The sequence below is a fragment of the Vitis vinifera genome, chromosome 13, assembly GCF_030704535.1.
Source record: "Vitis vinifera cultivar Pinot Noir 40024 chromosome 13, ASM3070453v1".
NCBI lineage: Eukaryota > Viridiplantae > Streptophyta > Magnoliopsida > Vitales > Vitaceae > Vitis > Vitis vinifera.
The window spans coordinates 26,305,593-26,449,771 of NC_081817.1; the positions used below are offsets into that span (position 1 = coordinate 26,305,593).

At 37.2% G+C, this 144,179-nt stretch overlaps 9 protein-coding genes across 87 annotated transcripts; 8 read left to right on the forward strand and 1 right to left on the reverse strand.

Moving 5' to 3' along the window:
* Positions 1–763: 763 nt before the first annotated feature.
* LOC100261901 (putative disease resistance protein At3g14460) lies at positions 764–14,370 on the forward strand. Of its 14 annotated transcripts, none has more exons than XM_059742304.1 (13): positions 764–4,848; positions 6,479–6,931; positions 8,127–8,345; positions 8,761–8,978; positions 9,076–9,331; positions 10,138–10,355; positions 10,521–10,677; positions 12,620–12,771; positions 12,883–13,019; positions 13,128–13,199; positions 13,329–13,405; positions 13,516–13,748; positions 13,853–14,370. In XM_059742304.1, exon 1 carries the CDS (start codon positions 863–865, stop codon positions 4,799–4,801), a length of 3,939 nt encoding a protein of 1,312 aa, XP_059598287.1. In that variant the 5' UTR covers positions 764–862; the 3' UTR covers positions 4,802–4,848; positions 6,479–6,931; positions 8,127–8,345; positions 8,761–8,978; positions 9,076–9,331; positions 10,138–10,355; positions 10,521–10,677; positions 12,620–12,771; positions 12,883–13,019; positions 13,128–13,199; positions 13,329–13,405; positions 13,516–13,748; positions 13,853–14,370. The 14 variants fall into 14 exon arrangements, with proteins under 14 accessions (XP_059598287.1, XP_059598285.1, XP_059598289.1 ...); XM_059742302.1 differs by having other exon boundaries at positions 12,620–12,733; XM_059742306.1 differs by having other exon boundaries at positions 10,638–10,677.
* A 3,332-nt stretch (positions 14,371–17,702) lies between these two features.
* LOC100251678 (putative disease resistance RPP13-like protein 1) lies at positions 17,703–28,233 on the forward strand. 25 transcript variants are annotated; one of them, XM_059742284.1, is made up of 9 exons: positions 17,703–22,085; positions 23,129–23,369; positions 25,237–25,435; positions 25,654–25,725; positions 26,016–26,074; positions 26,551–26,676; positions 27,201–27,297; positions 27,417–27,564; positions 27,699–28,233. In XM_059742284.1, the coding sequence occupies exon 1, from the start codon at positions 18,013–18,015 to the stop codon at positions 22,036–22,038; it is 4,026 nt and encodes a 1,341-aa protein (XP_059598267.1). In that variant the 5' UTR covers positions 17,703–18,012; the 3' UTR covers positions 22,039–22,085; positions 23,129–23,369; positions 25,237–25,435; positions 25,654–25,725; positions 26,016–26,074; positions 26,551–26,676; positions 27,201–27,297; positions 27,417–27,564; positions 27,699–28,233. The 25 variants fall into 25 exon arrangements, with proteins under 25 accessions (XP_059598267.1, XP_019074045.1, XP_010647049.1 ...); XM_019218500.2 differs by lacking the exon at positions 25,654–25,725 and adding an exon at positions 26,976–27,076; XM_010648747.3 differs by lacking the exon at positions 25,654–25,725 and having other exon boundaries at positions 26,551–27,076.
* A 36,365-nt stretch (positions 28,234–64,598) lies between these two features.
* On the forward strand, positions 64,599–84,114 carry LOC132252527 (putative disease resistance RPP13-like protein 1). 16 transcript variants are annotated; one of them, XR_009467514.1, is made up of 13 exons: positions 64,599–68,750; positions 70,442–70,666; positions 71,082–71,299; positions 71,397–71,646; positions 72,459–72,669; positions 72,952–72,991; positions 74,972–75,085; positions 75,236–75,372; positions 75,481–75,552; positions 75,682–75,758; positions 75,853–75,944; positions 76,072–76,178; positions 76,284–76,620. XR_009467514.1 is itself a non-coding variant. In XM_059742298.1 (2 exons), the coding sequence occupies exon 1, from the start codon at positions 64,711–64,713 to the stop codon at positions 68,701–68,703; it is 3,993 nt and encodes a 1,330-aa protein (XP_059598281.1). In that variant the 5' UTR covers positions 64,599–64,710; the 3' UTR covers positions 68,704–68,750; positions 84,037–84,114. The 16 variants fall into 16 exon arrangements, 2 of the variants coding, with proteins under 2 accessions (XP_059598281.1, XP_059598280.1); XR_009467515.1 differs by having other exon boundaries at positions 71,397–72,669; positions 72,835–72,991; XR_009467522.1 differs by having other exon boundaries at positions 72,835–72,991; positions 74,972–75,372; positions 76,048–76,178.
* On the forward strand, positions 80,101–91,184 carry LOC100854534 (putative disease resistance RPP13-like protein 1). 26 transcript variants are annotated; one of them, XR_009467497.1, is made up of 8 exons: positions 80,101–84,501; positions 86,137–86,377; positions 88,258–88,432; positions 88,651–88,722; positions 89,013–89,071; positions 89,548–89,673; positions 90,422–90,541; positions 90,676–91,184. XR_009467497.1 is itself a non-coding variant. In XM_059742295.1 (2 exons), exon 1 carries the CDS (start codon positions 80,444–80,446, stop codon positions 84,452–84,454), a length of 4,011 nt encoding a protein of 1,336 aa, XP_059598278.1. In that variant the 5' UTR covers positions 80,101–80,443; the 3' UTR covers positions 84,455–84,501; positions 89,013–91,184. The 26 variants fall into 26 exon arrangements, 1 of the variants encoding a protein (XP_059598278.1); XR_009467495.1 differs by having other exon boundaries at positions 88,309–88,432; positions 88,598–88,722; XR_009467507.1 differs by lacking the exon at positions 89,548–89,673 and having other exon boundaries at positions 88,309–88,432; positions 88,598–88,722.
* Positions 91,185–93,976: 2,792 nt separating this feature from the next.
* On the forward strand, positions 93,977–97,578 carry LOC104881299 (uncharacterized). Of its 2 annotated transcripts, none has more exons than XM_010660962.3 (2): positions 93,977–94,094; positions 94,722–97,578. In XM_010660962.3, the coding sequence occupies exon 2, from the start codon at positions 94,723–94,725 to the stop codon at positions 97,222–97,224; it is 2,502 nt and encodes an 833-aa protein (XP_010659264.1). In that variant the 5' UTR covers positions 93,977–94,094; position 94,722; the 3' UTR covers positions 97,225–97,578. The 2 variants fall into 2 exon arrangements, with proteins under 2 accessions (XP_010659264.1, XP_010659263.1); XM_010660961.2 differs by having other exon boundaries at positions 93,981–94,094; positions 94,717–97,578.
* Positions 97,579–100,034: 2,456 nt separating this feature from the next.
* On the forward strand, positions 100,035–102,915 carry LOC109123777 (uncharacterized). The gene is made up of 2 exons (XM_019224636.2): positions 100,035–102,630; positions 102,739–102,915. The coding sequence occupies exon 1, from the start codon at positions 100,183–100,185 to the stop codon at positions 102,580–102,582; it is 2,400 nt and encodes a 799-aa protein (XP_019080181.1). The 5' UTR covers positions 100,035–100,182; the 3' UTR covers positions 102,583–102,630; positions 102,739–102,915.
* Positions 102,916–126,753: 23,838 nt separating this feature from the next.
* Positions 126,754–128,887, forward strand: LOC109121551 (putative disease resistance RPP13-like protein 1). Its single transcript, XM_019223937.2, has one exon. The coding sequence runs from the start codon at positions 126,914–126,916 to the stop codon at positions 128,867–128,869; it is 1,956 nt and encodes a 651-aa protein (XP_019079482.1). The 5' UTR covers positions 126,754–126,913; the 3' UTR covers positions 128,870–128,887.
* Positions 128,871–132,544, forward strand: LOC100258434 (putative disease resistance protein At3g14460). The gene is made up of 2 exons (XM_019223936.2): positions 128,871–131,311; positions 132,088–132,544. The coding sequence occupies exon 1, from the start codon at positions 128,877–128,879 to the stop codon at positions 131,241–131,243; it is 2,367 nt and encodes a 788-aa protein (XP_019079481.1). The 5' UTR covers positions 128,871–128,876; the 3' UTR covers positions 131,244–131,311; positions 132,088–132,544.
* Positions 132,545–141,718: 9,174 nt separating this feature from the next.
* Positions 141,719–143,392, reverse strand: LOC109123688 (uncharacterized). Its single transcript, XM_019224106.1, has 3 exons — positions 143,329–143,392; positions 141,884–142,379; positions 141,719–141,803 (listed from the first exon to the last, which is right to left on the reverse strand). The coding sequence occupies exons 1-3, from the start codon at positions 143,390–143,392 to the stop codon at positions 141,719–141,721; spliced, it is 645 nt and encodes a 214-aa protein (XP_019079651.1).
* Positions 143,393–144,179: the final 787 nt, after the last annotated feature.

Genomic DNA, 144,179 nt, shown 5'->3' on the forward strand with positions numbered 1-144,179 from the left:
TATATATATTTTTCATATTACAACTTATGAGAAAATAATTTTCTTTTAATATTTTTAAATATTTCCTTAATACTTACTAGGAACCAAACATGACCTTAGTTTATTGAAGTCATAGAAAAATAACAAAAGAAAAAGCATAAATATACTAATTCAATTCAATAAATACTTTCTCTTTCTATTCTCTAATTGCATTAAAAAATTTATATGTTTTTAAACAATCTCATTAAATGAGAATTTTGAAGAAATTTTTTTTTTAGATCTAAAGTTTTCTTTTTCTTCTTATTTCTTTTCCCTTTTTTTTTTCTTTTTTTTGAAAAGCAAAAAACTTTTTCTTTTCTTTTCAAATCTATGTTAGATGCAATACAAATTTTCAGAACAATTCCAATCAAATTGTCCATATTTTGGATATTTGATATTCCTTGTTCTTGGTGGAATACTAAAAAATTTTGAAAAGCAAAACTTGGTTGCCGTCCAGTTGTTTGTCACAAATATTATAAGAATTAGAATCTTGGGGGTCTCGCTGATGGTAGTCTCGTAGTTGTTTCCAATTTCAAAATCACTTGTTTTGTAGGCACATTATTTTCTTCACAAATATTATAAGCATTTTTTTGGCATTTGCTTTGGACGTCAAGTTTTGACAAACTTCCTGAAATACCCTCCTCTGTTTTCTCATTCTACCATACAGTAAGCATGAGCTTGAGAATGGACAAGGGTAAAACAGTATTTAAAGCTGGATGAATTCTTCATCCTTTTCCCTACTTCATGTCTGTACACAAGCAGAGGCTTTTCCCACAAAAGCTTCATTTCTCGTGCTGGTTGTATTTCTCTGTGAGTCTTTGATTCCTTCATTTCGGAAGAAAAGATGGTTGTGGTGGAGGCGTTTCTGTCTTCCTTGTTTAAGGTGGTGCTGGACAAGCTGGTGGCTACCCCTTTGTTAGATTATGCACGCCGGATCAAAGTAGACCCAGCAGTGCTCCAGGAGTGGAGGAACACTTTGTTGCATCTCCAAGCAATGCTGCATGATGCTGAGCAGAGGCAGATTCGGGAGGAAGCGGTGAAGAGGTGGGTGGACGATCTCAAAGCTTTAGCTTACGACATCGAAGATGTCCTGGACGAGTTTGACATGGAGGCTAAGCGATGCAGTTGGGTACAAGGGCCCCAAACCAGCACCAGCAAGGTACGGAAGCTTATCCCCTCTTTTCATCCTAGCGGTGTGATTTTCAATAAGAAGATTGGTCAAATGATCAAGATAATCACCCGGGAATTAGATGCGATTGTAAAAAGAAAGTCTGATCTCCATCTGACAGAGAGTGTTGGAGGGGAATCATCAGTGACTGAACAAAGGTTGACTACTTCTTTGATAGATAAGGCTGAGTTTTATGGCAGGGATGGTGATAAGGAGAAGATCATGGAATTGTTGCTATCTGATGAAATAGCTACTGCTGATAAGGTTCAGGTGATTCCGATTGTTGGTATGGGTGGGGTTGGAAAAACAACCATCGCTCAAATGATCTATAACGACGAGAGGGTTGGGGACAATTTCGATATCAGAGTTTGGGTGTGTGTATCTGATCAGTTTGATTTGGTAGGAATAACGAAAGCAATTTTGGAGTCGGTCTCTGGGCATTCATCTTATATTTCTAATACCCTGCAATCACTACAAGATAGTTTGCAGGAAAAGTTGAATGGAAAAAGGTTTTTCCTTGTTTTGGATGATATATGGAATGAGGACCCCAATAGCTGGAGTACCTTACAAGCTCCTTTTAGAAATGGAGCACAAGGCAGTGTGGTAATGGTAACAACTCGTCTTGAAGATGTTGCATCTATCATGCGCACCACCTCTTCCCATCATCTTAGTAAACTCTCTGATGAAGATTGTTGGTCACTATTTGCACGCATTGCCTTCGAAAACATAACTCCAGATGCCCGCCAAAACTTGGAACCTATTGGTAGGAAAATAATAAAGAAATGTGACGGTTTGCCTTTGGCTGCAAATACATTGGCAGGTCTGTTGCGCTGTAAACAAGATGAGAAGACTTGGAAGGATATGCTGAACAGCGAAATATGGGATTTACGAACAGAACAAAGTAGAATTCTTCCGGCTCTACACTTGAGTTACCATTACCTCCCTACAAAAGTGAAGCAGTGCTTTGCATATTGTTCCATCTTTCCAAAGGATTATGAATTTCAAAAGGAGGAGTTAATTTTGTTGTGGGTGGCGCAAGGTTTAGTGGGTAGCTTGAAAGGAGGGGAGATGATGGAAGATGTTGGTGAAATATGTTTTCAGAACCTATTATCAAGGTCATTCTTTCAACAATCCGGTCATAATAAGTCGATGTTTGTGATGCATGATTTGATTCACGATTTGGCTCAATTTGTATCTGGAGAATTTTGTTTCAGATTGGAAATGGGACAGCAAAAAAATGTTTCAAAGAATGCTCAACATTTGTCATACGATCGTGAAAAATTTGAAATCTCCAAGAAATTTGATCCCCTTCATGACATTGATAAATTACGGACCTTCCTACCATTAAGTAAGCCTGGTTATGAATTACATTGCTACTTAAGTGATAAAGTCCTACACGATGTATTGCCGAAATTCAGATGTATGCGGGTTTTATCCTTAGCTTGCTATAAGGTCACTTATTTGCCCGATTCATTTGGAAATTTGAAACATTTGCGGTATTTGAACCTTTCCAACACTGAAATTCGGAAGTTACCTAAATCAATAGGTATGCTTTTGAATTTGCAATCATTGATTTTGTCAAAATGTCATTGGCTTACCGAGTTACCGGCCGAGATTGGAAAGCTCATCAACTTGCGTCATTTGGATATTTCTAAAACAAAAATAGAAGGGATGCCAATGGGAATCAATGGATTAAAAGATCTTCGAATGTTGACTACTTTTGTTGTTGGCAAGCATGGTGGTGCAAGACTCGGGGAGTTACGAGATCTTGCACACCTGCAAGGAGCACTCTCCATTTTAAACTTGCAGAATGTGGAGAATGCTACAGAAGTTAATTTGATGAAAAAGGAAGACCTTGATGACTTAGTGTTTGCATGGGATCCAAATGCGATTGTTGGTGACTTGGAGATTCAAACCAAAGTTCTCGAAAAGCTTCAGCCTCATAACAAGGTGAAAAGGCTCAGCATTGAATGCTTCTATGGCATAAAATTTCCAAAATGGTTAGAAGATCCTTCGTTCATGAATTTAGTTTTCTTACAACTTAGAGATTGTAAAAATTGCTTGTCTTTGCCGCCACTTGGGCAGTTACAGTCTCTCAAGGATCTCTGTATTGTGAAGATGGCTGATGTGCGAAAGGTAGGTGTAGAGTTGTATGGGAATAGCTATTGTAGTTCAACTTCAATTAAGCCATTTGGATCCCTAGAGATTCTGAGGTTTGAAGAGATGTTAGAGTGGGAGGAATGGGTTTGTCGTGAAATTGAATTCCCTTGTTTGAAGGAGCTTTATATCAAGAAATGTCCAAAGCTGAAAAAGGATTTACCCAAACACCTTCCTAAATTAACAAAACTTGAGATTAGTGAATGCGAGCAGCTGGTGTGTTGTCTTCCAATGGCTCCCTCCATTCGTGAATTGATGTTGGTGGAATGTGATGATGTGATGGTTAGGAGTGCGGGCAGTCTCACCTCATTGGCTTCCTTGTATATAAGCAATGTCTGTAAAATACATGAATTAGGACAACTGAATTCTCTTGTAAAGTTGTTTGTGTGTCGTTGTCCCAAGCTAAAGGAAATTCCACCCATTCTTCACAGCCTTACCTCTCTTAAAAACTTGAACATCCAGCAATGTGAGAGTCTTGCATCTTTTCCGGAGATGGCGCTGCCACCCATGCTTGAATGGCTTCGAATTGATTCCTGTCCCATTCTGGAGTCCCTACCAGAGGGAATTGATTCATTGAAGACACTTTTAATCTACAAGTGTAAGAAATTGGAGTTAGCACTCCAGGAGGATATGCCGCACAACCACTACGCTTCCCTTACCAACTTAACTATATGGAGTACTGGTGATTCTTTCACGTCCTTTCCATTAGCCTCCTTCACAAAGCTTGAGTATCTTCGTATCATGAATTGTGGAAATCTGGAGTCCCTTTACATTCCAGATGGACTTCACCACGTGGATCTCACATCTCTCCAGAAATTAAGCATCAATAATTGCCCTAATCTGGTATCTTTTCCACGAGGAGGATTGCCCACTCCCAATTTAAGAATGCTTCGGATACGTGACTGCGAGAAGCTCAAGTCACTGCCCCAAGGGATGCACACCCTCCTTACATCCCTTCAATATTTGTGGATAGATGATTGTCCAGAAATTGATTCATTTCCAGAAGGGGGTTTGCCCACTAATTTATCTTTCCTTGACATCGAGAATTGCAACAAACTCTTGGCTTGTCGGATGGAGTGGGGCTTGCAAACGCTTCCCTTTCTTAGAACGTTGGGGATTCAAGGATATGAGAAAGAAAGATTTCCCGAGGAGCGATTTTTGCCCTCCACTCTCACCGCCCTTCTAATTAGGGGTTTTCCAAATCTGAAATCCCTGGACAATAAGGGGCTTCAGCACCTCACCTCTCTTGAAACTCTGCTGATTCGGAAATGCGGAAACCTCAAGTCCTTCCCAAAACAAGGGCTGCCCTCCTCCCTTTCAGGTCTTTATATTAAAGAGTGTCCTCTGCTGAAGAAACGGTGCCAAAGGAATAAAGGGAAAGAATGGCCCAACATTTCTCACATCCCCTGCATAGTGTTCGATAGACAGACGACAAATGAGGAGGTGATCTTATCATGAGGCCCTTCCATCGAAGCTCTTGCTCTCCTCTGCATTTATTGGCCCAGGTACTTTATGCTTTGTGTTTTATTTTCATTTACCAATTCCCCGTGAGTCAGCAAGTTTATAACTACTCTAGCATCCAGACTGTGCTACCTAATGGTGCTAATATTTTAAGACTTTATTTTTTTCCTTTTATATAATTCTTTTATTTTTGAGACATCAAGTGGGGTCCAGTAGAGAGTCTAGATATAATTTGTGGGGGTATCACTCAAATAAAGAATAAAGGCAAAGCACCACTTAGATGTAGTTTGGATATAATTTTATATTCTCTATTTTTATAATTTTGCTTTTCTTTTTTCATTTTTTTTGTTATCAAAATTTTTTTTTAAAAAAAAATTAAAAATAGTTACCAAATGATTTCCAAAGTCACTTTCAAATTATTAATCTTGAAAAAAAATACAACTAACTATATCATTAATTTGTTATATTGTTTTTTCATTTTTAATCAGGAAATATTATATTTGATGTTTATTAGCCTCTTGCTTTTACTTGGTGTGTTTCATTAAAATTGTTACTTTAAAAGACAACACTCTTATGCATAGAAGTTGTTTGTTCAAAAAACAATTTTAAGAGAACTTCTTTTTCTGTTAAGTTTAGATAATTTTTACTAAAGATAAACAACTTCAAAAGGCAACTTTAATATAAATTCATTTTTTAATTTCAATGTGCGTCTAATATGAAATTGTGGAAATTATTTTTTTAAGTGACAACTTCCAACATGACCAAAACTGTTGTAAATTCCTTAATATTTTTAATATGGAAAGTGTTTTTTTCAAAAGTCATCTTTAGTATAAATTTGTAATTCTTTCAATATGGAAAGTGTTTTTTCAAACGACACTTTTATTATAAATTCAGTTATTTTTAATATGTGCCTAATATAAAAATTGTGAAATGTGTTTTTTTAAGGGATAACTTCCAGCATTGTCAAAATTGTTGTGAATTCTTAATAGTTTTAATATGAAAAATGTTTTTTCAAAAAACACCTTTAATATAATTTTTTTTTAAAATAAGTGACCGATATGAAAATTGTGGAAGATATATCTTCAATAGACAACTTTCAATATGACATAAAATGCCGTAAAATTTGAAATATTTTTTAATTTGTTGTATTTTAAAATTTTAATTTTAAATTGATTGTACTTTTATCAAAAATCCGTATTATGAGGTAAACACGTACATTAAAAAAAGGGGCATTAGATATGTGAGCCTGTTGATTTTCGTGTGATTTTGATGGACAATGCTTAATATCTTTTAAAAGAAGTTTAGGTGATTCCACATCAAGCTTAAGTCATTGAAATGGGATAAGGCAAACCCCATTAAGTATGTTCTCCTTTGAGCCCAAAAATCAATATACTTATGATTCATAAGACGACCACAAGCCCTGATATACTTACTTTGAAATCATATAATTTTGTGAAAATTGTATCAATATATATATATTTACTACTTTCTTATTGTGAATTCTCTACAATAATAGTCATTTTTTTGGAAAGTTTAGTGTCATATGTGAATATAGGTGTTAATAAACTCAAACAACTATTAGTTTAGTTTAGTGACTAGGTGAGATAATTGTCCAGAAATTGATTCATTTCTAGAAGGGGGTTTGCCCACTAATTTATCTGAGCTTCACATCAGGAATGGCAACAAACTCGTGGCCAATCGGATGGAGTGGGGCTTGCAAACGCTTCCCTTTCTTAGAACGTTGGGGATTGAGGGATGTGAGAAAGAAAGATTTCCCGAGGAGCGATTTCTGCCCTCCACTCTCACCTCCCTTCAAATTAGGGGTTTTCCAAATCTGAAATTCCTGGACAATAAGGGGCTTCAGCACCTCACCTCTCTTGAAACTCTGGAGATTTGGAAATGTGGAAACCTCAAGTCCTTCCCCAAACAGGGGCTGCCCCCCTCCCTTTCTCATCTTGATATTGATGAATGTCCTCTGCTGAGGAAACGATGCCAAAGGGATAAAGGGAAAGAATGGCTCAAGATTTCTCACATCCCCTGCATAACATACGATTAGGAAGATGAGGTGATTTTATCACGAAGGCCTTCGATCCAAGCTCTTGCTCTTCTCTGCGTTTATTAGCCCAGGTACTTTCTGCTTTGTGTTCCATATTTTCATTCCCATATATAACTATGCTTTGTTATATTATTTTATTTTTCCTGTTTAATCAAGAAACATTATATTTGGCTCTGTGAATATCTTGTAGGTTTAGTTTTCAATTAAGAATTGCATACGAATGTAAAAGCTCCTTCCTCTTGTGATTTCGAATTTCTTTTCCACTACCACAACATATCATTTAAAAAAAAATTTCCTGTTGTTGCTACATTTTTTGTTTTATTTATTTATTTATTTAATGCTTTTTACTTGAAATTTCATTTTTCATGAGCTAATGGTAAGTGCAAATTTTTGGGATGGGCTCAACAAAGAGGCCTCAAGAACAGTTCTACCCATTGAATTTGTTTCACCAATGCTATTGGAGTAGATCTTGTTGCTCATTTAATAATGTATGTATGGATTAAAATTTTCTTTCTCAAATAGCTTAAGTTTTAGGGAAAGAAATTAGAGAGGAAAATGTGAAAAAAAAACTAAATTGTTTAGTAATGCACTTTGCAAAAAAATGATTTTCTTTTTCATATTTTCCATGATAAAGCAAATGTGAGAAAATTATTTTCCTTATTTTTCTTTAGTACTTTTTAGCAACCAAATATAGCCTAATTTTTTTTCCTATGAAGAAATTTTAGGAGGTAAACACACTAAAAAAAGGGCATTAGGCATGAGAGTTTGTTGATTTCCATGTGCGACTTTGACGGAAAAAACTTAATATCTATTAACGGAAGTTTAAGTCATTCCACATGAAGCATAAGTCATTGAAATGGGATAAAGTAAAACCTTAGTAAATATGTTCTCCTTTGAGCCCAAAAATCAACTATACCTATGATTCATAAGACGACCACAAGCCCAATATACCTACTTTGAAATCATATAATTTTGTGAAAATTGTACCAATATGTATATCTACAGCTTTCTTATTGTAAACTCTCTACAGTAACAACCATTTTTTGAGTAGTTTTGTATTATGTGTGAATATAAGTGTTAATAAACTCAAACAACTATTATGTGTGAAATCATATAAGTCATTCCTTGGTTATAGTTTGTTGGGATATTGGTTTTCAAATTGCTTGTGTACACAACTAACCTTTTTCTAATTCTACATATGCTCACATATGTAAATATCACAATTCATTGCAAAACTATTCATGTCATGAAGAATTTTGGATGCAGGAACTATCATCTTATTGATGGAGGAAGGTTGTCCACCAGAATTGTCAGTTTACTTGATTCACTACTTGGTTTTTGCAAGCACATCAAAATGTAGGGAACAAATGGAAAAATCTACGTGGTAAAGCCCATGCAGACAAATCATTTCTTCCCAGACATTACAATTTAGATTCTTCAGATATGTCAAAGGATTCAACAAATGTATTCATATATTCTAATTAGGTACCATTCTTCTTCTATCGTTCTACTTTTTGAAGGTGTAATTTATTTTCTTTAGCAATAATTCACATTATGAGATAATTTCTACCTTGCAAAGAATCGATTTGACTCCCCAATGTTAATACATGATGTTTAACTAAGACAACATCAAATTTGATTGATGATGATGTTTGCTTTCAACAATGCTTGAAATTTGCTAGGATAGCCTAAGGTGACTCAACATGGAGTTTAAGATCATAGAAATGGGATAAGGCAAGGCCTTGAGAAACATAAACAAAACATGATGACTGAAATTTTTTATGGATTTTGCAAAATTTTTATGATTACCATTTTCTTTGTTACTTTAGACTTTGTTCTCAACAAGTATTTGTAGGTTTTATGGTGTGACCTTTTAACAAACTTCACATTTTTGAAACAGCTATGCGTCTAAAGCATCCGACTAATATCATTTGTAGAGAAAGATTGTGCACTTTTTGATATCTGCATGTATGATGCCACAAAGGGAGCAAAATTTTCCTACTCGATGAAGGACATGTGGGCATATCATCCATAAGAGAATGTTTTGAAAAAGTTCAGATAGAATGGAGTGTTTTGGAAAATGTATTAGCAGCTGCAAGGTACCTTGCCCTCAATTAGGTATATATTCTATTTTCTGAAAAATTCTATACTTTGCCTTGTAGTAAGAATTCACATACAATGAGTTTTAATAAGAGATAACTAATGTTTTTACTAGGAATGATGACCACACCTGAATGTGGATTCAAATTCTCTGAATCTCATAATGTGAGGACAACATCTAGTTTGTTGTTGTTCTTGTCAAGAGATTGTTTTTCACTGCTCAAGATTTCAATCTTAGGCATTTCTGATCACTGCTACCAGTCTAGAATCCTGAAGGCAATGTCATTGCATTGATTCCATGATCTTGCTCCAAACAAAAGTTTAGTACTCTGCTTAAGGATTGCCATTGCGGCTGCTCCATTCCTTGAAAGGTATGTTTATGTAAACAAAAGCACTGTCCATTTGTTTTTTTAGACTTAATAATTATGTAAAAGGCTAAACTATTGTGTTATATCCAACCAAAAATGATGAACTGTTAGAATCATCATGAAAAAAGCAGAGGATCCTTTTGGTTACGCATTCAACACATATTTTTGCTTATATTTTTCAAATTTCCAATCATTGAGTATAAGCTAATGAATCAAAGAACAAGTAAAAAAGTTCTTGTTGTTGAGATTCTAAGTGAATAGAAATGGTTCATGTGCTTGATGAACTAAAGGAAGTTCTTGCATCTAGGTCTGGGTTAAACCATCAAAAATATAGTTGCAAAGCCTACTGTATATTTCACAAACTATTTATGGAATAAAACATTTTCAATTTCACATTATGATACCTGATTAGACAACTTTGAGAAATGATAGGTTGCTCGGTCTTTTTTAAAGTATGGTACAGAGGTTAATCAAATGCATTTTGTTCCATTGTTGTCTGCATTTGATGTTCAAGGTATCTATGATAGTGTTCTCTGTTATTATGCATTTTGCCATCTCTTGTCTCAATAGAATCACTTCTTCCATTTCAATAACAACACTTAGATTGCTTTACATTCCAAATATTTTAAATCATCCTCGCTTGTGTTACATTTATCAGTTTCTCTTTGAAATTGTTTTTAAACTCTTAGTATGAAATTAAGATTAATATAAACTCCAAAATTGAATAGCTCTGTTTAACTTTAATGAAGTATTCGACTAAGTACTGCTGGATAAAGAAGATTTAATTGTTACATCAATTTCTTCTATAGGTGTTAGCTGTTTAAACATGTCTCCTACTTCATGTTATTCTGCTTCTACGTTGGGCATCATTGAAGCATTTTAAAAAGGGTACTGTACTTGTACCTGCATAACTGCCATAAGAGGGATATTTGAAGGAGACACCATTGGAGCATGTCAAGGTGCATTCTACTGATGTCAACCATAAATGACAGGTCCTAAACATTGGGAATTTCAATGCAATAAAAAGGTACGAAAATTGGATAGCTTCTATGCCTTTCACAAATGCACTTTTATACTAAATCCTGTCTAAGAGAGGAAATTAAATCAATCCCTGCCCTACAATTTAGTTTTGAGTTTTTTGTTTTTTGATTTTTGGAAACATGTGGATGCATTTACACATGCCTGATCTCAGGATGGAGATTCTGATCAAGATTTTCTGGTTAGACTATAATGTGGAATCATGAGGACATGGAATTAAATAGAGACAATAAGCAATTAATCCACTTTCCCATTCTTCTCTCTTCAATAGGTCTTGGACATGCCATTCTGTATAGGAAGAGCTTAATCAGGTATGCAGACTGATTCTCCTCTTGGTTATTAGATTTAGTAGCTTGAATTCAAGTATTCAAACCTATTCCTGCCATCTTCTTATACTCTTCTGTTTCCCTAAATCATTTGTAAGTAATTTTTATAATATTTTATTTATTGAATCTATGTTTGGAAAAACTTCTTAAATGCTAAAAACAAGATTTGAAGGTCAAATTCAACTTTTGATGACATTTGATAGAATTATTAAACTAGACCTTACACTTTCTCAGTATAATTTACCTAAAAATACAAACATCTTTATTTTTCCTTTAATAAAAGTTCAATTAAATCTTTTACACCCTCATATTTAATAAAAGTATTAAAATTATAATCATCAAACATAATATCTACTTTTGCTGAATGCTTTGAATTTAATAATATGGGAATGACTATCCTACATCATTTGTTTGGTTATTGAGGATTACAGTCTATAAAAATTCAGTCTACATTGTTTTAGTGAAGTACTGTAAGTTTGTATTATGTGGTTACCCTTAGACCTAGATTCCCATTCATGCTATGAAGTGTTTGGAAGAGGTATTTATGTTGCATAAGCACGATCAAAATGTCTCTTTCACTTTCACTATCAAAATATCATTTTCTTTTAGGTATGTCTTCTACTTTCTGAAAAAATATTTTGTTTTGTCTTATACTGAGAATTCACACAATGAATTTCAATCGGAGATAACCTTATTTGTATCCTATTTCAAGGAATGTCCTCCTTATCTATATCCTATTTCTAGGAATGTCACACCTATATGGTGGATTCAAATGATTTGAACCGCATAACGTGAAGACAACTTGTCTTATGCTATTGTTGGTGTTTTGACCACTGAAGATTGCCATCCTAAGAGTTTTAGTCGCTGCTAGCAGTCAAGAATCCTTTAGATAAATGCATGCATTTACATTTATTCCATGATCTTGCTCCAAAGAAAAGTTTTTTACTAATCTACGAAAGGATTGTAATTATGAGTGCTCCATTCTTTGGAAGGTAGCACTACTTGTCAAGAGTTGTAGCTCATGTGATTTGGTGTTCTGTTTATTAATTTACACTTCGGTTGATATAATATTTGGTTGTCACTCATTAATTTGGTTGACATAATCTAGGTAGAAATTCTACCTAGATTTTTTGTTTTGGCATTTCATTTCTATTATTTAGTTTTGAAGATCATATGATGTTACTAGCTTTAATTTGCATTGACCCGCTTTTCTATAAAATGCTTGAGTTTTCTTTACTACTATTAAATACAAGCAATTGTGAAAAACTATAGGTTGTCTCTTTTAAGGTAGAAGAGATTTATTTTGATGTCCTACAACCTATTTTCATTTCTTACTTCTATAAATGTAAACTATATTATTTCTTAATCTTTAATAGTACAAATGAAACATAAATGTTAATATTAGCAAAGCATTCTCCATGTGTTGCACTAGATTCAGTAGTTATGTAAAAGGCTGAAAGATGATGACCTATCCAAGAGAAAATACTGAACTATTAGAATTATCAATATATCTTTGCTTATATTAGGCTGCTCTCTATCTTTAAAGTATGGTTCAGAGGTTATGGTATGCATTATGTTTCACTGGTTTCCATTTTGATGGTCAAGATAATTAGGATAGGGCTGAAACATTGTTTCCCATTATTATGCATTTTGGTAATCTCTTCTCTCAACAAAATTACTTCTTTCATTTCAACAATACTGCTTAGATTCTTTATCAATTTCACTTTTACTTTGAATAGTTTTTTTTCCTGTTAGTTTGTCTGTTTTCCTCCAAATTGGTTTTAGAGTGTTAGCATGAAATTAAAGAGTAACATAAACTCCAATTGAACAAATTTGTTTACCTTCAATGAAGCATTCAACTATTTACTGGTGGATAAAAAATATTTAACTGTTTTATCAGTTTCTTATTCATTTGGCACCATTGTAGCATTTGAAAAAGGTACTTGAACCAAAGTAGCAGCCATTGCAAAGACATTTGATGGAGGCTTCATTGGAGCATGTCAGGATGGTTAATGAGCCTTTCTCAAGTCAACATTAATTGGTAGGTTCTAAACTTTGGAATTTCAACACAATAAAAAGGTACGCAAATTAGATAGTTTTGTGCCTACAGCAGATGCACTTTCACACTAGCACCTTAGTTTTAGAGTTTTTGTCAAATTTGTGGATGTATTTACAATTGCTTGCTCCTAGGATGTTGACCAACAAGATTGCTTGTGGGAAGATGACGTGGAATCACAAATAAGTGAAATGATATGGAAGGGATATGCAATTGATACCCGTCCCTATTCTGCTCACTTGAATGTGACTCAAGTACATCATTATGCATGGTAAGATGTAGAATCAACGACATCCATACTCAGATTACTATTTTGCTATTAATGAGAAGTTTTTTCTGACTCTATCATCAAAATAATCTGTATTATCTCTACCTTCAGTCTTCGGCTAACAGTATTCAGACAGATTTTTGCCACCTTCAACTACGGTCTTCTGTCACCATATAACCATGTGTAAGCAATCCTCCTTTTGATCACTGCAGATGAGTTTATTGTCACTCAAAAATGAAAGTCTTTTTATGATCGAACAGTGGTCGTCAAAATTTGAACAGTCATGCTAACGGTGTAGTTTGTGAATTACAGGTTGATGTTCATCCTAATAACTTAATTCTCATGCCCTAACTTGAAGAAATGATGGACAACCAAGTATGAGAAATGAGGTAATAGTAAATGGAAGATAAAAATTAAAAGAAAAGCTATTAAATTTGGAAAAGCAGAGTATTGCTGTTTGAAGTAGACTGAAATGTGCAAGGATTTGTCATTGATGTAGGTAAGCTATTGAACATGTTATCACAAAAGCAATTTGTTGGAAATTCACTTCAAGGATTGTTCTTTTTATTTAAAACGGTATCAAGTTTTTATTCATGGACAGTGCATTGCAATTCGTCACTTGCATGCTTCTACTGTAACCACTATAGTTTTCCATGTTAATGGAGTTTCATGCTGGCTCCTTGCTACAATGGAACTACAATGTCCTCCATGCACCTTTCATCAGCTCTTAAGGTGGGGAAATTAGATTTTACCTTTGTACTTTTTGAAGCGGGTATTGAAATGTGTTATTGACTATAATAACCTGTTTCTTTTGATTTCATTTTATTATTTTTTAGGTTGTAAATATGGCTCCGTATACGGATGCTTGTGCATATGATGTATGGATCACGCAGTGAGTGGAGAATTGGTTCTCATAGTTGCTGCAAATTTGGTGCAGAATCACAAGCACTCAGACTAACTGGATGACTAGGCATCAGAACAAGCTATTAAGTATTTTTTTTTCTCCATTGAATAGTTGGAATTAAAACATGAACAATTGTGGAAAGAAAGGAACCGTCTTCTTCATTATTGATTCATATATCAACGAAAATGGCAACATTTGCAGCTGTTGGAAACCTACATGTCAACAGTTCTTAGGTCTTTTAATTTTGAATACATGAAACATTTTTCCCAATATATATTGTTCCTTCTATTGCTCCCTAGGAGTGTTTTATGATGAGATATTATGAAGTACTATTTCTATAGTTCAGCATGATAGGGGGCTATTCAGTATCTTCTAGTCATTCAGCTTTACTGATATGATTCCAAATCTTAAGAATTATTGCATTCTGAATAGTAATGATCTTCTTTTAACCATGTTCCATGTCTCTCCTCCCATTTTACTTTTGTAAGTGGTTAGAAATACCTCCATTTTCAGTTTTCATCACTTTATAGTGGATGATTGCCATTGTTTCCTTTGCTTGATGGAATTTTATCTAATATTAGAGCTAATTGTCCGCGTAATCTAAATTAATGGTTAATTAGTTCGGTTGTAAAGTCAGTGGTTAGAACTATTTGCCACTTCATGACTGATCATCGAGTAGAATTGGTGATCCCATTGAGGGTATTGAGGCCTCAAGATCACGAAAATGTAGGGCTTGATTCAAAAAATGATTGTTCTATCCCATTGGGGCTACTTGCTAATTCAATTTAGCAAATTATTTTCATTTATATTTTGCTAATTCAAAAAATGAGGGTATTTGCTACTTCTCGAGCATAAAAATTGGAACTTCCAAATTATTTTCACATTAACACTCGAAAACACATTGAACATAAAATGGTTAATTTGAATGGAGCAGACTCTTTAAGATTCTAGAGAAAAGGACTGAAGAATACTTTTTCATTGAAATTGAAATTTAGTAACAAGAAGGTATCAGGGATCAATCTTGCTTTTCTATTAATCAAGTCATTCACGCGCTTTGTGGACTCCACAATGCCAAGAACTTCCATGCAATCTACCAATTCTGAATCATTATTGTGAATGGTCCAATATAGGGGACCCATATATTGAAATTGATGGATGTATGGGTATGGCAATGCCAATAAAGTCCTCAATTACCCCATGACCCATTTGTTCAACCCATTGTTAACATATGGAAAAGGGAATTTATTAACACATCCACTTAAATTCTTCACAAATTCACTTTTTTCTTTTAAATAGTAAATTTTACAAATGAAAGGGTTAAAATACCTTCTTGGTTAATCTCTCAGCATCTACTCATTCAAAACCCTAACAGAGTTTCATTTCCATTTTTTTGGTCATGACCGTTCATTGCTGCACTGGCAGGTGCTATCGTAGATCATGCCCTAAAGCTTGGAGATGCACCTTGTAACCTTTTTTTTCCTTTTAATTTCAGTGTAAAAAAATTGAGGAAAATGAAGGATAAGAGAAGGAAACTAGGAAAAGATAGGAAATGAGAGAAAAGAAGAAAAGGTTTAGCTTTTGAATGGAGTTTTGAGCAAAAATAATTCATTTTAAAAAACAGTCCATATCCTAGATTTTTGGCCAAAATAATTCCCAATTGGTTTTTTTCAACCACATATGCATCTATGTGGCCTAATTTTTTACCTTTTTTAATGTGACAAAATAGTAGTGGGTAATTTTAGTTTTAATTTTGTTTTAAACAAGTAAAACGGTAGACACCAACTACGGTTTTGACTTAAAGCTTTTTTTTTAAAAAAACAAAATTTTGTTGTTTTAGTTGAAAATGTTTAAATTTATTTTTAGATTTATAAAAATATTTATGGAAGTGTCTTCCAACCTTTTTTGCACTTGATTTTGTGTCTCTTTTGATAGTTCCTTTAATATGATCTTCAATTGAGGAAAGGTATCGGAGGGAGGGATTTCGTTTGCCACAAAAGAAAAGTTACAAACTACTTCTTTGGTGGATGAGACTTAGGTTTATAGTAGAGATGCTAATAACGAGAAGATTATTGATTGCTAATGTTGGATGAAGTAACTATGAATAATAGAGTCTTTGTAATTTCCATTGTTGATTTGTTAGCATGGATGTGATTGGAAAGAACCTTTGCTTAGACCATCTACAATGATGAGAGGGTGGGGAACCATTTTGGTGTGAGAGTTTGGGTTTGTTTGTATGATCAATTTGATGTTATGAGAATAACAAAAGAAATTCTAGAATTCATGATGAAGAGATCCTATGAATTTAAAAACTTAGAATTGTTGATATATTAGGTTATGTGATTAAGAGTTGACAATTTTGTTCCTAATTTTTTTTTTATCATTAGACCTTTTTAAATTGTCTTAGTTTTCATTGAAGATTCAAGACTTAAGGTTGTTGTACAATTAATTGGGATAACATAGGTAACTATAAAAAGATCTGGAAAAGGCAAATTGGAGTGAGTTAAAGTATGGTGTGAATCATATGTTTTAAACTAGAAAAAATGTTTTTAAAAACAACTTTAAAAACTCCTTAGCATCTGATCACTAAAACCTCTCAAGCGCTCAATTGGTGCTTGGAGTGCTTAAGTGCTTGCGTAGAGATTTTAATCTCTACGAATATTTGAATTTCCATATTTTGATTGATTTTATGTTAAAAAATCAAGTTTGAATCCACTAGGTATTTGTATCTTATATAAATTTTTTTTATAACATTTTTAGTAATATATTATGTAAGAAAAATAATATTTTACAGAAACACATATTAAATGCTAGTTTAAGAATCAAAAGATTCTTTAATTCTATAAAGTGATTTTAATAACTTTGTTAATCATACTTACAAGTATTAAGAAGTACTATAATCCCATTGGAATGAATCTCAAACAGGTTTTTATATACCATTCCAATTATTAAATATGTTTCTATTAATCTGTCAAAAAACCTAGATGAATAATATATTAGAATACATTTTATGAGTCTTTCGTCTTTCAAACTCTCAAAAATATCTTATTTAATATGATGAGAATATGGGTCACTCTCTATGTACACCCAATGAAACAAAAAAATAAAAATAAAAACAAAAGAAGTAGGTCGCCTCTTTTTTGGTTATATAATTAATTAATTCATTATCATAGTAATATACAAGTATGATCAGAGACATTAAAGTTAAATTACTAATTTTGGTTTAAACAATTAAAAATTCCTTCTATATCACTTCACCAAGACAAGCATGTGTGAAACTTTAGTTAGAGATATCTCAAGGTAGAGTCGATCTTGAAAAAATTGGCCCCATAACAGCTGGACTGAGTGTGGACAGCAATAAAGCAATTTGGTTGCTTGTTGTGCAGACACACCCATGTGACACTCCCTTTTCCTGATTGCTTTATTCATTCAAGATATATCAAAAGCATGCATTGTATTTTCTTTCCTTATTTCAATATTAATTGACCATTCTTCTCAATATTGAACCGTGTAGAACAGTTCTTTAGAATTGTATAATTTGTGGAAGTTCTTAAAGAACCCTTCTTTTTTTTGTACTTTCATTGTGAGGAAGGGTGATATTTTGATTTGATTTGTAAATAATTTTCTTTTAATATTTTTAAAATATTTCCTTAATACTTATCGGAACCAAACATGGCCTTGGTTTATTGAAGTCATAGAAAAATAACAAAAGAAAAAGCATAAATATCTTGGGTGTCTCGTAGTTTGATCAAATTTGGCACATTATTTTTTTTTCCCTACTACGTACGACCACTTGTAATATTTTTTCCCCCCACTTGCAAGGGAATCAAGTCAATTTATACAAATTTTTTTTTTGGCATTTGCTTTGGACGTCAAGTTTTGACAAATTTCCTGAAATACCCTCCTCTGTTTTCTCATTCTTCCATACAGTAAGCATGAGCTTAAGAATGGACAAGGGTAAAACAGTATTTAAAGCTGGATGAATTCCCTACTTCATGTCTGTACACAAGCAGAGGCTTTTCCCACAAAAGCTTCATTTCCCGTGCTGGTTGTATTTCTCTGTGAGTCTTTGATTCCTTCATTTCCAAAGAAAAGATGGCTGTGGTGGAGGCGTTTCTGTCTTCCTTGTTTGAGGTGGTGCTGGACAAGCTGGTGGCTACCCCTTTGTTAGATTATGCACGCCGGATCAAAGTAGACACAGCAGTGCTCCAGGAGTGGATGAACACTTTGTTGCATCTCCAAGCAGTGCTGCATGATGCTGAGCAGAGGCAGATTCGGGAGGAAGCGGTGAAGAGGTGGGTGGACGATCTCAAAGCTTTAGCTTACGACATCGAAGATGTCCTGGACGAGTTTGACATGGAGGCTAAGCGATGCAGTTGGGTACAAGGGCCCCAAACCAGCACCAGCAAGGTACGGAAGCTTATCCCCTCTTTTCATCCTAGCGGTGTGATTTTCAATAAGAAGATTGGTCAAAAGATCAAGATAATCACCCGGGCATTAGATGCGATTGTAAAAAGAAAGTCTGATCTCCATCTGACACAGAGTGTTGGAGGGGTGTCAGCAGTGACTGAACAAAGGTTGACTACTTCTTTGATAGATAAGGCTGAGTTTTATGGTAGGGATGGTGATAAGGAGAAGATCATGGAATTGTTGCTATCTGATGAAATAGCTAGTGCTGATAAGGTTCAGGTGATTCCGATTGTTGGTATGGGTGGGGTTGGAAAAACAACCCTCGCTCAAATGATCTATAACGACGAGAGGGTTGGGGACAATTTCGATATCAGAGTTTGGGTGTGTGTATCTGATCAGTTTGATTTGGTAGGGATAACGAAAGCAATTTTAGAGTCGGTCCCTGAGCATTCATCTGATACTTCTAATACACTGCAATCACTACAAGATAGTTTGCAGAAAAAGTTGAATGGAAAAAGGTTTTTCCTTGTTTTGGATGATATATGGAAGGAGGATCCCAATAGCTGGAGTACCTTACAAGCTCCTTTTAGAAATGGAGCACAAGGCAGTGTGGTAATGGTAACAACTCGTCTTGAAGATGTTGCATCTATTATGCGCACCACCTCTTCCCATCATCTTAGTAAACTCTCTGATGAAGATTGTTGGTCACTATTTGCAGGCATTGCCTTCGAAAACGTAACTCCAGATGCCCGCCAAAACTTGGAACCTATTGGTAGGAAAATAATAAAGAAATGTGACGGTTTGCCTTTGGCTGCAAATACATTGGCAGGTCTGTTGCGCTGTAAACAAGATGAGAAGACTTGGAAGGATATGCTGAACAGCGAAATATGGGATTTACGAACAGAACAAAGCAGAATTCTTCCGGCTCTACACTTGAGTTACCATTACCTCCCTACAAAAGTGAAGCAGTGCTTTGCATATTGTTCCATCTTTCCAAAGGATTATGAATTTCAAAAGGAGGAGTTAATTTTGTTGTGGATGGCGCAAGGTTTAGCGGGTAGCTTGAAAGGAGGGGAGACGATGGAAGATGTTGGTGAAATATGTTTTCAGAACCTATTATCAAGGTCATTCTTTCAACAATCCGGTCATAATAAGTCAATGTTTGTGATGCATGATTTGATTCACGATTTGGCTCAATTTGTATCTGGAGAATTTTGTTTCAGATTGGAAATGGGACAGCAAAAAAATGTTTCCAAGAATGCTCGACATTTTTCATATGATCGTGAGCTATTTGACATGTCTAAGAAATTTGATCCCCTTCGTGACATTGATAAATTACGGACCTTCCTACCATTAAGTAAGCCTGGTTATGAATTATCTTGCTACTTAGGTGATAAAGTCCTACACGATGTATTGCCGAAATTCAGATGTATGCGGGTTTTATCCTTATCTGACTATAACATCACTTATTTGCCTGATTCATTTGGAAATTTGAAACATTTGCGGTATTTGAACCTTTCTGGCACTAAAATTCAGAAGTTACCTAAATCAATAGGTATGCTTTTGAATTTGCAATCATTGGTGTTGTCAGGATGTTTTCGGCTTACCGAGTTACCGGCCGAGATTGGAAAGCTCATCAACTTGCATCATTTGGATATCTCTAGAACAAAAATAGAAGGGATGCCAATGGGAATCAATGGATTAAAAGGTCTTCGAAGATTGACTACTTATGTTGTTGGCAAGCATGGTGGTGCAAGACTCGGGGAGTTACGAGATCTTGCACACCTGCAAGGAGCACTCTCCATTTTAAACTTGCAGAATGTGGTTCCTACGGATGATATAGAAGTTAATTTGATGAAAAAGGAAGACCTTGACGACTTAGTGTTTGCATGGGATCCAAATGCGATTGTTCGTGTCTCGGAGATTCAAACCAAAGTTCTCGAAAAGCTTCAGCCTCATAACAAGGTGAAAAGGCTCAGCATTGAATGCTTTTATGGCATAAAATTTCCAAAATGGTTAGAAGATCCTTCGTTCATGAATTTAGTTTTCTTACGACTTAGAGGTTGTAAAAAATGCTTGTCTTTGCCGCCACTTGGGCAGTTACAGTCTCTCAAGGATCTCTGTATTGTGAAGATGGCTAATGTACGAAAGGTAGGTGTAGAGTTGTATGGGAATAGCTATTGTAGTCCAACTTCAATTAAGCCATTTGGATCCCTAGAGATTCTGAGGTTTGAAGGGATGTCAAAGTGGGAGGAATGGGTTTGTCGTGAAATTGAATTCCCTTGTTTGAAGGAGCTTTGTATCAAGAAATGTCCAAAGCTGAAAAAGGATTTACCCAAACACCTTCCTAAATTAACAAAACTTGAGATTAGAGAATGCCAGGAGCTGGTGTGTTGTCTTCCAATGGCTCCCTCCATTCGTGAATTGGAGTTGGAGAAATGTGATGATGTGGTGGTTAGGAGTGCGGGCAGTCTCACCTCATTGGCTTCCTTGGATATACGCAATGTTTGTAAAATACCAGATGCAGATGAATTAGGACAATTGAATTCTCTTGTACGTTTGGGTGTGTGTGGTTGTCCCGAGCTAAAGGAAATTCCACCCATTCTTCACAGCCTTACCTCTCTTAAAAAATTGAACATCGAGGATTGTGAGAGTCTTGCATCTTTTCCGGAGATGGCGCTGCCACCCATGCTTGAAAGGCTTCGAATTTGTTCCTGTCCCATTCTGGAGTCCCTACCAGAGATGCAAAATAATACGACTCTCCAACACTTGTCCATTGATTATTGTGATTCTCTAAGGTCCTTGCCCAGGGACATTGATTCATTGAAGACACTTTCAATCTGCAGGTGTAAGAAATTGGAGTTAGCACTCCAGGAGGATATGACGCACAACCACTACGCTTCCCTTACCGAATTAACTATATGGGGTACTGGTGATTCTTTCACGTCCTTTCCATTAGCCTCCTTCACAAAGCTTGAGACGCTTCATTTATGGAATTGTACAAATCTGGAGTCCCTTTACATTCCAGATGGACTTCACCACGTGGATCTCACATCTCTCCAGTCATTGAATATAGATGATTGCCCTAATCTGGTATCTTTTCCACGAGGAGGATTGCCCACTCCCAATTTAAGACTGCTTCTGATACGTAACTGCGAAAAGCTCAAGTCACTGCCCCAAGGGATGCACACCCTCCTTACATCCCTTCAATTTTTGCATATATCTAGTTGTCCAGAAATTGATTCATTTCCAGAAGGGGGATTGCCCACTAATCTATCTAAGCTTAGCATCATCGGGAATTGCAGCAAACTCGTGGCCAATCAGATGGAGTGGGGCTTGCAAACGCTTCCCTTTCTTAGAACGCTGGCGATTGTTGAATGTGAGAAAGAAAGATTTCCCGAGGAGCGATTTTTGCCCTCCACTCTCACCTCCCTTGAAATTGGGGGTTTTCCAAATCTGAAATCCCTGGACAATAAGGGGTTTCAGCACCTCACCTCTCTTGAAACTCTGGAGATTTGGAAATGTGGAAACCTCAAGTCCTTCCCAAAACAAGGGTTGCCCTCCTCCCTTACACGTCTTTATATTAAAGAGTGTCCTCTGCTGAAGAAACGGTGCCAAAGGAATAAAGGGAAAGAATGGCCCAACATTTCTCACATCCCCTGCATAGCGTTCGATAGACAGACGACAAATGAGGAGGTGATCTTATCATGAGGCCCTTCCATCGAAGCTCTTGCTCTCCTCTGCATTTATTGGGCCAGGTACTTTATGCTTTGTGTTTTATTTTCATTTACCAATTCCCCGCCTAATGGTGCTAATATTTTAAGACTTTAATTTTTTCCTTTTATATAATTCTCTTATTTTTGAGACATCAAGTGGGGTCCAGTAGATAGTCCAGATATATTTTGTGGGGGTATCACTCAAATAAAGAATAAAGGCAAAGCACCACTTAGATGTAGTTTGGATATAATTTTATATTCTCTATTTTTATAATTTTGCTTTTCTTTTTTCATTTTTTTTGTTATCAAATTTTTTTTTTTTAAAAAAATTAAAAATAGTTACCAAATGATTTCCAAAGTCACTTTCAAATTTTTTAAAAAAGTGACCGATATGAAAATCGTGGAAGATATATCTTCAATAGACAACTTTCAATGTGACATAAAATGTTGTAGAATTTGAAATATTTTCTTATGTGTTGTATTTTAAAAAATTAATTTTAAATTGACTGTACTTTTATAAAAAAATCCATATTATAAGGTAAACATGTACATTAAAAAAGGGGCATTAGACATGTGAGCTTGTTGATTTCCATGTGTAATTTTGATGGACAATGTTTAATATCTTTTAAAAGAAGTTTTGGCGATTCCACATTAAGCTTAAGTCATTGAAATGGGATAAGGCAAACCCCATTAAGTGTGTTCTCCTTTGAGCCCAAAAATCAATTATACCTATGATTCATAAGATGACCACAAGCCCCGATATACTTACTTTGAAATCATATAATTTGTGAAAATTGTACCAATATGTATATTTACTACTCTCTTATAGTGAACTCTCTCCAATAATAGTCATTTTTTTGGAAAGTTTAGTATTATATGTGAATATAGGTGTTAATAAACTCAAACAACTATTAGTAGTTTAGTGACTAGGTGACCTTGTTCCTTGGTTATAATTTGTTGGGATATTGATTTTCAAGTTGCTTTTGTAAACAACTTGTCCCTTCCTAATTCTATATATGTTGGCATATGTAAATATAACAATTCATTGCAAAACTATTCACGTCATGAAGAATTTTTGGATGCAGCAGTGTCTACTATCTTGTTGTTGATTGAGCAAGGTTGTCTACCAGAATTGTTGGCTTCCTTGATTTTCTACTTGGTTTTTGCAAGCACATCAAAATGTAGGGAGCAAATGGAAAAATCAACCTCGTAAAGCTCATGTAGACAAATGATTCCTAATTCCAAGTCATCCACTTTAGATTCTTCAAATATGGCAAAGGGTTCAACAAACGTATTCATAGCAACAAAGTGCCTATTTCCAATTAGGTACCATTCTTCCTCTATGATTCTACTTTTTGAAGGTGTAATTTATTTTCTTTGGTGTTCACATATCAAGATAATTTCTACCTTCTAGAGAATCAATTTCTCTCCTTAAAGTTAATAAAAAAACATGTTTCTCCCTAAAATTGCTAAAAAAAAAAAAAAATTCATTAAGATCATTTTTGGAGAAAAGCGTGATGTTTAACTTAGGCAACATCAAAATTTGATTGGTGTTGATGTTTGCTTTCAGCAGTGCTTGGAATATATGGGGATAAGCTAAGGTGACTTAGTATAGAGTTCAAAATCATGGAAATGGGATAAGATAAGGCCTTGACAAACATAAACCAAACATAGTGGCTATGAAATTTTTGATGCATTTTGCAAAATTTTTACGAATCCTTTTTCTATTATTACTTGAGACATTGCTCTCAACAAGTGTCTATAGGTTCTATGTTGTGATTTTTTTACAAACTTCTCATTTTTTGAACATTGATGCATCTAAAGCATCCAATTAATATCATTGGTAGAGAAGGTTGTGCACTTCTTGATATTTGCAAGTATGGTACCACAAAACAACAAACTTTTCCTACCCAGTGAAGGACATGTAGGCATATCTTCCATCTAGAGATGTTACGTTTGAATGTTTTGAAAAATTTTAGATGGAATGGAGGGTTTTGGAAAAAGTATTAGTAGTTGCAATTACTTTACTCTTGATTAGGTATGTCTTCTATTTTCTAAAAAATGCTATGCTTTGCCTTCTAGTAAGAATTCACATACAATGGGCTTCAATTGGGGGTAACAAATCTTTTTTCCAGGAATGCTTCCCACACCTAAATGTGGATCCAAATGCTTTCAATCTCATAATGTTAGGATAACTTATAGTCTATTGTTCTTGTTCAGATTTTTTTTTCATTGCTCAATATTTCCATCCTAGGCATCTTTGGTCACTACTAGTGGTCTAGAATCCATAAGGCACTGTCATTGCATTGATTCCATGATCTTGCTCCAAACAAAAGTTTAGTACTTTGCTTAAGGATTGTCATTGCTAGTGCCCCATTTCTTGGAAGGTATATTAATGTTAACAAAGTCATCGTGCATTTGTTGTTCTAGATTGAGTAATTATGTAAAGGGATGAACTATTATGTTATATCCAAAGAAACATACTGAATTGTTAGAATCATCATAAGAAAATCAGAGGATCCTTTTGCCTACACATTCAACTTATATTTTTGCTTATGTACTTCAAATTTCCAATCATTGAGAATAAGCTTATGAATCAAATAACAGGGAAAATATTGTTATTGTTGAGATTCTAAACAAAGAGAAATGGTTCATGTGCTTGATGAACTAATGAAAGCTATTGCATCTAGGTCAAGGTTAAACCTTCAAAATGCATTTGCATATCCTATAATATATTTCACCAACTATTTATGGAGTATAACATTTTCAAGAAATGAGAGGTTGCTCTATCTTTTAAAGTATGGTACAAAGATTATCAAATGTTCCGTTGTTGCTTGCTTTTGACCTTCAAGGTAGCCATTTTAATGTTGAGATATTGTTTTCTATTGTTATACTTTTCATTTCTTTCAACATACTCACTTCTTTCAATTCATCAACACTACTTAGATCCTTTCTGAATTTTAGTTCTACTTTACATTCCGAATATTTTAAATCATCCTTGCTTCTTTTATTTTTGTCTATTTCCTTTTCAATTTATTTCTAAACTCTATGAAATTAAAAAGTAATATTAACTCCAAAATTAAAAGGTAATACATATGATTTAATTGTTTCATCAGCTTCTTCTATATGTGAAAACTATAATTTAATAAAGTTCTTTAAACTTTAAACATGTCTTCCTCTTCATCTTATGCAGCTTCCACATTGGGCATCATTTAAGAATTTGAAAGAAGTACTTGTACCTGCATAACAATGAGAGGTTCATTTGAAGGAGGCACCATTGAAGCATGTCGGGGTGCATTCTGTCGGGGAAGTAAAAGATGGTTAATCAGCCTTTCAGAAGTCAAAATTAAATCAGAGGTTCTAAACTTTTGGAACTCCAGTGCAATGAAAAGGTAAGCAAATTGGATAGTTTCTATTAACCTACCACAAATTCACTTTTATATTAAAACCTATCTCAAAGAGGAAATTATATCAACCTTTCCATATAATTTAGTTTTGATTTTTTGTTTCTCTTTTTTGTGAAACATGTGGATACATTTACACATGCTTGTTCCTAGGTTGGAGACTTTGATCAAGTTAATACACTTTCCCATTCTTCTCTCTTGCATAGGACTTTGGCATGCCCTTTTGTATGGGAAGAGCTTAATCAGGCATGCAGAGTGATTCTCCTATTGATTATCAGGTTCTGTAGCTGGAATTTAAGTGGCTGATATGAACATCCATAGTGGCTTCATATCCATGCATTTGTGATTCCACAATCAAAATTTACTAAAATAAGCATCTAAAGCATCTTTAACGAATATCATTAGCAGAGGAAGGTTGTGCACTCGAATTCTTTTGTTACTCGATATAATATTTAATTTCTGCTAGTATGATGTGACAAAGAGAAAATGGAAAGATCTTTCTAGCAAAGCTCGTTTAGGGAAACCATCCATAAGAGATGTTACATTTTTGTGTTCTGAAAATTTTCAGATAGAATGAAGGGCTCTAACAAATGTACTAACCGCCGCAAAGTGCCCTGCTTTCGATAGGTATGTCTTCTACTTTCTGAAAAATAATATGTTTTGCCTTATAGTAAAAATTCACATACTAAACTATTAGAATCATCGAGATAAAAGCAGATGGTCTTTTTGCTTACACATTGAAGAAATTTCTTTGCTTATGTAGACTGCTTTATATTTAAAGTATGGTATGGAGGTTATCATATGCATCCTATTCCATTGGTGTCTACATTGATGGTCAAGATGATTATGATAAGGCTGAAAGAGTGTCTTAGGTGACTATGAATTTTGTTATCTCTTCTCTGAACAAAACCATTTCTTTCATTTCAACAACTCAATTTCAGTAGTAATCTAATTTTGGAATTTCAATGCAATGAAAAAGCGGCAAATTGGATCTAAAACCTGTCCCATACAGGAAATCAACTCTGCCATGCAATTTTGTTTTGGAGTTTTTGGTTCTTGATTTTGTGAAATATGAGAATGCAATTATAACTACTCGTTCCTAGGATGGAGATTTTGCCAATAGAGATAGCTTGTTGGAAGGTGATGTGGAAGCATAAAGACATGGAATGATATGGAAGTGATAAGCAAATGATACACTTCCAAGTTCTCCTCTCTTGCATGGGACTCAGGTACACCATTCTGCATGGAAAGATGTGGGAAGAGTGATTCTCTTCTTTTTTATTAATTAGTTCATCGTTAATTAGCTGGAATCCAAGTGGATGATATGAACATCCATACTGGCACCATTCTGATATTTCTTGGAAATTATCTATAGGTGGAAGTTAGATTGATATTTTGCTAATGATCTGTATATCCCCTGCCTTCAATCTTGGGATAACAATATTCAGATAGATTTCTGCCATCTTCAATTAAGCTCTTCTGTTCCCATAAAACCATGTGTAAGCAATCCTGCTTTCTATCACGGTAGATGAGCCTATCATCAAATGAATGCTTTTTGTTGACTTCCATTACATGGTACCCTGATCCAACACTGGACTCCAAAAGGAGAACAAACATGCAAACTGAAATGTATGTTGATTCTAGTAACTTAATTCTCAATCCCTAACTTGAAGAAATGAGAGGCAATAATAAATGGAAATTTTATCGGGTTTCTCTAGCAGCACATCCTGACATGATCTGAAAATCTTGACAGGAAAAATTAAGAGAAATGCTTTTCAATTTGGAAAAGCGGAGTAATGCTGTTTGAAGTTGACAGATATGTTTGAGGATTTCGTCTGTCTTTAATGTGGGTAAGATATTGAGTATGTCCTTAACAAAAGCAGTTTGTTGGAGGGTGCATATCCTAAGACAATTGTTTTTTCACTTTAAGATTGAATTTTAGCATTGGTTTAAGAACATTGTATTGCAGTTCATCACTTGCAGGCTTCTGCCCAACTCATTGGATTTCTCAAATACTTTCCCTGCCACATTTTCCCATTTTACTGGGGTTTTATATCTTGCTCCATGCTGTCAAGGAACTCAATATTCCTCAGATGTCCCTTTCAGCTGTTCATAAGGTATGGATATATACTGGATTTCACCTGTTTCCACACTTGCATTCTTCTGCTATAATTATTTTTAGAAGTGGGTATTCAATTCTATTGTGTGCAACAAAATCCTTTGTCTTTCTGATTCCTTTATTTTTTTTTAGGTTGTAAATGTGCCTCGTATATGGAAGCTTGTTCATGGAATGCTTGGATGTGCAATTCAATAATTGGGGTTCTCATAGTTGCTACAAATTTGGTGCAGAATATCACACATACTCCAATTAACTGGATGACTTGACCATCAGAACAAGCTATATATTCAGTTTTTTTATTTTTTATTTTTAAGCTCCCATGAAAAGATGGCAAGCATTAGCCTTGGCCCATAAAAGAAAGCCATTCTCTTCATAACTGATTTATATATTTCAACTAAAATGGCAGCCACTTCACATCTCTTCAGCATCGGCAGCTGTTGGTAACCTCCATTGATGGCAAGTTTCTTTTAGTGTTTCCCATGTATACATATGTTGTTCCCACAAACCATGCATCCTCTATTCTCTCTTGGGAGATGTTTAACGATGAGATATTGCTATTTGTCTATGATAGGTAGGATGTTCAGTGTCTATGATATGTTTTCAAACTTTCAAAGCAGCTATAATTGAGTTCATTCCTCTTATATGCAGTTGAAAATATATTCATATATGTTTATTTTTACTTACCACTTGATGTTACAAATACTTTGTTGTTCTTGCTCAAGTTTGATTGCCAAAAAAATTGAGAGAAAATGTGAGGAAAAAATACAAAAAATAAATAAAAATTGATGTAAAGTCAATAAATTATTTTTATATCATATTTCAGACTCATTTAACTTGTTTAACTCTTCTACAAAAAATAATAATAATAATAATTTAAAAACATAAAAGTTTCTTAGTAATTTTAATTATATTTAACCTTTTCGTATTTTTTATAGTAAAATCAAACATAAGAAAATAATTTTTCTTAACAGTTTTTCATTTGCTAAATACTTTCCCCAACTCAAGATAGCCTTGCAATAGTTGAAGTATCCTTGTTGTTTATAAAGGCATATATATAAAGTTATTAAATTGATTTATCATTCCAAGAGTTTGTGTTTTGGCAAAATCAACAACGACATCTGTTTCATTCACTACAACAAATTTTACATTTGCTACCATAATTTTAGTCACAAAGAAGATTTTTTGAACAAATTTTATTTTTATAGCAAAAAAGATTTTTTTGAGATGAAATTTATATTCATAGCATTTAATTGCACATTTAAAAAGTAATAAGTATATTTAATCACATCATATATTTGTGACAAATAATTTTTTATAAGATTTTGATATGAATTTTGTATTTATGGCAAAAAGTGACATTTAATTGCAATGATATTTAAATTGAGGAATGAAAAAAAAAAAATCCCTTTTTCAATAAAAATAAGTTATAGGAAAATTGGAAGGCACTAATTTGGTATCATATCTAGCATCCAAATATTAAGGTGTGCAACAAAAGTTGGATCATTGAATAGAGATACAAAAGAAAAGAAAAGAAAAATTAATCTTTTTAAATTACTTAATCTTTATCCGAAAGTGCTAAAATAAACTTAAAATGATAAATAAAAATAATTTATTAACTATAATTATAATTTTCTAATATAATTTATTACCTTTAATCATATTTTTCCTCACATATATTCTTCGGAAACAAACATAAGGTAAATTAATGTCGTCGCTTTTTGGTAAAAGAAAAACCCTTGAATTATATTAGTCCATCATCAAAATGAAATGAAGGTAAAGGATCTTTGATCCTTTTTATATATGATGATGGATAAATTCATGCATGATAAAAAGCATTTCCACTTTTCATCACTTTATAGGTGATGATTGGTATACCCCTTCTTGTGCAAGTTCTATGCTCCTAAATTATTGATTCTTCTCCCCCCTTCTTGTGCAAGTTTTTTGATGGTACAACTAGTGTTCACTTTTCCTAAATTATTGATCTTTCCATAGAATTAAATGGAGCTCATGAATATAGAAGAATTTGCGAGAGATGTGTTTAATTATGCTATTTATTAAATATTTTCCTTAAATTATATTCGTATAACATTTTCAATCATCTCAAGAATAGTTAACATCATTTCTAAATATATCGGACCATAATCTTAATCATACAAATTCACGATTTACTTCATCAATCATGAGTATAGAGATAACTAACATTATTAGATTGATGTGATAAATATGTATCCCGTTTAGGATTGAGTCATGTGTTACCTTTTGAATACATGTCACGTGTTAAATGTGTGTGCGACTCATTATTTGTTGAATCCAAATTTTGTTGTATTAGAAAACTTAACATATAAATATCTAAACGGTATTTATTTTGATCTTGGTGAGAAAAATAATCCCACATTAGTTATCCCAAGATACAACAATTTATCGGATAAATTGATCAATGCATCATTTGCATCGATATATGGTATTTTAGGGCTAAGTGTTTTTTTTTCTTTAATAGAAAATAAGTTCATATTAATTTCAAATTTTTATTAAAAACATTAATATATCTATATGAAGTGTTTCTTTAAAAAAATATTTTTTTCAATTTTTAAAGGCGTTTTTAAAATTTTTTTATATATATATAATTCATAGAAAGCTTTGGGAGACTACGAAAAAAGAAAATGTGGGGAGAGAGGGCATGAGAGAGAATATGGGGACAGAAGCATGAGAAAGAGGGAGGAAAGTCTTGTTTTTTAGTTATTATTTTATTTGTTATTGCTTTGAAAACTTGTTGACCAAGTTACTCTTTTTTCTTTCTTTTCTTTTAAATAACTTTTTATAATTTTATATGAAATTTATTTTTATTTTTCCATTTTTTAATAATAATAGCTTATTCTCTTTTTCCTTTTTAAATTTTAAAAATAAAAATAATAAAAATAATGGAAATAAAAATTAAAAATAATAACTAATAAAAAATATACATATAAAAATAAAAAATATATATATAAATTAAAAAATTAAAAAATAATTAAAATAATCCTCATGAATACACCTATATTATAGTGATTTAATTAAAATTAGGGTTAATTTTATTTATTTTCTTTAAGGTTTTTGTTTCTATTAAATACATTTAATTTTTATAAGTTTAAAATTTTATTAAATATTTATTTTATTATTTTTGGATGAAATTAATCCATAAAATTACAATTTTAATATTCACTTTGTGAGGAATTCCTTTCTCTTTTTTATTCAAACATTGTTTATCAATGTTTTTCTTATTTATTAAATCAAGAAGAAAAAAAAAACCAATAATTTGAACTGTCAGTCTTTTTAATGACACAAAGGACACTGGAAAAGACTAAACTAGTAAAAGCAAAGAGCGAGAAAGGAAGAATAAACCACAATAAATGGTGAGGAAAACATAAGAAAGGAGAAGAAAGGTGAATCAGGAGGAAGCAGAGAAAGCACCAAGATCTTAGGTAAGTGTTTACCCTCCTGTTTGGTTGCTAAAGAAGGAAACCCAACTTGCTTTTTCTTCTCCTGTGCAGCCATAATGCACTCGTAACCATGTTGGATCTGTTAACATGTTCATTTAAGGAATCCTAGGTTGGTGCATGACTGCATTCTTTGATGAGGAAATCATATCTGGGTCATGTCTTTTTGAAGTGCTTTTTGTTTATTTTTGTGGCTTAATTATCACACAATCTATGAATAAAACAACTGTGATGGCTTAATGGCAATATTTGAAAATCAATTCCTTAATAATAAGTCAAGTTAAATAGTTTAAATTTATAATTAGGTTAATCAATAAGATTATTAAATAGGTTAATTCAGGTTAAATTTGTATTATGCAAGTTGATCAAAACTATCTTATTTATTAAATGAGTTATACAAGTTGACACGAATTTCACCCAAACTTAAATTCAAACTCACTAAAAGCATGTTGGATTCAAGTCTATTAACGAATCATATCAAATTTTGTCACCCCTATCTTTAACCATAATGTCTCCTTCATTACTTTAGTAACAATTATATTCAACTTGTATCGTGTATGTAGCAACATATTTTTGTAACTTAAACTAGCATGACACAACTTTCCTTGCAAAAGTAATCAAATACCTTATGATGTTACATCAATATAATAAAATCTATTAAATTCAATTTAATCAATTTCTCAAGTCTTTAACATAGTATTCATTGCATGTTGGGCTCCCTTTGAAATAGTGTCCATAATCTAATGAGACATAAACTATCAACCTTTCAAGATTATTTTTACCATCCTTGAGTCTTAGATCTTCATACTATGTGATCAACTAATATACTCTAATTCATTAAGAACATATGTTAAATTTCCCTAAAAGAATTATTGCGAGTTACAGATTTCATAATCATAAGTCCTTATAATTACTTAAAAAAACATATTGTCTCAAAACAATAAGATATCATGGTGCCTATATTAAAAATATTTATTGTCATTTGCCTTAATTAATAGTGACTCGATTTATAAGGAATATATGACCACTTTAGAGTTTTATCTATAGGTCAAAGTCATTGAAGCTTTCAACACTAATTCAATATTCTTTGAAGGTTGAGAACTCATATAACATAGTGGCTTGGTGAAGTCATGATAATCCAATAATTAATGTCACGACTCACTGTAAGTTTTATCAAATGTATAACCATACATACGAGTACACTCACTATATAAACTCATTCTGATAACTAAAACATGTCATCCTTCAAATTAAGAAGTAGTGTGTTAAAACCTTAGATTGATTGTCTAAGTTTTTATGAATTGGTTGTAAACAATTCATCAACTTGCAAGGAACCTATAACTTATATCTTTCGTACAACTCCTAAACTATACTCAAATTATATGCAATGCAAGTGATATATACCTGAGTATTCAAATAAATATTAATGTAAATAATGGAAAATAGTGGAAACAAAAATCATATTATAAATCTATTATGAAATTTTACTTTGTTAAATCATGTTATGCTTTTAAAGACTTTGATTTTTTTAATTGGATCTTGGGCTATTAGGATTAGATCTTGGGTTTTAGTTGTTTCATTTGATTTTGGGCTTGTTGCATTTTGGGCATTTATAATTTTGTTTGGGTACACTAATAATTCATTTGATCGAGGCTTCAATTATGTGATGTGGGCTATGGGCTGAGATTATTTTTGGCTTTGGGTTCTCTGATTTAGCTTAGTTTTGATCATTTAATTTGTTGTTTTGGGCTTTGGTTTGGATTGATATTTGATTTGGCTTTGGGTCTTGGATTTTTTGTTTCTTAATTTGGAAGTAATATTTAACATTGGCTTTTGGGCTTCACTTTTAATATGTAGTTTGGACCTTGCTTAATTCTTATTTGAGCCCCTGGTTGGATTATTTCACTTTGGCCTATTGATTTGTTAAATTGGACTTTGTTTTTGTGCTTGTGCTTGTGCTTGTTTGTGATTTAGGCATGGTCTATTGTTTTGGGTTTTAGTTTGATTGTGGGCATTGTGTATTACTTTGGGCTTGGGCTTTATAATTGTTTTGAATCTGTTTTGGTATGGGCTTGGTTATTTGATTTGGACCTTCTATATAGGTTATTTGATTTGGGCTTAGGGCTTTCATTTAGTTTATTTGAGATTGGTTAATTTGATTTGGATTTGGGCCTGTTATAACTTGCAAACTATTTAGGCTTGCTTTTCTTTTATTGAACAGGATCAACAAAAGTGAGCTTCATATGTGCCTCTCTCACTCTCATTCACTCTGCTTTCTTCTTTTCTTTTGAGTACTATGTGCATTTTTAAAAAGAAGCAGAATATGTGGATTCAAAGATTTGAAAAACCGGCTTTTTTTATCAAACTGTTTTCATATTTTCTTATTCTTAAATATAGAAAACCGTTTTTGAAAACAGTTTTCAAATAAATCTTATATTTTTTATTATTCTCTTTACCGTAGAGATTGGTATTGCAATAGCATTTAAAGAGATGTCAATGGTGGAGCTACGACTTATATATTTTTAAATTATTCAACCTTTATATAGAAAAATTAAAATAAGTTAAATGAATTTAAAATAATATATAAAATTAATTTATTAATTTTAATTTTTTTTCTATTTTTCTTCTCTGTCTTCTTTTCCTTTTATTTTCCCTTAAAATTTATGAGAACCAAATATATTTTTAATTTTTCATACAAAGCTTTTGCAACTTGCTTTAAACCATAGACTTTTATTTTATTTTATTTTATTTAAAGACAGGATTTGGAAAGTCATTACGCATGTTCATTAATATATCCATTTAGAAAAGTTTTTTTAATACCAAGTTGATATAAAACAAAATCTTTATAACATGTAACAAGTAATGTTTTGATTAATTTAAGTTGGAAAATGCTAAGCTACAAAACCAATACTTGTGATCACAATAGAATGACATTAGAGTGCAACATATCAAGTGGTATTTTTTAGTAGGGTACCCAAAAAGTACTATTTGGTACTCTCAAGTAATAGACTCAGAACTTTATAGATTAAATTCGGTTCATTGTGACTCTATTATTTGTGTCTTTTGTTTTTTAATTTTAAAATAGTTTTTAAAAATAAATATTAGAAAATATGATGAAACAGACCTTATCTTTAAGAAAATAAGGTAATTCAAAATACATTTTACAATATTTTTCAAAAGGCAAATTATAAATTTCTTTAGTTGGTTTCTCATATTTGAATCGAGAAAAACTGTTTAAATGATTTTTCCTTATCATTGATAGCAACTATTTGAATGAAAATATAAAAAATATCGTGAATATTCTCATCAAACTCCTTGATAGCAACTATTTCACTTATCAGTAAAAATAAAGTTACTCAAATATAGTAAAAATAAAGTTACCCAAATATAAAAAAAAGAGTGAAGGATGCAACCAATTTGGGTTAAATTACCTTTATAATTCTTTTAATAAATAGGTAATTTGTCAACTTGTATAATAAGAATCTGACCCATGTTAACCAATTTAATAATTCCGTTATTCACCTAATTATATTTTAAAATTATTTAATTCATTTTAAATTTATTTTTAAATAAATAGATCAATTGATTCAAAAACATGTTTGATTGAGACATTAATTATATAGATATTTATAAGATTCAATTTAACTTAATTATTAATAGAAAAATCTAATTATTAAATGAGTTAAATGGGTTAATAATAAGATAATATTTGAATTTATGATTTTAATATGATTATTATTAATACTAAATTTGGATAAAGCTATGTAGTAAAATACCCGATCAAAATAAGAACACACGAGCCAGCCCTTGCTTTTAAATTAGCCAAGGTCATTCACGCGCTTTGTGGGCTCCACAATGTCTGAAACTTGAATGCAATGTACCAACCATTTTTCTGCACCAGTCTATGGCAATGGCAGTCCGTACTCCATAACCAAGAAGAGCTGTCTGGTACCTGCCATGAAACTTCAAGTAATTTTCCTAATTAGTTTCCTTCGTTGCAACTTAGAACCTGAGAAAGAAGAGCAAACGAATTATCCATATAGAGAAATTTCTTTACAACTTTTGTTTTCCCATCTTTCAACTGTGAAAAATTGTTTAAACAACCCAATCACACTGGTTGATGCGGGAAAAAGTGAGTTATGATTCACGGTTTAAAAAAATATAATTTTTTTTAATTTATAAATTAATTTTAATTTTTTCTTTTAATTTTTTTTTAAAATATACATATAATTAAATAATTATTTTATAAAATGACTTTTTTTACTTATTATAATAATTAACATCAATTAATAAGTGAACACATTTTAATAGGTTCACTTTAGTTATATTAAAGGATGTCAATAGATTACTTTTAGTTGTAGTTTTTTTTATTCAGAAAAAAAAAAAACAATCACCACATTAGTTATGATTTTCTTTTTTAATCGTGATACTTGATTATAATTTTTTTTCTCTCTCTAAAAACAAACATTGGATCATCGAACAACAACAATAAAATAAAATATTTAAATTTTTTTAAATACAATTAAGACTAAAATAATTAAAAATTAAATATAATTAAATTTTTTTAAAAAATATTGACTCTCAATATATTTATATATCTTTCTTAATATCTATATTTTTTTATTTTATGTGAAGTGAAAGTGAATATTTTAACTTTTTTTGTTTTAATTTAATTTTGAATTTTAAAATTTTCTTATTATTTGATAATTTTATTTAATGTTATTGAATAAAATAAATAAGAGGTGATTTCAAAAAATGAATTGATTTATGAAAAATATATATATTTTAAAATATTTTTAAATGAATAAAAATAAAATTAATTTATAAAATTTGAATTTTAAAATATTTACTGTGAAAGAAGGTAAAATTAATTTATAAAATTTAGGATTTTCCTTATAGTTTCAAGTAGCTTTGACCCAAGATAGTACATTTAAAAAAAAAAAAAACTAAACTTGTTTACAAAATAATGCCCAATCTAGTGCGTCTATGCCACATAAGTTGCCATGTCATAAAACTGTAGTTGGTGATTACGGTTTTATTTTTCCAAAATGGTTTGAAACCGTAGTCATCAACTACAATTTTAACTTTAAGTTTAAAGCGGTAGTTGGTGACTACGGTTTTGACTTTTTTTAAAAATGGTCAAAGTCATAGTCACCAACTGTGACTTTAACTTTATATATATTTATATATAATTTTAATTTTTTAAATAAAAATATTATATTATTTTGATTTTAAATATACTTATTTCATTATTTAAAAAATAATAATATATGAAATTAAATAATTAACATTTTAAATTTGATATAAAAATATATATTTTAATTTTATTAAAATAATAGGCACTATATTTAATATAAATATATTTAATTAATTATATTCAAATATAAATAAAATATAATAAATTATGAAAGCCTATTAAAAAAACAAATAATATAAATTATTATATTAATTAATAATTTTTTATATACTATATGTAAGTGGTATATAATATCATATGTATATAAGTTTAATTAAGTTTAAAATTTATCATATTTTAATTTAAGTTCATAATATCATATCTATGTGTGGACCCCGTAGTTCGGCTCATGCGTTTCCCACTCGATGGCGAAATTCGATTTTGATTCGAAAAATTGATCTTTATTGATTAAGAAAAATTGACTTGGAGTCGCTACTTATTTTTGTTTTATTTTTAAAGGGTAAACAAAATAAGAAAGAAAAACCCTAAGTGTGACTCTTTGTTTTGGAAAAGGTGGTCTGTGAAAAAATCGGATCAGGTTCGAGGGTTAGGTTACTCATCGGGAAGGTACGGTAAAGACCGTAGCACCCTTCTAAGCCCTTAAAGTCGGGTCTCTACTAATAAAATGAAGCTGATGTGGCAATTGATGATTAAATCAATGAATATCCTGAATGATCATGCACATATGAGAATCGAAACATGTATAGTGAAGTATCAGAATGAGAGTGTATGTGTACCTGGGCCACGAGCCACAATGCGCTATCAAGAAATGAGATTAGTACACAATTAACGAATACAAATTATAGCTCATGCATATCGGAGTGCAAAATGAAGATCAAGCAAAATATATTAAGCACAACAGTTGACAATCAATAGGGATCAAACATAGGGCCCCCCACCAAAGCCCAATTTCTTATTCACGAACTATTCTCACAAATTCCGTACTTTAGAATTATGAAGAATTCACTATTGCTTATGTAAAATCAAGAAGATCAGAAGATTATTTAGGAACTGAAATGGAATTAAACCTATTCGAGTGAAAACTGGATTCTTGGAGTTTATTGGAAAATTGGAGATTTTGGGAATTAAATTTAAAAGATTAGAGCTTCGGTAATTAAAATAAAAATTTGCCAAAGAAAATGAGAAATGAACTTTAGGGAATTAAACTGCAAGGATATAGATTTTGAAAGTTGAATTTGTAATAATAATAATAATAAGGAATGAACTTTAGGAAATTGAATTGCGAGAATATAGATTTTTAATAATACTAATAATAATAATAATAATAATGATAATAATACTAATAATAATAATAATAATAATAATAAGAAATGAACTTTAAGAAATTGAACGACTAGAGTATAGATTTTTAATAATAATAATAATATAATGAACTTTAGGAAATTAAATTGCGAGGATATAGATTTTTAATGATAATAATAATAATAATAATTATAATGATAATAATAAATGAACTTCAGGAAATTAAACGGCTAGAGTATAGATTTTTAATAATAATGATAATAATAATAATAATAATAATAATAATAATAATAATAATAATAATAATAATAATAATAATAATAATAATAATAATAATATGGATAAATGAAAGGGATTAAAAGGGTTTTGGAAATGGAAGAGACTAAAAGGGCTTTGGAATTGGAAGGGCCTAGGGTGAGCAGGGCTACGGAAATGGACTTAGGACATTGGAAATGGGCTCAGGACATTGGATACACGAATTGCGCTTTGGAATTAGAAGGGCCTAAGGTGAGAAAGGCTTTGGAAGTGGGCTTGGGCTTTGGAATTAGAGGGACCTAGGGTGAATTAGAAGGGTTTAGGGTGAGAAGGGCTTTGGAAACGGGCTTGGGCTTTGGAAATGGATTCAGGACAATGGATACACGAATTGGGCTTTGGAATTAGAAGGACATAGGGTGAATTAGAAGGGCTTAGGGTGAGAATGATGATGATGATGATGATCATAATAATAATAATAATAAAAAGGTTTTGAAATAATGATAATAATAATAATAATAAGATTTTGAAAGTTGAATTAATAACAATAATAATAGCAATATATTAAAAATTGAATTAATAATAATAATAATAATAATAAGATTTTAAAGGTTGAATTAATAATAACAATAATAGTAAGATTTTAAAAGTTGAATTAATAATAATAATAATAGTGAGATTTTGAAAGTTGAATTAATAATAATAATAATAATAATAATAAGATTTTGAAATAATGATAATAATAATAAGGTTTTGAAAGTTGAATTAATAATAATGATAATAATAATGTTTTAAAAGTTGAATTAATAATAATAATAATAATAATAATAATAGGTCTTAGACTTCGAAAATGGGCCTTGTAATAATAATAATATGGATTTCAAAAATGGGCCTGGAAGTGATACCCATGTAATAATAATAGGGACTTAGAAAATGGGCCTGGAAAAGAACAAACAAAAGGAACCAATGGGCTTTGAAAATGGGTTAAAAAGGGTTTAGGATCCGAGCCTTTAGGGATGGACCTTGGGCTTTGAAAAGGGGTTAAGGGTTGGAAATGGGCCTTGGGCTTCATCTTCATCCTAGCTTTCCCCCTCCCACTCCCCCCCCCGCCCCCCCCCCCCCTCCCGTGGTGGCAGCGGCGACTCCACCATGTCGGAACGGCTGCCAGAGAACGGAAGCTGACGCGCGTCTCCTTCCGGCGCATCCACGTGCTCCTTCTTCTCCTCAGCTACAGGGGCGGCGGCAGAGACGGAAAGCATTACCAGCAGCTGGAGCGGCGGTAGAGACGGGAGCGCTGCCTTTGATGTGGCTTTGGAGCCAGAAAGACAGCCACCTCATGATCTTTTGGACCGAGCGGCCCAACCTTGGCTGTTAGGTGGCAGTTGTGTGGCTATAAGGGTGTTTAGGGTGATGGAGGCATGGAGGATGGGAACGGGGCAATGGAGGAAAATGGGTACGTGAAAAAAAAATGGATGTTTAAGGTGGTGAAGGCATGAAGGGTGTTTAGCTTTGGATTTGGGACTATGCGCTTGGATGAAGTTGATGATGAGCATATGTTGGAGGAGGTTCTCGGCAGACATGAGTCTCAGGTTTTCATGGAAGTTTTGGACGGGCCCTCAGGAACATAGCAGGTTCCAAAGTCGTGCTAACTTCATTTTCTTATTGTACCCGGCAGGTGGGGCGAACAACGAGCATTCATGCGATTAGATGAATATCAAAATTAAAAGAAACAATCTGATACCTCACTGATTTACAAGAGAGAACAAGGAAACGGAAAAGGAGAACAAAAACAGAGCAAGTGAAGTCAGCTTAGGTTCAACAAAGTCCAATCCTCAACAAGAGACGTTCAAGAACAGGAATGGCAAAGAAGGAATAATAAAAGTGAAAAAAAAAATGAAAATAAAGGAAATCTGAAAGCCAAAAACATCCAATATGGCCATACCTGAGTTTCTCAGAGAAACTCTGTCTTGCCCTCTCCCTCTAAACCCGTTTTTTTTTCTTCCCGTTCCTTTCATTCCCCCTCTCTCACCTACTCTCTGCATCTCATCTAATCTGGCCGCCCCCATCAGCCTAATTCCCGGGGTGGTCAGAAGAGTAATCATGATAGCAAAATAAAAATGGCCCAAAAGAAAAAAAAAACCTCCTTCCCAGGAGGGGGTCTACAAATATGCCCCTCTTGGTAGAGTTCACGAGTGTAAGAGATGAACATTGGAGTGAAAAGAAAGTGTGAATAGTGAGTGGAATGAAGTGAACTCTACCGAAGAACTAAAGAGACCCCCATATGAACACTAGTGAAAACATGAACTCACTCAGACCAGCAGGCAAACACGAGGACCCCAACCCTAAGAGAAAAACAGATCTCTCAAAATGCCTCTAAAGCCAAACAGAGGACTTAGGCTCCCTCTAAGACGTCTCCAAAAGCGACTCGAAAGACCACATTAAAGATGAGTAACAGTTGAACCACTCTGAAGAACATAAAAAACTATGCCTGAAGGAGGCTACCCTATGTGAACTATATGAGAATGACAAGTGTAGGATGCTCAATAGCACGACAAAAATGCATATCGTGAACTCAAAGGACATCGTCATAAGCAGTGAGAAGGGAGATGTGAAAGGACAATGACGAATAGGCGATAAGCACATGGTGACAAGGTGAAGAAAACGAGGATAAATGCAAATCCATGAAGGCAACATGTGCAATGCTAGTGGATATGAATGTCGGGGCCTGTGACTCTGAATGATTCAGATGAGAAGGAATGACTCTGAACGTCAAAACATGAAAAGGTGATGACTCAAGGGGCCTGAAGGGATATGTACAATGGCTCTGGACGCCAAACTAAAGAAAGATGGTACATCGAATGCCTAAATGAGTATGAAAAATGGCTCTGAATGCCAAAACTAAGAGAGAAAGTGACTCTAAAACGCATGAATGGGCATGAAGAATGGCTTTGAACGCCAAACTACGAAAGATAGTGAATCAAAATGCATGAATGGGTACGAAGAATGGCTCTGAACACCAAAAACTAAAGATAGTGGCTCAAAATGCATGAATGGGTACGAAAAGCGACTCTAAATGCCAAAACTAAAGAAAAAATGGTGATGGCTATGGATGTGGATATGAGAGTACGACTCCGGGCATCAAACCGAGAATGACTAACGACTTTAAACGCCTAAGTGCAAACGTGGCTCTGAATGCCAAACTAGAAAGAAGTGGTGGCTCTGAACAACGAAATTGAAAATAGAGATGGCTCTGAACGTCGAAACGGATGAGTGGTGATGACTCTAAAGGTCGAAACAGAGGAGTGATGATGGCTCTGAATGCCAAGACTGGAAATGTCGATGGCTCTGAACGCTGACTGAGAAGTGATGACGACTCTGAACGCCAAACTGAAAATAGTGATGGCTCTGAATGCCAAAATTGAAAAGCGATGATGGCTCTGAACGCCGAAACTGAGAAGTGATGAAGGCTCTGAATGCCAAGTTGAAAATAGTGATGGCTATGAATGCCAAAACTGAGAAGCGATGATGGCTCTGAATGCCAAAACTGAGAAGTGATGAAGGCTCTGAATGCCAAACTGAAAATAGTGATGGCTATGAATGCCAAAACTGAGAAGCGATGATGGCTCTGAACGCCAAAACTGAGAAGTGATGAAGGCTTTGAATGCCAAACTGAAAATAGTGATGGCTATGAATGCCAAAACTGAGAAGCAATGATGGCTCTGAACGCCAAAACTGAGAAGTGATGAAGGCTCTAAACGCCAAACTGAAAATAGTGATGGCTATGAATGCCAAAACTGAGAAGCGATGATGGCTCTAAACGCCAAACTGAAAATAGTGATGGTTATGAATGCCAAAACTGAGAGGCAATGATAGCTCCGAACGCCAAAACTGAGAAGTGATGAAGACTCTGAACGCCAAACTGAAAATAGTGATGGCTATGAATGCCAAAACTGAGAGGCGATGATGGCTCTGAACGCCAAAACTAAGAAGTGATGAAGGCTCTGAACGCCAAATTGAAAATAGTGATGGCTCTGAACGCCGAAACTGAGAAGCGATGATGGCTTTGAACACCAAAACTGAGAAGTGATGAAGGCTCTGAACGCCAAACTGAAAATAGTGATGGCTCTGAACGCCAAAACTAAGAAGCGATGATGGCTCTGAACGCCAAACTGAAAATAGTGATGGTTATGAATGCCAAAACTGAGAGGCAATGATGGCTCCAAACGCCAAAACTGAAAAGTGATGAAGGCTCTGAACGCCAAACTGAAAATAGTGATGGCTATGAATGCCAAAACTGAGAGGCGATGATGGCTCCAAACGCCAAAACTGAGAAGTGATGAAGGCTCTGAACGCCAAACTGAAAATAGTGATAGCTCTGAACGCCGAAACTGAGAAGCGATGATGGCTCTGAATGCCAAAACTAAGAACGATGATGGCACTGAACGCCAAACTGAGAAGTGATGACGGCTCTGAATGCCAAACTAAAAATAGTGATGGCTCTGAACGCCAAAACTGAAAAACGATGATGGATTTGAACGCCTAAACTGAAAAGCGATGATGACTCTGAACGCCAAAACTGAGAACGATGATGGCTTTGAACGCCAAACTGAAAATAGTGATGGCTCTGAACGCTGATGCTGAGAAGTGATAACGATGGCTCTGAACGTCAACGAAGATGTGATGATGGCTCGGAACGCCAAAACCGGGAAGCGATGGCTCTGAATGCCAACGAAGATACGATGATGCTCTAAACGCCAAAACCGGGAATGTGACTCTGAACGCTGATACTGAGAAGTGATAATGATGACTCTGAACATCAACGAAGATATGGTGATGGCTCTGAACGCCGAAATTGAGAATATAACTCTGAACGTCAAACTGAGAGGTGATAATGGCTCTGAATGCCAATGCGAACGAAACATGGCTCTGAATGCCAAAACTGAAAATGGGCAATGGCTCTGACCGCCATGCAGAAATGAAAACACGGCTCTGAACGCCGAAACGAACAATATGCGGTGGCTCTGAAAACCGAATCGAAAGTGGATAATGGCTCTGAACGCCATGCAAAAATGAAAACACGGCTCTAAAACGCCGGAATGAATGATATAATGGCTCTGAACGCCTGACGAGAATACGACTCTGAACATCAAACTGAGGAGCGATAACGATGGCTCCGAACGCCGAAGTGAACGAAACATGGCTCTGAATGCCAAAACTGAAAATGGGCAATGGCTTTGACCGCCATGCAGAAATGAAAACACGGCTCTGAACGCCGAAACGAACGATATGCGGTGGCTCTGAAAACCGAATCGAAAGTGGATAATGGCTCTGAACGCCATGCAAAAATGAAAACACGGCTCTAAAACTCCGGAATGAATGATATAATGGCTCTGAACGCCTGACGAGAATACGACTCTGAACATCAAACTGAGGAGCGATAACGATGGCTCCGAACGCCAAAGCGAACAAAATATGGCTCTGAACGTCGAGCTAAAAGTGTGACATGATGACTCCGAATGTCGTAAACCACGAATGAATGGTGGCTCTGAACGCCAAATGAAACATAACATGGCTCTGAAAACCGAAGCGAAGATAGGCAATGGCTCTGAACGCCATGTAGGAACAAAACACGGCTCTGAACGCCGAAACGAAAGTAAGCAATGGCTCTGAACGCCATGTAGAAATGAAAACACAACTCTGAACGCCGAACTGCAAGGAAATGATGAGGGGGAAATATGCCCCAGTATGGCATCGTATATACCTGATCTATCCTGATAACTCAAGAGTACCTCTATGGGGATGTACAAAGGATCTAACATGTACTCCACTAAAAATGGTGACACGGGAATCCACGCATCTGAGGTAACTCCGTCCAAGAATCACGACTATATCAGGAAACGCAAATCCGGCTGAAAGACTCAAGAAAGGCTCTACGGAGTACCAGGACACAATGAAATCGAATCATCCATCCGATGTGTACCTCGAAACTGAGGGCGATCATGCCAATCAATCGGGGATCCACACATCTCGACCGAAATGGGGGATACGCCATAGTGTGGCATTAAATGTGTGATAGGTTAGAAGAACCAAATGAGCTCAGATCACCCGTCATCGAATGCGCGATCCAAGTCATCCACGTGTACAACTGAATCAGACCCATAGATCAAAGGGGCGTCTCCCGAAAGGAAAACATGATGACATCGAAGCGTCGCGAAGTGCAGGCCTAACTGGGTAACTCCCAAGAGGCTTTACGGAGGAAACATCGTGTCAATGTGTATCTTGTAAGTGGGGATGAGCATGCAACTCCATGAAGATTCGTAAATCTCAATCGAAACGGAAATATGCCCTAGTATGGCATTAGATGTATGATAGGTCAAAGATTGGTTGGCATGAAATCATCTATCATCGAACACGCGACATCTGTGAAGAACCATAAATCACATCTAAAATGGAAAATATGCCCCAGTATGGCGTCAGGTGTATGACAGGTCAGAAGAATAAATGACATGAAATCACTTATCGCCGCACATGTAACCTCTGTAAAAATCCATAAATCTCATCCAAAACGGAAATATGCCCCAGTATGGGCATCAGATGCACGACAGGTCAGAAACTAGGTGGCATGGAACCATCTATTGTCGAACATGCGACATAAGTGAAGATCCGTAAATCACATCTGAAATGGAAAATATGCCCCGGTATGCGCATCGGATGCACGACAGGTCGGAAATCGGGCGACATGAAATCATCTATCATCGATCATGCGACATAAGTGAAGATCCATAAATCTCATCTGAAACGAAAAATATGCCCCAGTATGGCATCAGGTGCGCGACAGGCTGAAGAACAACATGACATGAAGTCATCTATCGTCAAACATGTAATACTGGTCATCCGAATCCATAACTGAATCATGCACATATATCCAAGATGACCTCCCAGATGGAGAGGCATGATGGCATCCAAACGTCGAGAAGTGCAGAACTAGCTGGATGGATCTCAGGGGCTATGTAAGGTAACGACCATGTCCACGTCTCAGTGAGCATCCAGTAAGTGATAATGATCGTGCAAATCTGTGAGGATCCATAAACCTCCAAATGAAATGGGATATGCCGCAGTGTGGCACCAGAGGTACGATAGGTCAAAAAAAAAAATCAGGTGACACCAAGTCAATCATCGTCAAACTAACGATCCTGGTAATCCGAACACAACTGAATCAGTCCTACACATCAAAGGGGTGACTCCTAGAAGAAGAAGCATGACAATATCTAAATATCAACCAGATCTCAATCACCTGTCCAAGTAGAGGCTGCCGAAGACGACATCTGATCCCATGGCCTCAGGGTGGTCTTAAGACACGGGACGTAACGTAGGCCAAGGTGATAGGGTGATAGAAACGAAAGAAAACTAGGCTCAAATACCCAATGATCAAAACTCATGCCCTCATATATGAAATGCAACATGTATAGTGAACCCCATGAGCCATGGACCTGAGGATGCGTAACGTGAATATGATATCGATAAGGAGACAAATGAAGCAAAATGAACTGATAGTGATATGTGTAATGATGATGCGAAGTGAGTATCGAACCCGAGATGGGTCGCTGTAAGGAGAGAATAAGACGTGAAGGGAATGAGATGGATCACAAGCAACGATAAAAACGACACCGAAATAATGAATATGTAAAGAAAAGTGGTGATTGACTCAGATCAAACATGAAGTGAAGTCACATCAATAATGAATGTAATGATGGAAATGACAATGACTCGGAGTCCTTAGGAGAAGGTCACTCATCTCTCTCACAAATAGATATGACGAAGTAATACAAATAGCATGGGATCTCAGAGAGCTCACATACGAACTCCCAATAACGAACATACTTGATAAAAATGACCCCCAGACATCAATATACATACTCAATGATCGAAAACACTATGCACATACACACATGTGCTTATTATTTTTCTTTTTCTTTTCTTTTCATTTTCATTTTTTTTTTTTTTTTACATATATGCAAATACACATACCCTGAACATGAACAAATGAACCCCAAGGGTGATGTCGATAACGGATGGACACCGACCCAAGTGCTAAGGCAACCCAAAACTCTCTCTAACGAGATGACCTTCTCAAACTAAGGATCTCTAAACAAATGTCCGTGAGATAGATGGTGAAATGATGTGACTATCCTCCATGTGATGAACTGAGGAGGCTCACCACTCAGGGTGGAGAGAATATGAGACAAACAAATAGTAGATAGGATAAGGAAGAAGAGATGAATAACATAACCAATAAGATGAGATGAAAATGCAGAGGTGCAGTGATAGGAAAAGATAATGAGAAAAACATGCCCCTAGGTCCAAAGCTCATGAAACTACCAAACAATGCATGCATACATTAAAGGGCCTCTATCTCGGTGTGAAAATGTGAGCAAGGTGATAAGAAAGAAAGGCTATAATGCGCATGCGAGGCTCAATGGGCTAGCAACGGACTGTGTATCAAAAGGGACTAATAAGGTAATGGCTAACCGAAATGATGGCCACCCATCCTACGACCATGGTCTCAAACATAGTACCTCTTTAGCTGATCCACATTGGTTGACTCTGAGAATCGGTTTCCATCTAAATCCATCAACCATGCGGCGCCCTCTGGGGTCAACTCCCTGATGAAATAAGGTCCGCTCCAGTTGGGTTTGAACTTCCCTCTAGGATCTCTGATCAATCCCCTGATGACTTTCAGAACCAAGTCATCTATCTGTAATGGTCTGGGCCTGACCCGTTTTTTGAAAGCGTGGGTCATCTTCCTCTGATATGCACGAACATGGTCTGCTGCTCTCAATCTCCTCTCATCTAGGAGATTGAGCTGATCAAATCGAGCCTGAGCCCAATCTGCCTCGGGAATCTGTTGCTCTAGTGCTACCCTCAACGAACCCATCTCAATCTCAATAGGTAGCACCGCTTCCATGCCGTATACCAATGAGTAGGGTGTAGCTCCTGTAGAGGTGCGAAAAGAAGTCCGATAAGCCCACAATGCAAATGGGAGCTTCTCTGACCAATCTCGAGAAGTCTCGACCATCCTCCGTAATATCCTCTTGATATTCTTATTCGCGGCCTCTACTACCCCATTCGTCTGCGGCCTATACGCAGAAGACCTATGATGTCGGATGCTATATCGCTACACCAAGGTGTCCACTTTTGCCCTAAAATGTACCCCTCTATTCGAAATCAACTCATGAGGGACTCCATAGCGACAGATAATGTGTGATCTGATGAAACTAGCAACTTCAGATGATGTCAATCTTGCATACGAAGCGGCTTCCACCCACTTGGTGAAGTAATCGATGGCGACCAGGATGAACTCATGACCATTGGATGATTTCGGTGAAATCTTCCCGATGATATCAATACCCTATACGGAAAATGGCCATGGTGAAGTCAGTGCGTGCAGCTCGGAGGGCGGCACGTGAATAAGATCTCCGTGTATTTGACACTCGGGGCATCTCTGAACAAAATGACAGCAATCCGTCTCCATGGTCAACCAGAAGTAACCGGTCCTCATGATCTTACGGGCCAACATATGTCCTCTCATATGTGGTCCACAGACTCCCGCATGAACCTCTCTCATCACTCGATCGGCAGAGGCACGGTCCAAACACAATAATAGCATCCCATCAGCTGATCGTCTATATAATGTCTCACCACAAATCACAAATCGGGCGGCTAATTGTCTCAATGCTCTCTTATCCTTGGCCGTGGCGGCCTCATGATATACGCCAAGTCTCAGAAAGTGATATATGTCATGGTACCAAGGCAGACCATCGTCTATCTCCGTATCCTCAATCAGACAACAGTATGCAGGAGCAGATCTCGACTCGATCAATAATGGGCGAACAGTGGCATCGACAGGAATGTCAATCATGGAAGCCATAGTAGCTAAGGCGTCAGCAAACTGGTTTTGCGCTCTAGGCAGATGGGTATATCTCAAATCATCAAATCTCCCAACCAGTAACTCCAAATATGCATGATAAGGCCTAAATTTCACATCTCTAGTCTTCCACTCGCCCTGAATCTGTCTCAATACCAGATTGGAGTCACCAAACACCTCTATCTGTCTAATCCCGAGCTCGAGGGCTGTCTCTAATCCCAAGATACAAGCCTCATACTCAACAATGTTGTTCGTGGCAGGATGTCGATTCGAGAATGCCAAACGAACAGATCTGGGGATGTGATCACCATGAGGGGATATCAACAGGACGCCTATCCCATATCCAGAATGGTTGGCTGCACCATCAAAGTACATGCGCCATCCTGTCAAACTGGTCACAGCAGCGACATCCTCGTCTGGGAAGTCGTCATCAATGGCCCTACCATCGGAAACCGGTAAAGAAGCTAGATGATCCGTGACAATGCTCCCTCTGATAGACTTTTGAGTGACATAATGAATGTCAAACTCATTCAGAAGTACCAACCATCTCATGAGGCGATCGACCAGGGCGGGCCTATCAAACAAATATCTCAGAGGATCTAGACGGGATATCAAGTGCACTGAATACTCGGTCATGTAATGTCTCAGTCGACGAGTGGCCTAAACCAATGCCAAGCAATAACGCTCGATCGTGACATATCTCATCTCGTAGTCTAGCATCCTCTTACTCAGATAATAAATGGCCCGATTCTTGCCCGAACCATCAAGCTGAGCCAACATGCACCCCAATGCCACATCTGAAACTGACAGATATAGGAGTAAAGAACGGCCTGGTGTGGGAGGCGCCAAGATTAGGGGTGACAGCAAGTACTCTCGGATCCTCTCGAATGTGCGCTGGCACTGATCATCCCAAACAGTAGGTTGACTCTTCCTCAAGAGTCGAAAAATGGGCTCACAGATGTCTGTCAATCTGGCGATGAATCTACTGATGTACTAAAGTCTACCCAAGAAGCCTCTAACCTCTCTCTCTATCCTCGGTGCAAGCATGTCTAGGATGGCTCTGATCTTATCCGGATCTACCTCTATGCCTCTTTCATTGACCATATACCCCAAGAGTTTCCCAGAAGTCACTCCGAAAGTGCACTTCTTGGGATTCAGTCTCAATCTGAACTGTCAGATCCTCTCAAAGAACCTCTCCAGAGCTGCTAGGTGATCTGGTCTGTCTCGGGATTTCACTATCATGTCGTCTACATAAAACCTTGACATCCCAATGCATCATGTCTTGTAAGAGGGTGGTCGCCGCTCTCTGATAGGTGTCTTCTGCGTTCTTCAATCCGAATGGCATGACTCTGTAGCAATAAGTACCCCACTTGGTAATGAAAGACGTCTTCTCCATGTCCTTTGGAGCCATCAAGACCTGACTATACCTGAAAAATCTGTCCATAAAGGACAACATCGAATGACCTGCCGTACTGTCAACTAGCATGTCGATGTGTGGAAGGGGAAAATCATCCTTAGGACTGGCCTTGTTGAGATCTCGAAAATCAACACAAACTCTCACCTTGCCGTCCTTTTTGGGAACAGGGACGACATTGGCCAGCCACTCTGGGTATTCGACCACTGATAAGAATCCTACACTAAGCTGCTTCTGAATCGTCTCCTTGACCTGCAGGCTCCAACGAGGATGCAATCGTCTCAACTTCTGCTTAACCGGTTTGGCATGGGGCAGAAGTGGCAAACGATGCTGAACGATAGATGGATCAAGGCCTGACATGTCCTCATAGGACCATGCAAAAACGTCCAAGTATGCTCCGAGCAACTAGATAAGGTTGTCCCTCTCATCTATAAATAGATCTAACCCGATCCTCAACTCCCTAGGTTGATCTGCGGTGCTGAAATCAACAATCTCTATGTCTCCTATAGCAGGTGAAACCCTCTGATCAACGGGATCCGAATCGAAAACAGAAGACGAGTTATCATCTGAGTCATGCTGTGCCATCTCATCATCAATATCAAAAATATGTGATGTGGGTGAAGATGGTGCAAATAAATCAATATCATAAGAGACATGCAAATACTCGAAAATGCTCAAATCCATAGATGAAAAGTCGGAAACATAGTCAAGACGGGAGACAAATCCCGATAAAACATTAAATGAAAGAGGTGAGTCCACAAAGTCGGACACTCCTTCAACAAGGCCAGCAGGGCCATCAATCAAATCAACAACCGCTATAGCATCCTCAACAATCTCCGGAGCAGGGGCTGTTTGGGTCTCCTCAATGATCTCGATGAAAGACACCCCGAAAAGATCAAATGATGAAGTGAGCCCAGGATGAACTCTCTCCTCGATCGGGCTCAGGCTCATCGCGAGCATCTCATCGATATACTCGTCATGTGGCACGGCTCCGTCCACTATGTCGCTGATCTCGGCAAATGCCCCGTGATCGTCGATCTCATCAGGGAAACAAAACGTCATAAGGCTCGTGCGATCTGAAGAGGAAGGAGCAATCAACATAGAAGTCGAAGGGCCAGGGGATTCGTCTCTCAATCGTAACTGCTGGACAAGGTGCTGAAGCTCGGCCTCCTGGGTAGTGCTAAGTCCTCCGATGATCCTGCCAGATGGTGCGTGCGGCTCCGATGCCCTCACAAAGTAATCTGCTAGGCTCCTGGTGTACGAACGCATAGGATAATAGAAAGGAATATGAGTCAGTTGAGCCCTCACCCTCTCCTTGCGCAATCGCGCCATATAGAGATAATCGGCCTCAGTAGGGATGAACCCGAGTCCGAATAGTACGTTGTGATCAGGTAGGGCTATGAACTCATGAGGCCCGTGCTGACGACACCCTAATCCCATGCCGGGAAGGTAAGACATGCTTCGCATAATATCGAGCACCACCATGCTGCTGTGCTGGTTAAAGGACATGGCCACAAAATCCTGGCAGAAATCCTCTATCTTGACGGTCTGTACCTCATCGAAGGTGAATCCAGTCAGAAGAAGATCGTCATCAGTGTTACTAATCTCAAGTATCGGCTCGGCAGCAATGAACATGTCCCCTATAGACTGCACCACGACGACCTGACCATCGTGAATAAACTTCACTTTCTGATGAAGGGAAGAAGGGATGGCCCCGGCTCTGTGGATCCATGGTCGGCCTAGAAGCAGGTTAAAGGATGTAGGAATCCTCAAAACCTGAAATACAGCGACAAAAGTGGCCAGACTGATCAGTAGCTCGATCTCCAATGTACCCATGACCTCCCTCCGAGTACTGTCGTATGCACGAACGGTCTAAGTGGAGGGACCGAAATCAGAAGGAGCGTATCCAAGGGCGATGGCAGTGGCGAGAGGACATACGTTCAGGGCCGAGCCATTGTCCAAAAGGACAGATGGGACTCGGCAGCTTGAACATCCAACAGATATGTAGAGCGGACGAGTGTGGTCCGAGCCCTCTGGTGGCAGATCGTCGTCTGAGAATACAATACATGTGGCTCGGCCAGCCGTCATCATGTGAATCAAACCCTCAGGAGTGGTGGTGGTCTCAACCCTGATTTGGCTTAATGCTTGAATCAATGCATCTCGGTGAGTGCTTGAAGATGACAACAAACTCTAGATGAAGATACGAGCCTGAGTGCTCTGCAGCTGTCTCAAGATCTCATCGTCCTCGGCTCTAACCTCCTCGGAAGCAGACGTACCCTCAACTGGCCTAGCTGCCGCGGGAGGTGGCTGTCGCATCACTCTACCTCCTCAGAGAATATACTAGATGTCCGGAGTCTGAGAAATATCAACATGTGGAGCCCGAACCTCCTCAACATCCTGGATCAGAATGTACGACGCCTGAACGCTATAACGTGTGAATGTCAAAGGCTCGAAAGTAGTAGCCTATACAGACGCTGCCTCAGGAACTAATCAGAATGGAGCGAGCATCTGTGGCTCTAGACTCACCCCACTCGTCTCGTAAATCCCAACTGGCATGATAGGCTCTGGATCTGAATCATCCCAACTCAACATATGAACATGATCATCAGTCTCATCAAAGTCCAAGAAATGAATACCACTGGCTGGTGGAGGAACTGCATGCATGGTATGAGTCGGTAACGGGTTTGTGGTCACACTTGACTGACCCAAGTGTACCAAACCCTGGTCTATCAGATCCTAAATGGCGTGCCTCAGAGCGGTGATCAATCGGTCTCATGTCCAGGCCCTTGATGATAAGCGCAGTGCAAATCCATCCTGAATTGTGGCGGAATAGGCTGAGGTGGTGGCCGAGGGGTGAGAGCAGTCAATAAACCAGCCTCTGTAAGCTTCCGAAGAGCTTGACTCAACGACATGCCTATCTACGAGAACTGCCTCTGTGTCCTCAAAGCAAACGGAGCAGAAGTTTGCTGGGCACCAGGTCGGGGATAAGGCGCCGCAGGTCTCGCGGTGAACTGAGCAGCGTAGCATGGCTGCCCTACGACCGTGTAGGAGACCGTGGGTCTCTCAATGCCCTGAGTGGCATAAGGAGGTAAAACCAATGTTTGTGGCATGTACGTCTGATCATCAGCTGGACGAGGTGCTCATGGCCTGTACTGATGAGATGCATAGGAAGAATGAGGCTCGGAAAACTGTGAGATCGGCTGATGGCGCCTGAGAGGCCTCTGACTGGAAGAACCGATGGCGCTCACATTTGTTGGCCTCGGTCCTACAAAGGGCTTCATCCCCTTAATATCACTAGGGAAAGAATCTGTCCATAATCCTCTCGAGATGCCGTCCTCGACATCATATAAAGTCATAACCAATGACCCAAAATCTGCGAACGGTACCCCGACCACATGCCTGGCGATCCTGGGCCGTAAACTCCTCAAGACCATCTGTATCTGATCTCGCTCTGAAGGTCTGTCAATAATCTCGGCAATCTTCCCGCGCCAGCGGGAAATGAATGAAGAAACTAACTCGTCCGATCTCTAGCTAAGAGCCTCTAGCTCTCTCCTCGATACATCCACGACAGTGTTAAATGAAAACTGTCGTAGGAACTCCCGGGCCAAGTCACCCCATGTCCAGCGTCGTGAAGACTCCAAAGAAGCGAACCATCGCTGGGCTGCCCCACTTAGAGATAGCGGGAATAGAGTAATCATCTGGGACTCGTCCAAACCATGAGCCCTTATCATGGTGCTATAGAGTCTGAGGTGAAGGCGCGGGCAACCAATGCCTGTGTATCTCTCGATGTCTGGCATCTTGAACTTAGCCGGCAAACTGGCTACCGGTATACCCTCAAAATCATCCCAAAAACTGATCCATCTGACACCCTCATCTGTCTCATACATTGCTCGAGGCGGTCCATACGCGCATGAGCGTCATCAGCGACAGTGGTCTGGACAATAGCGGGTGGAGCGATCTCAGAATGCCCGTGTAATACATAAGGTGAAGCCTGAGGCGCCGAAGGAATAGGTGGTGGCGGTGGAGGTGGCAACAAGTCATGCGGTGTCTCATCCTGAGCCACTATTGGTGGTCTACCCTGCTGACCACCGATCTCCTGCCTAAGGCTAGCCAAAGCCTCCTAGATAGAAGCCATGGCGGCCGTGAACTGATCCACAGTAACAACCTGTTGATCCATACTCTGTCTCTCTGAATATCGGACTAATCTCCTCTCAACTCTGACCCAGGAAGATGTATCCAGACTGTGAACAAAATCAGATCCTGACAAGACGAGAAGCGGAATGAGGATACGGTATAAAGAAAGTACGAAAGGAATGATAATCTGAACTGAAACGAGCAATGCATCCAATGCGAAGACGGACTGTCCGACAGTACTCAAAACTAGCACTGATCTCTGTGCACTCTCAACTGGAGACTAAAAGAGGGAGCGTCGAATCCAAAATGTGACCATAGAGGCGCCGAAGGCCCTTAGATGCATCCACGTGTAGGGAGAGAGTCCTAATCGAAGGATCTACGGCTTGACCTACGAGGTGATGGTGGCTCTAAATGGATATGGGTGGACTTTAAAAGATCCCTAGCAAAAGCGATCATACCCTCCGACGGTATGCAACCCTCTGCACGCTTCCAAAGAGACGGGGCGCTTCCATGCAAGGTGGTCATCACCTCCACACATGCACTACCTCAACATCCCAGGGGGTTTCCTATGATGAAACCTCTCAAACTCTCAAAGCTCAATGGTCGACTAGAGTGCACAGTGAATGGTGTGGGTGCATCCGATAACCCTAGGAAGCTAAAACAGAAAATGAGACATCTTGCCACACAAATATCCATGAAACCTAGCTCCGGGCTATACAGGTCTTCAATGATCGGACTCCAATCGACATCAAAGTGTCGCTCCTCCAGAATGCTCCCGTACATCGATATAGCCCGTAGCTAGACCCTACTCCTAATCTCTGGCTCGGTCAGAGAGCAAGCACACAGAAGGTCTCACACTTGCAATAGTGAGAGCCGAGATGAAAGAAATGACCGAACCAAGAGAATTGGAGGTAGGGGGATAGAAGTGCGACCCACATAGACAGGCGACATGCAATCATACAGAGGGAGGGCAATCATGCATCATACAGTCAAGAAGAATACAGGATATATCACTCATGTTCACACAAAAAATACTACAACTATCAGGATGAATAGCGATATGAACATCATGCTCAAAAGACGATCAAGATTATATGCAAGCCAGAGAAAACAACACAGCAAGTCAAACGATATACAATAGTGAGTCTATGCATGTGAAGTGAGCAGAATAATCAGGAAGAAGCAGAAAGACTATACCAAGCAAAACAAGATGAACAATCTATGATAATCGACATGTCAATGTACCAAACCTATATAACAATGAAGCACAAAGAAGCGACATCCTAAGTCTCAATCAAGATATTCAATCATATCAATGTCTCAGCACAATATCCAAGCATGCATCGAAACTCCCAATGTGCAATCAAGGGATAGGTACTCACTGATCGACTCGTCAAATGCCATGTTTGCTTCATCTTAAGTTCAAGCTTGACCCTCTAAAAATCCCCAGTGGAGTCGCCATTTTGTGGACCCCGCACTTCGGCTCATGCGTTTCCCACTCGATGGCGAAACTCGATTTTGATTTCGAAAAATTGATCTTTATTGATTAAGAAAAATTGACTTAGAGTCGCCACTTATTTTTGTTTTATTTTTAAAGGGTAAACAAAATAAAAAAATAAAAACCCTAAGTGTGACTCCTTGTTTTGGAAAAGGTGATCTGTGAAAAAACCAGATCGGGTTCAGGGGTCAGGTTACTCATCAGGAAGGTACGGTAAAGACCGTAGCACCCCTCTAAGCCCCTAAAGTCGGGTCTTTACTAATAAAATGAAGCTGATATGACAATTGATGAGTAAATCAATGAATATCCTGAATGATCATGCACATATGAGAATCGGAACATGTATAGTGAAGTATCAGAATGAGAGTGTATGCGTACCTGGGCCACGAGCCATAATGCGCTAAAAAAATGAGATTAGTACACAATTAACGAATACAAATTATAGCTCATGCATATCGGAGTGCAAAATGAAGATCAAGCAAAATATATTAAGCACAACAGTTGACAATCAATAGGGATCAAACATAGGGCCCCCCACCAAAGCCCAATTTATTATTCACGAACTAGTCTCACAAATTCCGTACTTTAGAATTATGAAGAATTCACTATTGCTTATGTAAAATCAAGAAGATCAGAAGATTATTTAGGAACTGAAATGAAATTAAAACTATTCGGGTGAAAACTGGATTCTTGGTGTTTATTGGAAAATTGGAGATTTTGGAAATTAAATTTAAAATATTAGAGCTTCGGTAATTAAAATGAAATTTGCCAAAGAAAATGAGAAATGAACTTTAGGGAATTAAACTGCAAGGATATAGATTTTGAAAGTTGAATTTGTAATAATAATAATAATAAGGAATGAACTTTAGGAAATTGAACTGTGAGAATATAGATTTTTAATAATAATAATAATAATAATAATAATAATAATAATAATAATAATAATAATAATAATAATAAGAAATGAACTTTAAGAAATTGAACGGCTAGAGTATAGATTTTTAATAATAATAATAATAATAATAATAATATAATGAACTTTAGGAAATTAAATTGCGAGGATATAGATTTTTAATGATAATAATAATAATAATAATTATAATGATAATAATAAATGAACTTCAGGAAATTAAACGACTAGAGTATAGATTTTTAATAATAATAATAATAATAAGGTTTTGAAATAATGATAATAATAATAATAATAATAAGATTTTGAAAGTTGAATTAATAACAATAATAATAGCAAGATTTTAAAAATTGAATTAATAATAATAATAATAATAAGATTTTAAAGGTTGAATTAATAATAACAATAATAGTAAGATTTTAAAAGTTGAATTAATAATAATAATAATAGTGAGATTTTGAAAGTTGAATTAATAATAATGATAATAATAATGTTTTAAAAGTTGAATTAATAATAATAAGAATAATAATAATAATAATAGGCCTTAGACTTCGAAAATGGGCCTTGTAATAATAATAATATGGATTTCAAAAAATGGGCCTGGAAGTGATACCCATGCAATAATAATAGGGACTTAGAAAATGGGCCTGGAAAAGAACAAACAAAAGGAACCAATGGGCTTTGAAAATGGGTTAAAAAGGGTTTAGCATCCGGGCCTTTAGGGATGGACCTTGGGCTTTGAAAAGGGGTTAAGGGTTGGAAATGGGCCTTGGGTTTCATCTTCATCCTAGCTTCCCCCCCCCCCTGTGGCGGCAGCGGCGACGCCACCATGTCTGAACGGCTGCCAAAGAACGGAAGCTGACGCGCGTCTCCTTCCGACTTATCCACGTGCTCATTCTTTTCCTCAGCTACAGGGACGGCGGCAGATACGGAAAGCATTACCAGCAGCTGGAGCGGGCGGTAGAGACGGGAGCGCTGCCTTCGATGTGGCTTTGGAGCTAGAAAGACAGCCACCTTAGGATCTTTTGGATCGAGCGGCCCAACCTTGGCTGTTAGGTGGCAGCTGTGTGGCTATAGGGTTGTTTAGGGTGGTGGAGGCATGGAGGATGGGAATGGGGCAATGGAGGAAAATGGGTACGTGAAAAAAAAAATGGATGTTTAAGGTGGTGAAGGCGTGAAGGGTGTTTAGCTTTGGATTTGGGACCATGCGCGTGGATGAAGTTGATGATGAGCATATGTTGGAGGAGGTTCTCGGCAGACATGAGTCTCAGGTTTTCATGGAAGTTTTGGATGGGCCCTCAAGAACAAAGCAGGTTCCAAAGTCACGCTAACTTCATTTTCTTATTGTACCCGGCGGGTGTGTGGACCCCGCATTTTTTTTCGATGCGTTCCCACTCGATCGGCGAGACTCACTTTTCGTTTATTTGGGTGAAAAATATGATTTTTAGAAAAGACTTGGAGTTGTCACTTACTTTTATTTATTTTTAAAGGGGAAAACAAGTAAAAATAAAACCCCTAAATGGACTCCTGATTTTTTTTGAAAAAGCTGTCTGCGAAAAACCTGAGTCTGGGTTCAGGGATCAGGTTACTTATTGGGAAGGTACGATAAAGACCGTAGCACCCCTCTAAGCCCCTAAAAAAAATGGGTCTCTACTAAATAAGGTGAACCAGACATGACAATTAACTAGAAGATCAATGGATACCAAAATGATCATAGTTCAAAAATAAGTCATGATGACGAAATGATAAACGAAGTGAGAGTGAGCGTGTACCTTAGTAGTAGGTAATAAAGCGTTGTCATGAAAATAAGGTTAGTGTACAATGACAAGTGTAAAAAAAATCTTATACAAAACTAAATCAAAATCAAACAGAATGGAGAGCACAACTTACTTGAATTATTTTCGAAAAAAATGTTATGAATGTCGAGCCCCCACCAAAGCCCAATTAATTTTTGCTATGAATTAATTCTCATAAATTCCATCATTTTGGAATTATGAAAACTTATTCATTTATATATATATATATATATATATATATATATATATATATATATATATATATATATATAAATTTAAAAAGAGGAATTTTGAAAATTAAATTTGAAATTTTGGAAGTGTGGAATTTTTTATTTTATTTAAAAATAATAATAAAAAAAAGTTCGAAAATTTTGGAAATCTCTTTGAGAATGGTATTTCTAAATAAATAAATAATTAATTAATTAAAAATAAAATTAAATAAAAAATGAATAAATAAATAAATTTTGAATTTTGGAAAATGGGAATTTCGAGAATGGAATTTTGAAAAATTAAATTAAAAAATTGAAAATTTGGAAGGATTATTTTTGAAAAATGAAATTTCGGAAAATTAAATTTAAAAATTGGAAATTTGGAAAATTAGGATTTCGAGAATAGAATTTCAAACAATAAAACTTAAAAAATGAAAATTTGGAAGATTATTTTGAAAATAGAAATTTTTGGAAAATTGGAATTTTGGAAAATTATTTTTAAAAATCGAAACGTGCAGATCGGAGTTTTGAAAATTATATTTTGACGCGCGAGAATAAAAAAAAATTAATTTTTTTTTTTTTTAAAAAAAGGATAGTACGTAGTCGGTGGGATTCGCATGCCAATGGTGGTCACGCAAAGTGTAGGCCCGGGATGGAACATCTTATAACATAATAATGATAATAATAATAATAATAATAATAGATTGATCTCAACCTTACATACTTTAATACTATTTACACATAAAGTATTGAAAACTGACAACTAGAATATTAGAACATAAGAAAATTAATTAAGGGAAATTAACCCTAAAATTATTAAGAATATATACTAACATGAGACATTAAAATAAATTGACAACTAGGGATATTAAAAATCTAAATTAATGAGGAACAACCAAACTAATGCTAGAGATAATAAAAACATGAAATAATTTTGGTTCAATTAGAATGAATAATTGGAAAATAATAAAAACTAACATCTAAGGATATTCAAATCCCAAACTAATAAGAAGCAAATAAAAACTAAAACCTTAAGATTTAAAGAAAATTATTGAACAACAATGGATCAACTGAAATATCGATTAATAATTCAAAGAGCAATATATATCAACATGGATCAACCCAAACCAAAAATTCAAGAAGCAATATATACTAACATGAGTTATTAAAATCAACAATTAAAAACTCCTAGGTATATACAAATTATCATAGGCCATCAAATTAAAAACTAAAAAAATCCAAAGGACTACAAAGAATTAACATGGATCAACCAAAAATAATAACTAATAATTTTAATGACAATGCGAATTAACCCGGATCGATAAAAAATAAGAATAAAAATTTAAGGAGCAATATAAATTAACGTAGATATTTAAAAATTAACAACAAATGATTTTATGAAAATGAAAAAAAATACTAATAATAATAATAATAATATTGAAATAAAATAAAATAAAATAAAAATAAACAAACAACATTTCACGAATATTATAAAGCTACATGGATATTAGTTTTCATTTGTTTCATATTAAATTTTAAACAATACAAACCAAAACACCATGATCGACCACTTCCACTTTGATTTTTAATTAAATGAAACAAACTACTAACATACTTGAAACATCTCATGGCCGGCCATATATTGTATTCTCCTTGATTTATCAATTTAAGAAAAAAATAGAAAACATCAATGCACTACAACTCATGCACACGGCCAAACAATCATATTCCTTTGATTTATTTAAGATTTAAAAACCTAAAACATCAAAGCACTAACTCATGCACACAGCCACACATTTATATTCCTTTGATTTATTCAAAATTTAAAAACCTAAAACATCAAAGCACTAACTCATGCATGCAGCCACAAACATAGTGTTGCCAGACCATCAGAATTTCCTATTATTTATAATAGAACCAGACTCCAAATTCATGTACCTGCAGTCACCGGGATTCGTCTTTCCTTCATTACATTTTCACCATAAATTTTTGGCCATTTAATTCTTCATCAACAACACCAAATTTCAGCCATGTAACCTTTTTAATTTGGTCAAGAATATTACTTCAACAACCATGGGATCTTCACATGCACACCTTTGAATTTTTCAGTCACTTATATTTACCTGTGCAACTATACTAAATTTCCATCCACTTTAAACATTAAAATAAAAAAAACACAGATTGTTATCATGATCACAACCAGCCACATTAAATCAATACATTTATATATCAATGGGTTCCAATTTCATTGAATTTCAACGTGCTTTCATTACAATTTCAGCAACTATCCACTTGAATTTCCAGAATATTCAGCAAACATGGCCATTATTTCATGGTGAAAGATATTTCAATTGCAACTACACAGAATAGTGAAGATTGAATAAAACCATTGATAGACCCAAGTGAAGATGGCAGCAAAGAGGGTGGCCTCGGTCACCTAAATCAGTTTTCTATCAGAGTGAAGGGGTTTCCAGCCTCACGGGCCCAAAAATGAGTTTAGAAGTAAAGAAGTTGCATAAGGGGATAGCAACAATAACAAAGTAAAAATAAACGGGCCAAAAGATTCCATTAAATGCAGCCCCATTCCATGGGTTGTCAATGGGCTTCCAAAGCAAGTAGGAGATATCATAGGTTCAGATAAGAATCAAAGACATGGTTCTCAGATATTTCACAGTAGGATGAAACAAAGTCAGGTTGCTTTCTGCCATAATTAAAAAAAGAATAGTAGATAGGACAATAGCAAGAAAACTATGTCATCTCAAAGATCAACAGAAATCAAACATGCAATATATCCACATTCAGACCATAGCAATGATACCCATAGATGGCAAGAGAAAAGAAAGAACTCCATGATATTGAAGAATAACAATGAATCTGTCACGATCATACCTGAATATGCTTCCCTCCTTCAGTTGATAAAATGACCAGCCCTCTTTACCAGAATTTCTCCACCTCCATTTTTTTTAGAAGACCTCTTCGTTTTTTTTTTTTCGTTTTCTCTTCTCCAAATCTCTACTCCAGACCTCTTCTTTTCTTGCAGACTTTAAAAAAAACCTCTTCCCCTCTTCAGACTCCTCACATCGTTCTTAAAAACCTCTCATCTTTGCCGATCTCTTCCTTTCCTTCTCAAAATCCTCAACTTCTTTAAAAAAAACTCTGTTCCCCACTCTGTAAACACTCTTTCCAAAAAAAACTATCGTCTTCCCTAGGTCAACTTACCTGTTTCTACCCCATAAAACCCCTTTTACATCACCGACCCCCTTTTGTTCTTTTTTTTTTTTTTTTTTTTTGAAAGGTGGCAGCCCTCATCTTGCATTTTTGGGGAGTTACTAAACTCCCATGCAAAATAAATAAATAAGTAACTATAAAAAAAGAACCTTATAATAATAATAAAAAAAATCATGCTAATTGGAAACAAAAATAAAAAATATCAATACATGCATATATGAGAAAAACCTAAGGATTAATTCATGCAATAATAATAATAATAATAATAATAATAATAATAATAATAATAATAATAATAATAATAAGATCACTAATCACATTCAATTCTCTGAAAATAAATTAAATAGATAAATAAATAAATAAAATAAGAAAAATAAATAAATACCAAATGCATATAATTAATAATCTAAATATTAAACTAAAACACAATAAGAAATTAAATTTAAAAATAAAAATAAAAATAAATTAATTAATAAAAAGAAACAAACAACCAAAATATCAAATTGACACAATTAAATATCGAAAATTCATTTCAAGCAATCAAAATCAAAATCAAGCCAAATACTCACCTAATCTAAAAAAATCAAGCAATCAAGAAATTAATCTTAAGGAATTAAACCCAAAAAAGCATCTAAGTGACCTAGGCCAAAAAGTGTCTAAGTGACCTAAGTGATGTAGGGTGGTTAGAAATGTGTCAAGTGACCTAGGAGTGTACCTAATGGGCCAAGTGCATCTAAATGGGCCTAGGGTGCAAAAGTGGGCCTAAGGTGGTGCCCAATGGGTCATCAGAGAATTATTGTAAAGTATCAAACGGACACGTAATAAAACATGTGCTAGTAGGACAAAATAGAGGGTCTACAGGGTGGGGCGAACAACGAGCATTTATGCGATTAGATGAATATCAAAATTAAAAGAAACAATCTGATACCTCACTGATTTACAAGAGAGAACAAGGAAACGGAAAGGAGAACAAAAACAGAGCAAGTGAAGCCAGCTTAGGCTCAACAAAGTCCAATCCTCAACAAGAGATGTTCAAGACCAGCAATGGCAAAGAAGGAATAATAAAAGTGAAAACGAAATGAAAATAAAGGAAATCTGAAAGCCATAAACATCCAATATGGCCATACTTGAGTTTCTCAGAGAAGCTCCGTTCGCCCTCTCCCTCTAAACCCGTTTTTTTTCTTCCCACTCCTTTCATTCCCCCGGGGTCTACACTATGATAATAATTTATTTATATATTTAAATAAAAATGTGACAAATTTTAAACTTAAATTAAACTTATATATATATATATATGTGTGTGTGTGTGTGTGTGTGTGTGTGATATATTATATACCACTTACATATAATATATATAAAAATATTAATTAATATAATAATTTATATTTTTTTTCTTCTAAATAGGCATTTATAATTTATTTATTTTAAATAAATATAATTTATTATATTTTATTTATATTTAATTTTAATTAACTAATTATATTTATATTAAATATAATGTCAATTGTTTTAATAAAATTTATTTATATATTTAAATAAAAATGTGATAAATTTTAAACTTACATTAAACTTTTATATATATATATATATATATATATATATATATATATATATATATATATATATATGTAATATACCACTTACATATAATATATAAAAAAATTATTAATTAATATAATAATTTATATTATTTATTTTTTTTCTAAATAGGCATTTATAATTTATTTATTTTAAATAAATATAATTTATTATATTTTATTTATATTTAATTTTAATTAACTAATTATATTTATATTAAATATAATGCCTATTGTTTTAATAAAATTAAAAAATATATTTTTATATCAAATTAAAAATATCAATTTTTTAATTTCATATATTATTATTATTTAAATAATGAAATAAGTATATTTAAAATCAAAATAATATAATATTTTTATTTAAAAATTATATATAAAGTTAAAGTTGTAGTTGATGATTACGGTTTTGACCATTTTTAAAAAAAGTCACAATCGTAGTCATTAACTACAGCTTTAAATTTAAAATTAAAATAGTGGTTAGTGATTACGGTGTCTAACTATTTTAAAAAAATAAAACCATAATCATTAATTACAGTTTTATAATATGGCACCTTATATGGCATATAGGCGTTAAATTGGACATTATTTTGGAAACAAGTTTAGTTTTTAGAATTTTTTTTTTTAAATGTACTGGGTCAAAGCTCAGTTTCAAGTTTTAATTAGTGAAGTCATTCACGCATTTTGTGGGCTCCACAATGCCTACCAAACTATTTTTCTGCACTGCTTATCCACCCAATAGTCAACACCGAGTGAATGGTCCAATGCCTACAATGAAAACGATTGATGTATGGAAATGACAATAAAGTCCATAGTCCCATAATCAACTAAGAAAAGTACCTGCGATCAGAACTTCCAAGCAATCTTGTGGTTAAAAAACGGTTTTATGTTTTTAAAAACAAAAATTTGTTTTTAAAATTTCATAATATTGTGGGGTCATTATTATTTATTTCTAATTTTTAGAAATAAAGTAAAATTTTAAACAATTTTTAAAGAACGTACAGAAGTTGTTTTATTTTTATTTTTAAAAACAAAAAAACATAAAAAAAAACCATTTTTTCTCTCTCCACAATCTAATCCTAATACAAAAAAATCTTGAAATATTATTTTTCTTTAATTGCATGTGGTTTTCTAGCTTTCTTTTAACTTTTCTTAAATTTTTCATCAAGTAAATACATTTGGAATCAAACTATACCTCATTCATAAAAATTATTAATTTTTAAAATTAATTTGAAACTCAAAAACCAATTTAATTAGTATTAAAAATTAAAAAACACAATAATATTATAAATTCATAGGTCAAAATTTATTTTAAATAACTTGGTTAGTTTCTTCTTCACATACAACATATTTTTATAATTTTTTTCACTAAACAAATAAACTCAAAATTAATCAAGATTTTATATGTTGAATTCATTAATGAATTTAATAATTTTTTAAAAAAAAATTAAAACTCAAATAATTATCTAATTAATACCATCAATTTATAAATAAAAATTGATTTTAAATGACTATTTTTTATTTTCTATGTAGAATTATTATTTTCTTATATTTTTTTCTATTATGCAAATAGACTCCAAATTAAATAAGACTTAATGTATTAACTTCATCAACGAGTATAGTAATTTTTAAAAATAACTTAAAACTTAAATAGTGAACCAATTAATATTAAAAGTTTACGGACAAAAATTGATTTAGAACAACTCTATTTTTTTTTTCATATAATTATTATTATCCGATTTTTTAAATAAATAAACTCTAAATGCAATTATGCATTTTACAATCTTTTCTAAAGGTAATTACAAATTTCTTTAGTTGTTTTCCATCTTCCAACCCAAAAAATTGTTGAAATTATTTTTCCGGTCTGTTCCCTTTTTCAGTATTATCAGCATCTCTAAGTCATGAACTTATGACTATTTCAATGAAAATATAAAAAAATATTGTGAATATTCAACTATTTCGCTTGAAGTTACCCAAATATGAAAAAAAGGATTGAAGGGTGCAATCATGCAACCCAATGGCATTGATTGATGCTCGGGTCTTTGTTTTTAATTAGTCAAGTCATTCACGCGCTTTGTGGGCTCCACAATGCCTGAAACTTCAATTCAATGTACAGACCATTTCCTGCGCTTTCACAAGGCTTGAAAGACTACTGCAAAGGCTTTCACAGCAACTGCTACTCTCGCTAATTTGCTTTGGTTATTCGAGAGTTTGAATTTTGCTGAAAACATGTTTGTGGCGGAGGCGGCTGTGTCTTCCATCTTTGATCTGGTGATTGGGAAGTTGGCGGCTGCCACCGCTGCCCCTTTGTTGGAGTATGCACGCAGGCAGAATGTTGAGGCCACCCTCCAAGAATGGAGGACGACTTTGTCGCATATTGAAGCTGTGCTGATTGATGCTGAGCAGAAGCAGACAAGGGAGATAGCTGTTAAGCTTTGGTTGGATGATCTCAAATCTTTGGCTTACGACATGGAAGATGTTCTGGACGAGTTCAACACTGAAGCTAATCTGCAGATCCTGATACATGGACCCCAAGCTAGCACCAGTCAGGTACACAAGCTCATCCCAACTTGTTTTGCTGCTTGTCATCCTACATCTGTCATATTTAATGCAAAGGTTGGTGGAAAGATAAAGAAAATTACAAGGGAGTTGGATGCTGTTGCAAAACGAAAGCATGACTTTCATTTAAGGGAGGGTGTTGGAGGGTTGTCGTTTGAGATGGAAGAAAGGTTACAAACCACTTCCTTGGTAGATGAGTCTAGCATTTATGGTAGGGATGCTAAGAAGGAGGCTATCATTCAATTTCTCTTATCCGAGAAAGCCTCCAGGGATAATGGTGATAATGGAGTTTCTGTAGTTCCCATCGTAGGTATGGGTGGGGTTGGTAAAACAACCCTGGCTCAAATTATCTACAATGATAAGAGGGTGGAGAGCCACTTTGATACCAGGATTTGGGTTTGTGTATCGGATCGATTTGATGTGACAGGGATAACCAAAGCAATTCTAGAGTCCGTCACTCATAGTTCAACTGATTCTAAGAACTTAGAATCATTACAAAATAGCCTGAAGAATGGATTGAATGGGAAAAGATTCTTCCTCGTTCTAGATGATGTGTGGAACGAGAAGCCCCAAAACTGGGATGCCTTAAAGGCTCCTTTTAGGGCTGGTGCACAAGGCAGTATGATCATAGTAACAACTCGTAATGAAGATGTTGCATCGATTATGCGCACTACTGCCTCTTCTCATCACCTTGATGTGCTATCCTATGAAGAGTGTCGGCTATTATTTGCAAAACACGCCTTTGCACATATGAATACAAACATCCGCCAAAAGTTGGAACCAATTGGTGAGAAGATAGTAAGAAAATGCAGAGGCTTGCCTTTGGCTGCAAAGTCGCTTGGAAGTCTATTACACACTAAACAAGATGAAAATGCTTGGAATGAAGTACTGAATAATGACATATGGGATTTTCCAATTGAACAAAGTGACATTCTTCCAGCTTTATACTTGAGTTACCATTATCTTCCACCAAATTTGAAACGATGTTTTGCATATTGCTCCATATTCCCCAAGGACTATAAATTTGAAAAAAGGAACTTAGTGTTGTTATGGATGGCAGAAGGCTTATTAGGTGGCTCTAACGGGGAGAAAATTATAGAAGATTTTAGTAACACATGCTTTGAAAATTTACTTTCAAGATCTTTTTTCCAACGATCCATTGATGATGAATCACTATTTCTGATGCATGATTTAATTCATGATTTAGCACAATTTGTATCGGGGAAATTTTGTTCTTGGTTGGATGATGGAAAGAAAAATCAAATTTCTAAGCAGACCAGACATTCTTCTTATATTATTGCAAAGGAATTTGAACTCTCCAAGAAATTTAATCCATTTTATGAAGCTCATAATTTGCGGACCTTTCTTCCTGTACATACAGGTCATCAATCTCGTCGTATCTTTTTAAGCAAGAAGATCTCAAATCTTTTATTGCCAACACTGAAATGCTTACGGGTTCTCTCTTTAGCTCATTATCATATTGTGGAGTTGCCTCGCTCAATTGGAACTTTGAAACACCTACGCTACTTAGATCTTTCTCGTACTTCAATTAGAAGGCTCCCTGAATCAATAACCAACCTTTTCAACTTGCAGACATTGATGTTGTCAAATTGTCATTCTCTTACTCATTTGCCCACAAAAATGGGGAAACTAATCAACTTGCGTCATCTTGATATTAGTGACACTAGCTTAAAGGAGATGCCAATGGGAATGGAAGGGTTGAAACGTCTTCGAACATTGACTGCTTTTGCTGTTGGTGAGGATAGAGGGGCAAAAATTAAAGAGTTGAGGGAGATGTCACACCTTGGTGGCAGACTTTGCATTTCCAAGTTGCAGAATGTGGTGGATGCTATGGATGTCTTCGAGGCTAACATGAAAGGCAAGGAGCGTCTTGATGAGTTAGTAATGCAGTGGGATGGCGATGCTACTGCTCGTGATTTGCAGAAGGAAACAACTGTGCTTGAAAAGCTACAACCTCATAACAATTTGAAAGAGCTGACCATCGAGCACTATTGTGGTGAAAAATTTCCTAACTGGTTAGGCGAACATTCATTTACTAATATGGTGTCCATGCAACTCCACGATTGTAAAAATTGCTCATTCTTGCCATCGCTAGGGCAACTTGGATCTCTCAAGGAGCTCTCTATTATGAGGATTGATGGAGTGCAGAAGGTGGGACAAGAGTTCTGTGGGAATATTGGGTCTTCTTCGTTTAAGCCATTTGAAGCCCTAGAGATTCTGAGGTTTGAAAAGATGTTAGAGTGGGAGGAATGGGTTTGTCGTGAAATTGAATTCCCTTGTTTGAAGGAGCTTTGTATCAAGATATGTCCAAAGCTGAAAAAGGATTTACCCAAACACCTTCCTAAATTAACAAAACTTGAGATTAGAGAATGCAAGCAGCTGGTGTGCTGTCTTCCAATGGCTCCCTCCATTCGTGAATTGATGTTGGTGGAATGTGATGATGTGGTGGTTAGGAGTGCGGGCAGTCTCACCTCATTGGCTTCCTTGGATATACGCAATGTTTGTAAAATACCAGATGAATTAGGACAACTGAATTCTCTTGTAAAGTTGTCTGTGAGTGGTTGTCCCGAGCTAAAGGAAATGCCACCCATTCTTCACAACTTGACATCTCTTAAACACTTGGATATCCGGTACTGTGACAGTCTTTTGTCTTGTTCAGAGATGGGGCTACCACCAATGCTTGAAAGGCTTCAAATTATTCACTGTCCCATTCTGAAGTCCCTATCAGAGGGAATGATACAAAATAATACTACTCTCCAACAATTGTACATCTCGTGCTGTAAAAAATTGGAGTTATCATTGCCTGAGGATATGACGCACAACCACTACGCTTTCCTTACTCAATTAAATATATTTGAAATTTGTGATTCTCTCACGTCCTTTCCTTTAGCTTTCTTCACAAAGCTTGAGTATCTTCATATCACAAATTGTGGCAATCTGGAGTCCCTTTACATTCCAGATGGACTTCACCACGTGGAACTCACATCTCTCCAGTCATTGGAAATATCTAATTGCCCTAATCTGGTATCTTTTCCACGAGGAGGATTGCCCACTTCCAATTTAAGACGGCTTGGGATACGTAACTGCGAAAAACTTAAGTCACTGCCCCAAGGGATGCACGCCCTCCTTACATCCCTTCAATATTTGCATATATCTAGTTGTCCAGAAATTGATTCATTTCCAGAAGGAGGTTTGCCCACTAATTTATCTGACCTTCACATCGGGAATTGCAACAAACTCTTGGCTTGTCGGATGGAGTGGGGCTTGCAAACGCTACCCTTTCTTAGAACGTTGGAGATTGAAGGATATGAGAAAGAAAGATTTCCCGACGAGAGATTTCTGCCCTCCACTCTCACCTTCCTTCAAATTAGGGGTTTTCCAAATCTGAAATCCCTGGACAATAAGGGCCTTCAGCACCTCACCTCTCTTGAAACTCTGGAGATTTGGAAATGTGGAAAGCTCAAGTCCTTCCCAAAACAGGGGCTGCCCTCCTCCCTTTCTCGTCTTTATATTAGAAGGTGTCCTCTGCTGAAGAAACGGTGCCAAAGGGAAGAAGGGAAAGAATGGCCCAACATTTCTCACATCCCCTGCATAGTGTTCGACAGATACGATAAGAAAAATACGGAGGTGATCTTATCATGAGGCCCTTCCATTGAAGCTCTTGCTCTCCTCTGCATTTATTGGCCCAGGTACTTTATGCTTTGTGTTTTATTTTCATTTACCAATTCCGCGTCAGTCAACAAGTTTATAACTACTCTAGCATCCAGACTGTGCTACCTAATGGTGCTAATATTTTAAGACTTTATTTTTTTCCTTTTATATAATTCTTTTATTTTTGAGACATCAAGTGGGTCCAGTAGAGAGTCCAGATATAATTTGTGGGGGTATCACTCAAATAAAGAATAAAGGCAAAGCACCACTTAGATGTAGTTTGGATATAATTTTATATTCTCTATTTTTATAATTTTGCTTTTCTTTTTTCCATTTTTTGTTATCAACGTTTTTAAAAAAAAAATTAAAAATAGTTACCAAATGATTTCCAAAGTCACTTTCAAATTTTTAATCTTGAAAAAAAATGCAACTAACTATATCATTAATTTGTTATATTGTTTTTTCATTTTTAATCAGAAAATATTGTATTCGATGTTTATTAGCCTTTTGCTTTTACTTGGTTTGTTTTGTTAAAACTGTTACTTTAAAAGACAACATTCTTATGCATAGAAGTTGTTTGTTCAAAAAACAACTTTAAGAGAACTTCTTTTTCTTTTAAGTTTAGATAATTTTTACTAAAGATAAACAACTTCAAAAGGCAACTTTAATATAAATTTATTTTTTAATTTCAATGTGTGTCTAATATGAAATTGTGTAAATTGTTTCTTTAAGTGACAACTTCCAACATGACCAAAACTGTCGTAAATTCCTCAATATTTTTAATATGAAAAGTGTTTTTTTCAAAAGTCATCTTTAGTATAAATTTGTAATTCTTTCAATATGGAAAATGTTTTTTCAAAAGACACTTTTATTATAAATTCAGTTATTTTTAATATGTGCCTAATATAAAAATTGTGAAATGTGTCTCTTTAAGGGATAACTTCCAGCGTTGTTAAAATTGTTGTGAATTCTTAATAGTTTTAATATGGAAAGTGTTTTTTCAAAAAACATCTTTCATATAATTTGTTTTAAAAATAAGTGACCGATATGAAAATCGTGGAAGATATATCTTCAATAGACAATTTTCAATATGACATAAAATGCTGTAGAATTTGAAATATTTTTTAATGTGTTGTATTTTAAAAAATTAATTTTAAATTGATTGTACTTTTATCAAAAATCCGTATTATGAGGTAAACATGTACATTAAAAAAGGGGTATTAGATATGTGAGCTTGTTGATTTTCGTGTGATTTTGATGGACAATGCTTAATATCTTTTAAAAGAAGTTTAGGTGATTCCACATCAAGCTTAAGTCATTGAAATGGGATAAGGCAAACCCCATTAAGTATGTTCTCCTTTGAGCCCAAAAATCAACTATACCTATGATTCATAAGACGACCACAAACCCAATATACCTACTTTCAAATCATATAATTTTGTGAAAATTGTACCATTACGTATATTTACAGTTTTCTTGTAAACTCTCTACAGTAACAACCATTTTTTGAGTAGTTTTGTATTATGTGTGAATATAAGTGTTAATAAACTCAAACAACTATTATGTGTGAAATCATATAAGTCATTCCTTGGTTATAGTTTGTTGGGATATTGGTTTTCAAATTGCTTGTGTACACAACTAACCTTTTTCTAATTCTACATATGCTCACATATGTAAATATCACAATTCATTGCAAAACTATTCATGTCATGAAGAATTTTGGATGCAGGAGTATCTACTATCATCTTATTGATGGAGGAAGGTTGTCCACCAGAATTGTCAGTTTACTTGATTCACTACTTGGTTTTTGCAAGCACATCAAAATGTAGGGAACAAATGGAAAAATCTACGTGGTAAAGCCCAAGCAGACAAATCATTCCTTCCCAGACATTACGATTTAGATTCTTCAGATATGTCAAAGGATTCAACAAATGTATTCATAGATTCTAATTAGGTACCATTCTTCTTCTATCGTTCTACTTTTTGAAGGTGTAATTTATTTTCTTTAGCAATAATTCACATTATGAGATAATTTCTACCTTGCAAAGAATCGATTTGACTCCCCAATGTTAATACGTGATGTTTAACTAAGACAACATCAAATTTGATTGATGTTGATGTTTGCTTTCAACAATGCTTGAAATTTGCTAGGATAGCCTAAGGTGACTCAACAGGGAGTTTAAGATCATAGAAATGGGATAAGGCAGGGCCTTGAGAAACATAAACAAAACATGATGACTGAAATTTTTTATGGATTTTGCAAAATTTTTATGATTATCATTTTCTTTGTTACTTTAGACTTTGTTCTCAACAAGTATTTGTAGGTTTTATGGTGTGACCTTTTAACAAACTTCTCATTTTTGAAACAGCTATGCGTCTAAAGCATCCGACTAATATCATTGGTAGAGAAAGATTGTGCACTTTTTGATATCTGCATGTATGATGCCACAAAGGGAGCAAAATTTTCCTACCCGATGAAGGACATGTGGGCATATCATCCATAAGAGAATGTTTTGAAAAAGTTCAGATAGAATGGAGTGTTTTGGAAAATGTATTAGCAGCTGCAAGGTACCTTGCCCTCAATTAGGTATATCTTCTATTTTCTGAAAAATTCTATGCTTTGCCTTGTAGTAAGAATTCACACATAATGAGTTTTAATAAGGGATAACTAATGTTTTTACTAGGGGCCACACCTGAATGTGGATTCAAATGCTCTGAATCTCATAATGTGAGGACAACATCTAGTTTGTCGTTGTTCTTGTCAAGAGATTGTTTTTCTCTGCTCAAGATTTCAATCTTAGGCATTTCTGATCACTGCTACCAATCCAAAATCCTGAAGGCAATGTCATTGCATTGATTCCATGATCTTGCTTCAAACAAAAGTTTAGTACTCTGCTTAAGGATTGCCATTGCGGCTGCTCCATTCCTTGAAAGGTATGTTTATGTAAACAAAAGCACTGTCCATTTGTTGTTTTAGACTCAATAATTATGTAAACGGCTGAACTATCGTGTCATATCCAACGAAAAATGATGAACTGTTAGAATCATCATGAAAGAAGCAGAGGATCCTTTTGCTTACGCATTCAACACATATTTTTGCTTATATTTTTCAAATTTCCAATCATTGAGTATAAGCTAATGAATCAAAGAACAAGTAAAAAAGTTCTTATTGTTGAGATTCTAAGTGAATAGAAATGGTTTATGTGCTTGATGAACTAAAGGAAGTTGTTGCACCTAGGTTTGGGTTAAACCATCAAAAATATAGTTGCAAAGCCTACTGTATATTTCACCAACTATTTATGGAATAAAACATTTTCAATTTCACATTATGATACCTGATTAGACAACTTTGAGAAATGATAGGCTGCTCGGTCTTTTTAAATTACGGTACAGAGGTTAATCAAATGCATTTTGTTCCATTGTTGTCTGCATTTGATGTTCAAGGTATCTATGATAGTGTTCTCTATTATTATGCATTTTGCCATCTCTTGTCTCAATAGAATCACTTCTTCCATTTCAATAACAACACTTAGATTGCTTTACATTCTGAATATTTTAAATCATCCTCGCTTTTGTTACATTTATCAGTTTCCCTATGAAATTGTTTTTAAACTCCTAGTATGAAATTAAGATTAATATAAACTCCAAAATTGAACAGCTCTATTTAACTTTAATGAAGTATTCAACTAAGTACTGCTGGATAAAGAAGATTTAATTGTTACATCAGTTTCTTCTATATGTGTTAGCTGTTTAAACATGTCTCCCACTTCATGTTATTCTGCTTCTGCACTGGGCATCATTGAAGCATTTTAAAAAGGGTACTGTACTTGTACCTGCATAACTGCCACAGGAGGGATATTTGAAGGAGACACCATTGGAGCATGTCAAGGTGCATTCTACTGATGTCAACCATAAATGACACGTCCTAAACATTGGGAATTTCAATGCAATAAAAAGGTATGAAAATTGGATAGCTTCTATGCCTTTCACAAATGCACTTTTATACTAAAACCTGTCTAAGAGAGGAAATTAAATCAATCCCTACCCTACAATTTAGTTTTGAGTTTTTTGTTTTTTGATTTTTGGAAACATGTGGATGCATTTACACATGCCTGATCCCAGGATGGAGATTCTGATCAAGATTTGCTGGTTAGACTATAATGTGGAATCACGAGGACATGGAATTAAATAGAGACAATAAGCAATTAATCCACTTTCCCATTCTTCTCTCTTCAATAGGTCTTGGACATGCCATTCTGTATAGGAAGAGCTTAATCAGGTATGCAGACTGATTCTCCTCTTGGTGATTAGGTTTAGTAGCTTGAATTCAAGTATTCAAACCTATTCCTGCCATCTTCTTATACTCTTCTGTTTCCCTAAATAATTTGTAAGTAATTTTTATAATATTTTATTTATTGAATCTATGTTTGGAAAAACTTCTTAAATGCTAAAAACAAGATTTGAAGGTCAAATTCAACTTTTGATGACATTAGATAGAATTATTAAACTAGACCTTACACTTTCTCAGTATAATTTACCTAAAAATACAAACATCTTTATTTTTCCTTTAATAAAAGTTCAATTAAATCTTTTACACCCTCATCTTTAATAAAAGTATTAAAATTATAATCATCAAACATAATATCTACTTTTGCTGAATGCTTTGAATTTAATAATATGGGAATGACTATCCTACGTCATTTATTTGGTTATTGAGGATTACAGTCTATAAAAATTCAATCTACATTGTTTTAGTGAAGTACTGTAAGTCTGTATTATGTGGTTACCCTTACACCTAGATTCCCATTCATGCTATGAAGAGTTTGGAAGAGGTATTTATGTCGCATAAGCATGATCAAAATGTCTCTTTCACTTTCACTATCAAAATATCCTTTGCTTTTAGGTATGTCTTCTACTTTCTGAAAAAATATTTTGTTTTGCCTTATACTGAGAATTCACACAATGAATTTCAATTGGAGATAACCTTATTTGTATCCTATTTCTAGAAATGTCCTCCTTATCTATATCCTATTTCTAGGACTGTCACACCTATATGGTGGATTCAAATGATTTGAACCTCATAATGTGAAGACAACTTGTCCTATGCTATTGTTGGTGTTTTGACCACTGAAGATTGCCATCCTAGGAGTTTTAGTCGCTGCTAGCAGTCAAGAATCCTTTAGACAAATGCATGCATTTACATTTATTCCATGATCTTGCTCCAAAGAAAAGTTTTTTACTCATCTGCGGAAGGATTGTAATTGTGAGTGCTCCATTCTTTGGAAGGTAGCACTACTTGTCAAGAGTTGTAGCTCATGTGATTTGGTGTTCTGTTTATTAATTTACACTTCGGTTGATATAATATTTGGTTGTCACTCTTTAATTTGGTTGACATAATCTAGGTAGAAATTCTACCTAGATTTTTTGTTTTGGTATTTCATTTCTGTTATTTAGTTTTGAAGATCATATGATGTTTTTTTTTTTATTGGACGTTTTGAAGATCATATGATGTTACTAGCTTTAATTTGCATTGACCCGCTTTTCTATAAAATGCTTGAGTTTTCTTTACTACTATTAAATACAAGCAATTGTGAAAAACTATAGGTTATCTCTTTTAAGGTAGAAGAGATTTATTTTGATGTCCTACAACCTATTTTCATTTTTTACTTCTATAAATGTAAACTATATTATTTCTTAATCTTTAATAGTACAAATGAAACATAAATGTTAATATTAGCAAAGCATTCTCCATGTGTTGCACTAGATTCAGTAGTTATGTAAAAGGCTGAAAGATGATGACCTATCCAAGAGAAAATACCGAACTATTAGAGTTATCAATATATCTTTGCTTATATTAGGCTGCTCTCTATCTTTAAAGTATGGTTCAGAGGTTATCGTATGCGTTCTGTTTCACTGGTTTCCATTTTGATGGTCAAGATAATTAGGATAGGGCTGAAACATTGTTTCCCATTATTATGCATTTTGGTAATCTCTTCTCTCAACAAAATTACTTCTTTCATTTCAACAATACTGCTCAAATCCTTTATCAATTTCACTTTTACTTTGAATAGTCTTTTTTCCTGTTGGTTTGTCTGTTTTCCTCCAAATTGGTTTTAGACTGTTAGCATGAAATTAAAGAGTAACATAAACTCCAATTGAACAAATTTGTTTACCTTCAATGAAGCATTCAACTGTTTACTGGTGGATAAAAAATATTTAACTGTTTTATCAGTTTCTTATTCATTTGGCACCATTGTAGCATATGAAAAAGGTACTTGAACCAAAGTAGCAGCCATTGCAAAGACATTTGATGGAGGCTTCATTGGAGCATGTCAGGATGGTTAATGAGCCTTTCTCAAGTCAACATTAAATGGTAGGTTCTAAACTTTGGAATTTCAACACAATAAAAAGGTACGCAAATTAGATGGTTTTTGTGCCTACAGCAGATGCACTTTCACACTAGCACCTTAGTTTTAGAGTTTTTGTGAAATTTGTGGATGTATTTACAACTGCTTGCTCCTAGGATGTTGACCAACAAGATTGCTTGTGGGAAGGTGACGTGGAATCACAAATAAGTGAAATGATATGCAAGGGATATGCAATTGATACCCGTCCCTATTCTGCTGACTTGAATGTGACTCAAGTACATCATTATGCATGGTAAGATGTAGAATCAACGACATCCATACTCAGATTACTATTTTGCTATTAATGAGAAGTTTTTTCTGACTCTATCATCAAAATAATCTGTATTATCTCTACCTTCAGTCTTCGGCTAACGGTATTCAGACAGATTTCTGCCACCTTCAACTATGGTCTTCTGTCACCATATAACCATGTGTAAGCAATCCTCTTTTTGATCACTGCAGATGAATTTATTGTCACTAAAAAATGGAAGTCTTTTTATGATCCAACAGTGGTCGTCAAAATTTGAACAGTCATGCTAACAGTGTAGTTTGTGAATTACAGGTTAATGTTCATCCTAATAACTTAATTCTCATGCCCTAACTTGAAGAAATGATGGACAACCAAGTATGAGAAATGAGGTAATAGTAAATGGAAGATAAATTTATTGGGTTCTTTAGCTGTGCAAGAGAATCTAGTGCAGTGCATCTTGACATGGTCTAAAAATCTTGACAGGAAAAATTAAAAGAGAAGCTATTAAATTTGGAAAAACAGAGTATTGCTGTTTGAAGTAGACTGAAATGTGCAAGGATTTGTCATTGATGTAGGTAAGCTATTGAATATGTTCTTCACAAAAGCAATTTGTTGGAAATTCACTTCAAGGATTGTTCTTTTTACTTAAAACGGTATCAAGTTTTTATTCATGGACAGTGCATTGCAATTCGTCACTTGTAGGCTTCTACTGTAACGACTATAGTTTTCCATGTTAATGGAGTTTCATGCTGGCTCCTTGCTACAATGGAACTATAATGTCCTCCATGCACCTTTCAGTAACTCTTAAGGTGGGGAAATTAGATTTTACCTTTTTACTTTTTGAAGTGGGTATTAAAATGTGTTATTGACTATAATAACCTGTTTCTTTCTGATTTCATTTTATCCTTTTTTAGGTTGTAAATATGGCTCCGTATACGGATGCTTGTTCATATGATGTATAGACGCGGCGAGTGGAGAATTGGTTCTCATAGTTGCTGCAAATTTGGTGCAGAATCACAAGCACTCAGACTACTGGATGACTAGGCATCAGAACAAGCTATTCAGTATTTTTTTTTTCTCCATTGAATAGATGGAATTAAAACATGAACAATTGTGGAAAGAAAGGAACCGCCTTCTTCATTATTGATTCATATATCAACGAAAATGGCAACATTTGCAGCTGTTGGAAACCTACATGACAACAGTTCTTAGGTCTTTTAATTTTGAATACATGAAACATTTTTCCCAATATATGTTGTTCCTTCTATTTCTCCCTAGGAGTGTTTTATGATGAGATATTATGAAGTTGTACTATTTCTATAGTTCAGCATGATAGGGGGCTATTCAGTATCTTTTAGTCATTCAGCTTTACTGATATGATTCCAAATCTTAGGAATTATTGCATTTTGAATAGTAATGATATTCTTTTAACTATGTTCCCTGTCTCTCCTCCCATTTTACTTTTGTAAGTGGTTAGAAATACCTCCATTTTCAGTTTTCATCACTTTATAGTGGATGATTGCCATTGTTTCCTTTGCTTGATGGAATTTTATCTAATATTAGAGCTAATTGTCCGCTTAATCTAAATTAATGATTAATTAGTTCAATTGTAAAGTCCGTGGTTAGAACTATTTGCCATTTCATGATTGATCATCGAGTAGAATTGGTGATCCCATTGAGGGTATTGAGGCCTCAAGATCACGACAATGTAGGGCTTGATTCAAAAAATGATTGTTCTATCCCATTGGGGCTACTTGCTAATTCAATTTAGCAAATTATTTTCATTGATATTTTGCTAATTCAAAAAATGAGGGTATTTGCTACTTCTCGAGCATAAAAATTGGAACTTCCAAATTATTTTCACATTAACACTCGAAAACACATTGAACATAAAATGGTTAATTTGAATGGAGCAGACTCTTTAAGATTCTAGAGAAAAGGACTGAAGAATACTTTTTCATTGAAATTGAAATTTAGTAACAAGAAGGTATCAGGGATCAATCTTGCTTTTCTATTAGTCAAGTCATTCACGCGTTTTGTGGACTCCACAATGCCAAGAACTTCCATGCAATCTACCAATTCTGAATCATTATTGTGAATGGTCCAATATAGGGGACCCATATATTGAAATTGATGGATGTATGGGTATGGCAATGCCAATAAAGTCCTCAATTACCCCATGACCCACTTGTTCAACCTATTGTTAACATATGGAAAAGAGAATTTATTAACACATCCACTTAAATTCTTCACAAATTCACTTTTTTCTTTTAAATAGTAAATTTTACAAATGAAAGGGTTAAAATACCTTCTTGGTTAATCTCTCAGCATCTACTCATTCAAAACCCTAACAGAGTTTCTTTTCCATTTTTTTGGTCATGACCGTTCACTGCTGCACTGGCAGGTGCTATCGTAGATCATGCCCTAAAGCTTGGAGATGCACCTTGTAACATTTTTTTTCCTTTTAATTTCAGTGTAAAAAAATTGACGAAAATGAAGGATAAGAGAAGGAAACTAGGAAAAGATAGGAAATGAGAGAAAAAAAAGAAAAGGTTTAGCATTTGAATGGAGTTTTGAGCAAAAATAATTCATTTTAAAAAACAGTCCATATCCTAGATTTTTGGCCAAAATAATTCCCAATTGGTTTTTTTCAACCACATATGCATCTATATGACCTAATTTTTTACATTTTTAATGTGACAAAATTGTAGTGGGTAATTTTAGTTTTAATTTTGTTTTAAATAAGCAGAACTGTAGACACCAACCACGGTTTTGACTTAAAGCTATTTTTTTTTAAAACAAAATTTTATTGTTTTAGTTGAAAATGTTTAAATTTATTTTTAGATTTATAAAAATATTTATGGAAGTGTCTTCCAACCTTTTATGCACTTGATTTTGTGTCTACTTTGATGGTTCCTTTAATATGATCTTCAATTGAGGAAAGGTATCGGAGGAAGGGATTTCATTTGCCACAAAAGAAAAGTTACAAACTACTTCTTTGGTGGATGAGACTTAGGTTTATAGTACAGATGCTAATAAGGAGAAGATTATTGATTGCTAATGTTGGATGAAACAACTATGAATAATAGAGTCTTTGTAATTTCCATTGTTAGCATGGATGTGATTGGAAAGAACCCTTGCTTAGACCATCTACAATGATGAGCGGGTGGCGAGCCATTTTGGTGTGAGAGTTTGGGTTTGTTTGTATGATCAATTTGATGTTATGAGAATAACAAAAGAAATTCTAGAATTCATGATGAAGAGATCCTATGAATTTAAAAACTTAGAATTGTTGATATATTAGGTTATGTGATTAAGAGTTGACAATTTTGTTCCTAATTTTTTTTATCATTAAACCTTTTTAAATTGTCTTACTTTTCATTGAAGATTCCAGACTTAAGGTTGTTGTACAATTAATTAGGATAACATAGGTAACTATAAAAAGATCTGGAAAAGGCGAATTGGAGTGAGTTAAAGGATGGTGTGAATCGTATGTTTTAAACTAGAAAAAATGTTTTTAAAAACAACTTTAAAACCTCCTTAGCACCTAATCACTAAAACCCCTCGAGCGCTCAATTGCTGCTTGGAGTGCTTAAGTGCTTGCGTAGAGATTTTAATCTCTACGAATATTTGAATTTCCATATTTTGATTGATTTTATGTTAAAAAATCAAGTTTGAATCCACTAGGTATTTGTATCATATATAAATTTTTTTATAACATTTTTAGTAATATATTATGTAAGAAAAATAATTTTTTAAAGAAACACATATTAAATGCTAGTTTAAGAATCAAAAGATTCTTTAATTCTATAAAGTGATTTTAATAACTTTGTTAATCATACTTATAACTATTAAGAAGTACTATAATCCCATCGGAATGAGTCTCAAACAGGTTTTTATATACCATTCCAACTATTAAATATGTTTCTATTAATCTATCAAAAAACTTAGATGAATAATATATTTGAATACATTTTATGAGTCTTTCGTCTTTCAAACTCTCAAAAATATCTTATTTAATATGATGAGAATATGGGTCACTCTCTATGTACACCCAATGAAACAAAAAAATAAAAATAAAAACAAAAGAAGTAGGTCGCCTCTTTTTCGGTTATATAATTAATTAATTCATTATCATAGTAATATACAAGTATGATCAGAGACATTAAAGTTAAATTACTAATTTTGGTTTAAACAATTAAAAATTCCTTCTATATCACTTCACCAAGACAAGCATGTGTGAAACTTTAGTTAGAGATATCTCAAGGTAGAGTCGATCTTGAAAAAATTGGCCCCATAACAGCTGGACTGAGTGTGGACAGCAATAAAGCAATTTGGTTGCTTGTTGTGCAGACACACCCATGTGACACTCCCTTTCCCTGATTGCTTTATTCATTCAAGATATATCAAAAGTATGCATTGTATTTTCTTTCCTTATTTCAATATTAATTGACCATTCTTCTCAATATTGAACCGTGTAGAACAGTTCTTTAGAATTGTATAATTTGTGGAAGTTCTTAAAGAACCCTTCTTTTTTTTTTTTGTACTTTCATTGTGAGGAAGGGTGATATTTTGATTTGATTTGTAAATAATTTTCTTTTAATATTTTTAAAATATTTTCTTAATACTTATCGGAACCAAACATGGCCTGGTTTATTGAAGTCATAGAAAAATAACAAAAGAAAAAGCATAAATATCTTGGGTGTCTCGTAGTTGGATCAAATTTGGCACATTATTTTTTTTCCCTACTACGTACGACCACTTGTAATATTTTTTCCCCCACTTGCAACGGAATCAAGTCAATTTATACAATTTTTTTTTTGGCATTTGCTTTGGACGTCAAGTTTTGACAAATTTCCTGAAATACCCTCCTCTGTTTTCTCATTCTTCCATACAGTAAGCATGAGCTTAAGAATGGACAAGGGTAAAACAGTATTTAAAGCTGGATGAATTCTTCATCCTTTTCCCTACTTCATGTCTGTACACAAGCAGAGGCTTTTCCCACAAAAGCTTCATTTCCCGTGCTGGTTGTATTTCTCTGTGAGTCTTTGATTCCTTCATTTCGGAAGAAAAGATGGTTGTGGTGGAGGCGTTTCTGTCTTCCTTGTTTGAGGTGGTGCTGGACAAGCTGGTGGCTACCCCTTTGTTAGATTATGCACGCCGGATCAAAGTAGACACAGCAGTGCTCCAGGAGTGGAGTAAGACTTTGTTGGATCTCCAAGCAGTGCTGCATGATGCTGAGCAGAGGCAGATTCGGGAGGAAGCGGTGAAGAGTTGGGTGGACGATCTCAAAGCTTTAGCTTACGACATCGAAGATGTCCTGGACGAGTTTGACATGGAGGCTAAGCGATGCAAAGGGCCCCAAACCAGCACCAGCAAGGTACGGAAGCTTATCCCCTCTTTTCATCCTAGCGGTGTGATATTCAATAAGAAGATTGGTCAAAAGATCAAGACAATCACCGAGCAATTAGATAAGATTGTAGAAAGAAAGTCTCGTCTCGATCTGACACAGAGTGTTGGAGGGGTATCATCAGTGACTCAACAAAGGTTGACTACTTCTTTGATAGATAAGGCTGAGTTTTATGGTAGGGATGGTGATAAGGAGAAGATCATGGAATTGTTGCTATCTGATGAAATAGCTACTGCTGATAAGGTTCAGGTGATTCCGATTGTTGGTATGGGTGGGGTTGGAAAAACAACCCTCGCTCAAATGATCTATAACGACAAGAGGGTTGGGGACAATTTCGATATCAGAGGTTGGGGGTGTGTATCTGATCAGTTTGATTTGGTAGTGATAACGAAATCAATTTTAGAGTCGGTCTCTAAGCATTCATCTGATACTTCTAATACACTGCAATCACTACAAGATAGTTTGCAGAAAAAGTTGAATGGAAAAAGGTTTTTCCTTGTTTTGGATGATATATGGAATGAGGACCCCAATAGCTGGGGTACCTTACAAGCTCCTTTTAGAAATGGAGCACAAGGCAGTGTGGTAATGGTAACAACTCGTCTTGAAGATGTTGCATCTATTATGCGCACTACCTCTTCCCATCATCTTAGTAAACTCTCTGATGAAGATTGTTGGTCACTATTTGCAGGCATTGCCTTCGAAAACGTAACTCCAGATGCCCGCCAAAACTTGGAACCTATTGGTAGGAAAATAATAAAGAAATGTGACGGTTTGCCTTTGGCTGCAAATACATTGGCAGGTCTGTTGCGCTGTAAACAAGATGAGAAGACTTGGAAGGATATGCTGAACAGCGAAATATGGGATTTACGAACAGAACAAAGTAGAATTCTTCCGGCTCTACACTTGAGTTACCATTACCTCCCTACAAAAGTGAAGCAGTGCTTTGCATATTGTTCCATCTTTCCAAAGGATTATGAATTTCAAAAGGAGGAGTTAATTTTGTTGTGGATGGCGCAAGGTTTAGTGGGTAGCTTGAAAGGAGGGGAGACGATGGAAGATGTTGGTGAAATATGTTTTCAGAACCTATTATCAAGGTCATTCTTTCAACAATCCGGTCATAATAAGTCAATGTTTGTGATGCATGATTTGATTCACGATTTGGCTCAATTTGTATCTGGAGAATTTTGTTTCAGATTGGAAATGGGACAGCAAAAAAATGTTTCGAAGAATGCTCGACATTTTTCATATGATCGTGAACTATTTGACATGTCTAAGAAATTTGATCCCCTTCGTGACATTGATAAATTACGGACCTTCCTACCATTAAGTAAGCCTGGTTATCAATTACCTTGCTACTTAGGTGATAAAGTCCTACATGATGTATTGCCAAAATTCAGATGTATGCGGGTTTTATCCTTATCTTACTATAACATCACTTATTTGCCCGATTCATTTGGAAATTTGAAACATTTGCGGTATTTGAACCTTTCTAACACTAAAATTCGGAAGTTACCTAAATCAATAGGTATGCTTTTGAATTTGCAATCATTGATTTTGTCAGAATGTCGTTGGCTTACCGAGTTACCGGCCGAGATTGGAAAGCTCATCAACTTGCGTCATTTGGATATTCCCAAAACAAAAATAGAAGGGATGCCGATGGGAATCAATGGATTAAAAGATCTTCGAATGTTGACAACTTTTGTTGTTGGCAAGCATGGTGGTGCAAGACTCGGGGAGTTACGAGATCTTGCACACCTGCAAGGAGCACTCTCCATTTTAAACTTGCAGAATGTGGAGAATGCTACAGAAGTTAATTTGATGAAAAAGGAAGACCTTGACGACTTAGTGTTTGCATGGGATCCAAATGCGATTGTTGGTGACTTGGAGATTCAAACCAAAGTTCTCGAAAAGCTTCAGCCTCATAACAAGGTGAAAAGGCTCATCATTGAATGCTTCTATGGCATAAAATTTCCAAAATGGTTAGAAGATCCTTCGTTCATGAATTTAGTTTTCTTACAACTTAGAGATTGTAAAAATTGCTTGTCTTTGCCGCCACTTGGGCAATTACAGTCTCTCAAGGATCTCTGTATTGTGAAGATGGATGATGTGCGAAAGGTTGGTGTAGAGTTGTATGGGAATAGCTATTGTAGTTCAACTTCAATTAAGCCATTTGGATCCCTAGAGATTCTGAGGTTTGAAGAGATGTTAGAGTGGGAGGAATGGGTTTGTCGTGGAGTTGAATTCCCTTGTTTGAAGGAGCTTTATATCAAGAAATGTCCAAATCTGAAAAAGGATTTACCCGAACACCTTCCTAAATTAACAGAACTTGAGATTAGTAAATGCGAGCAGCTGGTGTGTTGTCTTCCAATGGCTCCCTCCATTCGTCGATTGGAGTTGAAGGAATGTGATGATGTGGTGGTTAGGAGTGCGGGCAGTCTCACCTCATTGGCTTACTTGACTATACGCAATGTTTGCAAAATACCAGATGAATTAGGACAACTGAATTCTCTTGTACAGTTGTGTGTGTATCGTTGTCCCGAGCTAAAGGAAATTCCACCCATTCTTCACAGCCTTACCTCTCTTAAAAACTTGAACATCGAGAATTGTGAGAGTCTCGCATCTTTTCCGGAGATGGCGCTGCCACCCATGCTTGAAAGCCTTGAAATCAGAGCCTGTCCCACTCTGGAGTCCCTACCAGAGGGAATGATGCAAAATAATACGACTCTGCAATGCTTGGAAATTTGGCATTGTGGTTCTCTGAGGTCCTTGCCCAGGGACATTGATTCATTGAAGAGACTTGTAATCTGCGAGTGTAAGAAATTGGAGTTAGCACTCCACGAGGATATGACGCACAACCACTACGCTTCCCTTACCAAATTCGACATAACTAGTTGTTGTGATTCTCTCACGTCCTTTCCATTAGCCTCCTTCACAAAGCTTGAGACGCTTGATTTCTTCAATTGTGGAAATCTGGAGTCCCTTTACATTCCAGATGGACTTCACCACGTGGATCTCACATCTCTCCAGTCATTGGAAATACGTAATTGCCCTAATCTGGTATCTTTCCCACGAGGAGGATTGCCCACTCCCAATTTAAGAAGGCTTTGGATATTGAATTGCGAAAAGCTTAAGTCACTGCCCCAAGGGATGCACACCCTCCTTACATCCCTTCAACATTTGCATATATCTAATTGTCCAGAAATTGATTCATTTCCCGAAGGGGGTTTGCCCACTAATCTATCTGAGCTTGACATCAGGAATTGCAACAAACTCGTGGCCAATCAGATGGAGTGGGGCTTGCAAACGCTTCCCTTTCTTAGAACGTTGACGATTGAAGGATATGAGAACGAAAGATTTCCCGAGGAGCGATTTCTGCCCTCCACTCTCACCTCCCTTGAAATTAGGGGTTTTCCAAATCTGAAATCCCTGGACAATAAGGGCCTTCAGCACCTCACCTCTCTTGAAACTCTGCGGATTCGGGAATGTGGAAACCTCAAGTCCTTCCCAAAACAGGGGCTGCCCTCCTCCCTTTCAAGTCTTTATATTGAAGAGTGTCCTCTGCTGAACAAACGGTGCCAAAGGGATAAAGGGAAAGAATGGCCCAAGATTTCTCACATCCCCTGCATAGCGTTCGACCAATCGGATATGGAAAATGGGGAGGTGATCTTATCATGAGGCCCTTGCATCGAAGCTCTTGCTCTCCTCTGCATTTATTGGCCCAGGTACTTTATGCTTTGTGTTTTATTTTCATTTACCAATTCCCCGTCTAATGGTGCTAATATTTTAAGACTTTAATTTTTTCCTTTTATATAATTCTCTTATTTTTGAGACATCAAGTGGGGTCCAGTAGATAGTCCAGATATATTTGGTGGGGGTATCACTCAAATAAAGAATAAAGGCAAAGCACCACTTAGATGTAGTTTGGATATAATTTTATATTCGCTATTTTTATAATTTTGCTTTTCTTTTTTCATTTTTTTTATCAATTTTTTTTAAAAAAAATTAAAAATAGTTACCAAATGATTTCCAACGTCACTTTCATTAATTTGTTATATTGTTTTTTATTTTTAATAAAAAAATATTGTATTTGATGTTTATTAGCCTCTTGCTTTTACTTGGTGTGTTTCATTAACATTGTTACTTACAACATTCTTATACATAGAAGTTGTTTGTTCAAAAAACAACTTTAAGAGAACTTTTTTTTCTTTTAAGTTTAGATAATTTTTACTAAAGATAAACAACTTGTATCACGTAAAAATATTACTTCAAAAGGCAACTTTAATATAAATTCATTTTTTTAATTTCAATGTGTCTCTAATATGAAATTGTGTAAATTGTTTCTTTAAGTGACAACTTCCAACATGACCAAAACTATTGTAAATTCCTTAATATTTTTAATATGGCAAGTTTTTTTTTTCAAAAGTTATCTTTAGTATAAATTTGTAATTCTTTCAATATGAAAAATGTTTTTTCAAAAAGCACTTTTGTTATAAATTCAGTTATTTTTAATATGTGTCTAATATAAAAATTGTGAAAGGTGTTTATTTAAGAAATAACTTTCAGCGTTGTCAAAATTGTTGTGAATTCTTAATAGTTTTAATATGAAAAGTGTTTTTTCAAAAAACATCTTTAATATAATTTTTTTTTAAAAATAACTGACCGATATGAAAATTGTGGAAGATATATCTTCAATAGACAACTTTCAATGTGACATAAAATGTTGTAGAATTTGAAATATTTTCTTATGTGTTGTATTTTAAAAAATTAATTTTAAATTGATTGTACTTTTATAAAAAATCCATATTATAAGGTAAACATGTACATTAAGAAAAGGGCATTAGACATGTGAGCTTGTTGATTTCCATGTGTGATTTTGATGGACAATGTTTAATATCTTTTAAAATAAGTTTAGGTGATTCCACATCAAGCTTAAGTCATTGAAATGGGATAAGGCAAACCCCATTAAGTGTGTTCTCCTTTGAGCCCAAAAATCAATTATACCTATGATTCATAAGACGACCACAAGCCCCGATATACTTACTTTGAAATCATATAATTTTGTGAAAATTGTACCAATATATATATTTACTACTTTCTTATAGTGAACTCTCTCCAATAATAGTCATTTTTTGGAAAGTTTAGTATTATATGTGAATATAGGTGTTAATAAACTCAAACAACTATTAGTAGTTTAGTGACTAGGTGAGCTTGTTCCTTGGTTTTAATTTGTTGGGATATTGATTTTCAAGTTGCTTTTGTAAACAACTTGTCCCTTCCTAATTCTATATATGTTGGCATATGTAAATATAACAATTCATTGCAAAACTATTCACGCCATGAAGAATTTTTGGATGTAGGAGCGTCTACTATCTTGTTGTTGATTGAGGAAGGTTGTCTACCAGAATTGTTGGCTTCCTTGATTTTCTACTTGGTTTTTGCAAGCACATCAAAATGTAGGGAGCAAATGGAAAAATCAACCTCGTAAAGCTCATGTGGACAAATGATTCCTAATTCCAAGACATCCACTTTAGATTCTTCAAATATGGCAAAGGGTTCAACAAACGTATTCATAGCAACAAAGTGCCTATTTCCAATTAGGTACCATTCTTCTTCTACAATTCTACTTTTTGAAGGTTTAATTTATTTTCTTTGGTAATAGTTCACATATCAAGATAATTTCTACCTTCTAGAGAATCAATTTCACTCCTTAAAGTTAATAAAAAAAACATGTTTCTCCCTAAAATTGCTAAAAAAAATTCATTAAGATCATTTTTGGAGAAAAGCATGATGTTTAACTTAGGCAACATCAAAATTTGATTGGTGTTGATGTTTGCTTTCAGCAGCGCTTGGAATCTGTGGGGATAAGCTAAGTTGACTTAGTATAGAGTTCAAAATCATGGAAATGGGATAAGATAAGGCCTTGACAAACATAAACCAAACATAGTGGCTATGAAATTTTTGATGGATTTTGCAAAATTTTTACAAATCCTTTTTCTATTATTACTTGAGACTTTGCTCTCGACAAGTGTCTATAGGTTCTATGTTGTGATTTTTTTTTACAAACTTCTCATTTTTCGAACATTGATGCATCTAAAGCATCCAATTAATATCATTGGTAGAGAAGGTTGTGCACTTCTTGATATTTGCAAGTATGCTACCACAAAAACAACAAACTTTTCCTACCCAATGAAGGACATGTAGGCATATCTTCCATCTAGAGATGTTACATTTGAATGTTTTGAAAAATCTTAGATGGAATGGAGGGTTTTGGAAAAAGTATTAGCAGTTGTAATTACTTTACTCTCGATTAGGTATGTCTTCTACTTTCTAAAAAATGTTATGCTTTGCCTTGTAGTGAGAATTCACATACAATGGGTTTCAATTGGGGGTATCAAATCTTTTTTCCAGGAATGCTTCCCACACCTAAATGTGGATCCAAATGCTTTGAATCTCATAATGTTAGGACAACTTATAGCCTATTGTTCTTGTTCAGATTTTTTTTTCATCGCTCAATATTTCCATCCTAGGCGTCTTTGGTCACTACTAGTGGTCTAGAATCCATAAGGCACTGTCATTGCATTGATTCCATGATCTTGCTCCAAACAAAAGTTTAGTACTTTGCTTAAGGATTGTCATTGCTAGTGCCCCATTTCTTGGAAGGTATATTAATGTTAACAAAGTCATTGTGCATCTGTTGTTCTAGATTGAGTAATTATGTAAAGGGATGAACTATTATGTTATATCCAAAGAAACATACTGAATTGTTAGAATCATCATAAGAAAAGCAGAGGATCCTTTTGCCTACACATTCAGCTTATATTTTTGCTTATGTACTTCAAATTTCCATTCATTGAGAATAAGCTTATGAATCAAATAACAGGGAAAACATTGTTATTGTTGAGATTCTAAACAAAGAGAAATGGTTCATGTGCTTGATGCACTAATGAAAGCTATTGCATCTAGGTCAAGGTTAAACCTTCAAAATGCATTTGCATATCCTACAATATATATTCACCAACTATTTATGGAGTAGAACATTTTCAAGAAATGAGAGGTTGCTCTATCTTTTAAACTATGGTACAAAGATTATCAAATGTTCCATTGTTGCTTGCATTAGCCATTTTAATGTTGAGATATTGTTTTCTATTGTTATACTTTTCATTTCTTTCAACATACTCATTTCTTTCAGTTCAACAACACTACTTAGATCCTTTCTGAATTTTAGTTCTACTTTACATTCCGAATATTTTAAATCATCCTTGCTTATTTTATTTTTGTCTATTTCCTTTTCAATTTATTTCTAAACTCTATGAAATTAAAAAGTAATATTAACTCCAAAATTAAAAGGTAATACATATGATTTAATTATTTCATCAGCTTCTTCTATATGTGAAAACTATAATTTAATAAAGTTCTTAAAACTTTAAACATGTCTTCCTCTTCATCTTATGCAACTTCCACATTGTGCATCATTTAAGAATTTGAAAGAAGCACTTGTACCTGCATAATAATGAGAGGTTCATTTGAAGGAGGCACCATTGAAGCATGTCGGGGTGCATTCTGTCGGGGAAGTAAAAGATGGTTAATCAGCCTTTCAGAAGTCAAAATTAAATCAGAGGTTCTAAACTTTTGGAACTCCAGTGCAATGAAAAGGTTAGCAAATTGGATAGTTTCTATTAACCTACCACAAATTCACTTTTATATTAAAACCTATCTCAGAGAGGAAATTATATCAACCTTTCCATATAATTTAGTTATGATTTTTTGTTTCTCTTTTTTGTGAAACATGTGGATACATTTACGTATGCTTGTTCCTAGGTTGGAGACTTTGATCAAGTTAATACACTTTCCCATTCTTCTCTCTTGCATAGGACTTTGGTATGCCCTTTTGTATGGGAAGAGCTTAATCAGGCATGCAGAGTGATTCTCCTATTGATTATCAGGTTCTGTAGTTGGAATTTAAGTGGTTGATATGAACATCCATAGTGGCTTCATATCCATGCATTTGTGATTCCACAATCAAAATTTACTAAAATAAGCATCTAAAGCATCTTTAACTAATATCATTAGCAGAGGAAGGTTGTGCACTCGAATTCTTTTGTTACTTGATATAATATTTAATTTCTGCTAGTATGATGTGACAAAGAGAAAATGGAAAGATCTTTCTAGCAAAGCTTATGTAGGGAAACCATCCATAAGAGATGATACATTTTTGTGTTCTGAAAATTTTCAGATAGAATGAAGGGCTCTGACAAACGTACTAACCGCCGCAAAGTGCCCTGCTTTCGATAGGTATGTCTTCTACTTTATGAAAAATAACATGTTTTGCCTTATAGTAAAAATTCACATACTAAACTATTAGAATCATCGAGATAAAAGCAGATGGTCTTTTTGCTTGCATATTGAAGAAATTTCTTTGCTTATGTAGACTGCTTTATATTTAAAGTATGGTATGGAGGTTATCATATGCATCCTATTCCATTGGTGTCTACATTGATGGTCAAGATGATTATGATAAGGCTGAAAGAGTGTCTTAGATGATTATGAGTTTTGTTATCTCTTCTCTGAACAAAACCATTTCTTTCATTTCAACAACTCAATTTCAGTAGTAATCTAATTTTGGAATTTCAATGCAATGAAAAGGTGGCAAATTGGATCTAAAACTTGTCCCAAACAGGAAATTAACTCTGCCAGGCAATTTTGTTTTGGAGTTTTTGGTTCTTGATTTTGTGAAATATGAGAACACAATTATAACTACTTGTTCCTAGGATGGAGATTTTGCCAATAGAGATAGCTTGTTGGAAGGTGATGTGGAATCATAAAGACGTGGAATCATATGGAAGAGATAAGCAAATGATACACTTCCAAGTTTTCCTCTCTTGCATGGGACTCAGGTACACCATTCTGCATGGAAAGATGTGGGAAGAGTGATTCTCTTCTTTGTTATTAATTAGTTCATCGTTAATTAGCTGGAATCCAAGTGGATGATATGAACATCCATACTGGCACCATTATGATATTTCTTGGAAATTATCTGCAGGTGGAACTTAGATTGTATTTTGCTAATGATCTGTATATCCCCTGCCTTCAGTCTTGGGATAGCAGTATTCAGATAGATTTCTGCCACCTTTAATTAAGATCTTCTGTTCCCATAAAACCATGTGTAAGCAATCCTGCTTTCTATCACTGCAGAAGAGCTTATCATCAAATGAATGCTTTTTGTTGACTTCCATTACATGGTACCCTGATCCAACACTGGACTCCAAAAGGAGAACAAACATGCACAATGAAATGTATGTTGATTCTAATAACTTAATTCTCAATCCCTAACTTGAGGAAATGAAAGGCAATAATAAATGGAAATTTTATCGGGTTTCTCTAGCAGCACATCCTGACATGGTAATCTTGACAAGAAAAATTAAGAGAAATGCTTTTAAATTTGGAAAAACGGAGTAATGATGTTTGAAGTTGACAGAAATGTTCGAGGATTTCGTCTGTCTTTAATGTAGGTAAGATATTGAGTACGACCTTAACAAAAGCAGTTTGTTGGAGGTGCATATCCTAAGACAATTGTTTTTTTCACTTTAAGATTGAATTTTAGCATTGGTTTATGAACATTGTATTGCACTTCATCACTTGTAGGCTTCTGCCCAGCTCATTGGATTTCTCAAATACTTTCCCTCCTTCATTTCCCATTTTACTGGGGTTTTATATCTTGCTCCTTGCTGTCAAGGAACTCAAAATTCCTCAGTTGTTCATAAGGTATGGATATATACTGGATTGCACCTGTTTCCACACTTGCATTCTTCTACTATAATTATTTTTAGAAGTGGGTATTCAATTCTATTGTGTGCAACGAAATCCTTTGTCTTTCTGATTCCTTTATTTTTTTTTAGGTTGTAAATGTGCCTCATATATGGAAGCTTGTGTGCAATTCAATAATTGGGGTTCTCATAGTTGCTACAAATTTGGCGCAGGATATCACACACACTCCAATTAACTGGATGACTTGACCATCAGAACAAGCTATTCAGTTTTATTTTTTGTTTTTAAGCTCCCATGAAAAGATGGCAAGCATTAGCCATGGCCCATGAAAGAAAGTCATTCTCTTCATAACTGATTTATATGTCAACTAAAATGGCAGCAACTTCACATCTCTTCAATATCTGCAGATGCTGGAAACCTCCATTGATGGCAAGTTTCTTTTAGTGTTTCCCATGTATACAAATGTTGTTCCCACAAACCATGCATCTTCTATTCTCTATTGGGAGATGTTTTATGATGAGATATTGTTATTTGTATATGATAGGTAGGATGTTCAGTGTCTTAGAGATTCAACTTATTGTGAGGTCATTCCAAATCTTAAAAGTTGTTGCATTCTCAGTAGAAGTGATCTATTTTCAAACTTTCAAAGCAGATATAATTGAGTTTATTCCTCTTATATGCAATTGAAAATATACTCATATATGTTTATTTTACTTACCACTTGATGTTTCAAACACTTCCTTGATCTATTGAATTATTTATATGAGAGGAAGGAAATTTGTTGTCTTGCTCAAATTAATGGGGAAACAACTTTTTATTTAGTAAAATGTTTTTTCGCTATGTTTGATTCCCAAAAAATTTGAGAGAAAATGGGAAGAAAAAAATAAAAATTGATATAAACTCAATAAATTATTTTTATATCATATTTCAGACTCGTTCAACTTATTTAACTCTTCAAAAAAAAATAATAATAATAATTTAAAAACATAAAAGTTTCTTAGTAAATTTAATTATATTTAACATTTTTCACATTTTTCATAGTAAAACCAAACATGAGAAAATTATTTTTTTCCTTTGCTAAATACTTTCCCGAACTCAAGATAGCTTTACAATATTTGAAGTATCCTTATTGTTTATAAAGCCATATATATGAAGTTATTAAATCGATTTATCATTCCAAGAGTTTGTGTTTTGAAAAAATCAATAAGGACATTTGTTTCATTCACTACAACAAATTTTATATTTGCTAATATAATTTTAGCCACAAAGAAGATTTTTTGAACAAATTTTATTTTTATAGCAAAAAATATTTTTTTTTAGATGAAATTTATATTCATAGCAAAACAGTGTATTTAATCACATCATATATTTGTGACAAATAATTTTTTATAAGATTTTGATATGAATTTTGTATTTATGGAAAAAAGTGACATTTAATTGCAATGATATTTAAATTGAGGAATGAAAAAAAAAATTCCCTTTTTCAATAAAAATAAGTTATAGGAAAATTGGAAGGCACTAATTTGGTATCATATCTAGCATCCAAATAATAAGGTGTGTGACAAAAGTTGGATCATTGAATAGAGATATAAAAGAAAGGGAAAAAAATAATATTTTTAAATTATTTAATCCTTATATGAAAGTGCTAAAATAAATTTAAAATGATAAATAAAAATAATTTATTAACTATAATTATAATTTTCTAATATAATTTACTACCTTTAATCATTTTTTTTTTGTTTACATTTACTTTTTCATTCCTTCTATTTTTTCCCTCATGTATCCTTGAGAAACAAACATAAGGTAAACTAATGTCATCGCTTTTTGGTAAAAGAAAAACCCTCGAATCATATTTGTCCATCATCAAAATGAAATGGAGGTAAAGGATCTTTGATCCTTTTCATATATGATGATGGATAAATTCATGCATGATAAAAAGCATTTCCACTTTTCATCACTTTATGGGTGATGATTGGGATACACCTTCTTGTGCAAGTTTTATGTTCCTAAATTATTGATTTTTCTCCACCTTCTTGTGCAAGTTTTATGTTCCTAAATTATTGATTTTTCTCCCCCTTCTTGTGCAAGTTTTTTTTATGGTACTTGTCACTTTTCCTAAATTATTGATCCTTCTGTAGAATTAAATGAAACTTATGAATATAGAAGAATTTGTTTGAGATGTGTTTAATTATGCTATTTGTTAAATATTCTCCTTAAATTATATTTGCGTAACATTTTCAATTATCTATGTACGAGAATAGTTAACATCATTTCTAAATATGTCTGATCATGATCTTAATAATACAAATCCACGATTTACTTCATCAATCACGATTATCTTCAAATGATTTAAAGAGATAACTAACATTGTTTGATTGATGTGGTAAATATGTATCCCGTTTAGGATTGAGCCATGTGTCATCTTTTGAATACATGTAACGTGTTAAATGCATGTGTGACTCATTATTTGTTGAATTCAAATTTTGTTGTATCGGATGATCTTGATGAGCAAAATAATCCCGCATTAGTTATCTTAAGATACAATAATTTGTGGCATAAATTGTTCAATGCATCATCTCCATTGATATATAGTATTTTAGGACTAAAATTGATATATTTATATGAAGTGTTCTTTAAAAAATATTTTTAAATATTTTTAAAGATATTTAATTATATATATATAAAATTTATAAAAAGCTTTGGGAGAGTAGGAAAAAAAGAAAAAGTGGGGAGAGACGGCATGAGAGAGAATGGTAGGACAGAAGCATAAGAAAGAGGGAGGAAAGTCTTCTGTTTTTATTTATTATTTTATTTGTTATTTTTTTGAAAACTTGTTGACCAAGTTTCTTCCTTTTTCTTTCTTTTCTTTTAAATAACTTTTTATAATTTTATATGAAATTTATTTTTATATTTCCATTTTTTAATAAATATATCTTATTCTCTTTTTTCCTTTTTAGATTTTAAAAATAAAAATAATAAAAACAATAGAAATAAAAATTAAAAATAATAACTAATAAAAAATATACATATAAAAATAAAAAATTTAAAAATAATTAAAATAATCCTCTTGAGCACACCTATATTATAATGATTTAATTAAAATTAGGGTTAATTTCATTTGTTTTTTTTTAAGATTTTTGTTTCGATTAAATACATCTAATTATTATAAATTTGAAATTTTATTAAATATTTATTTTATTATTTTTATTTATTTTTTATTAGATATATTTAATCAAAATCTCAAAGAAAATGGATTAAATTAATCCATAAAATTACAATTTTAATATTCACTTTGTGAGGAATTCTTTTCTCTTTTATATTCAAACGTTGTTTATGAATGTTTTTCTTATTTATTAAATCAAGAAGAAAACAACCAATGATTTGAACTGTCAGTTTTTTTAATGACACAAAGGACACTGGAAAAGACTAAACTAGTAAAAGCGAAGAGCGAGAAAGGAAGAATAAACCACAATAAATGGTGAGGAAAACATAAGAGAGGAGGAAGAGAAAGGTGAATCAGGAGGAAGCAGAGAAAGCACCAAGATCTTAGGTAAGTGTATACCCTCCTGTTTGGTTGCCAAGAAAGAAATACAGCTTGCTTTTTCTTCTCCTGTGCAGCCATAATGCACTTGTAACCATGTTGGATCTGTTAACATGTTCATTTATGGTATCCTAGGTTGGTGCGTGACTACATTCTTTGATGAGGAAATCATATCTGGGTCATGTCTTTTTGAAGTGCTTTTTGTTTGTTTTTGTGGCTTAATTATAACACAATCCATGAAGAAAACAACTGTGACGGGTTTCTTTGTTCACTGCAACTTGGTTTAGCCCAGTTGGGGTGACAATATTTGAAAATCAATTCCTCAGTAGTTAGATCCCATTAGGAACACCCAAATGAAATTGGGGATTTCTTATTGTGGTGAATGATTGAAGTTTTATGGAGTTTTAAGAGTTTTCTTTCTTCAGTTACTAAAGTTTTTAATGATATGTTCTGCTCAGGCAAAATTGTTATTGGTATGATGGAAGTTGCAGCTATCTTGTGTTTGTTAATCTAGAATTGCTGGATGGTTAACCCAGATTGATGTTTTTGTTAACTATCTCGTATTCCCTTTTTTATTGTTATATTTTGTTTTTAAGCTGTCTTAATGTTCTTCATTTCTTCTGATGATAAGGTCAGCATGGGAACGCAGGTCAACACCTTCATGATCGGTGAATACGATGAAGCTCTTAGCTTACAGAATGAAATGCAGAAGAACAGTAAGGCTCTGGCTTGGTCTAATGTTTCAAAAACACATGCCAGCATCACCCAACCTCCATCAACCTCTACCCCCAAGCCACCCAGCAAAGGGACTTCTGCTCATGAGGCCCCTACCATCCATAAATCAGATACCTTGGATGATGGCAGTGGTGATACCAGTTGCAATATCCCAATGATCAAGCTTTCCTCAACCGAAAAGGAAAACCTAAGTGCACCATGGAAGTACTCCCTTATTGCCAAAGTCCTTGGCAGAAAGGTCGGGTTGCAATACTGCCAAGCTCATCTTCATCGTCTTTGGTCTCTTGAGGGAACAGTGGACATCATTGACCTTGGTTATGGATTTTTCTTGCTAAAATTTTCACTCCCTACAGATTATATCAAGGTGTTTAAAGGGGTTCCATGGCTGATCCATGGCTACTATATCTCTCTTCGTCCATGGGTTCCTAACTTCAAGCCTTCAGAGGCCACCATCACTCATGCTAAGGTTTGGGTTCGCCTTCCTGAACTCCCCATAGAATATTATGACAAGGAGGTGCTGTTACAGATTGGAGCAGCTATTGGCAGAACTATCAAGATTGACCCCATTACTGAAAAACAAGCAAGAGGCAGATTTGCGCGAATGTGCGTTGAAGTAGATTTAAAGCACTCACTTCTTCCCCAAATTAAGCTTGGTGAACTCCAGCAGAAGATTGAATATGAGGGTTATGTTGAGCAACTGCAGCAGGATTATTCTCCATGCCCGCCCCTGATTGCCAATCCAACCCATTCTTATTCCTCTTCACATACAAAGTTTGTACACCCGAATCCCCTTGGAGCCCCTAATGCTTCACAAAATGTGGCCTCCAACAACAGAAAAACCTCCATTGATGCCACTTGGCTTCGAGTTCCCTGTTGGCAGCGCAAATGCCCGCAAAAAACAGAAACAGATTCAGGATCACAGGGTCCTAAGGTCCCAAAAGAGAAAGCTATGACTGGAACCGGATTGTCATCATCAGGTTCAAGGTTCAGTGTTCTTGAACTAGAAAATCATCTTGATCCAGCTGTTGAACCCAAGCCTTCAAAAGGGAAATCTGAGCACACTTCTGTGAGTACAAGCTCTCCTCACAATGGGAAGAACATTGGATCTAAATTGGGGCAAAAGCAATGTCCCAAAGCTGGAGAGGGTAAATCCTTGTCTGCAGCTTTGCCAATTGCGGCAACAAAGCTGTCAATGCCGGAGGAAACCCTTTCCAACCATGTGGAGGCATCTGTAGAACCTAAAGTGTTGTCTAGATTGTGTAATCCTATGTCAGTCAAGCAGCCACAAGACTCATTGAAGCAAGTGCAGAAACCCCACACCTCTTCCCCACTTCTTTCCTCAACATTATCTTCATCCAAAGTTGTAGCTTCCTCTTTCAGCAAGGGCCAGCAACCAACACAAGATGATGAGGTTTATCTGCCACTACCAGCTTCTTTCCGCACCACTTCTACACCCACTGAAATCTGGTCCCCCCGGTGCAGTAATTTAGTTATGAAGAATGCATCCTGCACAGCCCCTACATCACTCAGTTTGAACCAGCCACAACCCACAAAACAGAGTGCCATTCCTCAGCTTTCTCCTATGCCAGATGCCACCATCCAGTTCCATTCTGAAGTGATGCAGCGCTCAACAAAACAGCGAAAAATAAAGAGCATACCAGGATTGGTTCAACTATTTCAGGAGCTGAGCACTGAAAGCAGTCCAACAGTCTTCAGCATTGATTCAGCTATTTCAGACATTGAAATTAGCGTGAGCATCTCACCCTTGCCTACTGGAAAGGCAAATCATCACAGCATAAGCTTCAGTCCCTCCAAAACCAATCACAATATGCATCCTTTGCCAAAAGGACAGGCAGGAACATACCAGAACGTCTCAAAAGCCATCCCTGAACCTCATCCAAAGAAACTTCTATGTTGGAATTGTCGTGGAGCAGGTGAGCTCAAGTTCATGCGAGCTATAAAGGATCTAATCAAACTACACGAGCCATCCATAGTAGTTCTTCTTGAACCAAAGATTTCTGGTGGTGATGCAGACCAGGTCATCAAGGAAATTGGCTTCTCTGGCCAATACCATATTGACCCTGAGGGCTTTGCTCATGGAATTTGGATTTTGTGGCAGACAGAGGATGTCCGTGCTGAAGTTACTTCATCTACCCCACATCAGATTCACTTGTCAGTTCAAGTCCTCTCTGAAGCCTTCGATGGTATGCTTTGTGGAGTTGGTGCTGATACTGATGCCCTCAATGGGATTCCATATGAAGTAGATGACAATCTTGAGCCATTTACTCAACATTGGGACTCAAGTTTCTTTTATACTTCAGAGAGCCTGATGTACCCACCAACCTCAGAATGGGTTCCTTTCTCAAAGGAAGTTGAGGTAGGACAGATTTCATCTTGGGCTTAAGAGCTCTATGTTTTCTCATTGCCATTTGCCTGGAGCTTTGCAAGTTTCCATCCATATTCATAGTCATTCTCTCAATTAATTGAGAAGAAGCTTCATGCTTGCATTTTAGAAGAATTGTTTCTCAAGAAGGGAGTTCCTCTGTTATGATTTAGAGGGGAAAGTGTTGTATTCCGAATATGTACGCATAATGGAGTATTGTTTTGAGTTTGTGGTTACCCTTTGCACTTGAGGGTTCCATGCTAAATTTCCTTTCTTATGTTTTAGGGGGGAAAGTGTTGTATTTGGAACACAATGCATAATGGAGATTGCTTTGAGTTTGTGGTTTCCCTTCACACTGAAGGGTTCCACGTTAAATTTTCGTGTTTGCTGTCTTGTCGTTTGTTTGCTAGAATAAATTTCTTCTCAGAGAATATATGATTAGCAGATAAAACATTCACCTGATTCGTAAGATTAAACTGCCATCACCCTCCAAATGGATTAGACTTCATGCTTGGCCTAGCACTCAACTTTTTCCCAAGGACTATGAAGTTGATCTATTAGTTTTTCTGTTCATCTTTTAGTTTTCCTACTGTATGCAAACACATTGGTGGATCCATTGATGGTTTCACAAAAATAATTAGGTTCCCCCATGATTTTTAGTCAAGATTAAGATTCTCAGTAGTGCTATTTCTTGGTGATTGCTTGATTCTAAGTTACCAGATTCCTTGTAAGTTCCAAAGCAACTACAGTACCCATCCATTTCATACTAAAATAATCAGAATTGTTATCATATACAGAAAAGATGGCATACCTTGCTACTGGGTTAAGAACTCAGAGAATTGCAGGAGCTTGTGGGTGTGAGGCTATCATCAATAGAATGAGAATTTGGTTACTAGTTTATGCATCTTTCATCTCCTGACTGAGTGGTGACTCTTCTTTGTTAGTCTGAAAATATACTCCCAATTCAAAGCTTCCATTTCTGGATGCTCATGAAGCTGGTTGCTAGAGGTTTGATTGCTTGGTTTGCATTCTTTGTATATGGTGAAAATCCCTTTGTTTTCAATAAAGGGTTGATTTAAACATTTTTTAGGGTGCATTTCTTTACTGGATCCACCCCAAAGCTGGCATTTATCCCAAATTGGGATTGATTCTGATTAAAGTGTTTTTGTTAGTAGTGCTTTTATTAAAAACGCTTTTAAAAATGATCGCATAATATTTGGATGCAAATTTTAAAAAATTGATTTGATAGTATTTTTATAAGAATAATTTATTATGTAATATTCCATAAATTTTAATAGTGATTTAAAAAACTTGTTTTTAAAACGTAATAATTTTTTAAAAATGTTTGAAAATTTTATTATCTTAAATGAAAGTTATTACTATTTTTTTTTAATTTTTAAAAATAAAAAATAGACGTGTATTCAAATCAATGCTTAAATAATTAAAAGTCTATTTGGTAATGCTTTTAGTTGAAGTATTTTTACCAAAAGCGTTTCCTTGTGTAGTGCTATGTGAAAAATACTTTTATTAGAATATGGAAAAATGATTTTAATAGTGTTTTAGACAATATTGTAAATGTAAAAACACTTTTAATGTTGATAAATTACCAAAAAGACATAAAATTTAATTATAAAAAAATATTATAATAAATTAAAAAAAATTTTATTATAAAAATATATATAACACATTTGTGTTAAAAAAAATATAAATATTTATATTATTAAAAAAATAAAATAATCATTTTTATGATTACAAGAAAAATTTGAAAAATATATTTTTTCTAAAATAAATTAATAAATAAATATCGTCATGATATAATAAATTTTCTAAATAAAACAAATTATTTGATTATATATTAGATTAAAAATAATAATTTTTTATCAAAGAACAATCATCAACAATGATTCACAATTCTTCTTAAATAAAACCTACTTCCTCTTTTTCTTCTTTTTTTTTTTTTTAAAAAATTTTCAATCAAGTAAAAACAAACTCAACATCCGCAAGAAGAAAGTACAAAAAAGGAGACCCATTTGTGGTCAATGTAAAAAACAAAATGGAAAAGTTCAAGAACTGAATCATCTCTCGTTGTGGATTTATTGTATCATAAAAGAGGGAGATCTGTCCAAACATGAATGTATATGTATATTTGGATTGAATAAATATTCACTAATTTGAGTAATAACTACCAAAAGTATTTGGACATTGATAGTGGACAACATAAGTATCTAGAATGTTATTTAATGTTCAATCTCCCTTTTAACTTCCATGTCAACAACTTAATAAATGAGATTTGCATAAATAAATCATCACAAACTATCCATTCAATCCAAAAACCTAAGTGTTTGTTTGAATAAATAAGTGTTTGATAAAATTTAAAAAATATTTTTAAAATCTAAAAAATTATTTATAATATTTTTTTAAAGAAATATTTGACAATTTTTAGAGAAAACACTTTCACCATAAATAATTCAAATAAAAACATTATCAGACAGACTCTAAAATTCATTGTATATCTTTATCAGAGTCTCTCAAATGATGATTGATGAGCCTCTCAAATGCTTATCGGGATTTATCAGTCTCCCATGTCATATACAAAATATTTAGACTATGATTATTTCTTTTGTTCATATTCCACTGTGATTTCCTCAAAATTTTCAGTGACAAAATGAAACAAGGAGTCCATTTCCATAAAGTTAATGAAAAATATATTCATAAAGTTAATGAAAAATATATTCAAGTTTATCAAAGATTTTGGTTGGTTTAGAATTGCTGATAGTTAAAAAAAATATTGATTTTTTAATCAATTATTTAGGGATTAGTGCTTAAGTTTGCTTTTGTCAAAACCGCGTTCATCCACAACCGCAGCCGCCATCGAAACCACTAAACGCGTTCAAGCACCACCTCATTCACCACTGAAACCAGAAAAACAGTTCCTCCACCGCCACAGTCACCACTGAAACCAGAAACACCACCAGAGTCATGGCTTCGCCAACCTCTCCCTCCAATCCAACAACTAGTGAAGATGCTCCCACTGATGGGACCTCCCGCATTCCTAATTCAGACCTTGGTGATGGCCCCAAATTGAGGTATTCCCCAACCGAATTGGCACGTCTGAGGGAGCAATGGAAGTATAGCCTCATCGCCAAGGTCCTTGGCAAAAAGCTCCAGCTGCAATACTATCGTGATCATCTTCTTCGCCTTTGGTCCGCTGAGGGAAGTCTGAAAATCATTGAACTTGGGTGTGAGTTTTTCGTGCTAAAATTTTCGGAATTTCTGGATTATGAGAAGGTACGTAAAGGGGTTCCATGGTTGATCCATGGGTACTATATTGCTATTCGTCCCTGGTCTGAGAATTTCAAGCCTTCAGAGGCCACCATCACCCACACATGGGTCTGGGCTCGCCTCCCAGAACTCCCAATAGAATATTACGACAAGGAGGTGCTGTTTGAAATCGGAGAAGCTATTGGCAGACCAATCAAGATTGATCCCATCACTGAAAGACAGGAAAAAGGCAGATTTGCGAGAATATGCATTGAAGTAGATCTAAGGCGCCCGCTTATTGCCCATGTAGATCTTGCTGGGCTCCAGCAGAAGATTGAATACGAGGGTCATGTTGGGCAACTGCAGCAGCTTCCTTTACCACAATCTTCACAGGCTCCAAGTCACAGAGCCAACAGTGGATCAAAGTCAGGTTTAAGGGCCAGGGGCCTTGAACAAGTAAATCCTCTTTTTCCAGCAACAGTACTCAAAGAACCAAGAGGGAAATCTGCAATTACTTCTGTGAGTATAACCTCTCCTTGTGTTGAGATGAATTTAGAATCCAACAAGTTGTTGGGGAAAAAACGGCATCTCCAACCTGGCGAAGGTACATCCTCATATGTCCGAGCTGAGGATGTGCCACTTGCTGTGGGGAAGTTGCCAAGCCCCATGGAGACTCCTACCGGTCATTTGCCTCCATCTTTAGAGCCTAAGATGTCATCTAAATTGTCTGGTAAGTCGGCCAAATTGCCACAAGATTCCTTGCAGCAACCACAGAATCACCAGGCTTATCCCCTGCTTCCTTCCCCAACAGAATCCTGTTCCAACATTGTAGCTTCACCTGTCACCAACAATCCAAGACCAACAAAAGGCCTTGTGGTTTCTCCACCGCAGAAAGGCTCTTGCTTCCCCACTTCCTCCACCTCCAAAGCTTCACTCAATTTGGACCATATTGTAACTTCATCTGTCACCAACAATCCAAGACCAACACAAGGCCTTGTGGTTTCTCCACCGCAGAAAGCCTCTTGCTTCCCCACTTCTTCCACCTCCAAAGCTTCACCCAATTTGAACTGTATTGTAGCTTCACCTGTCAGCAACACTCAAAGACCAACAGAAGGCCTAGTGGTTTTTCCAGAGCAGAAAGCCTCTTGCTTCCCCACTTCCTCCACCTCCAAAGCTTCTTCCAATTTGGATCATATTGTAACTTCATCTGTCACCAATAATCCAAGACCAACACAAGGCCTTGTGGCTTCTCCACTACAGAAAGCCTCTTGCTTCCCCACTTCTTTCCCTGCCGCCATTAATGCATCAAAACAGACTGCCTCTCCTCAACCTTCTCCTATGCCCAACTTCAATTTCCATTCCCTGGAAATAAAAGACTTTTCAGATCCAGAAGATGCAGAAAGGAAAAGAGGAGAAGAAATGGAGCTGAGCTCTGAGAACCATCCAAACGACTTCAGCATTCAAAGAACTCCACGGGTCTTCAGAACTGAACCAAACACTCCCAACTTTGGAATCCGTGTCAATTTCTCAAGAACTGCACATCAGCACAAGATAAGATTCATCCAGCCAGAAACCAGTAGCACTATGCATCACACTTGGGCGACCATCCCTGCATCTTATCCAAAAAAAGTCCTAGTTTGGAACCATGCTGAAGCAGGCAACCTCAATTTCGTGCCAGCAATGAAGGAACTAATCCAAATGCACAAACCCTCCATCATACTTCTTCTTGAGCCAAGGATTTTCGGTGCTGATGCAAATCAGGTCATCAAGGACATTGGCTTCTCTGGGTCACACCTCTTGGTCCCTGATGGTTTGGCTCATGGAATTTGGATTCTGTGGAAAGGAGAGGATGTCCATGTTGAAGTTTCTTCATCTACATCAGCTCAGGTTCACATAGCAGTTGAAGTAATCGCCAAGGCCCAGAATAGGATGCTCTATGGAGATACATGTGCTCAACCTTGGGGGTCAGCAGGCTATTTTTATAATCCAAATGAGCCGCGTTACTCATCATCCCCGGAAAGCGAATTCTCCCTTTCTGAGAACGAGGTACGACACAGAATCCCCGCCCCATTACTAGATTTTCTATTTGAGAGACAAAAGATGGGTGCAACCATGTAGCTTCTGCTCCCCCAGAGTGATAGCTCAAAAAATAGCCCTATCATGGATGTGAGGTCAAATACCATTCCTCACTAGACATCAAGGTATATTTGGTACGCGGGAATGACATTCCCATTTTCTATTCCAGGTTTCAAACATGGTCTGATTGGTTTTGAGGTTAGATGGTGAAAGCCCGTCGAAAAGCATACTTGTGCTTTGAGAGAGAAGTTTGATGTTAAGGACGTCCCTCTATTTTTGATTTAGAGGGGAAAGTGTTGTATGTGAACTGTTTTCACGTAGTGCAGATTGCTTTGATTTTGTGGTTTCCCTTCACAGAAGGGTTTCCACGTGAAATCTTGGTGTGGTGCCTTGTTTGTTTGTTTTCCCGCAAAAGTAAAATTCTCCTAGGATGATGATATGGAAATGAAATTACTTCATTTCTACACCAGATCAGGTTGAAGCAGCAGTTGAAGTCTTCTCTAAGGCCTGGATGTTTTATGAAGTTGGTTTTACCGGTCACTGCAACATGATGCACTGTGCACATACATCTGCTCAACTTTGAGGCCCAAATTATTTTTATAATCCAGAGGAGCCTCTTTGCCCACCAACCTTGCAAAGGGTACGCCCACTTTCTGGGGATGATGTAGGACATAGAATCCCATCTCCATCCATAGATTTTCTATGGTTTGGGGAGCCAGGATGGGGGCAACAGTGTTTTCCATCTCATGATAAATCAATGAAAAGAATTTTGATTAAAATCAAAATTTAAAATATCGGTAAATACAAATATATTGATAGAATAGAAATGGTTCAAAATTGCTTAGAAAACTTAAAAAAAAATATGATAAAATAAGGAATAATACATATATTAAAATTATTTTATAAGTGTAATTAATATAAGTATGATTAAAGATAATATTTATCAAATTTTTATAAAAAAATTAGCTTAAATTCCTTTAATATATTTATATTTATTTATTTTAAAAATCTAAAAATACTTTTATTAAAACATGTTTTATTACATTTTAAATAAAAAAAATTATAATTGATTTATATGAAATATTTTATTTAAAATTTAATTTCTAAAGTTTTATTACAAATATATGGGGATAATTTTTTCTATTAATATTAATTTATTTAAATAATTAAAAATTATATTAATAGTTTATCTTAGCAAATTAATTTTAATTTACATATAAAATATTATAACTTTATTATTATTATTATTATTATTATTATTATTTTCATATTTTAGCAAAATTTGACTAAATTTATATTTTTAATTTTTTAAAATAAAAACATTCAAAATTATATATGATTTTTTATACTATTTATATTTTTAATATTCAATTATCATATAAATGATGGTTTTATTACTTTTAGTAATCAATTAAATAAAATTTAAAATAAAATATGTGTAATTAATTTATTTATTAAAACATAGATTGAAATCAAGAAAACTCATCTGTGGGTATAAAATCATTCTTTAATATAGTATTGGTAGTTTGATTCATGTACCTTAACTTATAACTTCTTTGGAAAAATGTAACCATCCCTATCAACTAAACCTCCATTCATTGATACCCTTTGAGATCCAAAAAAATGGATAAGTTCCTTTCGAGACAGAATCTGTAACTTACTATCCTCTAACCTAGTAGATATTATTTTCATTAAAAAGATTATTCATTCATATAGACACAAGAGTCCAACTACATTACATTATTAGAATCTATGTTGTATATTTGAAAGATGAGAGGTTGGTCTCCTTGCTTTTTTTATGGTACAATCCTCTTCCTGTTAAGCCTATACATATATATAAAATGATTATGCGTATTTAACAATAATATTTTTTGTTTTATAAAATTTGAATAATTTAATCATTCATATAATTAAAAAAGAAAGCAAACACTTGCCAAATTATAGATAGTAGAATGACTTCCAATTTTTTTTTTTTTTTCAAATTATCGAACACTAAGATTTTGTATATTATTTTTTTTTCACTTTTTATTGTATGATGTATAATATCTTATTGAGTATAATTATTTGTTATTTCTATTAATTACAATATCCAAAAGATCATAGACAGTCAAAATTATAATGAGAAATTGACTCTTTTCCTTCCATTTTTTAACCCTTGATACAAGATTTTAATATCAACGCTTCTTCCAAGTGAGAGGTTGAACTCCTTGTCCAATCAAAAATAGATATAGGTTATGTTTGGTTTTGGGAAGGTTTTAATAAAAAAAAATGTTAAAAAAAAATAATTTTTCCATATTTGGTTATGGTATGAAAAAAAAATCAAATATAATTGAAAATTTATATATTTTCAAATTATTTGATCTTTATATATCATAATTAAAATAAGCAAAATGAGGTTTAAAATATAATATAAAAATAATTTATTAACTATAAATTTATTTATTTTCATTTTTTCTTTTCCTTCAATTTTTCTTCACTATTTTCTTTCTTTAATATTTTCTCTCAAATTTATTGGAAACCAAATATAACCCTAATGTATCTTGCCGATGAAATCCCCTCCCAATATAAGTACCTTTGAAAGGGTTTTGAAGATCTTTGTTTAATATGTAATGTTGAAGGCTCATTGAGATGAGATTAAGAAAAACAACCCTTTCAAAATTTCCAACAAGCCCAAAAATTCTACGAGTCCCAAAAGTCTTCAAATCCAAAGTTTCAAACCCATGACATGTTCTCTCTACCATAATGGGTAAATTCTACGTTCTTTCCTTGGATAATTAAAAGAAATAAAAAATGATGTGCCTATCATACGAGCTCGCATTTCATTAGGGAAGAAAGCTTTTGTCACATCAGCCAGGAATATTTAAAATCAAGATAGCTCTATATGTATTAATTGGTTTCTCCACTCTCTTGCCAGCAATCCACCATGGAAAAACACAACACCACCCCCATCCGCCACCATGCATGGAAGCTTCATCCACCATAACCGCCATAAGTCAACCTCTTTCACCACAAGCCTTCATCACTCTCCTAGAATTATCTCCTTTTAAGATAGCTCATCCTATTTCTCTCTCACCTCTTACATTGTTGCATTCTCCTCTTAAACTTTTGACAATCAACTGATGTAAACAACCCTCTCAAATTTCTAAGTTCACAGACCTAAAATTCTTTTGTTCCAAACTCAACGAACTCCCAGACATCCCCAAAACAACTGTTACTTCCATTAAATTTGAATTATAGAGGGTGGGGGTGGGGGTGTTACATAGACTATGACTATTCTCTTGTCCATAATCCATAAATTCTTTGTTGTTTCCTCATGACTTAATTGACAAAATGCAACAACCAACTCATTGGCATGAAATTAATGAATAAACCTTGTTAATCAATTAATTAATTCTTATCATTCAAAAGGTATATTAATTGATTCTAATATTAATTAGAAAGGAAGTTGTCACATCAGCCACAAATATTTAAGATTATAGATGGTTCTCTATGCTTTCTTGCTAGCAAACCCCCATGGAAAAACACAAGAACACCTCCATAGGCGACCATGGAAGCTCCATCCCCCACAACAACCATAACAGTGAAGCTCCTTCCCCACAACCCTTCACCACCCAACCTTCATCTGCAATCTCTATTCCCAAGCCAACCAGTGAAAAAACTGCCATTCATGGGACCTCCCTCATGCGTAATTCAGACCCCTCGGGTCCTAATGGTGACGATGGTACTGATTCCACTGTCCCAAACATCAAGATTCCCTCAACCGAATTGGCTTCTCTAAGGGCACCATGGGAGCATTGCCTTATTGCCAAAGTCCTTGGCAAAAGGGTCCGGTTGCGATACTACTACGATCGTCCTTCTTAGCCTTTGGTCTCCTAAGGGAACCCTAGAAATTTTTGTACTTGGGTCTGATTTTTTCTTGCTAAACTTTTCACTTCCTATGGATTGTGAAAAAGTACTTGAAGGGGGTCCCTGGTTGATCCATCAACACTATATCACTCTTCGTCAATGGACTCCTAACTTCAAGCCTTCAGAGGCCATCACCACCCATTTAAAGGTTTGGGTTGACCTCCTGGAACTCCCCATGGAATACTACGATAAGGAAGTGCTGTTAAGGGTCGGAGCAGCTATTGGTAAACCTGTCAAGATCCACCCCATCACTGAAAGACGTGAAAGGGTTAGATTTGCCCGGTTGTGCGTTGAAATAGATCTAAAGAGTCCATTTCTTTCCCAGATAAAGATTGGCCAACCCTAGCAGCAAATCCAATACAAGGGTCATGTTGGGCACCTGTAGCAGGACCTTTCACCTCATAGTCCTTGCCCCTAGTGCCAACTCCATGCCCAAACCAAAAGAAAGAAAGTCAGAACCATATCAGAAAGGCTGCCTTGGAAATGAATTAGCACTATCTGGTTCAGGGTTTATAGTCTTTGAACAAGAGACTCCTCTTGATCCAACAGCTGAATCCAAGGCTACAAAAGGAGAATCTGTAGCTACTACATCTGCCAGTATAAGCTTCCCAGATCATATTGGGAAGAATTGCAGACCCAATAAGTCAATAGAGGGAAAGCAACATCTCCAGCTCGGAGAAAGCACATCATCGTCTTCAATGAATATAAAAACGTCATTTATCCCAGTTGAGGAAACCCTTTCTGGCTGCTCGAGGACACCTTCAGAACCACGACAACGACAGACGTCTCCCCCATCTCTTTTCCCGACCCTGACAACCATCAATAAGAATCCAGCACCAAGACAAGACCTTGTTTTTTCTCCACCACAACAAGCCCCTTTCGTTGCCTCTTCACAAAAACCAAACAATGATTTATCAGTAAACACATCATTCAATTCGAACTTACACCAAGGCCCAAAACAGGCTGCTGCTCCTCCCAACTTTAGTCTATAACGCTTTATGGCACGGGTGGTGGCACGCATCGCGTGTCTTGGGTGGGCTCATTGGCACCAAGCAAGGCCTCGTGGCACCCATCGTGGCACGGATGGTGGCATTTATCGCGTGTCTTGGCTCGATTCCCGAGCACCATGCAAGGCCCCGTGGCACGCGTCATGGCACGTGTGGTGGCACAAGTCGCATTTCTTGGCTCGACTCACGAGCACCATGTAAGGCCCCATGGCACGCATCATGGCATGGGCGGTGGCATGCGTCCCGTGTCTTGGCTCGACTCTTGAGCACCATACAAGGCCCCGTGGCACGCATCATGGCATGGTCGGTGGCACACGTCATGTGTCTTGGCTTGGCTCGTGGGTACCACCCAAGGCCCCGTGGCACGCGTCAAGACACAGATGGTGGCACGCGTCACGTGTCTTGGCTCGGCTCAGGGGCACCATGCAAGGTCCCGTGGCACGCGTCATGGCAAGGGCGGTGGCACGCGTCGTGTGTCTTGGCTCAGCTCTCAGGCACCATGCAAGGTCCCGTGGCACGCGTCATGGCACGAGCAATGACACACGTCGCGTGTCTTGGCTCGGCTTGCGGGCACCATGCTAGGCCCTGTGGCACACATCATGGCACGGGTGGTGGCACGCGTCCCGTGTCTTGGCTTGGCTCGTGGGAACCATGCAAGGCCTCGTGGCACGCTTCATGGCATGGGCAGTGGCAAGCATCCCATGTCTTGGCTCGGCTCGGCTCGTAGGCACCAAGCAAGGCCTCGTGGCACGCGTCATGGCCCGGGCGATGGGACGCGTCACGTGTCTTGGCTCGGCTTGTGGGCACCATGCAAGGCCCAGTGGCACGCATCATGGCATGGGCGGTGGCACGAGTTGCGTGTCTTGGCTTGGCTCACGAGCACCATGCAAGGCCCCGTGGCACGCGTTAAGGCACGGATGGTGGAACGCATTGCGTGTCTTGGCTCGGCTCCCGGGCACCATGCAAGGTCCCGTGGCACGCTTCATGGCACGAGCGGTGACATGCGTCACGTGTCTTGGGTGGGCTCGTGGGCACCAAGCAAGGCCCGTGGCACACTTCATGGCACGAGCGGTGGCACGTATCGCGTGTCTTAGGTGGGCTCATGGGCACCAAGCAAGGCCCCGTGACACGCATCATGGCACTGATGGTGGCACGCGTCACCTGTCTTGGCTCGGCTCCCGAGCACCATGCAAGGCCTCGTGGCACAAGTCATGGCACGGGCGGTGGCATGCTTCACGTGTCTTGGCTCAGCTCGTGGGCACCATGCAAGACCCCGTGGCACGCGTCATGGCATAGGTGGTGGCATGCGTCATGGCACGGGCGGTGGCACGCGTCGCGTGTCTTGGCTCGGCTCGCGAGCACCATGAAAGGCCTTGTGGCACGCGTTAAGGCACGGATGGTTGCACGCGTCGCGTGTCTTGGCTTGACTCGTGGGCACCAAGCAAGGCCTTGTGGCACGCGTCAGGGCACGAGCGGTGGCACGCGTCGCGTGTCTTGGCTTAGCTCCCGGGCACCATGCAAGGTCCCGTGGCACGCGTCATGGCACGGGCGATGACACACGTCGCGTGTCTTGGCTCAGCTCGTGGGCACTAAGCAAGGCCCCGTGGCACGCATCATGGCATGGACAGTGGCACGGGTTGCGTGTCTTGGCTAGGCTCATGGACACCAAGCAAGGCCCCTTGGCACGCATCATGGCACGGACGATGGCATGTGCCACGTGTCTTGGCTTGGCTCCTGGTCACCATGAAAGGCTCTGTGGCACGTGTCATGGCACGGGCGGTGGCACGCGTCATGTGTCTTGGCTTGGCTCCTGAGCACCATGAAAGGCCACTGTGGCATGCGTCATGGCATGGGCGATGGTATGCGTCATGGCACGGGCGGTGGCACGAGTCCTGTGTCTTGACTCAACTCGGGGACACTAAGCAAGGCCTCGTGGCACACATCTCGTGTCTTGGCTTTGCTCACTGGCACCATGCAAGGCTCCGTGGCATGAGTCATGGCACAGGCGGTGGCACGCGTCGCGTGTCTTAGCTCATCTCGCGGGCACCATGCAAGGCCTTGTGGCACGCGTCAAGGCATGGATGATTGCACGCGTCTTGTGTCTTGGCTTGACTCTTGGGCACTAAGCAAGGCTCTGTGGCAGGCGTCATGGCATGGGCAGTGGCACACGTCACGTGTCTTGGCTCAGCTCGCGGGCACCATGCAAGGCCCTGTGGCACGCGTCATGGCACCGGCGATGGCTCGCGTCATGTGTCTTGACTCAGCTCGTGGGCACCATGCAAGAACCTGTGGCATGCATCATGGCACGAGCAGTGGCACGCATCCCGTGTCTTGGCTCGGCTTGCGGGCACCATGCAAGGCCCATGGCACACGTCAAGGCACAGGCGGTGGCACGCGTCACATGTTTTGACTCGGTTCATGGGCACTAAGTAAGGCCCCGTGGCATGCGTCAAGGCACGGTCGGTGGCACAAGTCACATGTCTTGGCTCGGCTCGTGAGCACTAAGCAAGGCCCCGTGGCACGCATCATGGCACGGGCGGTGGAACGCGTCACGTGTCTTAGCTCGGATCGTGGGCACTAAGCAAGGCCCTGTGGCATGCATCATGGCACGGGCGGTGGCACACGTCACGTGTCTTGGCTCGGCTCGCGGGCACTATGCAATGCCCCGTGGCACGCGTCATGGCACGAGTGACCGGGTAGTGCCTCCACCCATTTTCCTTTGGCTTGCTCCAACCTTTTCTTTAAGGCTGTTAGTAGGGTTTTGTTCGTTGTCTCTATCGTCCATTGCTTTGGGGATAGCGTGGTGTGGAATACAAATTGTTTATTTTGAGTTCCGAGCAGAAATTTCCGAAGGCAATGCTATCAAACTACGGACCGTTGTTGGCTATGATTGCTTGAGGGATTCCAAACCGGAAAATGATGTTCTTCCAAACGAATTTCGTGACATCTTTGTCCTTGATGCTAGCATACACCTCTACTTCTACCCAATTACTGAAGTAATTCATGGCAACGAGCATGAATTTCTTCTAGGCAGCTACGACGGACGGGGGTCCCACTATGTCCATTCCCCATTGCGCGAACGACCAAGGGCTTGTTATTGGGTTCAACGTTTTAGATGTCACATGCGGGACGGGTGCATACCTTTGGCATTTGTCACATTTCTTGACATAAGTCGTCGCGTCCTTCTTCATAGTGGGCCAATAGTACCCTTGTGAGTGGACGCAACGCGCTAAAGATCGTCCTCCAGAGTGGTTGCCGCATATACCCTTGTGTAGCTTCGCTAACACGTACTGGGTTTCTGAGTGGTCTAGGCACCCGAGGTAGGAACTTGTGAAAGATCGTTTATAAAGACACTCTCCGATCAGGGCGAAACAGGCAGTCTACTTGGGTTCTTCAGGTAGAGCGCCTGTCCAGAGGTATTCCTTTATAACGCCTGTCCACTATTGGCTTTCTTCAATAGCATTGCAAGCAGGCGCTTCTGAGATGGAGGGACTAGTTTGCACATATATGGGCAATAATATGGCTTCTTTGATGGGAAGCGAGGTAGCTATTCCTACTAGGGCGTTAGCACGTACGTTGTCAGCCCGGGGGACTTTTTCGATAGTCCACTCACTCAACCGCTGCAAGGTGTCTCTTATTTTTATTAGAAATTGCATCACGTGCTCGTCTCTGGCTCCGTATTCCTCCTGTACGTGTCTTACAAAGAGTTGAGAATCGTTGTAGATTCTGAGCTTAGACGAATAGTGCGAGTGCTAGGTCTAATCTAGACATAATGGCTTTGTACTCGGCTTCGTTGTTCGACGCAGGAAATCCCAATCGGATGGCTTGCTCTAGTTGTTCACCAGTTGGAGATTGTAGCAACAGTTCCACTCTGGATCCTGACAACCGAGAGGCTCCGTCGACTTGTAAGGTCCACCACTCTGCCTTATCCGATTCCCTGTCTCGAGCAGGTTGTTGGGGAGATTCTACCACAAAGTCAGCCATTACCTGCCCTTTCATGGACATCCTCGGTCGATATTCGATTCCATACTCACTCAACTCTATGACCCATTGGAGCATTCTTCCGAATAGATCCATTTTGTGCAGGATGCTACGGAGGGGCTAGTCGGTAAGTATGACTACGGGTGAGCTTGGAAGTATGGGAGGAGCTTCTATGCGGTACTCCGCAAGGCTAAGGCAGTTTGCTCTATCTTCGAATACCTCGTCTCTACATCGGCCATTGCTATGCTAACATAATAAACAGGTTTATGCTCCTTGTGTGTCAGGCAAAGAAACAAAGCAGCGCTAACCGCCCAATCCGATACTGCTAAATACATGTACAACCGTTCTCTAGGCTGGGGGCTGCTCAAGATGGGTGGTTGTGTAAGGTAATGTTTGATTTTCTCGAAGGTGCTTTGGCAGTTATCCGTCCACCCAGTTGCGTTGGCTTTCCTTAGCACCAAGAAGAAGGGTCGCAATTTGTTAGTGAATTGGGCTATGAACCGTCCCAGTGCGACGAGTTGGCCAGTGAGGCGCTACAACTCCTTTTTGTTCCTGGGGACGGGTGCCTCTATGATTGCCTTGATTTGATTAGGACTAACTTCTATTCCTTTTTGGGTGACCATGAATCCCATGAATTTCCCTACGCTTACGCCAAAGGCGTATTTGGACGAGTCCAGTTTCATGTCATATCTCCTTAGCAGGTGAAAAACTTCTTGCAAGTGGTGCATATGATCTTCTCTATTTTTGCTTTTGACCACTATGTCATCAATGTATACTTCCACTGTGCGACCAATCAAGGGTCTGAAGATCTTTGTCATCAGTCTTTGATAGGTGGCGCCGACATTTTTGAGTCCGAAAGGCATGACTTGGTAACAATAAAGCCCATGCGGCGTTATAAAGACAATTTTTTCTTTGTCTGCGGGGGCCATGGGGATCTGATGGTATCCGGAGAAGGCATCTAGAAAGGAGAGCATCCCCTGCCCGGCAGTGGAGTCCACAATTTGATCTATCCGCGGTAGAGGGAAGCTGTCTTTTGGGCATGCATTGTTGAGATTGGTGTAATCAACGCACACTCGCCACTTCCCTTCCTTTTTGGGGACCACCACCACATTTGCCAACCAATCTGAGTACTCAACTTCCCTAATGAATCCGGCTTCCAATAATTTGTCCACCTCGTCCCGAATAATCTTTTGCCCGTCCGGGTGAAATCGCCTAACCTTTTGCTGGACAAGTCTTAATGAGGGCAAGATGTTAAGTCGGTGGGAGGCAACTGATGGATGGATTCCGATCATATCGGAATTCGCCCATGCAAAAACGTCTTGGTTTTGTCAGAGCGCTTCCTTGATGCTTTGAGCCTCCCCGGGTGCCAAAAGGGAACTAATATATGTGAGATGATTGTTCTTCTCCGAGATTTGGACGGTTCGCAAGGGATCTGCCACTGGGGGATCTTTATCCGTTGGGTTCTGTAATTGCTATTGGTCAAGTGTGTTTGCAGGTTAGGGAAGTAGCTCGCGATCCTTGCTGGGCCCGACCTCTCGTGCTATCTGATAGCATTGGTGGGCTACTAACTGGCTGCCGTATAGATCGATCTGTCCATCTTCGATGAGGAAGCTCACCATCTGATGGTATGTGGAAGGAATGACTTTCATGTAATGCAACTAGGTGCGTCCCAAAATGGCGTTGAAGGGGGATAAATCTTCTACTATTGAAAATTGTACGTTAAGGATGATTGGGCCTGCTTGGACTGGTAGCACAACGTCTCCAAGGGAGCTGGTTGTCGCTCCATTGAATCCTGACAAAATCCGTCCCTGGTTTTCTAGGCTGGAGGGCTCGAGTCCCATTTGTTTGATTACTGATGCCTGCAAGAGGTCGGCCGAGTTGCCTGGGTCGACTAGGATCCATCTCACGTCGAAGTCTCCAATCCCAAGAGATAGAATAAGGGCGCCGCGGTGTGGTTGCAATAGTCTTGTGGGGTATACTGGAGGGAAAATGATTGTCTGTATATTGGGTGGGCGTTCTTGTCGGTTAACCCGGGCTGGATGGAATTGATAGGTTCGCGTATCGACGCTGCTCGTAGCAGCCTTTGCCTCTTTCATTTGGAATCGTATTCCTCGTCCAGGGGTCCTCCATTGATGTAGTTTATTACGGCCCTGGGGGCGATTGGAGCCCTAGGGGTCCCGGAGGTTCGACTCTGGGAAGTCTCTCATCTCCTGGCTTCTGAGCTGATGTACTACTTTAGGTGCCTCGCTTTTATGAGTCTTTCTACCAAGTAATGGAGACTCCTGCATTGCTATGTAGTATGCCCATGCTTTTCATGATAAGCACATTTCTTGCTTTGATCTCTCTTGGCTGGGTCCGCTTTGATGGGTCTAGGCCACCTGAAGTCGGATAGCTCGCGGATCATTGGAAGAAGTTTCTCATATGACACGGTAAGGGGTGTAAGTGGTGGCAGCTCCGGGTGGCTTTGCTCGCCTTGTCTGCGGTCGGACGACCTCTACTGGTTCGAATGTTTGGAACTCCTTTCCGCGTCATTTCTGGCCAATTGTTCGGTAACCAGGATTTGTTGGGTGGTTGCGCGTACATCATCTTCCAGCATTGAGTATTTGTTCACACGCCGGAACAGGTCGTCCATAGTTGTGGGAGGCTTTTTAGCGAGTGATTCGAAAAACGACGTGTCTGGGCATATGCTTCGCTTGAAAATTTGGAGGACACCATCCATGCTATAGGCTTCTACTTGCAATACAGTTTGACCAAACCGTTTCACGAATTCCCTCAATAACTCATTTTCCTGCATTTTTATGTTTTGCAGAGTGCTGATATTCTGTTTATGTCGTGCGAAACACAAGTATTGTCCCACAAAAGCTTCTGATAGATCCTGAAAGTTATCAATAGAATTCATAGGGAGTCGATGGAACCACGAAAGAGCTTGGCCTTGTAGGTTGGCGGGGAATACCTTGCACAACAGACATCATTCCCCATATCGAGAGTCATGAGTTGCTGGTAGTGCATGATATGATCAAACGGATCACTAGACCCGTCATACGCAGAAAATTTCGAAACGAGAAACCCTCTTGGAGGCTCGTAATTGATAATACGCTAGCTAAAAGGCGTGGAGAGCATGTCGTCCAACCGCCTATTGATGGAGCCTGGGGGAGGTTCATTTGATGAATTCCCTCCATTTTGTCGCACTGCTTAATGTAGGGGATTGCCCAAGGTGGTGGGTGCAACTGGGGGGTTGGGATACGTCTCCCAGGTCGCAGCCGTAGGTGGCCTCTCCTTACCAGGATCCTATGGTCCCAGCCTCGCACACATTGTGTCCGACAACTGGGGTCTTTTGTCACGTTATCTCTTTGATGAGACACGAGTGGAGTCTAAGCTTTCATCCTATGGAGCATGATACGTAGGTAAGGGTCATTCATTAGGCCGCTCATTACCCATATCAGGGGCGACCCCGACGATTCTAGGATATGCTGTCCCTTGGTTATGCCTAGAATTTGCCCCTTGACCTCTCAATTGTTGGTTGTGAGGAGGTCCCAAGGACGAAACTTGGATCCGTAACACATCGTTTTCTTCTCTAAGCCTCCTTGTTTCTTAGAGCAGGGCTTGCATTTGTCATTCGCTTTCCAACTATCGTCTTTCCATGGTTTCGCGCTAGTCAAAATAGCCCTCATCTCTCATGGCCGACAAACGGCTTCTGGAAAGTGTGGACATCTTTGCCAATGTTGGTTCCCATAGACGATGCCAATATTGAGGGCTGGCGTTACCAAAACCACTACAGTTTGCCTGATGTACTCTCCTTCTCAACTGAAGATGATACTTCCTTCCTTTGACCTACAAAAGATGTCCAGACAAGGGGTCCGGACACACCCTCTGATGCCTTTGTTAGTTTTGCTTTCTAACATCTTGATATTTTTATGGGGCCCTTCTTCTTAGGAATGCTTACCTTCTCTGACTGGGTGGGGGTCTTTTATAGTGCCAAGAGCATTGTCCCTTGGAATGGTGGGAAGACTTTTTGGTTGTCATGATGGTGCTTAGAGGGTGGCAAAGCCATCATTATCCTATAGGCGGCGCAGGACAGGTCGTGGCAGGTCGCCTGAAGTGACCCAGGAAGGTCATGTTGAGCATGCTTTTGGTAAAATGAATAATGATTGCCCGCGAAACGCGGTCAAGACTCTTGTTTGAGACACTAGCCATTGAGTCCGGACAAGACATTCGGACAGGGGAGGTGTGTATCGCATGCCAATCCCATGGTCGTCCGGATGGAGGTTTGGACGTGCCACGTGTTAGTCCATGTGCACATCCGGACAGAGGGTTGGACGTGCCACATGTCCAAAAGAGGAGTGCTTTGTGAGGTCGCCACGTGTACGCTTAAGGGTGGTCCCTACAACACTCATAAAGGAGGTTAGGGTGATGACGGCCGTTATAATGGTGAAAGGGGATTTTGTAGTGGAATGAATAAAGAAAAGGTAACAACGATTGAAGAGTGGTAATGGTGTTATGGTTTGTTAAGCTACCAATAATCCGGGTGTAACCTGAGAATTTCAAGCCAAAGCCCAATCCCTCCCACATCTAAACCCGCTTTTAGCCTGCGCCACTGGGCATGAGCTTGGCTGATCTTTGCTTTGAAGAGCAATGTTTTTTAGAACTAGTCCGAATATTAAACTGAAAAAGTTATCGGTTTAAAACAAAAAGGTGGGGGTGGTTACTGGTGAAGGTGCAAATATTGCTTAGTTTAATTTCCATGGGACTCTATAATAGTACGTAGTTAATGTTGAATATTTTGACTATGAAAAATGGGTTTGGATTGTACATAATTTTTTTCAGGATAAGTAGAAGTTAAAAGACACATGTACTAAGTACTAGGTTGATCTTTTTCTTACTCTAGGTTGGAATTGTGAATGCTTGGGAATCTAAATTTAATTTCTAACAAAAGTATTTAATCTTTATATAAAATAGGTAAAATAAGTTTGAAATAATATATAAAATTAATTTATTAATTTTAAATTTTTTTATTTTATTTTTTATTTATTTATTTTCCTCACTTTTTTTTTTTCTAAAACTAAACATAACTTAGGTTATATTTGGTTTTGGAGAAATTTTAAATAAAATATAAGGACAAAAAAAGTAGAGAAAAAAAATAAAAGGAAAGACAACCGTTAAGTTTAGATTTACTTGGAAGGTGGTGATAGCTTAGCCTCAAAAGAGTCAAGAAAATATTTTTGCTCAATTTGGTCATTTCTCTATTCTGCCAATCATATTTTTTCCCATGAGAATTTTACTTTTGCAAACAAACAAACAAACAAACAAGACGGTACTAGGCCAAGATTAAACCCCTTCAGTGTGGAGGGAAACTAGGAGCTCAAAGAAATCTCCACTATGTGGAAATGTTAGAAATACAACAGCTTCTCCTCTAAAAAAATAGAGGAATTTGTCTTTTATGAGAAACATCTCTTCCAAAATACAAGCATGAAGCATCTTTTTAATAAAGAGACAATGACTTAAGAATGTGGATGGATACTTGCACAAAACCCTGTGCTCTTAAGTCTGAAACAAAATATGTTCTGTCTCACCCTCCTTACCCAGAAGAACCCATTCTGAGGTTGGTGCGTGAATAAATTCCTCTGAAGTATAAAAGATACTTGGGCTGGAAGGTTGAGAAAATGGCTCAAAATTGTCATGTACTCCATAGGGCATTCCATTGAGAGGATTATTGCAAGCTTCAGGGAAGACTTGAACCGATGCATTGATTTGATATGGTGCAAATGAAGTAACTTCAACATCCACATCTTCTTCTTGCCACAAAACCCAAATTCCATAAGTCAAGTCGGCAGGGTCTGCAGAGAAGCCAATTTCCTTGATAATACCATATGCATCAGCACCACAGGCCTTTGGGTCAATAAGTACTACGATGGAGGGCTTGTGCAGTTGGATTAGACCTTTCATTGCTTGCATGAACTTGAGGTCGCCTGCTCCACCACAATCCCAACTCAGAAGCTTCTTTGTATAAGATGCGGGGTTGGTCTTCAAGTTTTGATGGGTAGTCATGTGATTGGTCACAGTTGTAATGATGCTTATACTGGAAAACTGTGGGATATTGTTCACCCTGATTTGAATGTTTGAAATAGTTGGTTCAATGTTGAAGACGATTGAAGTGCATTTAATGCTGAAGACCATTCGATTGTCTTCACTAGTGCCCAATTCCATTTTGCGGTCTGGGGTGCTTTTTATAATTTGCAGTTCTGTTGCGTGTTGCATCGCATACGGGACCTTGCTTGGTGCCCACGAGTCGAGCCAAGACACGCGATGCGCGCCACTGTCCGTGCCATGGGGCCTTGCATGGTGCTCGGGAGCATAGCCAAGACACGCGACGCGTGCCACGGGGCCTAGCTTGGTGCCCACGAGCTGAGCCAAGGCACGCTACGCGTGCCACCGCCTATGCCATGACGTGTGCTACGAGGCCTTGCATGATGTCCACGAGTACGCGTGCTATCATTTGTGCCTTGAAGCGTGCCATGGGGCCTTGGATGGTGCCCACAAGCCGAGCCAAGACACACAAAGCATGCCATCGCTTGTGCCATGACGCGTGCCACGGGGTCTTGCATGGTGCCCACGAGCCGAGCCAAGACACATGACGCGTGCCACCACCCATGCCATGATGAGTGCCACGGGGCCTTGCATGATGCTCGTGAACCTAGCCAATACACATGGCGCGTGCCACCGCCCATGCCATGACGCGTGCCACAGGGCCTTGCTTGGTGCCCACGAGCCGAGACAAGACACACAACGCATGCCACAACTCGTGCCATGATACGTGCCACGGGGCCTTACATGGTGCCCCCGAGCTGAGCCAAGACACGCGACGCGTGCCACTGCTCGTGCCATGATGCGTGCCACTACCCGTGCCATGATGCGTGCCACTGCCCGTGCCATGATGCGTGCCACTGCCCGTGCCATGATGCATGCCACGGGGCCTTGCATGGTGTCGACAAGCCGAGCCAAGACACGCAATGCATTCCACCATCTGTGCCTTAACGCGTGCCATGGGGCCTTGCATGGTGCCTGCGAGCTGAGCCAAGACACGCGACGCGTGCCACCGCATGTGCCATAACACATGCCACGAGGGCTTGCATGGTGCCCACAAGTCGAGCCAAGACACGTGACATGTGTCATCACCCGTGCCATGACGCGTGCCACAGGGCCTTGCTTGGTGCCCACGAGTCGAGTCAAGACACGTGACGCATGCCACCGCCCGTGCCATGACGTGTGCCACGGGGCCTTGCTTGGTGCCCAAGAGCCAAGCCAAGACACGGGATGTGTGCCACCGCCTGTGCCATGACGCTGACCACGAGGCCTTACATGTGCCCACGAGCCGAGCCAAGACACGTGATGTGTGCCACCTCCTGTGCCACGACAACTACAATGACCCTCGACATGGTGCTAGAGGTTGTGCTAGGACACGTGCCCCATGCCATGATGCATGCCACGACCTCCATGCCATGGTGCCACGCTCCGAGGCACGACATGTGTCGCGTGCCACCGCCCGTTCCACAACACCTGTAATAACCCATTCCATGGTGGTAGAGGGTGTGCCAAGAGACGTGGCCCGTGCCATGGTGCGTGTCATGTCTGGCTTTTGACCCTAATGTCTTGACAAGGTTCGGGATTATGGTCTATTGCTAGTCATGGAATGTTATTTATCCATGGATTCATGTTGCAAAGGTTTTTCGCTATTTTTTTTGTATGGTTTTTTAAGTAAATTTTTTTTTTAAAATAATTCTTTTTTTTGGACAATCCTTGGATTCTTTTTTAAGAATTTTTTTTCCCACATCAAATTCAAATTTTAAAAATATTTAAAGTAATTTTTACTTATTTTCCTCATTTCCCCCCTATTTTTCTAAGTAAAAAAGCTAAAAAAATATTTTTGGCCAAGAAAGCTTCACCAATCCTTGAATTCGTCTTCCATAAAATTCTTCCTTATGAAATACATTTTTAAAAAATATTTACAATATTTTTTTCCTAGTTTTTACTATTTTTTAAGTAAAAATTTGCATTAATTCATGGATTCCTATTTCAGATATTTTTCCCATGTGAAATACAATTTTTTAAAATATTTTCACTATTTTGAACTATTTTCCATATTTTTCGGACAAAAAAATTAATATAAATATTTTCTAGGCCGAAATTTTTTTTCCATGGGTTCATGTAATTATTATAAAGAGATTCAGCATAAAAAAAAAAACGGAATTAAAAACTCTTTTTTCATTAAAAAAATGGCATTATGTCTCAAGGAATTTCCAAAAATGGCTCAAAATGCTCTTTAAGGGGGGGGGGGGGGGTGTCGTCCTCAATGGGCTACCACCCGCCCAAGCACGTTGCAACGCATGCCGCCCTTGGCGTGTAGGCCGCCCATGCCACCCTAAGCATGCGACCACATATGCCACCCTCAAGCCCATGACACACTAATACGAAGAGAGCATGCCCATGACATCATTGGGAGCCCTCGCACGCAACAGCAGTCACCTCGTGCCCTGTACACGTTGCACCCCGGACGCGTCCCATGCCTCCCATGCGAACACATCCTACTCCCCATGCAAAGAGTGCCCTCCCCGCATACTCAACCTTGTCCCTCCTTGTCTCGGCTCGACCCTTCGAGCGAGCATGTTGCCTCAGAAAAACGTGCCAATGGCCAACGTCGCGGCTCACCCCAAGGGCTCACCCATGCCCTCCGCCAGACGTTGCCCATCGAAAGGCACATGGATGCCCCTCTCCCCATGCAAAGAGTGCCCTCCTCGGGCACTTGGCCCCGTCTCGGCTCGTCGAGGAGCTCTCAAGCCCTCAAGCGAGCATGTTGCCTCAGAAAAACGTGCCAATGGCCAACGTCACGGCTCACCCCGGCCCGCTCAAAGTTGTCCATCAAAAGGCACACAGATGCCCCTTCCCCCATGCAACGAGTGCCCTTACTAGGCACTCGACCCCGTCTCGGCTCGTCGAGGAGCCCTCAAGCCCTCGAGCGAGCATGTTGCCTCGGAAAAACGTGCTAGTGGCCAACGTCGCGGCTCATCTCGGGGGATCACCCATGCCCCTGGCCCGAAGTTGCCCATCGAAAGGCACACGAATGCCCCTCCCCTCATGCAACGAGTGCCCTCCCCGTGCACTCGGCCCCGTCTCAGCTTGTCGAGAAGCCCTCAAGCGAGCATGTTGCCTCGGAAAAACGTGCCAGTGGCCAACATCGCAACTCACCACGGGGGCTCACCCATGCCACCACCCGACATTGCACATCAAAAGGCACACGAATGCCCATTCCTCCATGCAACGAGTGCCCTCATCGGGCACTCGGCCCCATCTCGACTCGTCGAGGAGCCCTCAAACCCTCGAGCGAGCATGTTGCCTCGGAAAAACGTGCCAATGGCCAAAGTCGCGACTCATCCCGAGGGATCACCCATGCCCCTCGCCCGAAGTTTCCCATCGAAATGCACACGGATGCCCCTCCCCTCATGAAACGAGTGCCCTCCTCGTACACTCGGTCCCGTTTCGGCTCGTCAAGGAACCCTTAAGCCCTCGAGTGAGCATGTTGCCTTGGAAAAACATGCCAGTGGCCAATGTCGCGACTCACCCCGGGGAGCTCACCCATGCCTCCTGCCTGACATTGCCCATCAAAAGGCACACGGATGCCCCTTCCCCCATGCAACGAGTGCCCTTCCTGGGCTTCTTATGGGCCTACCGGACCGGCCACGGGCGACCCACAGGAAACACTCATTTCTCTCTTGAATACGGTATGGATGCAGTCATCCCCACAGAAATAGGTTTGCCCATGATCCGAACTGCCGTACAAGGTCAGAAGGATGAAAACCTAGAGTTAGAAAGGAACCTAAACTGGGCGAATGAAGTGAGAGAAAATGCGTCCATCAGGATGGTCACTTATCAGCAAAGAGCGGCTGCTCATTACAACTGCAAGGCACGACCCTGAGTCTTCAAGGTCGGAACACTTGTTCTTAAGAAATTTTTTGAAAACACCGCCGAAAAGGGAGCTGGGAAGTTCCAATCAAATTGGGAAGACCCTTACATTGTCTCTAAAACAGGCAAAAATAGGGCTTATCATTTACAAAAGCTAGACGGAACCCCATTACTCCGTCCATGGAATGTATCTAACCTTAAGCAGAATTATCAGTAAAGAGAAACAATGGGTGAGAAAAGAGCAAAGGAATGTAACATTTATAAATGACTGTAAAAATTGTCTTTACAAAGTTGGCCGGACCATTACGGTAAAAGAGAAAACTATAAAGGAGAACTACAAATAAAGGAAAAACATCTCATCGCGGAGGGCCTTCGGGTATCATATCTTCATCATCAAAAGGAAGGGAAGGAATAACGTGCATAATACCATTCTTCTTCATACAACAATGGTAGCCAAAGAAGTACATCTCGTCCACCTGCCTCTGATATTCCGTCTCCAGCACCTTTTGAGTGGCAAAACCGGCCTCCAATTCTTTCCTCTGGGCAAACAGGCCCACTTACACCTCCTTCATCTCTTTCTTTTAGGCCGCGAGACTGGCTCGGAGTTCATCCATCTCATTCTTCAACTGGGAGTTCTCCTGCTCCGCTCCATTCTACTTAGCCTCAAGGGCTTCCTTTTCCTCCTTCAACTGGTCCGCTTCAGCCCTGATAACTCCTTTCTCCCCTTTAGCCAGTTTTAGCATCTCCGCCCCATCCGCAACAGCTTCCACCATCTCTAACTTCGAGCGCATTTCTTCAAGGTCGCCCGGGTGGTTGGAGATGAAGGCTCGCATAGCCTCTGCCACCTCCAGTCGCTTGAAAAGCTACGCACATGTACGCATCATGTAGTGGATGCCAACTACAACCTAGAAGAGGCAACAACAATCAAAGATAGTACCAAGCGATGGAGTATGTGTTGCTAAAAAAGAAGAAGAAAAAGACAAGATAAAATGGATTACCACTTCTACAGTCTTTGGCATCATCCATTCCTACAGATACTGGATACAAGACACGACGGACTCGGGGATGCCAAAAGGGAGTTGGGCTGAAGTTGGACATCTTCGTGAAGGGAGCTTCGGCGTCTGTAAAGCACGACACTCCCTTCAACATCTCTATCAGTTCCTCCTAGCTTGGAGGAGTTGTAGGGGTTGGACTACTCTTCTCATCCGGGGCCCTCTCAACAATAGCGGCATCCGGACTGGCCTTCGCCCCACGGGCCTCCTCTTCTGCAGCCAGAGCGTTGCTAGGCTTAGCTGCGTCTGGTTGGATCGCAATCGTTGGGCTAGGCCCCGCCATGTCGGGCTGGGTCACTACTGCTGCGCTAGGACCCGCTTCGTCTAAGTGGGGCACGGTCGATGGAGAAGCCCCCCGCCGGATCCTCCTGAGTCTTCTCCGGACAAGCCCTTTTGGCTGGGGGAGGGACAATGTTGATAGCTTCATGTAACCGTTTGCGATGCCTCTCCAGAAACCTGGTTCTTAAATCATTCATGTCTTCTTCTTCCTCCGGCTCATTTACAACTCTCAAGCCAATGAATTCCGGTCGGGGTTGGGAAGGGCCAATCCCCGGATTGACAGTGTCAAGCCGTGGTGAGCTAGAATTATCCTCGGACGCCTGGGTAGGGCCGTCTGATCGGTTGTACGCTGAATCTGTGGAAGAAGATGAAAAATTAGGAATCGGGGACACGATCTTGAGTGCTTGTGCAATGGTCTTATTTTTCTTCTTTGCAGCCTGGGGACGAACCGCAGGCGATGAACTATAACCTTTCTCATCAGACACTTTCCTCAGCGTCATCTCCTACCTTTTCTCCTCCCACTGATCAAGGAGCTCTTGGCATGCCTTTGCGTCCGCCTCGCGAGCCTTTTCATAAAAGGGGAGGTCCTTCAACACGAAATGTTCCCTAGGAACCACAACCTTTGGTAGCCGCCTAGGAAGGATGTTGAGGACGTATGGCTGAGGTTCCCGGACAACCACCAATAGATTCCGGGCAGAGAGGAGCGTCTGGTGGTGTCTTTCGATGGCAATAATCTCGAACAACTTGTTTAGGCGGTCGAATGAAGCCTTCTTCACCCACTCGACCAAGCGGCCCCTCTTATGTGAACCTGCATTAGCCAGAACAAAGGAGGTTAGTCATCTAATGAAATTAACCCAAGTCTCAAAATCCAACATGGAATTGACACTAAAAGTTGCCCCTACCTGGAAGCTTCACCGAATAGTTGGGGCAGAAATCCCTTTTCGGGTGTTCCGACAAACCGGCCCATGGTCCCCTGACCAGTACGTGCCCTTTGGCTCCCCCTTTGTTTGAATCAGGAAGGTTGGTCATCAGTTGAAAGGACGGAATATGGGCAAACATGCTGAAGATGTCCTTTTTTTCCCTTCTTGATGGTGTAAACAAAGAGGACCTCCAGCAGGGAGAGGTCCAACTTGAACAGCATATTCAAGATGTTGTACCCCATCAGTACCCGTACGATATTGGGATGAATATAGGCTGAAGGAATTTAAGTGTAATGGAGGAATTCTTTGAAAATGGATGGAAGAGGAAAACGGAGCCCCGCATTGAACTGCTCTTTGGTGAAATAAATAGCGTTGTGCGCACTTTCTTTATGGACATGGGGTTCCCATCCACTAGCTGAATGGAGATGGCGTTCGGAAGGCAGAAGCGGTCGCGAAACTCTCACTCATTCAGCACTTCAATGGGCTTCCCCAAATAAGGGAGTCTAGATCCACCATTCCCACGTGGTCCAGCTGCGTTGGACGAAGCTACATCTTTTTTCGCAGGCATGGTGGAGCGTGGGGCTGAGACAAAACCTGCATGGCCCGATGCCAACAGTCAAAAGATAAGTTACCCGGCCCCACCGCCCTATGGACAACAACCCAAGAGGCCTAGGATAACTAACCTGCCCAAGTTAGCAACCTCCCTAAGTTCAACTCCTAATCCTACCTAAGAGGCGATTCAACCATTTACAGGGACGACAGGAGGGCAACAAAAGTTGTAGTAGGCTCAACAAAACCTTAAAACAACAAAATAATCCAGATGCCCTTGCATAGACCTATGCATTCCCCATCCGCAAAAACCAGTAAAGCTATTTCCCAACCCACCGAAAACCCTCAAACATCATCCCTACCTCCCAATCGCAAACAAACACCAAAGAATCCAAGGAAAATCGAAGAAACAGGAAGCAGAAGACGAAGGGATAGAAACAGAGAGCATACCTAGCAGAAGCTTGCAACAAGAAGGAAAGCCAAGTTGCAGTCGCCCAAATGCACTGGTCGTGAAATCATGAGAGGAACACTGCTGACGAAAACCCTAGGAAGCAATGCTCAGTCACTGCCAGATGAGGGAGAAAAAAAGAGAAAATGCAGCCGCGAGAGGTGGATTTCCTATTTATAAGATGGAACCCTTCGGGACCCCAAACGACCAGGCGCCCAACCGCATTGTGATCGAAACGACACGCCGCCTGGTAACCATCCCAAGGATGGCTGCTCGTCATAAATCCCTCCCCCCTTTGGGCGCCACGTGTCATGCGACCCCCAAAAAAGAAAAGAGGAGGCTAAATGCATCATTTTAACCCGCCTTTTTTGCCCGAGCAAAATAGCCGAGTTAAAAAAGGAGCATTGTAGGGACCACCCCTAAGTGTACACGTGGCGGCCTCACAAAGCACTCCTCCTTTGGACACGTGGCACGTCCAACCCTCCATCCGGACGATCATGGGACTAGCATGCAATACACACCTCCCTTGTCCGGATGTCTTGTCTGGACTCAGTGGCTAGCATCTCAAACAAGAGTCTTGACCGCATTTCGTGGGCAATCATTATTCATTTTACCAAAAGCATGCTCGACACTGGATCACTTCAAGCGACCTGCCACGACCTGCCCTGCACCACCTGCAGAGCAAAAAGACAAGGATGACCACAAATCATCCCTCCAGCAATCTCTGATAGCGCCTATAGGATACTGATGGCTCTGCCACCCTCTAAGCACCATCATGACGGCAAAAAATTCTTCCCACCATTCTAAGGGACAATGCTCCTGGCACTATAAAAGACCCCCACCTAGTCAGAGAAGGTAAGCATTCCTAAGGAGAAGGGCCCCATAAAAATATTAAGATGTTATAAAGCAAAACTAACAAAGGCATCGGAGGGTGTGTCTAGACCCCCTGCCCGGACTTCTTTTGCAGGTCAAAAAAAGGAAGTATCATCTTCAGTTGAGGAGGCGAGTACATCAGGCAACTGCAGTGGTTCTGGTAACGCCAGCCCTCAACAAGTGTGACCCCCAAATTTCATGGTGGGGGTTTTGTCTGATAGTCGTGTACAAACCCATTTACCCATTAACCCAAATGGTTATAATCCCACCCCAAGAATGATTTTGCAGGTGAAGTGGGTGTATGTTGATTTGTGGGTGCAATTTTGATTGTAGTCTCTGTGTCACTTGCACTGCTATTGAAATGAAAAGCAAAATGATTCATTTTCTCAATATCAATGGCTTCTTCCTCATGCCTTTTTATCAATCCATTGCCATGTCTTATATGTATTCTTTGCAGGAAGCACTTACGTGGCTTCAAGCATTTGTACTGGGCATCATTTGAGCCGGGCAGGCAATTGTACCGCCATTGCCTAGATCTTTCTTCCCAGAGAATTTTTTTTTTTTTTTTTTTTGGAGAAAACGAGCCTTTACTAATGGGCTGGGCTATCTGTCATAATAGCACCAGGAGCTCTTGAAGCGGCACAACGCATTGGGCGGATAACCTTTACGAGGCCTATATTATTTCCATCAAATTTCAATGTCGGACCGATTTAAATTTTTTAACACCACTCCACCATTTGTTCTTCTTATTTAAATTTACAAACCATTAAATGAAATAACAAAATTTCTTTCAAAATTTTTATAATAATATAATGTAAATAATATAATTTTTTTTAAACTATAAAATAATAAGATATAATGATATATAACTTTAATATATATTAAATCAAATAACTTTTAATAAAAATCTTCATATTTAAATATTATATGTGTTTTATTTAACAAAATGTTAAAATATTAATATTTTTATATATTTAATTTAATAATATTAAAGTTGAAAAAAAATATTAATGATTTTTAATTTTTTTATTTATATTTAAAAAAAATTATAAATATTTTTAATTTTATTAATATGTAAATTATATATTTATGACATTATTAGGAGATACCGATATTAGATAACTTTTTCAGTGGAGACCCACGGGCGGTGAAAACAGCGATATTTGTTAGTCTTTTTTTAGTGATAATAAGAAATAGCGGTCCGGGGACCACGTCTAGGTCAATGACCTACAATGGGTTTCTTCTAATTATGGGTTCACAACTTCACACCAATGCCTTCTGCATCCTTTCTTTGACTTCTCTCTTTTTCATCTATCCCTGGATCTGTGGAACACCTTGCTCAAGGAGAAACAATTGCTTTTGAGCTCTCTCTTTATTGAATTTCCTTTTTGTCAACTGGAAACCATGCCTTTGGGAAGAGCACTTGAATCTGCTTCTGTGAATGTGCTTCTTAACAAGTTGGCTTCCCAACAATTCATCGATTTCTTCTTTAAATGGAAACTTGATACTGGGTTGTTGACCAAACTACAGACAACACTGCAAGTGATCTATGCAGTTCTAGATGATGCTGAGGAGAAGCAAGCTGAAAATGATCCACATGTCAAGAATTGGCTCGACAAGGTTAGGGATGCAGCTTATGATGCTGAGGACATACTGGAAGAGATCGCTATCGATGCACTTGAATCGCGTAACAAGGTACCAAACTTTATTTATGAGTCGTTGAATTTGAGCCAAGAAGTTAAGGAAGGAATTGATTTTAAGAAGAAGGATATTGCTGCTGCTCTTAATCCATTTGGTGAACGTATTGATTCGAAAATGAGAAATATTGTGGAAAGACTTGAAGATATTGTGAAGCAAAAAGATATTCTTCGATTGAGAGAGAATACAAGAGGGATAGTGTCTGGAATTGAGAAGAGATTGACAACTCCCTTGGTGAATGAAGAACATGTTTTTGGATCACCTATTTATGGTAGAGATGGCGATAAAGAGGAGATGATTAAACTGTTGACTTCGTGTGAGGAAAATAGTGATGAGATTCGTGTGATTCCCATTGTTGGTATGGGAGGTCTTGGCAAAACCACGCTTGCTCAGATTGTCTACAATGATGAACGAGTGAAGAAACATTTTCAGTTGAAAGCATGGGCTTGTGTCTCTGATGAATTTGAAGTGAAGAGGATAACAAAAGCACTGGTGGAGTCTGCCACTAAAAGGACTTGTGGTTTGAACAATTTGGAACTGCTTCAAAGTGAATTAAGAAAGATGTTGAACAGACGAAAATTTTTACTTGTTTTGGATGATGTGTGGAACGAGGATTATGGGGATTGGGACAAACTGCGGATTCCTCTGGCAGTTGGATCACCGGGTAGTAAAATCATAGTCACAACTCGGAGTGAAAGAGTTGCCTCGATTATGCGCCCTGGAAAAACATACCCTCTCAAGGGGTTGTCTAGTGATGATTGTTGGTCATTGTTAGAGCAAATTGCCTTTCCAAATGGAAACTCATACGCATTTCCTGAGCTGAAGGTCATTGCAGAGGGAGTGGCGAGGAAGTGTAAAGGCTTGCCTTTAGCAGCAAAGTCACTTGGGGGTCTCTTACGCTCTAATCCAAACGAGAATTACTGGAAGGATATTCTGAACAGCAAGATCTGGGATTTTTCAAACAATGGCATTATTCCACCCCTGAGGTTAAGCTACCATCACCTCCCTCCACATTTGAAGCAATGTTTTGTCTACTGTGCAGTGTTTCCCAAGGACTTTGAATTCGACATTGAGATGTTAGTCTTGTTATGGATAGCTGAGGGTTTTGTGCAGCAGCCAGAGGGGGGAAAAGAAATGGAAGCTATGGCCCGCAGCTACTTCTTTGATCTACTATCAAGGTCATTCTTTCAACAATCTAGTGTCGACAAATCACAGTATCTAATGCATGACCTTATCCATGATCTAGCTCAGTTTATTTCTGGAAAAGAATTTCTCAGGTTGGAGGACAAGGCAGAGGTTGTCAAGCAATCCAATATATATGAAAAAGCTCGCCACTTTTCCTACATCCGTGGAGACACTGATGTCTATGTGAAGTTTAAGCCACTTAGCAAAGTCAAGTGCCTGCGCACCTTCCTCTCATTAGATCCATTACATGGATTTAAAATATATTGTTTGACCAAAAAGGTTCCAGAGGATTTATTACCAGAATTAAGGTTCTTGCGGGTGCTATGGCTGAGTGGCTATGAGATCACTAAATTACCAGATTCTATTGGCAGTCTCAAACATCTCCGTTACCTCAATCTCTCTTACAGTTCAATCAAGGAGTTACCTGAGTCAACAAGCACTGTCTACGCTACTGCTAAAATGTCGTCATCTTATTAAGCTGCCAATGGACTTGAAGAATGTGACTAATTTACGACACCTCAATATTGAGACGAGTGGCTTGCAATTGATGCCTGTTGATATGGGAAAACTGACAAGCCTCCAAACATTGTCTAATTTTGTTGTGGGCAAAGGTAGGGGGTCAGGAATAGGACAGCTTAAAAGCTTATCAAATCTCAGGGGAAAACTCTCCATTTCAGGGTTGCAAAATGTTGTCAATGTCAGGGATGCTATTGAGGCCAAGTTAGAGGATAAGGAGTACCTTGAAAAGCTAGTTTTAGAATGGATTGGCATATTTGATGGTACAAGAGATGAGAAAGTGGAAAATGAGATACTTGACATGCTACAACCTCATGAGAACTTGAAAAATCTCTCTATTGAATACTATGGTGGTACAGAATTTCCAAGTTGGGTGGGAGATCCATCCTTCAGTAAGATGGAGTACCTGAATCTCAAGGGTTGCAAAAAATGTATATCCTTACCATCACTTGGCCAACTACCATTGCTTAAGGAGTTAATCATTGAAGGAATGGATGGTATAAAGCATGTTGGTCCTCAGTTTTATGGGGATGATTACTCTTCAATTGATCCTTTTCAATCATTGGAGACGCTGAAGTTTGAGAATATTGAAGAATGGGAGGAATGGTCTTCTTTTGGAGATGGAGGAGTTGAAGGATTCCCTTGCCTTCGTGAGCTTTCTATATTTAAATGTCCAAAGTTGACAAGGTTCTCACACCGATTTTCTTCCTTAGAAAAACTTTGTATTGAACGGTGTCAAGAACTGGCTGCTTTTTCAAGGCTTCCTTCACCTGAAAACTTGGAGTCTGAAGATTTTCCTCGCCTTCGTGTGCTCAGACTAGTACGTTGCCCCAAGTTGAGTAAACTACCGAATTACCTTCCATCATTGGAAGGAGTTTGGATAGATGATTGTGAGAAATTGGCTGTACTACCAAAGCTTGTGAAGCTCTTGAATTTGGACTTGTTGGGTTCTAATGTGGAGATTCTTGGAACTATGGTTGATCTTAGGTCACTAACCTTTTTGCAGATAAATCAAATTTCAACACTCAAAATTTTTCCTGAAGGTTTCATGCAACAGTCTGCAAAACTTGAAGAACTAAAGATTGTTAATTGTGGTGATCTTGTAGCTTTGTCGAATCAGCAGTTGGGATTAGCACACCTTGCTTCTCTTAGACGCTTGACAATCTCTGGGTGTCCTAAACTTGTTGCTTTGCCAGATGAAGTGAACAAGATGCCTCCTAGACTAGAATCTTTGGATATAAAAGACTGTCATAACCTGGAGAAACTGCCAGATGAACTTTTCAAGCTCGAGTCTCTTAGTGAGTTGCGAGTGGAAGGGTGTCAAAAACTTGAGTCCTTTCCTGATATGGGATTGCCATCCAAGCTTAAACGTCTCGTGATCCAAAACTGTGGTGCAATGAAGGCCATTCAAGATGGAAATTTACGCAGCAACACCTCTCTTGAGTTTCTGGAGATCCGTTCATGTTCTTCCCTTGTGTCAGTTCTTGAAGGAGGCATTCCCACCACACTCAAATATATGAGGATTTCTTACTGCAAAAGTCTGAAGTCGCTGCCTGTGGAGATGATGAACAATGACATGTCTCTTGAGTACTTGGAGATAGAAGCTTGTGCTTCACTTTTGTCCTTTCCAGTGGGTGAGTTACCCAAATCTCTTAAGCGTCTTGAGATTAGTATTTGTGGTAATTTCCTTTCATTACCTTCAAGCCTTCTGAACCTAGTGCATCTTGATTTCTTACACCTAGAAAATTGCCCTCTTCTTGAGTATTTTCCAAATACTGGGTTGCCTACCCCTAACCTAAGAAAGCTCACTATTGCTACGTGTAAGAAGCTCAAGTTCTTGCCCAATCGATTTCACAACCTCAAATCTCTTCAAAAATTGGCCTTATCTCGTTGTCCAAGTCTTGTATCCCTACCAAAACAGGGGTTGCCCACCAACCTAATATCACTTGAGATTACTCGTTGTGAGAAACTCAATCCCATTGATGAGTGGAAGCTGCACAAACTTACCACTCTTAGAACTTTCTTGTTTGAGGGAATCCCAGGTCTGGTGTCGTTTTCAAATACTTATCTTCTTCCTGACTCCATAACCTTTCTTCACATCCAAGAACTCCCAGACCTCCTATCAATATCAGAAGGGCTGCAAAATCTCACCTCACTTGAAACTCTGAAGATTAGAGACTGCCATAAGCTCCAAGCTTTGCCAAAGGAGGGGCTTCCAGCCACACTTTCTTCTCTAACAATTAAGAACTGCCCTCTGATACAATCACGCTGTAAACAGGACACTGGAGAGGATTGGTCCAAAATTATGGACATTCCTAATGTAGATCTATTTTAAAGGCATGGAGATCCTTGACCAAGTTCTAGTGGAGTTCTTTCACACTGGAGGTAGAGAAATTCTGTCAGGTATTTATTTGACTGAATCTCATACAACTTTGGGTGCGTAAGATCTTCAAAATGCATATGGAAAACCAACAAAGGCCTTCAACATATTTTGAAGAAAAAGAATTTCAACTTTCAAGTTATAGATATGTTTAGAGTTTATCATATTCAGAAAATGCAAAATTTTATGCTTTTGTAATTGAAAGCATCGAGTTAATGGTATCAATCATTGCTTCTCTATATTTTGAAAGCTAGCATTACCTTTGAAAGAACTCTTTTGTCTACATTGCCATTAGAAGTTAAAAAATAGAGCAGCACAAACATGAGGCTCATCGTGGCAAGAAAGGCAGGTTTGAATAAGTTTTCTTGCTTATATTGTTATATTGAATCTTGAATACGTAATCAAATGTAAGATGCTTTTAGTTTATCCAAACACCAATACTCTTTCTTCTTTAATTTTCAAGATCAATTATTTTTCCGTATATTATGCCAATTATGTTACAAAAGAATTCATTTACTATTGATTGTGATTGCAAGTAAAGCTAGAAACAGAACTCTCTCTCTCTCTCTCTCTCTCTCATCCTGTTAATTGTTTCTTATTTTTATACAGAAGTTACTCTAGTTTCTGGGTTGTGAGACATCTTTAGATTGCTTCGATTTCATTACCTGTATAGTTGCATTCTCATCCATCAGAAAAATAATTCAAACATCAGACTAATAGACTTCAAAGGAATGGATTTTATACTTTCTCTTCACTAAGGTGATGTTTGTTGAAACCATTTTGCTTTTCTGCTTTGCAGGCTGCTTTTCTGGAAGCACTCATGTTATATTCCTTGAGAAGGTACCTTTTCTTGAGTCCAAAGATGATGATGGTCTTCACAAATGGGTAGCCTGATTTCAAATCCACAAACACCCAATCCCAGATCAGAAGGCAGGCTTGGGTCCCAAATCTCTCGTACAACCTCTAAAGACTAAATAAACAGGCTAGCTAGCAACTTCTCAAAGGTGTAAACACACCTCAGCAGTAGGACTGTTTGTTATGATTCATTACAGTTTGGTATTCAGCCTTAAATGTGAGGATTTCAGTACTAAAAAATAGGACTAATATCATAATGTTTTCATGTTCCTGGGATGATTGTGCCCATGCATGTAACAAACTACTTTTGGAGAACAATCCAAGCATGGTAGGCCAAATGGATTGTGCCAGAATCTTATCTGGACTGGGTATTTGAATATTCCATGCTCTTTCTGATGCTTGTTTCCATCTTTGATGTCATCAGAGCATACATGGGAGTTGGGAGTTTCCGAAGTTGTAGAAGATCAGTGTGGACGTAAAAACACTTTTGAATTGTTAATGGTCTCTCCCAAACTGTACCCTAGTATGATGCTGCCACAAGGGAAAGAGGAATTGAACTAGAGCATGTTATACCCCCTCCTCGTTCATCAATATTTATCACCATCCTAATCTAGCATTCCACCAAAAGATGCAAGTGCTTGTACCTCATGTTACCTTTTGGTGCTTGGTAGCTTTTCTATGTATTGGAAGGATGTTGGAATTGGATATTTATCAATCTATACTGCCATGAGCTATTAACATCAGAAGTGAATAGAGACTGCTAGCTACCTGTAGACATGCACCTCATGCCATCTTTGACATTTCCGAAGTCACCATGTTTTCTTTCTATCAATGTAGTATCATCTTTGTATTCAGAATGATTCTATAGAAAAGGGGAAGCTTAGCTGCAGCCTGCACAGCCAAAACTTAAACTCCCATAATTAGTGGCTATTTAACTCCCTAATGCTTTTGATTTCTGTTGTGATTCTTATGAATTGGTAAGCCATGAAACCCACCTCAATCTTCTCCTCTCAAACAAAGGAAGTGTGTCCAAAAGTTTAAATGGATTCCTCTGCAACTATGGTACCTGAGAACATGAACCAGATTCAGAGAGCAAAGAATTTGTGCTTCTACTTGGATAAGCCATACCCTAATACCCATCAAGTGCTCTAATGTTACCTTTCGTTCTATCTCTACTTGAGATTTCAAATTTAACTCCATTCTCCATTTGGGAGGAAACTGATTTTTCAAAAATATCCATGCAAGGAAGAAATTTTTATAGAATATATAAAAAGGTTTTTCATCAATACCATTCTGATTTTACTGAAAAATGAAAAAATTTGAAGACATCAATATATAAGCTAACAATGCCCGAAGTCATTACTTCAACTGCAAGGAGGGGATGCTAAAAACATGGCTAGTGACTAAAGTAAAGTCATAATAAGGTAGTCATACCGAAAAGTGCAATTAGATCATTAGTTCAAATTCAATAATAGGTAGAACTCATTAGATTTCATTGAGTCAATTTAATGATGAATTAATTTAATTTTCATTCTAAATAATATAGAGTATAATATTGAGCAGGTAGCGAAAATTGGAACCCACATCATTAGCTTGGGGAGATTTGATTCATTTTGAATTTTTTAATATAACTCAAACATGCAACATGTTGTTCTTATCTTTGACCCTTATCTAATTTATGAATATAAAGAATTTATCATTTATTTTTTATTTGAATATTTTATCAAGAATTATTAAAATTTTCACTTGCAAAAGTAAAATAATTATACTATTAAAATTTTCCATTTTATAATTTTTTTTTTCATAATAGACTAGGAAGTAAAACTCATCTCTGACTGACTCTTAAAAACAATTTGCAAGTGGAATATTTGTATTTTGTTTCATTAAATAATTTTTTTTATTTATGTCTTTATGTCTGAATTATTGAGGTATACCTGGATTACAAAGAAAAAAGTGATAAGAGGTACAATGATTATCAGTTGATAACTTGATGTTAATCAATTTTTTTTTGTTTTTTTTTCGAATGAGAAAAAGTAGGATCCAAAAATAGTGAATTGACAAGCCCCCATTATTAAAAAAATAATAAATAAAAATTAAAAAAAAATGGCGAGAGATTCATAAAAATCTATAAAAAAAAAAAATGGAAAAGGAAGTGCTTCCACTGACGATCGCAAGGCTGACATTTAGCAGAGATAAAAATCTAGAAAAGTACTTCTGAGATGCTGAATGCTTCCATGTGGCACATTACTGAAAACCATTATATTTGACTCCTCCTTTATCCCAAAAAATTCAGTTCAGTACACAACAAAACTGTTAACAAGAAATCAAGAATCTTCCCCATGTCAATTTGATCGAACCCATGTTTCCGCTTTGCTCAGATCTGCACAAAAGCTCTCCCTTTTTTGTCCTGTAAGCTTGCCCACTTGAAGCTTGGATTCTCTTCGGCATTTCGCAATTTCAATGTCGAAGCCTTGTGTTCCTGCCTGATTTCATCTGCTTATGAAGAATCTCCAGTTGGATACTCATTTAATTGCTCAAGAAGTTTTCTTTTCATGCGTTAATCATCCTTCAACTTTGTGAATTTGGGGGGTTTTTTTTTTTCTCTCTCTGCTTATTGATCATGAAATCAAGTGGTTGTACTAAGTGTGATGTATAATTATACGTTATTTCTATTAATTACAATATCAAAAGATCATAGACGATCAAAATTCCAATGAGAAATTGACTCTTTTCCTTCAAAATTTTTACCCTTGATACAAGATTTTATTATCATCGCTTCTTCCAAGTGAGAGGTTGAACTCCTTGTCCAATCTAAAATAGATATAGGTTATGTTTGGTTTTAAAAAAACGTTAATAACAAAAAAGAAATATATTAAAAAAATAATTTTTTTCATTTTTGACTATAATATAAAAAAAATCAAATATAATTAAAATTAATTAAAATTTTATATATTTTTAAATTATTTAATTTTTATGTACCAAAGTCAAAATAAGCGAAATGAGATTTAAAATATAATATAAAAATAATTTATTGACTATAAATGTGTTTTTTTTTATTTTCTTTTATTTTTCTGCACTAATTTCTTTTTTTAACATTTTCTCTCAAACTTATTAGGAACCAAATATAACCCTAGTGTATCTTGCTAATGAAATCCGCTCCCAATGTAAGTACCTTTGAAACAGTTTTGAAGATCTATGTTTAATATGTAATGTTGAAGGCTCATTGAGATGAGATTAAGATAAACAACCATTTCAAATTTCTAACGAGCCCAAAAATTCTTCGAGTCCCAAAAGTCTTAAAATCCAAAGTTCCAAACCAATGACATATTCTCTCTAGCATAATGGGTAAATTCTACGTTCTTTCCTTGGATAATTGAAAATAATAATAATAATAATAATAATGTGCCTATCATACAAGCTCGCATTTCATTAGGGAAGAAAGCTTTTGTCACATCAGCCAGGAATATTTAAAATCAAGATAGCTATATATGTATTAATTGGTTTCTCCACTCTTTTGCCAACAATCCACCATGGAAAAACACAACACCACCCCCCATCCGCCACCATGCATGGAAGCTTCATCCACCATAACCGCCATACCAGTCAACCTCTTTCACGACAAGCCTTCATCACTCTCCTAGAATTATCTCATTTTAAGATAGCTCATCCTATTTCTCTCTCACCTCTCACATTGTTGCATTCTCCTCTTAAACTTTTGACAATCAACTGATATAAACAACCCTCTCAAATTTCTAAGTTCACATACAGACCTAAAATTCTTTCATTCCAAACTCAACAAACTCCCAAACATCCCCAAAACAGCCAGTACTTCCATTAAATTTGAATTATAGAGGTGGGGTGTTACGTAGACAATGACTATTCTCTTGTCCATGATCCGTAAATTCTTTGTTGTTTCCTCATGACTTAATTGACAAAATGCAACAACCAACTCATTGGCATGAAATTAATGAATAGACCTCGTTGATCAATTAATTAATTCTTTTTCAAAAGGTATATTAATTGATTCTTATATTAATTAGAAAGGAAGTTGTCACGTCAGCCACAAATATTTAAGATTATAGATGGTTCTCTATGCTTTCTTGCTATCAAACCCCCATGGAAAAGCAGAAGAGCACCTCCATAGGTGACCATGGAAGTTCCATCCCCCATAACAGTGAAGCTCCTTCCCCACAGCCCTTCACCACCCAACCTTCATCTGCAGTCTCTATTCCCAAACCAACCAGTGAAAAAACTGCCATTCATGGGACCTCTCTCATGCGTAATTGGTCCTAATGTTGACGATGGTACTGATTCAACTGTCCTAAACATCAAGATTCCCTCAACCGAATTGGCCTCTCTAAGAGCACCATGGGAGCACTGCCTTATTGCCAAGGTCCTTGGCAAAAGGGTCCGATTGCAATACTACTACGATCGTTTTCTTAGCCTTTGGTCTCCTGAGGGAACACTAGAAATTTTTGAACTTGGGTCTGATTTTTTCTTGCTAAACTTTTCACTTCCTATGGATTGTGAAAAAGTACTTGAAAGGGGTCCCTGGTTGATCCATCAACACTATATCACCCTTCGTCAATGGACTCCTGACTTCAAGCCTTCAGAGGCCACCACCACCCATTTAAAGGTTTGGGTTTACCTCCTGGAACTCCCCATGGAATACTACGATAATGAAGTGTTGTTAAGGATTGGAGCAGCTATTGGTAGACCTGTCAAGATCCATCCCATCACTGAAAGACGTGAAAGAGTTAGATTTTCCCGATTGTGCGTTGAAATAGATCTAAAGCGTCCATTTCTTTCCCAGATAAAGATTGGCCAACTTCAGCAGCAAATCCAATACAAGGGTCATGTTGGGCACCTGCAGCAGGACCTTTCAGCTCAGAGTCCTTGTCCCCAGTGCCAACTCCATGCCCAAACCAAAAGAAAGTCAGGACCATATCAGAAAGGCTCCCTTGGAAATGAATTAGCACCATCTGGTTCAGGGTTTATAGTCTTTGAACAAAAGACTCCTCTTGATCCATCAGCTGAATCCAAGGCTACAAAAAGAGAATCTCCAGCTACTACATCTGCCAGTATAAGCTTCCCAGATCATATTGGGATGAATTCAAGCTTCCCAGATCATATTGGGATGAATTCAAGCTTCCCAGATCATATTGGGAAGAATTCAAGCTCCCCAGATCATATTGGGAAGAATTCTAGACCCAATAAGTCAATAGAGAGAAAGCAACATCTCCAGCCCGAAGAAGGCACATCCTCGTCTGCAATGAATATAAAAACGTCATTTACCCCAGCCGAGGAAACCCTTTCTGGCTGCTCGAGGACACCTTCAGAACCACGACAACGGCAGGCGTCTCCCCCATCTCTTTCCCCGACCCCGACAACTATCAACAAGAATCTAGCGCCAAGACAAGACCTTGTTTTTTCTTCACCTCAACAAGCCCCTTTCGTTGCCTCTTCACAAAAACCAAACAATGATTTAGCAGTAAATGTTAGAAATTTACATGCTATATTCGATTCCAATGTACTTGCAACATGAATCAAAACCGAAAAGACTAAGAATAGTCTACTTACCTCTAGCCATTGTAGTTGGTTTCAATAACCCAGATTTCCAAACTCTGATCTCTCCTTTTTTTAGATGGTGTTTTCTGAAGATAATAACAGAGTGAGTTTGGGACCATTTTTTGAAAAACTTTATAACAGTGGCTTCCATCAAACCACGTTGCCTCTTGCCACCATGTTGAGCAGTTGGTGGAACGTGCTCCTTAATCGCAGCGGAAGTGAGATGGTGGAGGACGTGGTCAAAGTGTTGGACCATATCATGAAGTGAGAACGTGTGAACGTGTATTCAGCTTACATTCTCCCACTTGGTCCACACCTTTAACCTAATGTCCTAATTTAGTCCATCAATTGTCCCATTAAGTAACAAATACATGAATCATGGCGATAAGTCCTTTATTTAACGAGTGTTACCTTCCATGTATTACAATGTACTCATTTCTTAACATTATGCTTTATGTGGCAATATTACTTAATGAATAAACCCTATGTTCATTCTTGGTCCAATGAAGTTGAATTTTCTCAAAATTAAATAAAAAGTGCGCATTAATATGAGAAAACATCATAATAAGAGTTTGTACAATAGAAACTACATAAGGGAACTAAGTCCCATGTTCACTACATGATCCTTGAATTTCAATGGTGGCATGCCCTTAGTCAAAGGATCAGCGATCATCAATTCAGTGCTAATGTGCTCAATAACCACTTTCTTTTCTTTAACACATTCTCTTATGGCTAAATACTTAATGTCGATGTGTTTGCTTCGACTTCCACTTTTATTGTTCTTCGCCATAAAGACTGCAGCTGAATTGTCGCAATATATACTCAATGGCCTAGATATTGAATCCATAACTCTAAGCCCGGAAATGAAACTCTTAAGCCATACACCATGTGAAGTAGCCTCAAAACAAGATATGAACTCAGCTTCCATAGTAGAAGTAGCAGTCATGGTCTGCTTAACGCTCCTCCAAGATATAGCTCCACCGGCCAATATAAAAATGTATCCAGATGTTGATTTACGTGAATCAACACAGCCAGCAAAGTCTGAATCTGAGTAGCCAACTACCTCTAGATTGCTTGTTCGTCTGTACATAAGCTTGTAATCTTTGGTTCCTTGAAGATATCTCATCACTTTCTTTGCAGCTTTCCAGTGGTCTATACCTGGGTTACTCTGATATCGTCCTAACATTCCAACAACAAATGCAATGCCAGGCCTTGTGCAGACCTGAGCATACATCAAACTTCCGACTGCAGAAGCATATGGAATGTTCTTCATTTGTTCCCTCTCAAGATCGTTTTTCGGGCATTGGTCCAGATTGAACCTATCACCCTTCACTATAGGAGAAACACTAGGTGAACAATTCTTCATCCGAAATCTCTCTAAAACTTTATTGATATAGGTTTCTTGAGACAAACCTAAGATACCTTTAAATCTGTCTCTATGGATCTTAATGCCAATGACATAAGATGCCTCGCCCATATCCTTCATGTTGAAATTTTTAGAGAGGAATTGTTTTACCTCATGAAGTAAACCCTTATCATTGGCTGCAAGTAAGATGTCATCCACTTATAAAACAAGAAAACAAACTTTACTCCCACTGACCTTAAGGTATATGCATTGATCCATAACATTTTCAACAAAACCGAATGAAGAAATTATGTTATGGAATTTTAAATACCATTGCCGGGATGCTTGCTTCAAACCGTATATGGATTTCTTAAGCTTACAAACTAATTGCTCACCATCACTAGAGGGGAATCCTTCAGGTTGTTTCATGTAAACCTCCTCCTCTAGCTCTCCATTAAGAAATGCTGTTTTTATATCCATTTGTTGCAATTCTAAATCAAAGTGGGCTACTAATGCCAATATAATGCGCAAGGAATCTTTCTTAGATACAGGAGAAAAGGTTTCCGTGTAATCGATTCCTTTTTTTTGAGTGAACCCCTTTGCAACAAGTCTGGCCTTGTATCTTTCAATGTTGCCTAATGAGTCTTTCTTTGTCTTAAAAACCCATTTACAACCAATGGTTTTTACACCATTAGGCAACTCAATAAGGTCCCAAACATCATTGCACTTCATGGAACTCATCTCATCCTTCATGGCATTGTACCACAATTCTGATTCTTTGCAACTCATGGCTTGTGAAAAAGATTCGGGATCATTTTCGGCTCCTATATTGTAGTCACATTCCTGTAGATACACTACATAATCATTAGGAATTGCTGACTTCTTAGTTCGAGTAGACCTTCTTAAGGTTGCACCAATATCTTCTAAGGAAGTATGAGGTTCAACTTGTTGTCCAGAAGTATCAGGAAACTCCTGATCAACTTGATCTACTGGAATGTTGTCAACAACTTGTGGAACTTCAACGACTGGTTGAACTTCAGTGATTGTTCGTTCTACACCCGATTGTACTTGAGGGGTGTTATGAACAATAAACAATCTATCACTTGAAGTGGAAGGTTGAGACTCTGTATGATCAATATCAGAAACTATGTTTCTAAATTGATCGCTCCCACTGACCAAGTCATATTCAAGAAATTTAGCATTTCTCGATTCCACAATCCTAGTGCTGTGAGATGGACAGTAAAATCTGTACCCCTTAGACTTTTCAGCATATCCAATGAAATACCCACTAATAGTCCTTGGGTCCAGTTTCTTCTCTTGTGGATTATAAATTCTCACTTCAGACGAGCATCCCTAAACGCGCATATGTCTCAAACTCGGTTTCCAACCTTTCAATAACTCAAATGGCGTCTTTGGGACAGCCTTGGTTGGAACTCGGTTTAATATATATACAGTTGTCTTAAGTGCTTCAGTCCATAAGAATTTAAGAAGTTTTGAGCTGCTAAGCATACTCCTCACCATGTCCAATAAAGTTCGGTTTCTTCTTTCTGCTACACCATTTTGGTCTGGAGAACCAGGCACGGTGTATTGGGCAACAATCCCATGCTCTTGAAGAAACTTCGCAAATGGTCCAGGTGATTGTCCATCTTCCAAGTATCTACCATAATATTCTCCACCTCTATCTGATCTCACAATCTTAATTTGTTTACCATATTGTTTCTCTACTTCTGCCTTGAAGACTTTAAAGACATCTAAAGCTTCATTTTTATTATGAAGTATGTAGAGATACATGTATCGTGAGAAATCATCTATGAAAGAGATGAAGTATTTCTGACCATGAGAGTCCATGTCAAGACTACATATATCAGTATGTATGATCTCTAGTATGGTGGAACTCCTAGTAGCACCTCTCTTTGACTTATTGGTCTGCTTACCCTTAATGCAGTCCACACAAGTCTCAAAGTCAGTAAAATCTAGAGTACTAAGTACCCCATCATTCACCAATCTTTTGATTCTATCTATGGAGATATGACCTAATCTCCGGTGCCACAATGTAGAGGAATCCTCTTTTACAACACATCTCTTAATGCCAGTTTGGACATGCAATGAATTATGAGCAGTATCATTTTGTAAGAATATACAATAAAGACCATCAGACAAGATACCATTCCCAACACATTCAGATTTATAAATCAAACTGAAAGATGTTTCTAAAAAATGAAAGGAATATCCAAACGGTACAAGTCTAGAAACTGAAATCAAGTTTCGTGAGAAACTTGGTACATAAAAAGTCTTTTGCAATTCTAAAACAAAACCACTATTTAAAGTTAAATAACATGTCCCTATTGCTTCCACATGCGAGCCCATCTTGTTTCCGGATAAGATGAATTGCTCACTTGTCACTGGCTTCCTTAGGTTTTGCATACCCTGCAAGGAATTTGAAATATGGATTGTAGATCCAGAATCAATCCACCATGTGTTGGTGTTTACATTAACCATATTAGATTCATAGCAAACAAATGAGGTAGGGTTACCTTTCTTCTCAAGCCAATTCTGAAATTTCAGACATTTCTTCTTCACGTGTCCTTTCTTTTTACAGAAAAAACATTTTTCGTCTTTCTTAATGTCAGATTTAGGAGGAATTTGTTGCTTTTCTTTCTGACTAGCTTGAGATTTTCCTTTCTTTCCTTTCCTTTGCGTCACCAGCATGGCACTTTCTCCCTGTTCCATCAATAACCTTCCTTCCTCTTGAACACACATGGTCATCAATTCATTGATAGACCACTTATCCTTATGTGTGTTGTAAGAGATTTTGAAAGGTCCATACTGAGGTGGAAGAGTGTTAAGGATAAAGTGCACCAAGAAAGATTCAGACATTTCTACCTCGAGTTTCTTCAATTGAGCCACAATGTCCCTCATCTCCATGATATGTTCACGCACACCTCTTATACCGGTGAGCTTCAGGGATGTGAACTTCATAATTAGGGTGCTTGCCAAGGCTTTATCTGAAGTGACGAATTGCTCGTCAATAGCCTTTAGCAATTCACGGACATTCTCATGTTGCTCGATTGAACCACGTATACCAGCACTGATTTTTGTCTTAATGTATATCACGCTAAGGCGATTAGATTTCTCCCAGCGTTCGTACAATAAAATTTGTTCAGGTGTGCTGGTATCAGTGATCTTATGTGGTTCATCTTTCCTTATAGCATAATCTATGTCCATGCACCCTAATTGAAGAAGAATTCTCTCCTTCCATATCTTAAAGTTATCTCCTCTAAGTTCGGGAACCTCACAACGAATATCAGATATGCTAGGTAAAACTGCACAAAAGGATTACAAGCTTATTAAAAATTTGAGGCTTTAATATAAATTCATGCTTTACCAATGTAGAACATGCTTAAAATTGAATCTAATTTTATTAAAAATTGCCTGTGGGCTAAATCTTTAATTCAATAAGATTCATTATCTTTATGATAGACTTTATCAAACTATTTTATTAAATCATGAAATTTATTCTAAATATAGTTTGATATTTTCTTTCTATAATCTTTATGATAAACTTAAATTAATTCTTCCTAACTCCTGTGGGTAAATTAGAAAAAAATTAATTTTAATATTTTATCCTAATTAATTATATAAACATAATGAAAACCCTATGGGGTAAAACATCATATTTATATAGTTAATTACAATTAATGTCCATAATGCGATCCTTATTAATATATAATTTTTTATATAATTAAGGATGTTGTGGCTATTCCTTAATTATTTAAAAAATCATATAGTTTCACTAGACATTAAAACTATATGATATAATTTTAATATATCTAACTAAATTTTAGGCAACAATTGCATGTATTAAAAACTACAACTTTAATTTAGGCTACAAACATATAAAGCAGTATATAATTATTTATTTTGCATGTATAAAATTTACATGATAATTTTAAAGGTATGAATGAGTGCCTAAATACAAATAAAACACAATCAATTCCATGCCCAATAAAATTAAAATAAAAATTCAAAATCAGGCTAAAAAGGGCTTAAATTATATTTTAAATTTATACATGCCCCAATTTAATGCCTTTTATTTTTGTAAAATGGGCCACTGCCCATGCTTTGAACCTAATGGGCCCAATAGGCAGTTATATAAAGGCCCATAACCTTAGTGGAGCCCCATCTCTCTCTAGATTCCTCACTTTTTTAATATCACCTGCAACCCAAACCCAAGATCCTATTTTTCTGCCACCCAGTGGACTGCTTCAACACCGGCAGCGACGTTCTCGCCGCCACCCACGTGGACTGCACCCTTGCTGGATGCAGTCCAAGCCATGAAGCCGTCTGCAGTGCTTCAACACGGCGTGTGAACGACGACTTGCAGCCCAAAAATAATGGCGTTTCTAATGGCGCCTGAACGACGCTGAGATGGTGGCTAAGGTGCGCCTTAAATGGAGCCTGACCGACGCCTAGTAACAGTGCTTGAACGGCGCTGGTTATAGCCCCAAAAAATGGCACTTCAACGCGCCTGAATGGCGCCGAAAATTGGTGCTGCAATGGCGCTGGTTACAGTCCAAAAAAATAAAAATAAAAATGGCACTTCAACGCGCCTGAAAATTGGCGCTGGTATGGCGCTGGTATGGCGCTGCAATGGCGCTGGTTGCAGCCCCAAAAATGGCAGCTGAACAACGCCAGGTATGGGGCCTGAAGCGCATCTAAAATGACACCTGAAACAGAGTCACTGGTGCGCCTGAAAATGACGCCTTAATAGCGCTGCTGGAGCTCCAGAAAATGGCATCTTTTGAACGCCTGTAATGGCCTTTTATAAATGAATGATGCCAACTATATATGGATCTCCAGCAGCAATCGTTTAATTAATTATCAAGAGATCATAAAACAAGAATTTTTCACTCAGAAACAATACAAAGCAGAGGCAAGATTTATGGCTCTGATACCAAATGTTAGAAATTTACATGCTATATTCGATTCCAATGTACTTGCAACATGAATCAAAACCGAAAAGACTAAGAATAGTCTACTTACCTCCAACCATTGTAGTTGGTTTCAATAACCCAGATTTCCAAACTTTGATCTCTCCTTTTTTTAGATGGTGTTTTCTGAAG

What these genes read in the sequence shown, in the direction of transcription:
- LOC100261901 (XM_019218507.2), top strand. Translation starts at nt 863, where the DNA reads ATGGTTGTGGTGGAGGCGTTTCTGTCTTCCTTGTTTAAGGTGGTGCTG.
- LOC100251678 (XM_059742285.1), top strand. Translation starts at nt 18,013, where the DNA reads ATGGCTGTGGTGGAGGCGTTTCTGTCTTCCTTGTTTGAGGTGGTGCTG.
- LOC132252527 (XM_059742298.1), top strand. Translation starts at nt 64,711, where the DNA reads ATGTTTGTGGCGGAGGCGGCTGTGTCTTCCATCTTTGATCTGGTGATT.
- LOC100854534 (XM_059742295.1), top strand. Translation starts at nt 80,444, where the DNA reads ATGGTTGTGGTGGAGGCGTTTCTGTCTTCCTTGTTTGAGGTGGTGCTG.
- LOC104881299 (XM_010660962.3), top strand. Translation starts at nt 94,723, where the DNA reads ATGGGAACGCAGGTCAACACCTTCATGATCGGTGAATACGATGAAGCT.
- LOC109123777 (XM_019224636.2), top strand. Translation starts at nt 100,183, where the DNA reads ATGGCTTCGCCAACCTCTCCCTCCAATCCAACAACTAGTGAAGATGCT.
- LOC109121551 (XM_019223937.2), top strand. Translation starts at nt 126,914, where the DNA reads ATGCCTTTGGGAAGAGCACTTGAATCTGCTTCTGTGAATGTGCTTCTT.
- LOC100258434 (XM_019223936.2), top strand. Translation starts at nt 128,877, where the DNA reads ATGGACTTGAAGAATGTGACTAATTTACGACACCTCAATATTGAGACG.
- LOC109123688 (XM_019224106.1), bottom strand. Translation starts at nt 143,392, where the DNA reads ATGGCTTGGACTGCATCCAGCAAGGGTGCAGTCCACGTGGGTGGCGGC. An exon ending in CGGCGAGAACGTCGCTGCCG is followed by an intron (nt 142,380 to 143,328) that starts GTGTTGAAGCAG and finishes CCTTTTGTGCAG; the next exon opens with TTTTACCTAGCATATCTGAT. An exon ending in CTTAACACTCTTCCACCTCA is followed by an intron (nt 141,804 to 141,883) that starts GTATGGACCTTT and finishes TGTGTGTTCAAG; the next exon opens with AGGAAGGAAGGTTATTGATG.